Source organism: Mobula birostris, chromosome 5 (genome assembly GCF_030028105.1).
Source record: "Mobula birostris isolate sMobBir1 chromosome 5, sMobBir1.hap1, whole genome shotgun sequence".
Taxonomy (NCBI): Eukaryota; Metazoa; Chordata; class Chondrichthyes; order Myliobatiformes; family Myliobatidae; genus Mobula; species Mobula birostris.
The window spans coordinates 33252105-33356401 of NC_092374.1; the positions used below are offsets into that span (position 1 = coordinate 33252105).

The 104297-nt window shown below is 39.9% G+C and overlaps 1 protein-coding gene and 1 long non-coding RNA gene across 8 annotated transcripts; one reads left to right on the plus strand and one right to left on the minus strand.

Moving 5' to 3' along the window:
* Window positions 1-16942: 16942 nt before the first annotated feature.
* On the minus strand, window positions 16943-69699 carry tent2 (terminal nucleotidyltransferase 2). Of its 5 annotated transcripts, XM_072257827.1 has the most exons (17): window positions 69593-69699; window positions 62483-62614; window positions 61218-61331; window positions 56357-56549; window positions 53984-54098; window positions 47323-47414; window positions 47159-47222; window positions 46549-46615; window positions 42000-42076; window positions 37909-38037; window positions 36976-37019; window positions 34883-35019; window positions 31011-31102; window positions 25296-25388; window positions 24295-24374; window positions 18903-19284; window positions 16944-17520 (listed from the first exon to the last, which is right to left on the minus strand). In XM_072257827.1, exons 2-16 carry the CDS (start codon window positions 62575-62577, stop codon window positions 19204-19206), a joined length of 1473 nt encoding a protein of 490 aa, XP_072113928.1. In that variant the 5' UTR covers window positions 62578-62614; window positions 69593-69699; the 3' UTR covers window positions 16944-17520; window positions 18903-19203. The 5 variants fall into 5 exon arrangements, with proteins under 5 accessions (XP_072113931.1, XP_072113928.1, XP_072113930.1 ...); XM_072257830.1 differs by lacking the exon at window positions 69593-69699 and having other exon boundaries at window positions 16943-17520; window positions 62433-62522; XM_072257829.1 differs by lacking the exon at window positions 25296-25388.
* A 34-nt stretch (window positions 69700-69733) lies between these two features.
* On the plus strand, window positions 69734-97621 carry LOC140197616 (uncharacterized). Of its 3 annotated transcripts, none has more exons than XR_011885976.1 (4): window positions 69734-69792; window positions 73457-73510; window positions 79178-79257; window positions 84828-86693. It is a non-coding gene; the product is annotated as an uncharacterized lncRNA (long non-coding RNA). The 3 variants fall into 3 exon arrangements; XR_011885977.1 differs by lacking the exon at window positions 84828-86693 and adding an exon at window positions 97516-97621 and having other exon boundaries at window positions 69738-69818; XR_011885975.1 differs by having other exon boundaries at window positions 69738-69818.
* Window positions 97622-104297: the final 6676 nt, after the last annotated feature.

Here is a 104297-nt window from a genome sequence, read left to right on the forward strand (position 1 = left end):
TGAATTGCCTGCTTTGAGCCAGCATCGATGTCAAGTTTCAGCTTCATCGTGTCTGATTTTAAAAGTTTCTTCCCCCAGGCAGTTAATCTGATCATCCACTTGAGTTAACCAACCCCACCCCTGTCTATTAACACTTGTCACTACACTGCAAATACTTTAAACTAATTTTTATAATGCTGTTTACATACAGGTGTTAATGTATATTGCACATTTTATTCCATGACCATACTTTAATCTCTAACTTTATTTTTATAATCTTTATAATTGTTGAATGCTGTGGCTTTACCAGCAAATTCCTGATACAGAAGACAATAAGAGCGTAAGATGGAGGAGCAGAAGTAGATCTTTCGGCCCATCGAATCTGCTCCACCATTTTATCATGGGCTGATCCAATTCCACTCCCCTGCCTTCTTCCCACACCTTTTGATGCCCTCTTCACTCCTGATGTCATACCCTCTTGTCCTAGACTTCCCTACCATGGGAAATAACTTTGTCATATCTAATTTGTTCAGAACTTTTAACATTCAGAATGTTCCTATGAGATCCCCCCCTCATTCTCCTGAGCTCCAGGGAATACAGCCCAATAGCTGTCAGATGTTTCTCATATGGTAACCCTTTCGTTCCTGGAATCATTCTCGTGAATCTTATCTAAGCCCTCTCCAATGTCAGTATAGCCTTTCTAAAATAAGGAGCCTAAAACTGTACACAATACTCCAAGTGTGGTCTCATGAGTGCCTTATAGAGCCTCAACATCACATCCCTGCTCTTATATTCTATACCTCTAGAAATGAATGCCAACATTGCATTTGCGTTCTTCACCACCGACTCAACCTGGAGGTTAACCTTTAGGGTATCTTGCACAAGGACTCCCAAGTCTCTTTGCATCTCTGCATTTTGAATTCTCTTCCCATCTAAATAATATTCTGCTCATTTATTTCTTCTGCCAAGGTGCATGACCGTACACTTTCCAACATTTTATTTCATTTGCCACTTCTTTGCCCATTCCCCTAAACTATCTAAGTCTCTCTGCAGGCTCTCCGTTTCCTCAACACTACCCACTCCTCCACCTATCTTTGTATCATTGGCAAATTTAGCCACAAATCTATTAATCCCATAGTCCAAATCATTGACATACATCGTAAAAAGCAGCAGTCCCAACACCGACCCCTGTGGAACTCCACTTGTAACCAGCAACCAGCCAGAATAGGATCCCTTTATTCCCACTCTCTGTTTTCTGCCGATCAGCCAATGCTCCACCCATGCTAGTAACTTCCCTGTAATTCTATGGGCTCTTATCTTGCTAAGCAGCCTCATGAGCGGCATCTTGTCAAAGGCCTTCTGAAAATCCAAGTACACCACATCTACTGCATCTCCTTTGTCTCCTCTGCTTGTAATTTCCTCAAAAATTTGCAGTAGGTTAGTCAGGCAGGATTTTTCTTTCAGGAAACCATGCTGGCTTTGGCCTATCTTGTCATGTGCCTCCAGGTGCTCCATAATCTCATCCCTAACAATCAATTCCAACAACTTCCCAACCACTGATGTCAGGCTAACAGGTCTATAGATTCCTTTCTGCTGCCTCCCACCTTTCTTAAATAGTGGAGAAACATTTGCAATTTTCCAGTCATCTGGCACAAAGCCAGAATCTACTGATTCTTGAAAGATCATTGTTAATGCTTCTTCAATCTCTCCAGCTACTTCCTTCAGAACCCGAGGGTGCATTACATCAGGTCCAGGAGATTTATCCACCTTCAGACCATTAAGCTTACTGAGCACCTTCTCAGTCACAATTTTCACTGCACATACTTCACTTCCCTGACACTCTTGAATATCTGGTATATTGCATATGTCTTCCACTGTGAAGACTGATGCAAAATACGCATTCAGTACCTCTGCCATCTCTGCGTTTCTCATTACAATATCTCCAGCGTCATTTTCTGTTGGTCCTATATCTACCCTCAACTCTCTTTTACCCTTTATATACTTTAAAAAGCTTTTGGTATCATCTTTGATATTAGTCACCAGCTTCCTTTCATAATTAATCTTTTCCTTCCTAATGACCTTCTTAGTTTCATTCTGCAAGTTTTTAAAAGCTTCCCGATCATCTATCTTCCTTCTAGCTTTGGCTTCCTTGTATGCCCTCTCTTTTGCTTTTACTTTGGCTCTGACTTCATTTGTCACCCACGGTAGCATCCTTCTTCCATTCAAAAATTTCTTCTTATTTGGAATATATCTGTCTTGCTCTTCCCCTATTTTTTGCAGAAACTCCAGCCATTGCTGCTCTACTGTCCTTCCTGCTAGTGTCCCTTTCCAGTTACCCTTGGCCAGTCCCCCTCTCATGCCATTGTAATTTCCTTTATTCCACTGAAATACCAATACATTGGAATTTAGTTCCTCCTTCTCAAATTTCAAAGTGAACTCAATCATATTGTGATCACTGTTCCCCGAGGGTTCCTTAACCTTAAGCTCTCTTATCACCTCCGGATCATTGCACAACACCCAATCCAGCACAGCCGATCCCCTGGTAGGTTCAACAAAAAGCTGTTCTAAAAAGCCATCCCTTAGACATTCTACAAATTCTCTCTCTTGAGGTTCAGTGCTGGCCTGGTTTTCCCAATCCATTTTCATGTTAAAATCCCCAACGATTATCATGACATTGCCCTTCTGACACACCTTTTCTACCTCCTACTGTAATTTGTAATCCACATCCCAGCTGCTGTTTGGAGGCCTGTGTACAACTGCCATTAGGGTCCTTTTACCCTTGACATTTCTTAACTCAACCCATAGAGACTCTACACCTTCCGATCCCATGTCATCTCTTTCTAATGATTTAATGTTATTTCTTATACACAGGGCCACACCACCCCCTCTGCCTACTAACCTATCTTTCCGATACACTGTATATCCTTGGACATTCAGCTCCCAATGGCAGCCATCCTTTAGCCAAGTTTCAGAGATAGCCGCAACGTCATACTTGCCAATTTGTAGCTGAATTTCAAGATCGTCCATTTTATTTCTTGTGCTGCATGCATTCAATTGTAACATTTTCTGCATTCTGTTTTAACTGCACCATACCTCTATTACCCTGTAACTCATCCCATTGGCTGTGATTATGCCTCATCTCCTGCCTGTCCTTTCTATCATCTCTGTTGCACGCTATCTTTGATTTATTTCTGTTTTCTCCTTCCTCAGCCCTATCACTCTGGTTCCCACCCCCCTGCCAAATTAGCTTAAACCCTTCCTGACAGCTCTATTAAATCTGCCTGCTAGGATATTGGGCCCCTTTGGATTCAAGTGTAATCTGTCCTTTTTGCACAGGTCATACCTCCCCCAGAAGAGGCCCCAGTGATCCAGGAACCTGAAGCCTTGCCCCCGACACCAGTCTCTCAGCCACGCACTAACATGCCTGATCATGCTATTCTTGCACTTGTTAGCATGTGGCACAGGCAGCAATCCTGAGATTACTACCCAGGAGGTCCTGCTTTTCAGCTTCCTACCCAACTCCCTGAATTCGCTCTTCAGGACCTCCTCCCTTTTTCTACCTAAGTCACTGGTACCAACGTGTTCACTCTCTCCCTTCAGAATACTCTGCACCTGATCCGAGACAACCCATACCCTGGCATCTGGGAGGCAACACACCATGCGGGTATCTCTATCAGGCTAACAGAACCTCCTGCCTGTTCCCCTCAATTTGGAATCCCCTATGACTACCACATTCCTTACCTTCTTCTCTCCCTTCTGCACCATGGAACCAGGCTCAGTACCAGAGACCCGATCGCCGTGGTCATCCTCTGTCAGGTCACGCCCTCAACAACATCCAAAATGACATAACGATTACTGAGGGGGATGGTCACAGGGGTGCTCTCTACTATCTGAGCTCTTCCCATCCCTTCCCTGACAGTCACCCACATATCTAACTCCTGCAGCCTCGGGGTGACTAACTCATTGTAGCTCCTATCTATCTCCTGCTCACTGTCCCTAATAAGCTGTAGGTCATCAAGCCGCAGCTCCAGATCCCTAACATGGTATCTCAGGAGCTGCATCTCGGTGCACCTGGCACAGATGTGGCCATCTGGGAGACTGGAAGATTCCCAGGATTCCCACATCTGACACCCAGAGCAAAGTGCTAACCCTACAGACATGCTCTCTATTCCTCCAAAAAAAATGCAAGGAGAAAAATGAAATCCACTTAACTCGCTGAAGCCCAAGTGAGCCAAAACCCTACCATTCTGCCTCAGATCACTCCGTCGATGACTGTTCTGCTAGGCAATGTCTCCCTTTTATACCTGAACCTTCCCTGCTCTCCAACTCACAATTGGTGTGCTGGATATAGCCAAGTTCCCATGAAGCTTTCCCCTTTTAAACTTCGCTCCCGGACCTGTGCACCACCTCCTCTTTCGGAGCTCTCCAACTCACGATTGGTGCGCCGGTTATGGTGGATAAAGTTGATCCTTGATCTTTTAAAAGATACTGGCAGTCAGCTACCTTTCTTATTCATTATGATGTTTGCTTTTATCATGTAGATGTGACAATTTCAGGCTTTATACAAATACAGTAAATTTAAACAAAAATGTATATCCTAAGATGCATGGTAGATGGTACTTCCTGAATATCTTGAAAAATATTATCGACAATTACTTTTCCATGTTCCCTAGGACAGTGCCTGTCTGTCTGAATATGTGCAGATCATTTTTTTTGTTAACTTTCTGAGCCTGGCAAAAGAAGGGACTTTTGTTTATAAAGTATTTTTTTTTCCTTTTTGCCAAAATGCCCTACAAAGACATAACGCTTTACGGAACACCTAGTGCTATCTGTAAGGAGTTTGTATGGTTTCCATTGACCGCATGGGTTTCCTCCCACATTCCAAAGATGCACAGGTTAGAGGGTGTGCTTTGTGGGTGCGCTATGTTGGTGCTGAACGCATGCAGAGCCCCAGCACATCCTCAGATTGTGTTGGTCATTGAATCAAATGACACATTTCACTGTATATTTCGATATACATGTGACAAGTAAAGCTAATCGTTAAGATCTTTATCTCAAAGTTCCAAGTAAATTTATTATCAAAGTACATATATGCCCCCACATACAACCCTGAGATTCATTTTCTTGCAGGCAATCACAGTACATACAAGAAACGCAATACAGACAAAGAAAAACCACATCCAACAAGACGGACAACAACCAATGTGCAAAAAACTGCAAATACAGAAAGGAAAAAATAATAATAAATAAATAAGAAATAAATATCGAGAACATGAGATGAAGAATCCTTGAAAGTGAGTCCATAGGTTCTGCGAACAGTTCAATATTGGGGTGAGTGAACTTATCCCCTCCGAGATTCAAGAGCCTGACGGTTGAGGAGTAATAAATGTTGTTGAAAGTGGTGATGTGGGTCCTGAGGCTCCTGTACCTTCTTCCTGATGCAGCAGTGAGAAGACAGCATGGCCTCGATGGTGGAGTCCTCGATGATGGATGATACTTTCCTGTGACAGCACTCTGTATAGTTGTGCTCAAAGGTGGGGAAGGTTTTACCCGTAATGGACTGGGCCATATCCACTACATTTTCCAAAGCTTTTCCGTACAAGGTTTCCATACTAGGCCATATGCAACTATTTCCTGTTGAGGGAGAAAAATGTTTAAGGAACAAAGGAACACATTACTCATGAATTAAGAGTCATCAGTCCCTCAAGGCTCCTTTGCCATTTGAAAACATCCCTTTTGATTTAATTATAACTTCAACTCCACTTTCACGTTAACCACTTTCATCCCCTTCTTATTTATCAAATGCCTTAAATGATATTTAAAAACTACTACTTCTACTTTTTGAAGAGGACTTCTAAAGAACTACAAACCTCATGAGACAGAAAATTAAAAGCCATCACCTGTCTTAAATGAGTGACACCTTATTTTAAACAAAAACTATGTGTTCTGGATTCTCTGTTCTAGGGAGCAGTCGTCTCTCCATATTCACCCATCAAGGTCCCTTAAGGTATTATATGTTTAATCAAATTCCCTTTCATTATTCTAAACTCTAGTGGATACTGCTGTGTACATACATCTATTGATGCTTCTGGACACATCTTCAGTGATGTTCCTGAAATCATCAGGTGTTTCGGGTCTTTCAACATCATACAACCTCCTCCAGGTGACCCAGCCAGGGCCGATCAGACCCCAGCTTGTGTCCAGATGGCTAGCTACTTATGACTCCATGGCTCCCCTCTTTTGAGCCACAGCCATCTTGAGGCCCACTCTGCCGCATCGGTGGTACTGCGGATGGCTCTCCCTCTCTCCCTCGATGCCTAAAATGCTGAAGGCACTAACTAAGGAACGGGCTGCGAATCCCCTACAACCAACCTCCACTAGGAGACACCTCGCTCTCCATCCAGCCTGCTGACAGTTGCTGACCAGTCCTGCGTACTTCCTTTCAAAGGCCTCTTCCAAGCTATCTTCCCATGGGACTGTCAGCTCCAGCAGCACCACTTGCTTAGTAGACTCGGACACTAGGACAATGTCTGGTCGCAGGGTGGTGGCTGCGATATGGTTGGGGAACGTCAGCTGCCGTTCGAGGTCCACCAACAGCTGCCAGTCCCTTGCAGAGGTCAGAATGCCTGCAGATGTTCACGTGGCAGGTATTGACTGCTCCCCAGCTCTGACAAAGGGAATGGTCTGCTTGGAGGGTCAAGACCTCTTCGCCCACTCAACTCCTGCGCTGACGGCTTCAGCCTAACCTATCCAGTCTTCCCTCATAAGAAAATCAACTATTCCCGGTACCAGTCTAGTAAGCCTTCTCAGAACAGCTTCCAATGCATAAAAAATCTTATAAATAAGGAGACCAGGACCATACACAGTTCCTCAGCGTGGTCTCACTAGTGCCTAGATGCTAAATCAAGCATAAACTCTTTACTTTTGCATTCAATTTATAAGACCATAAGACGTAGGAGCAGAATTAGGCCATTCAGCCCATTGAGTCTGCACCGCCATTCCATCATGGCTGATCCCGAATCCCACTTAACCCCCACACACCCGCCTTCTGACCTTATCCTTTGATGCCCTGACCAATCAGCAAACTATCAACTTCTGCCTTGAATATACCCACGGACTTGGCCTCCACCTCAGTCTGTGGCAAAGCATTCCACAGATTCACTACTTTCTGACTAAAAAAAAAAATTCTCCTTACCTCTGTTCTAAAAGGTTGCCTCTCCATTTTGAGGCTGTACCCTCTAGTTCTGGATACTCTCACCATAGGAAACATCCTCTCCACATCCACCCTATCTAGTACTTTCAACATTCAGTAGGTTTCAGTGAGATCCCCCCCCCCCATATTCTTCTAAATTCCAGTGAATACAGGCCCAAAGCTGCCAAACGCCTCTCGTATATTAACCCCTTCATTCACAGATTCATCCTTTTGAACCTCCTCTGGACTCAATGACAACACATCCTTTCTGAGATATGGGGCCCAAGACTGTTGACAATACTCCAAGTGCAACCTGACTAGTATCTTATAAGGGCTCAGCATTATCTCCTTGCTTTCATATTCTATTCCTCTCGAAATAAATGCCAACGTTGCATTCGCCTTCTTTACCACAGACTCAACCTGCAAATTAACCCTCTGGGAGTCTTGCACGAGGATTCCTAAGTCCCTCTGCACCTCTGATGTTTGAACCTTCTCCCCATTTAGATAATAGTCCACACTATTGTTCCTTTTACCAAAATGCATGATCATACATTTCCCAACACTGTATTTCATCTGCCACTTTTTGCCCATTCTTCCAATTTGTCAAAGTCCTGCTGCAATCATATTGCTTCCTCAGCACTAACTACCCCTCCGCTCATCTCTGTATCATCTGCAAGCTGTGCAAAAAGCCATCAATTCCATTATCCAAACCATTGAAGAAAAATGTGAAAAGTAATGGTCCCAATACTGACCCCTGAGGAACACCACAAGCCACTGACAGCCAATCAGAAAAGGCCCTTTTTATTCCCACTCACTGCCTCCTGACTATCAGCCATTCCTCTATCATGCTAGTAACTTTCCTGTAATGCCATAGGATTTTATCTTGTTAGGCAGCCTCATGTGTGGCACCTTATCAAATGGCTTCTGAAAATCCAAATAAATGACTTTCACTGCCTCTCCTTTGTCCATTCTACTTGTTCCTTCCTTGAAGAACTCTAACAGATTTGACAGGCAAGTTTTCCCTTCACAGAAGCCATGCTGTCTTTGACTTATTTTATCATTAGTCTTCAAGTACCTTGAAACCTCATCCTTAATAATAGACCCAACACTTTCCCAACCACTGAGGTTAGGCTAACTGGCCTACAATGTCCTTTCTTTTGCCTTCCTCCCTTCCTAAAGAGCGGAGTGAAATTTGCAATCTTCCAGTCCTCTGGTGCCATGCCAGAATCAAGTGATTCTTGAAAGATTATGACCAATGCATCCATTATCTCTTCAGCAACTTCTCTCAGAACTCTGAGATGTAGTCCATCTGGTCCAGCTGACTTATCCACCTGAAGATCTTTGAGCTTGCCGAGCACTTTTTCCTTTGAAATAGCAATGGCATTCACTCCTGCTCCCTAACACTCCCACAGTTCTGGCACACGGCTAGTCTTCCACAGATGCAAAGTACCCATTAACTTCATCTGCCATTGCTTTGTCCCCCTTTACTACCTCACCAGCATCATTTTCCAGGAGTCCAATATCAACTCTCACCTCGCTTTTACTCTTCATATAACCGGAAAAAGCTTTTGATATCCTGTATTATTTTTTTCCATCATTTGCCCTCATAGTTCATCTTTTCCCTTCTTATAGCTTTTTTATTTGCCTTTTGTTGGATTTTAAAAGCTTCCCAATCATCCAGCTTTCCATTCGCTTTTGCTACCTTAATACCCTTTCCTTGGCTTTTATGCAGTCCTTAATTTCTCTCATCAGCCACGGCTGCCGACTCCTGCTATTTGAGAACTACTTCTTCTGTGGAACATACCTATTCTGCACCTTGTGAACTACTCCCAGAAACTTCAGCCATCTCTGCTCTGCCAATATCCCTGCCAGTATCCTCCTCCAATCCACCTGGGCACGCTCTTCTTTCATGGCTCTGTAATTCCCTTTATTCCATTGCAAAACTGATCTATATGAGTTATGCTTCTTCCTCTCAAATTGCAGTATGAATTCAATCATATTATGATCACTGCCTCCTAAAGGTTCCTTTACATTAAGCTGCCTATTAAGATCTGGATTATTACACAATACCAAATTTAAGATAGCCTTTCCCCAAGAAGGCTCAAGCACAAGCTGCTCTAAAAAGCCATCTCATAGTCATACAACAAATTTCCTCTCTTGCAATCCAACACCAACCAGAATTTTCCAATCTCCTTGCATAGTGGTCCCCCATTACAATGTGTCATTACATGCCCTTCCCAGCTCCCTTTGCAATCTCAACCCCACATCTTGGCTACTATTTGGGGGCCAATATATGATTCCCATAATGTTTCTTTTTATCCTTGCAGTTTCTTAACTTCACCCACAAAGATTCAATATTCTCTGACTCCATGTCACCTCTTTCCAACAGAGCCACACCACTGCCTATGCTTTCCTATCTGTCCTTTTGATATAAAGTATATACTTTGATATTAAGCTCCCAACTATGGCCTTCTTTCAGCCACAACTCAAATTATGGCCACAATGTTATACCGACCAATCTCTAATTGCCCTACGAATTTGTCCACCTTATTCCGAATGTTGTGTGCATTTAAATACAGTACCTTCAGTGCTGCATTCTTCACCCATTCGAGTTTTGCCTCTATGGTATAACTTAACTCTTTACTCTGTCTGCATTTGTACCTAGCCACTGGCTTGTCCTCCTTTACATTCATGTTACACCCATCATCTCCTTGTAAACCTACTGGCTTATCTTCAGCTCTATCATACTGGTTCCCATCCTCCTGCCATATTAGTTTAAACCACTCCCAGCAGCTCTAGTAAACCTGCCCACAAGAATATTGGTCCCCCTCAGATTCAAGTGCAACCCATCCCTTTTGTACAGGTCCCACCTGCCCCAGATGAGATCCCATATATCCAGAAGTCCGATTCCCTGCCTCCTGCTCCAATTCTTTAGCCACACATTTATCTGCCACTTCATTCTTTTCCTATCCTCATTGTCGTGTGGCACAGACAGCAATCCAGAGATTACTATCCTTGAGGTCCTGCCTCTCAGCTTCCTTCCTAACTCCCTGTATTCTTTTTTCAGGACTTCCTCCCTTTCTCCCATATTGTTGTTATCAATATGTACCATGACTTCTGGGCTGCTCACCCTCTCTTTTCAGGATATTGTGGATGTGTTCAGAATAATATTAATTCCCTAGCAATAAACAATAAAATTCCATTGGCTTTCAAAATCACGTGCTATACCTGCTCAACTACTAATGAACCAAATGCAGAAGCAAATTTGAGAACAGCAAGATTTAGAAATGTGACAACTAATTGGCTGATATGAATATTGACCAAGAAAAAAAAAGGACAATTTACTATTCTTCCTGTAATGCCTGAGATGTTTTACATTCATCTGAATTGGTGAACTACTTATTATCAAAACTATTTATTCAACAACATTGTGCTCATACGTAAGTGTTATGTTGTAGACCTAAAATATTAGGCCAAAATTACATTGTGAGCTGTAAAGTATAATCACAGGCAAGTGCATTTCCAACTAAACAAAAAGACAGGTGTCTTGTTGCATACTTTCTGCCAAGATGTACAGCTAACAAAAATATGGCATCCTACAAAGTGTTAGCTATTCAGTTACATCTGGGCCTTCAAGGCGTTTTAATAACAGCGTCTATTGTCCACAGCTTACCAGTGGTGTGATCACATTTCTTATGCATAAAAATCCTCAATGAATCTTGAAACCCTGTGTATATGAAAGATTGTTAAAGCTTAGATTTGGAAGCTTTTTCAGTCAAAAGTATAGCATAATAATGCACTTGTTTATATCTAGTCTTTATCTTGTAGAATCTTATTTTAACACTTTTCTTATGCATATTTAGGTGTCGTTCTAGTTACTCAGACAAAACTGTAGGATTTAACTTCAATATATATTTAAAGACACTCTCTCAGCCAGGAATCAGCTAACAGCCTTGAAACAAGATGCAAAACTTCAAACTGTCCAGAACGGTTCAGTCCAGTTTGAGCTGGGCCCTCCATTACTGCCTGATCTAAGCTCTACCCCACCATTTCCCCAGTGATGGCAGGTCACATTCCTCCCCAGACGGCAGGACATTCTTATCCCGTGAAGTCAGAATCTTTCTCTAATCACCAACACACTCTGGAAAATTCTCAAACATCAAACCTCATGCTTTTTGATATTGCTACTCTCTCTGTCACACTCCTAGACCTTGAGACCTTTGCTTAAAGCCTGTCTTTCACAAGCCACGGTGCTCCATTTTCTATAAACCTTCTATATCAATCAAGGCTCTGTATCAACATTTACATCCCAACAATGGCTAATACCTAACAGTTGCCTTGACTTAAACATTACCAGACGCTTGAATCTTTTCTCTATGTTGTCACATGCCCTTCATTGTCAAGATTAAGTTCATTGCCATGGGCATATATAACAAGGGTATAAATACCATGAAAGTAACCTTTTTGCAGCATTAGTACAATATATTATAATCATGGCAAACATAAATTACATAAAGGATCTAGTGCTTTCCTGGCGAACATAACAAATAAACTCTTCTCGGGCTTCCAGCCGGGTACAGCCAGGTACAGATTTTAACTGATGTTTTGATGGCAAACTCTGCCATCTTCGTCAGGGATGATGCCTGGGCACATCTAGTCTGGTGGTATTTATACCCCTGCCGTCTGTCTCTCCTGATTGGTTAGTCCTCATCCAATCAGGCATCTCCCTGATGAAGATGGCGGAGTTTGCTGTTCAAACATCTGTTAAAATTGATATCTGTACCCAACTGGAAGCTTGAGAAGAATTTATTCATGAACTTAAATAAGCATACACTATACTTAACTTACACAACATACTAAGTAGAGACAACATAGAGACAGAATCAGGTCTATTATCACTGGCATGTTTCGTGAAATTTGTTAACTTAGCAGCAGCAGTTATTCAATATATAATATAGAAGAAAAAAATAGTAGTAAGCAAACCAATTACAGTATACATATGTTAAATAGATTTAAAATTGTTCGAAAAAAGAAATTATATATATTAAAACACTTTGGCAGTGTTCAAGGGTTCAATGTCCACTTAGTAATTGGATGGCAGAGGGGAAGAAGCTGTTCCTGAATTGCTGAGTGTGTGCCTTCAGGATTCTGTACCTCCTACCTGATGGTAACAGTGAGAAAAGGGCATGCCCTGGGTGCTGGAGGTCCTTAATAATGGACACTGCCTTTCTGAGACACCGCTCCTTGAAGATGTCCTGGGTACTTTGTAGGCTAATACCTAAGATGGAGCCGACTAAATTTACAACCCTCTGCAGCTTCTTTCGGTCCTGTGCAGGAGTACCCTCCACCCTCCTCCCCATACCAGACAGTGATGCAGCTTGTCAGAATGCACTCCACAGTACATCTATAGAGGTTTTTGAATGTACTTGTTGACGTACCAAATCTTTTCAAACTCCTAATGAAGTATAGTTGCTGCCTTGCCTTCTTTATAACTGCATTGATATGTTGGGACCAGGTTAGGCCTTCAGACATCTTGACACCCAGGAACTTGAAACTGCTCACTCTCTCCACTTCTGATCCCTCTATGAGGATTGGTATGTGTTCCTTCGTCTTACCCTTCCTGAAGTCCACAATCAGGTCTTTCGTCTTACTGATGTCGAATGTCAGGTTGTTGCTGCAATACCACTCCACTAGTTAGCATATCTCACTCCTATACACCCTCCCGTCAACATCTGAGATCCTACCAACAATGGTTGTATCATCAGCAAATTTACAGGTGGTATATGAGCTGTTCCTAGCCACACAGTCATGGGTATAGAGAGAGTAGAGAAGTGGGCTAAGCACACACCCCTGAGGTGCACCAGTGTTGATTGTCAGCAGGGAGGATATGTTATCACCAATTTGCAGATTGTGGTCTTCCAGTTAGGATGTCGAGGATCCAATTGCAGAGGGAGGTACAAAGGCACAGGTTCTGTAACTTCTCAACCAGGATTATGGGAATGATGGTATTAAATGCAGAGCTATAGTTAATGAACAGCATCCTGACATAGGTGTTTCTGTTGTCCAGGTGGTCATTGAGCCATTGAGATTGCATCTGCCATTGACCTGTTGTGGCAATAGGCAAATTGCAATAGGTCCAGGTCTTTGCTGAGGCAGGAGTTCAGTCTAGTCATAACCAACATCTCAAAGTGTTTCATGATGTAGATGTGAATGCTACTGGGTGATAGTCATTAAGGCAGCTCACTTTATTCTTCTTAGGCACTGGTATAATATTAACATAGAACATAAAATAGTACAGCACAGTACAGGCCCTTCAACCCACAATGTTATGCCGACCCTAAAACCCTGCCTCCCACATAACCCCCCACCTTAAATTCCTCCATATACCTGTCTAGTAGTCCCTTAAACTTCACTGGTGTATCTGCCTCCACCACTAACTCAAGCAGCGTATACCACGCACCGACCACTCTCTGAGTAAAAAACCTTCCTCTAATATCCCCTTTGAACTTCCCACCCCTTACCTTAAAGCCATGTCCCCTTGTACTGAGCAGTGGTGCCCTGGGGAAGAGGCACTGGCTATCCACTCTATCTATTCCTCTTAATATCTTGTATACCTCTATCATGTCTCCTCTCATCCTCCTTCTCTCCAAAGAGTAAAGCCCAAGTTCTCTTAATCTCTGATCATAATCCATACTCTCTAAACCAGGCAGCATCCTGGTAAATCTCCTCTGTACCCTTTCCAGTGCTTCCACATCCTTCCTATAGTGAGGCGACCAGAACTGGACACAGTACTGCAAGTGTGGCCTAACCAGAGTTTTATAGAGCTGCATCATTACATCGCGACTCTTAAACTCTATCGCTCAACTTATGAAAGTTAACACCCCATAAGCTTTCTTAACTACCCTATCTACCTGTGAGGCAACTTTCAGAGATCTGTGGATATGTACCCCAAGATCCCTCTGCTCCTCCACACTACCAAGTATCCTGCCATTTACTTTGTACTCTGCCTTGGAGTTCATCCTTCCAAAGTATACCACCTCACACTTCTCCGGGTTGAACTCCATCTGCCACTTCTCAGCCCACTTCTGCATCCTATCAATGTCTCTCTGCAATCTTCAACAATCCTCTACACTATCTACACTACCACCAACCTTTGTGTCATCTGCAAACTTGCCAACCCACCCTTTGACCCCCACATCCAGGTCGTTAATAAAAATCACAAAATTGCCTCTTCGCCCTCGGCAAATCATACCTTGTTTTCAAGCACAGGCCTGGGTCACCAGACTTGAATGCCACAGATTTAGCCTTCAGCAGATGACGTACCTCCTGGTTCATCCACATACATAAGTTCAAGTTGGCACTTCACTATCCTGAATGTGATGCATCCACAGGTAACAATCCAAAATGGTTATAGCCCAGGATGCTCTGCAATGCTCTATACACACTCACTCTCTCTATTGTTACCAATTCCTGCTTCTTTTATATTTTCACTATATTTTAATTATTTTCCAAGACAAATTTCAAGGGAGTGCCTTTTTCAAGTGTCTATTATTGGGTAAGTGAACAACCTGCTCACCATAGCCAGCCGAGTATAATTAGGACCTCAATATTGAGAGTGCTAACCTGACATTCATTTACTTGACCTTATCAAAAGCCTACCTGAAGTCCACAACACCTTAGCTTCATACTCTTTTGGTTTCTTTTGAAAAAGCTCCAACAGATTTGTCAGATGTGATTTCACCATGCATAAAGTCATGCTGCCTTTCCAGAATTAGACCTTGCCTATTCAACTACTGATGTATGCGGTCTCTCAGAATCACCCCCACTAACATATCCACCAATAATGTCAGACTCACCAGCCTGTATTTTCCTGGTTTGTCTTTGCTGGCCTTCTTGAACAATGGTGGAATATTAGCCTCCCTCCAGTCTTCCAGAACTTCAGTTGGGGCTAAAGGTGAAGCAAATGCCTCCACAATGTTACCTCTAGCTTCCCACAAGATCACCCCTTTTTTTTTTGCCCTCCCAATTTCCTTCTTACATGTACTTTGATACTTTAAGGTCATTGATGGATTTGCTTTTTGCAGATTGCGGATCCAAATTATCCCTCCTCCTTTTTCTTGATCAGAGCCTCAATATGTCTCATCAACCAGAGTTCCTCAAACTTTCCAGCCTTACCTTTCACCTGAGCATGTTTTTACTGTAATCAAAAGTACTCTGAATACAATAGACATTGTTAGCATTGCAGCAACTTTAAACCATCTTTTGTAGCATTATTTGTACATACTGGAGATGGTCTCGCTCCAATCATAGCAAGATTCCTTTTGTTTGCCTCAGACTCCATCAAAACAACATCTTACTCAAGATCTGAGCTCAACCTGTCACTCTACTGAGCATGAAACCGGCTGATTCCACATGTTCTCAGACACATGTTGGGCAGTGTGGCTTGAAGGGCTTTTTCCGTGCTGCATCTCTAAATAAAATAAAACATGCTGATCTGGCCCAGGGTTCAGGATGATACCAAAAGTCTGTGCAGCTGTTCAATTGTTTACCCAATGTTTTTGGGTAAAGAATGGAATAATAGGATAAGGTCAGCTGAAAGTAATGGGAAATAAGTAGAGGCACAAAGCAACACCTCAGTCATGGTGATTTAGAAGCTTTTTATAATGTGCTGCTGATGGAGTTCATTATGTCACATTGCTGCGTTGTTAGAATATTTTAAAAGTGAGAAATAAAGCATTAATGTATTCGTTATCTCAGAGGTTTCTATCTTCTTTTTGGAATTAATGTTCAAGTCAATGCTGTTATTGAACTCTACTTTCTCAGGAGGTGAAGAAAAGTTGGCATGTCTCTGTTGACCCTTACCAAATTTTATCAATGCACCGTTGAAAACATCCTGTCTGGAACCATAACGGCTTGGTGTGGACACAGTTCAGCACATCACAGAAACCAACTACCCTTCTATGGACTCTGTCTACTTCCCGCTGCTTCAGTAAAGTCACAACCATAATCAATGATTTCCTCTCATTCCAGAAAATTTCTTGTTCTCTTTCCCATCAGGCAGAAGATACAAAAGCTTAAAAGCACATATAATAAGGCTTAAAGACAACAGCTACCCTGCTTGTCTGATTCTTAAAGAGACCTCTTGCATGATGAGATGGACTCTTGACCTTACAATCTACCTTATGATCTTACAACCTCATTGCTTACCTACACCTCTCTCTCTCTCTCTCTCTCTGCAGTTGTTGCAGTGAAAAGCAGAATAAAGCGCACCTTGGTGCAGGAGACAATAATAAACCAATACCAGCCCTGAAAAAGGCTGCAGAGATTTAAATTATTTGATTAAAAATTCAAGTTAAGAGAAAAATATTTTAAATTCACTATTTGTATCATAAACCAATAAGAGCTACCAAAATAAATTGGGCAGACACTTATGGAAATATGGGGAAAAGGTAGGAGACTGGAAATAACACATCTGTTCTAGCAGGAGCTGGCAGTCTCATTGGCTTGAGTAGTGTACTTTTGAATCAAAACAACTCAACAATTTCCTAATTAGATAGGTCAAAGTTATGGAAATAAATCTTACCCTTCCTAGCAGTATATTTCCCTGCCTGCATGCTATGTTCTAATTACAGCACACCTCATATTTCCGAAGTTGTCTTAAGAAACTGAATTTTATTTTGAATATTGTTAAATTTTCTAAGAAGTAGCTCAGATTGTTGTAATCCCTATATTAAGAATAGCAAAGTAAAACAGTCAATTAATAACAGTGTAACAAATATTTCTTTATTTACAATATAATTCATGCCATTTTATAGAAATCACTTGATCCATTCAAGTAAATAAGGAGAGGCTTAATAAATTTATTAATGTTTCAACCTTAAATGATATTCACATGAACATGGGCAAAGTAACTGTGTAAAATGTGCTTTGCTAACTAGGTATAATATAATTCTATATAAACAAAGATACAAAACATCTACAAAGTTAGGATTTCACAAAATACATCTGTGTACTTGGAATGTAAGGTTTAAAAACACGTAGGTCAGTGATTTGGGGTTAGAATTTTAAAACAAATCTCATTCTATTATATTAATGAGGAAATTCAACTGAAAGGGTTAAACTTTCCCTTAAAAATACAAGATACTTTTACATGCTATGTTCATTATCTTCAACTAAAAGCAAGTTTGTGAATTATACATTAACCACTGCGTTTGTTGTCTAACTTTCATCAGTTGGTAACTTTCTTGAAAGGGGGTGAAGTGGGGGAAAATGCAAGCTTGTAAAATAATTATAGCCTTGGGTTGAATCAATGTGCAGATGATTCGGCCTCTCCGTTTACCCGTTTTCCTCTGCAAAAAACAAAAACAATTTATTCAAAATATTTCTTTAGAAATCCAAAATGACAGAATGATCCTGAAATTACAGAAAATATTAGGTCTATTTAAATGACACTATTAATTCAGAATTGGATTGATTTGGCAATCATTTCAATATAAATAAAAGACAAAATAAAAACATTAAGTACTGGACACACTGAGTAAGTCAGAGAGCACTGTGGAATGAGAAACTGATTTCAAACTCAAGACCCTTCTTCAGATCAGATAAAGTGGGGTCTAGCACCTGAAACACTAACTACTTCTTTCTGTAGATGCTGCCTGACTTGTTCAGTATTTCAGGCTTTTTCTTTCATTGTTTCTTTCTTGCATCTGCAATTTTTAAAAAAATTTTCATACAAAAATCAAATTTGCCTCATATGTCTGTTACCCAGCATAACAGTAAACTATTCTAAAAGCTAAGTATTTTATTGTGGCCGTGCAAACACTTAACCAATTCAAATTTCCTCTTGCAGCAGGCGCGATGCTTTGCTCTATTTATAAGGTCCAATATTGTGTCAAACTGTATGCAAGTACCAAGCTTTAAATATTCCTTTGTCAGTTTCAAATTATAGTTGTCATTTCTGAAACCAGTGAGATTTTGGGGTCTCTATTCACAACAACAGAATGGAAGCTGAATAAACAACCATGAAAATAGTACAATATTTCACTGTAAATGCTCAATTCAGAAAGTTTTTTTCCATATGCAAACTTTATTTAAATTTAGACAACATACAAAATACAAAAGGGAATTTCCAAAAAAAATAGAACATAGCAAAAAATTATTTCCATACTTTATACAACAAACATCAGTAAACATAAAAGTAATGAAATAATTACTTTAAAAAGAGAGCACTGTTTAGAATTTGGTTGCTAGAATGGTTTAATAAATAAATTGAAAACATTACATCACCTTTCAGCAGTATTTTGCTCAGCATCCTACAAGATATTTTAGCTCTTATTCTTACGAAGGATAACAAATGTTATTACCATGCTTGAATAAAGTTTTATTGATTTTAGCGGTAAGAAACCAAAGTAAAAGAATGTATTTGCTCAGCATATGTTACAGAAGGAAGGAAACTGGATAAATGTCATTTTCAATCTGAAAATGGAGGCAGTAATCATTGTTATTAACAAAATAGGATACTTACTTTCAGCAAAATAATTGGAAGTCAACTATAGGTATTACATTGCAAGCAATAGGCCTGTCATCATTCAACATTGTGCAACTAAGAAGATGCACATGGTAAATATCTTAATTGAGTTCTATATCCTTTGGGCCCACCCCACTCCTTACCACATTGCACAGACTGAACTTTGCAGCAAATCATTTAAAATCATTTAAATAAGTGTTTTACCTTTGAGGATTCAGAAGGATCTTTCAAAAGAAGACTTTGTTTTATTAATCATCTGTCCTTAATTCTAGGATTCTATTCTTCAGTGTCCTTATTATGATGACTCCAATGCCAGCTTTTTGTGACAAATGTAGGAAAAAAAAAGGTCCATAGTATTTGTTGCCATGTAGAAGTCAAAAAAATCTTAAGTTAAATATTTTAACTAACATCATTGCCAGACGAAATCTCCTCAATGTTTGTTTGCAACAGGGTTTCTACTTCAACTTTTCTTAACTTAAATGCATCTGTAAGTAGGGCCAGTCCATCATCTTCCCCTGCACTCTGTTGCAACAGCTTCCGGCAGAATGCTGAACAAATCTCTCTTCTCTTTAAGTTTGTGCCATGACTAAAGAAAAAATGAAATCATTAAATCAGCAATAAAATTTACTAATTTCCACTGATATTAAACATAACTATATTTCTGACCAATTGAAATGCAGCAATGTAGCAGGCACAACACTGCAATAACAACATTGAGGATGGGATTTCAAATCTCAGAATAAGCTGAAGATTTAAAATTCTAACAAATTATGTATGATATCAGAAAAGTGAGTTAAAACTGATGGGATTGTGTGAACCTTCATTCAGGAAGATTTATCTCTTCACTTAACAGCAGAATCTTCCTGTTGTTATAATTAAATGATTTTAAAAAATTTTATTCATAAGCTGTAGGAATCACTGTCAGGGTCAGCATTTATTGTTCATCACTTACTGCCCTAGAACTGAGACACTTGCTGGAACATTTAAGGAGACAATTGGCTACATATCATGAATTTGGAATTACTAATGGCAATCCTCTTCTTAAGATGGCAGTCTTCCAGTAAGACAGCAGCGCACTCTGACTGCGGCTTCTATGGGGTCAAGCAAAGGTGTTAATGTATTTTGAAATGTATTTTTTGTGTTCACAAGACGCTGATGAACCTTGAGAACTTAAATGTACAGCAGGTCTACCATATTAATGAGTTGCTCATTGGCTGAAAATCTGAAGGAACTGCACTTGGTGCGGACCGTGACACTGCCCACGACAGAGTCTCATCAGTGCACAAAGGAGATATGCAGTCTAACAGCGAGTGATCGTTTTAAGTCACTTTTCTTGTGATCGCAAGACCCTGTTGGACGTTGGTGGTATGAAATGTTGCAACTCCATTGCATTGGTTTAATTGATGACTGACAAGGGAGCTGCATGCCCTCAGTCATAGTGAGGACTAGGCCTCAAGCCGCAGTGTCACCCATTTGCTGCCGCTCAGGGGAAGGCGTTGGAGTTGGGTGCTCCACCGGAGTGCCAGAGGCAGTGTGGCACAGCGTTCATGCAAGAGTCGGTGCTGCCCAAGACAAGCTGTATTGTTTTTGACTACAGACTGCTGCAAAATTCATGGACTCAGGGAATTGGACCATTTATTTTTTGTGTGACTGTACTTTACTGTTATACATATGCTAGTTATCCTATACAATGGCATGCAAAAGTTTGGGCACCCCTGTTACTGTGAATAGCTAAGCAAGTAAAAGATGACCTGATTTCCAAAAGGCATAAAGTTAAAGATGACACATTTCTTTAATATTTTAAGATTACTTTTTTATTTCCATCTTTTACAGTTTCAAAACAACAAAAAAGGAAAAGAGCCCGAAGCAAAAGTTTGGGTGCCCTGCATGGTCAGTACTTAGTAACACCCCCTTTGGCAAGTATCACAGCTTGTAAAGGCTTTTTGTAGCCAGCTAAGAGTCTTTCAATTCTTGTTTGGGGGATTTTTGCCCATTCTTCCTTGCAAAAGGCTTCTAGTTCTGTGAGATTCGTGGGCTGTCTTGCATGCACTGCCCTTTTGAGGTCTATCCACAGATTTTCGATGATGTTTAGGCTGGGGCCATGAGGGCCATGGCAAAACCTTCAGCTTGTACCTCTTGAGGTAGTCCATTGTGGATTTTGAGGTGTGTTTAGGATCATTATCCTGTTGTAGAAGCCATCCTCTTTTCATCATCAGCTTTTTTACAGACGGTGTGATGTTTGCTTCCAGAACTTACAGGTATTTAATTGAATTCATTCTTCCCTCTACCAGTGAAATGTTCCCCGTACCACTGGCTGCAACACAAGCCCAAAGCATGATTGATCCAGCCCCATGCTTCACAGTTGGAAAGGTGTTCTTTTCATGAAATTCTGCACCCTTCTTTTCTCCAAACATACCTTTGCTCATTGCAGCCAAAAAGTTCTATTTTAACTTCATCAGTCCACAGGGCTTGTTTCCAAATTGTATCAGGCTTGTTTAGATGTTCCTTTGCAAACTTCTGACGCTGAATTTTGTGGCGAGGATGCAGGAAAGGTTTTCTTCTGATAACTCTTCCATGAAGGTCATATTTGTGCAGGTGTCACTGCACAGTAGAACAGTGCACCACCACTCCAGAGTTTGCTAAAGCTTCCTGAAGGTGTTTTGATTTGCCTTTCTAGCAATCCTATGAGCAGTTCTCTTGGTCTTCCAGACCTCAACTAGACCTCCACTGTTCCTGTTAACTGCCATTTCTTAATAACATTACGAACTGAGGAAACGGCTACCTGAAAATGCTTTGCTATCTTCTTATAAGCCTTCTCCTGCTTTGTGGGCATCATTTATTTTAATTTTCAGAGTGCTAGGCAGCTGATTAGAGGAGCCCATGGCTGCTGATTGTTGGGACAAGGTTTGAGGAGTCAGGGTATTTATAAAGCACTGAAATTTGCATCACCTGGCCTTTCCTAACGATGACTGTGAACAAGCCATAGCCCTAACAAGCTAATTAAGGTCTGAAACCTTAGTAAAAGTTATCTGAGAGTTCAAATCTCTTGCGGTGCCCAAACTTTTGCATGGTGCTGCTTTCCTTTTTTTCCACTCTAAAATTGTACAAAACAAAAGTAATACACTAATCTTGCTTAAAATGTTGAGGAGAAGGTTGCATCTTTAACTTCATGACTTTTGGAGATCAGTTCATCTTCTACTCACTTAGCTATTCACGGTAACAGAAATTTTGACCGGGGTGCCCAAACTTTTGCATGCCACTGTATGTGCTATATGCACTTTGTGCTGTACATGACTGTTGGTACTGTGTTTTGTTCCTTGGCCTCAAAGTAATGCCTTCTATTAGTAAACAGGTTAATAACTGCTGGGAGTATCTTAAAAGCCCAACAGGCTCACTGAAATATTTTATCTGTATACAATTTCAGTATGGTTTTAATTATATCATGAGCCAGACAACTTTAATGGTTTACTCTGTCCTCTGCCCTTGACATCCTCATTGTTCCAATTTAAGTCACTATAAGTTCAAGGAGCAACGTCTCCTCTTTTGACTACAGGTGTCCCCCGCTTTTCGAACGTTCGCTTTACGAAACCTCACTGTTACGAAAGACCTACATTAGTACCCTGTTTTCGTTTTCAGAAGGTGCTTTCACTGTTACGAAAAAAAAGTAGTGCACGATAAAAGGCAGTGCACGCCCCGAGCAGCCGTTTGCAAGATGAGTTCTATGGTGTCGGAAAAGCCTAAAAGAGCTCATAAGGGTGTTACACTTAGCGTAAAACTAGACATAATTAAGCGTTTCGATCGTGGTGAACGAAGTAAGGACAAAGTGAGTCTGGCTTGTGGAAGCTGACAAACATGATGTTGAAAAGGTTTTGGTATCCCATGAACAAGAACTGATAGATGAAGAGTTGATGCAATTGGAAGAGGAAAGGATAACAATCAAAACCGAATGCAGTAGCGAAATGAATGTGAAGCAACTGCGTGAGATTTTCGCTGCAATGATAAGTACGACTTTAATTTTGAAAGGGTACGTAGGTTTAAGAGATATTTGCAGCATGGTTTGAGTCCTTACAAAGAACTGTGATAGAAAAATGCGCGAGGCTCAGCAGTCAAGCAAGCTTTCCACATCAGCCACAGCAGACAACGAACCTCGACCTTCGACATCGAGGTGGGCAGTCATAGGAGAAGATGAGCTGCCTGCTCTAATGGAAATAGGCGACGAGATAACATCCCAGTGTCCCACCACCTCAACACCCAGGCCACGGACAGATACTGTATCCATTCGCGGAGAATGCAGCAGTAGTCGGGAGGCACACAGCACATCTTTAAGAGAAAAGCCGAAATAAACTTGCTAATTAATTAGGTGCCGCCCCACACTTAAATGTCAGCCCAGATCAAAGGCAATGCAATCGGCACTGATCTGGGCCAACGATTACGTGCCGGGCAGCACCTAACTAATTAGCATGTTTATTTCGGCTTTTTTCTTAATGCTGTGCTGGATGCCTCCCGGCTACCGCTGGACCCCTGCATGCTTCGCGGCTCGGTATCTGTCAGCGGCCTGGAGGGTGGGGGCCACTGCACCAGCCAACCTGCGACGACTCAGTCTAACACACCATCATCAGTATGCTTGGTGCTGTCCTGATTCCGGTAAGTGATACTACACTGTACATACATTATTTCTACTTTATATCGGCTGTGTATTTTTACGTGTTATTTGGTATGATTTGGCAGCTTCATAACTTAAAGGTTACTGGAGAGCCCTTGCGCCGGGTTTTTGCCAACAGCGCTTGCGTGAGATTTTCTGCCGACGGCACTTGCGTGAGATTTTCGCTACGGAGAACAGTTCAGTAATGATTGTGGGAAAGTATTTCTACTTTATATAGGCTGCGTATTTATCATATCATTCCTGCCTTTACTATGTGTTACTGTTATTTTAGGTTTTGTGTGTTATTTGGCATGATTTGGTAGGTTATTTTTGGGTCTGCGAACGCTCACAAAATTTTCCCATATAAATAAATGGTAATTGCTTCTTCGCTTTACGACATTTCGGCTTACGAACCGTTTCATAGAAATGCTCTACCTTCGGATGGTGGGGGAAACCTGTATTACCTCCTTGTGGACTCTGAATACGCCAATTTCAGATAGAGACTCTACCCTTCAGATCTACATTCCCTTAAGACTTTTCTTTCTTAACCCATTAATATCCCCTTCTCCTTTGCACCATCCCTCTTTCTATTTACATTCTCTGGATTTGATCCTGTCACCAATCATCCCTTCTGCTTTTGCCTCATCTTTTTACATTTACCCTATTTACTAATTTGTTCTCTTTTTCTGAATGTGATGGAAAAATTACTGATCTGAAATGATAATGCTATTAATTCACAATGGAATTGGAATTTTGAACATTCCTTTGTTCTGGGTTCCTTGCTTCGTGACACAGACAAGCACGAGTATGTTGGGAATGCATGTCCTGCTCAGAAGTGCTTATTTTTAAAGACTTACTTTGAAATTAAAATAATGATCCAAAGTTTCCTGGAATAAAATCATGCAGGTAAACATTGTTGTTTATAATACAGAATCACATGGTTTCAGATTTTACCTGTACAAATTCCTTTTTGATCATGTCAAACTTGCATTTTTCATGTACAGCTCGAGCTGTGTTTGTTCTGTCAAAGGGTTCTGCAATGTCAAACAAAGCTGTCAGTAGTAATTTCTACAATTTTACAAATGTAGAATAAAAACAAATATTATTAAACAGATGCTATAGTAGTTGCGCTGAAACAATTTTTTTACTATATTCTGGTCAGTGGCGGTCATAGGTAGTATTATAAAATCAGATTACTGATTATTAAAAGAACAAATACAAGTAAAGATAAATAAAAATATATGCTGACCTTTCATCAGTTATTTGCTGCTCTCTTCACAGATACTCCCTGGCCCTAGAGTTCTCTTTTTTCCTATTTCAGATTTTCAATATCTACAGCATTTTGCTATTGAATATATCATGCTCTGAAGCACTTACTTGAGCAGCTGCAATAGAAATGTCTGAGGAATCTATGACTATTTCTCTACTTTGAAGAGCATATTCCATATATTCCTGTCTGATTTATAAATAATTTGTCAGGCAAAACTATAGGAGATCGTGTTTTCCAAAACCAAGGCCCTACATTTGTGCCACACTTTCAGATCTTTTGTGCATTTTATGTTTTTAAATTTTTACTTAGAGATACAGCTTACAACAGACACTTCCGACCAAATGAGCCACATCACTCAGCAACTCATCTATACTAACACCAGCCTAATCACAGGACAATTTACAATGACCAAATAACCTACTAACTGGTACACCTTTGGACTATAGTCCATTCCATTTCAGCTTTCAGGAATCACTGATAATAGCTTCTTTAAATTATTGTTTTCCTGTGTGTTTTAAATGTGCATTGTACATTCAAACAGTAACATGACAGAAGAATTTTTTTTAATCCGAGCAAGTGAGGTGTTGCACTTTGCAAAGTTTAACGCATGATGAAGGCATAGTTAATAGGAGAACTCTTAACATCATTAACGTACAGAGATCTTAGATCTAAATCAATAGCTCACCGAAACTGTGTTTTTTGGTCACCTCATTACAGCAAGGATGTGGAAGCTTCGGAAAGAGGTGCTGAAGAGGTTTGCCATTTATCACAATGTTATCTGTATTAAAGGGATTATCTGTGAGTAGAGGTTGGACAAACTCCCCCCCCCCCCACCCTGGAGTGTTGGAAGCTGAAGGTTGACCTGATTGAAAAGTATACAAAATGAGAAGCATAGGTAGGGTAATCAATTAAAATCCTTTTCTCCCCATGGTAGAAATGTTAACTAGAGGACACAGCTAAAGTAAGGTTATAAAAATTTAAAGGAAATGTCCAGGACCAGGAATCAGATACAACAATGGCATTTTAGACACAATTAGGTGCAAACAATTTTTACGCAGAGAACAGAGGGATATGGATCACGTACAGGTAGGAAAGGTTTAGTTTAATTTGACATCAGCTTGGACAAAAACATTATGAGCTGTTGAGCCTATTTCTGTACTGTACTGACCTATGTAATTTTCACCATTTGAGAAAGCAAACAAAAGAATTTATGTAGTAAAATAAAATTTGCTTTAAATTTTTAATATCTTAGAAAACAAAACCCAACTTGAGAGCAGTGCAACAATTTCTAAATATAACAAACAAGATTGATGAAGCCTTAAAAAATTATTCCCCTCCTTAATTTATGCAAGTCTAATGCCCTCCTGGGTTCTTCCCATCCATCAACCAACTGCCTCTAAATCAACACACATATTCTAACTCACAACGAGCTCTCATTACCCATATGTAACCTCTTTTTCTTAAACAGCATGAAACTCAAGTCCACCAAGGTTGTGGATAGTTTCAATTCCATTCCATGGAAATCAGCTTTAATTATAAATCTTAGCAGTGGTTTCATGTTCTTTCCTTTTAAGCTTATAATGAAATTAGCTATTTAGCAAGGTGGAGACTAAATTGCCTGCTAGGCAATGAACCCACCTACCATCACTTTCTATTCTTTGGAAGGCAGATGGTCATCCAAACTTATCTGTCAGTTCCTGACAGGCACCTCCCCATTCATCACTCATCTCTGTGCTTGCAGGCCTACATTAACTTCTGGTTAAACAATGTAACAAATTAAAGTGTCCTGTCCCTTCAAATTACTATAACCTCAAGTTCTAAAGCCCTCCAAGCTCTATATACTCACATTGTACCACCGTGGCCACCATGCCCTCAGTGACCATACTCCTAAATCACGAATTTCATTCCTAAAGCCTCTGCCTCTCCAGCCTCCAAAAAGTCAGCTAATAACAACTATCTTTTTACCAAGCCTTAAGCAATCAGAACTAACGTTTCTTTATGAAACTCAAAGACCACTTTTATGAATATGCAATTTACGAGTAGAAGTAAACCATCCAGCCCAGTTGAGGCTCCAGCACTAATCCCCGTACTTGACTACTTGATTAAGAAAAGTCCATTTATAACTATCCTGTTTCTGTTAACCAGCCAAACTTCACTCACACCAATACAGGACAAGATGTTAAATTTCTACAATACATTTAATGTGGCACCTACAGTAAACTGCTGAATTCATCTACCAATTCCCCAGCATCCACCTTACTTCAAAAAAAAACTGCATAATTACACTAAGGTGTTGCTTCCTCAGATTTTTTTGTTATGATAATGTGCTTGAAGCTGAATACAAATACAATTTCAGACTACTTGTATCATGTAGGAATTTGCAGAAACAAGAAACTAACTTTTATCGAATATAATGTCTTTAAATGCATAACACTGGTGATGCTTTGCAATAGTTTAACTAAGCTAAAAATGTTTTGATGATTATTTTCATTTGCACTGAGTATCTCAGGCTCCTCATTTGTGTCCAACAATAATCCGCCAACATTGATGGATTCCTGTTGCCCTGATACTATTTCTCCATGACCGCAATGTCTTGGTGAAGCCTTTCATCATGCTCATCATTGACAGCACCAACATTTGCAGGCAAGAAGTCTAAATGGGAATGCCAATGAATCTTTAGTGACATGTTGCACTCCATGGCTTTGCATGCTTGAAGCACGATGGCAACCAGCTGTACATAGTTTGGTGCTCTGTAGTTGCCAAGGATGTTTCAAGGCAACATTCCTGAATGTCTTCCATGCGATTTTCTCCAGTACTACTAGAAATTGCTTCTCTTTAAAGACCTGTTTGATTTGTGAACCAACAAAAATGCCTTCCATAATCTTGGTTATCAGTTATTCTGGGAAACATCTGTCTCAAATATCCAAAATCATTCATAGAAATTTTTTGAGCCTGATGACAGTCGTGAACCCAGTAATTCTGTTTTTCCCTCCCCGAAAACGGAGCTTTTCAAAAATGCTCTCCAGAGTCAATAAATCTGAAAACGCCTAACGGCCAGTGTAGTGTGTACGGAGTAACCGGCTCTTTTTAAAAATGCTGTCATGATGTGCCGGAACAGATGGTGGCAGCAGCGCGGCACTTCATTGTTTTCTTGAACACAACCTCCAACGATGGCGGACGGCTTTATGCATGTGTTGTTTACTTTATTGTCTACGTTAATTTCAACCCCCCACACAACCTAACAATTTCAGAACAGATGGCAACGAGACTGAAGTCAGAAGAGTTAGAAATGTACTCACCAAATACTTTGACCCATAACTTACTGAATACTGAATAAATAAGTATACTCACTTCACCCTGTTTTCTGTCCTTGCTTGTATGGAGGTGGTTTACCTATTTATGCAAGTACTTCTCTGACAGTAGATGTGTAACAGCCTAATGTAACATTGTATGGAAATACAAGATAACACTGATGCAGACATGTTTTATACATTTAACAAGGTGCTTTATTAATGTATTGCTTGTGCAAACATTCAATAGGTGCAATTGTCACTACTTCCAAAATGTCATTTTTAAGTAGCTTATGTTTGGCATAGACGTGAAAATGTTAAGGCGAAAAAAGGAAAATTGTAAGTTTCACTTTTATTCAGGTAAAAATAAAATCACTTTTGCTCAGTAACTTGTTTTATTGCACATGTTAAATATAGCAAAATAATACAGAAAGACATGGCAAAAGTAAAGGCAAACAAATGAGGTAAGAGCAAATTTCACTTTTGCCCAGTAACAAGCCTTATTGCATTTAGTTGTAGCTGTCGTCCCTTTCATCGGTGAAGAGACTATGGTTGTAGGAAATGTTTCCAGGGTGACCCCTCTGTGGGAGTGGGGAAGATGTTGGTGGGGCCACGTGGGGGTATATGTGTCTGTATGTGTAGCTATTGTAGTGGCTGTGAGGCTGGTACTGTGGCAGTGAAAAGTACTCGGGGAGGGGGGGGTAGAGCCATCATGTTCCTCATCATTGCAAATCCCTCTGCAACAGAGTTAGTCAGTTTTTCAATGTTCATCGTCAGCCGGGTCATGCTGTCCATGAACTCCCTGTCGGTTGCCTCCATACACTCCAGTTTTTTTTAGTTTTAAGTCCTCCTGCACGAGAGCCATCGTTTGGCAATTTCCTTTTAAGTTTTTCTAGTCTGTAACTGGACAAACACACACCAAGTCTTTCACGACGAGATTCCACACCAAACATGTTGCAGCCATCACCTGTTGCTTTGTCCAAACTGTCGGGAGTCAGGTGTACTCGTCAAAGCGGGTAATTCTGTAGATGTGTCCTGCACATGCCCAGTAGGAGGAGATTTGCCCAAATACCCATTTTAATGTGGACAGAGGTATTTTCAACAACACCTGGTGTGGATTCCTAGTTTTTTTACACAAAACTGGCATTTTCAAAATTATCCCGTCTAGTGTGGACGTAGCCTCAGACCAGATCAGATGAGGCTCACTCAACATAAAGGGTTCAAAATCTGTATCAGAATCAGTGTTGTTTTCAATTTTGGGTTCGTGCATCGTGGCATCTTCACCTGCCTTCTCTAGACTCCAGGTCGCTGGTGGTTTCAGTACTGGAAGACTATTACATTGCGGCACAGGTCTCATGGCTGAAGGGAGTTTGGGGTATTAGATGTATTTTCGGTTTTTAGCAGAGAAACACCCTGACCGATATCTACTCCACACCTTCTTTAACACCCTACCTAGTAACAATGAACTTATTTAAAATATATAAGGCATTAGCACTATGGGCAGTATTACAGTAAGGATTGTTACATTTTAAACAAGTTACAATCTACAACAGGGGAGTATCAATCTCACAGATTGTCCAGTAATTGCAAGAAATATAAGTCATATCTCATGAACGGCATTGTTAGCAACCCATTAAAAAACTGAGCTCTGTGCCTTATGGTCTGCAACAGTGAAAGCCGATAGCAGTGCTTATTGAATAGCCAACAGAAAAGAACTGCCAACTAAAACAACTGGCAATAAATACAAGCATCTTTAAAATACAGTTCAATGGCTTCCTCCAAGGTGAAACAATTAGAAGGATGTCTATGCTTTAATGGCCCAAACCAAACTTGAATGAAAGCAGTGGCAATGGAGTGAGAGTGAAGGGCGTACAGAAAAGCTAAACAAACCCTTTTGTATATTACACTTTTTAAGAATGAAATGAGAATTTTTTTTTCAATTCTCTAGTCTAAACGATCATGAAGATTGAGTCATCTTAAGAGGTTGATATACATTGTCCCCTTGTGTTACAGTAGTTTGGCTGATGGAAAATTGCCCTCACATAAATGTCCAATCACAACCAAAATGGTGGATACAGAATATATGTGAGAATAAAAAACTGAATGAATACAAAATACGAATGAAAAAACATACTGTGAAAATTTGCACAGTGCTTGAGTTACAAAGAACCACGATACAAACTGTTTTCTAAGAAGGCAACACCTCAGTAACATACGGATTTGTTGCATTTCTGGCATTAAAGGAACTGGAATGTAGATAGATAGACAGACATACTTTATTGATCCAGAGGGAAATCAGGGTTCGTTACAGTTGCACCAACCAAGAATAGAGTATAAATATAGCAATATAAAACCATAAATAATTAAATAATAATATGTAAATTATGCCAGGTGGAAATAAGTTCAGGACCAGCCTATTGGCTCAGGGTGCCGGACCCTCCAAGGGAGGAGTTGTAAAGTTTGATGGTCACAGGCAGGAATGACTTCCTATGACACTCAGTGTTGTATCGCGGTGGAATGTAGTGTTTGTGTAGGGAATTAGTACTTCAGATAGAAATTCAAACACGATCAGGCTAATAGCAGAGCATTCTGGGTGGTTTGCAGAATCAAAGGAATTATCCTTATATTTTTACAGTCATAACTTTGAAAAATAGAAATTGAATAGGTTTTGCTCATTTACTTTAGTGAAGCACAACTGTACTAAGTTGTTTTAGGGAATTCACAACTTTTAAGTAAAAATTCTGAATATTATTCTGATTTTAAGTGCATAAATAAACATAAAGGACAGTGGTATTAATACTAGAGAGTATAGTTTTTACTACATACAGTGCTTTGTACCTATGTATTTTCAGTACTTAATTGAAGACGCCTCCAAGTTATTACCTCTCTGGTTCGTAAAACACAAACATTGGTGTAAGTGTCCTTTAAATCGTTCAGGTCTATATGTTCCTTGCATTGAGAATGACACTTGCACTATATTTAAACTTCTGATTAAATTTTAATAACTACGGCTGGGATGCTCAGAACCTTTATAAAGTATAGAGTTTCACAACCAACTTTAAACATTGAGTAGAAAATGTTCATATCTTGCAAAATTATTACATACATACCTTCAACACAAATATATTTATTTTTCCACTCCATTTCATTGGTTTTGGGAATCACTTTGGCTTCACGAATTGAAATTATTGAATTACTCCAACTGAAAGATCAGAGTCAGAAGATATATACAGTATTAACATTTAAGTTTGAAACAATTGCTTTAGTTAGTTAACATATAGTGCAAACCTCTCCTTCATATCTGAAATCATTCTTGTGTTATTTACAATACACTTACATCAGAAATCATACATAAATACTTCATTATTTTTGCATCTTACATAATGGTGCACATTTTTTTCAAATCGGTGTGTCATTTTTTTAAAAAAGTGTTAGTCTATTTATCTTCCAGTCATGACATTAAATGCCATCATGACATTGTTTAATAAGCATTCATTAGAATAGTTGTGGAAGCCAGAACAAATAAGGCCAACCAAAATTAAAATTCTCTTACCCTTTCTTTAGAATTAGAATACCTACATTTGCTTCAATTTACCTACAGTGCATTTGATTCTTCCAAAATCATGCTTCTCTGTTTTATAAAGAGAAAATAACCTTTGCAAACAATTCACATCTTTTGTGCAAAGAAGCTAGCAGTAACAAATACAGACATAAAAATGCTAATTATGCACTCAACCCATGCAATTTACAAATCTTCACTGGCAAAATAGTATGCAAGTAATGTAAGCTGCATCTTTCTTCAGTGAAGGACTTCTCCCCCTGGCAAGCATTTACACACTATCTATGCTATAACAGCTGAACATTAAAGCTTGCATCTCTGGCTCCAACACTGATTTGCATCCAACTTCCACCTGCTGCCTTCACTCACTTTCTGAAATCTGAACTCAGAAAATTGAAGCAGCATAACCGTCACCAAGATACTCAGCTTTTATCTTAGGCTAAAAATGACGGTCTTAATTTCTAGATCTGGATAGAAGTAGGACTCCATTGCAGGTTTACTTTATTTATAGTACATGGATGTTGCCATTAGGTCAGCATTTCCTGCACGTGACCCAAGGAGGTGATGGCAAGCCACCTTCGTCAACCACAATGTTCATAGTTCAAAGGAACTTTATATTCAAAGTAGTACTTATATGCCACTATATTCTACCTTGAGATTAATTGTTTTTGCAGGCATTCATAGGAAAACAAAGAATTACAAGAGTCAATGAAAAACTACACACAAAAACTATTAACCAACCAATGTGCAAAAGTCCTTCTGGTGAACATTTTTCCAGAATGGTGTTGAGTTCAAAGTTCCAGGATTTAAATCCTGTTATAATGAAGGTAGAGGGCTAGTTCCAAGTCAGAATCATGTGCAAGTTGGAACGGAACATGCTGGTGGTGTGCTTGTGTCTGCTGCAACTGTTGTCCTTGGTGGTAAAGGTCTTGTGGGGGGGGGGGGGGAGGAGAGAGAGAGGGAGGGTAGGGAAGGGCTATGAAAGCAGAATAGAGCGAGTTACTGTAGTAGGTTATATAGTTTGCAGCCCATTTCAGTTTGACTTCCCATTCCCACACTGACCTAACACCTCCCTCTGGCTACCTACCTTCTTCCCTTAACTCCACTGTTCTCTCCTACAAGATTCATTCTTCTTCAGCTGCTACATCTTCCACCCATCACCTCCAAGCTTCTCATATCACTTCTCCCCACCCCCACCTTCTCCCTCATCTATTCACCGAAAACTGCCAGCTTGTACTCCTCCTCTCCCACTTTTTTTTTTATTCTGGCTTCCAATCCTAATGAAGGGTATCAGTCTGAAGTATTGACTGCATATTTTAATAGATGTTGCCTGACCTGCTTAGTTCCTACAGTACTTTGTGTATGTTGAAGATTTCCAGTATCTGCAAAATCTTGCGTCCCTTAAAATGTTTTCTTTCTTTTTAACTTCTCTTCCTTGACCTCACCTCTCCCTACAATCTTCTGATTTAGCATTTGGTACACTTCTCATCTCATTCCCAAGAAATGGCACACTGAGATTCCCTGTGCACAACTATACAAAAGCAACATGTATATAATTTATAAGAACCATCTAGAAAAGGCGGGACTTACAAAGACATAAACATAATGTGGGCAAATGAGTTAAGTGTAAAGGGCAAAAAGTTGACATGGACAGGGTGGGTTGAAGAGCCAATTTCAGTGCCTTACTTGTCTATCAATCACAAGGAAGAGAGACTAAAGAGACTGAAGGGCTGCTGAGAAGAACTTCCAGGTTTGGAGTGAAAGGGATGTAGGAGAGGGCAAAATAACAAAAGACACAACTACTGAATTGAAGATTACAGAAATAAAAGGGGGGGGGGTGAGAGATCATGCAGAAACTTTGACACAAAGTTGAAAATTTTAAATTCAATGCACAGGTAGCCAACGTAAAGTGCTTTGAAAAACTATTCAGCCCCAAATCATTTGGTCACAAGAATGATTATTACAACCAAGGATTTTGATCAATTTAAATCAGAATTTTTATTTGTGAATCATTCTCCCCCCCCCGCCCCCCACAGAAGAGCCAAAAACACAGGGAAAATTGCAAAGCATGAAAAATTACAAATTCAAAAACAGAAACGTCAGCAGTTCAAAAGTACTCATTCCCGTTTGCTTAGTACTTAGTTGAACTACCTATTACAGCCAGTAGTCTTTTTGGATTAGTCTGTATTGGCTTTGCACAATGATTGGAGCAAGATTTGCCCATTTACCCTTGCTCAAGCTGTGCCAGGTTAGTTGGGGAATGGTGGTGAACAGCCATCTTGAGGTTTTGCCAAAGATATTTGATTGGGTTAAAGTCAGGACTTCGACTGGGCCACTCAAGGACACCAATTTTCTTCACTTGAAGCTACTGTACAGTTGTTCTGACAGCATGCTTCAGGCCATTGTCCTGCTGAAAGACGAATTCCCTCCCCAGTTTAAGCTTTCTGGCAGAGACTAGCAGGTTTTTATCCAGGATCTCTCTATATTTAGTAACATTCATCTTCCCATCCATCCTGACGAGATTTCCAGTTCCTGCTGCTGAAAGGCATCCCCATAGCATGATGCTACCTTCACCATACTTCACAGTAGAGATGGTGTTTCCTGGATGACGCATAGTATTAGATGTACACCACACATACTAGTTAGTGTTGAGGCCAACAAGTTCCACTTTAGTTTCATGAGACCACAAGACCACCTTCCACATCCTTAGAGTACCTTCTAAGTGATGCAAATCTAATACTGTGCATCAGGCAGGTAACACTGCCTCTACTGTAAAGTATGGTGAATGTAGCACCGTACCTCAAGATTGCTGTCCAGTGCTACTCCCCAACTAACCTGGCACACTCGGGCAATTTTGCAAGGAGTAATGAACAAATCTTGCTCCATCAAGTTGTGTAAAGCTAATAGAGACTTATCCAAAAAGATTACTGGCTGTAATAGCTGCAAGAGGTGGTTCAACCAAATACTGAGCAAAGGGGGATGAATACTTTCGAACTGCTGACATTTCAGTTTTTGAATTTTTAGCTTGTTATGCTTTACAATTTTCTCTGTCTTTGGGCTCTACTTTGGTAAAGGAGCAGTGATTCACATACAGAAATTCTCTGTTAAATTGATCAAGATCCCTGGTTGTAATACTCATTCGTGCAAAACAACGGGTTTGGGGCTGAATAGTTTTTCAAAGCACTGTACATCAGAAAGAACAAAAGTTCACCAAGAGCACAATGTAGGTGGCTGGTCAGGGAACTTAGGAAGAATTAAGTTTGAAGGTGTAAAGACCATGACTGACTGAGATAGTTAAGGCAAGATAACAGATGAGTTAAAGTCAGGGAAATGCTGAGAGAAACATTTATTCCTTATTTCAGTAACATTAGTTAACAAGAAAATAAGTGGGACAAATATTTTATCTTAAAAAAATCTACTTACTCAAATTCTGTAGCATAATATCTCAGAAACCCCATTAGCAGATCTCCCAGATTTGAGTTATTTAATGAGCTGTATGGGCTAATGTTGCTTCCTCTTCGGTGAACAAATTGCAGCTGCATAGTGGGCTCAAAGCACTCCTAAGGGCATGAAATTGTTTTTTTTTTAGGTAAGTAGAACATTTTTTAAATGATCAAACAATTTAGCTACCAAGAAAACTGCAGCTGCAAGAATTATGCACATAATTCTCTGTGACATTAATATTGTATTTCAAGTTAGCAGCATTGCCATGCACACGCTACTAAATGTTTCCTTCATGCATGGATTTTAATTTTTTAAAGTCAGGTTAACTACCAAAGCAGAAAAAGACAAATATGCTTTTTCACTCATTGAAAAAACAGAAGTTAATTTATCCATTTTTCCCCTCTGTATACTGAACAAAAACTGAATTGCATCGTATCGTGAGCAGAGTAAATTATCTGCTATGGTTGAAGCTGTAGGTTTGATTCTAAGATCTTGAATTAGGAAATTATCTATTTTATTTTCAGTCTGGAGCATGACTGTGATGCTTAGACTGTTAAAGCAACTGGTTGCTTTAATGCTTTTGTCTAGATATTCTCCATGAGGAAGTGTCTAAATAAATGCATCCTGAAATTAGGCAGAAGTAGCTAATGTCGTAATTTTTCAGGAGTGCAGCTACTGCCTGATAAATCTACTTTCTGCAAAGCCCAGGACACTACAACATCAGAGATCTGACAGGCCTTCTTTCAAATTTTGTACATCTTCTCTCAGCAAAAGGTGCATTGCAGTTCATGTCATAAAAATTAATGAAACACATATCAAATCCACATGTATTTTGAGGTCCTCTATTGCTCGGGGTCAACCACGGATACAGCATCCTAGCTGTCTATATGATATGCAAGTCAGTGCAGTACAATATGGAGAGCAAGCCATTACCCATGCAGCAGGCTCTCCCTCTCCAAGCACCTAATGGATCCAAAAGAATGGCAGAGACCAATACAGTTTAGCACCTGCAGCATTGCAGAAGTTGCCTGTCAGCATTGAACTCAACATCGGATTGGCTTGGGGGCTGCAACTCTGAATTTCTCCCCAGGGTTTACTCTCAAAGCCTTCCCCACAAGTGGGCATAGCCACAAGGCAATGGAGGTTTGAGATCAGATTTTTCCTTCTCCGAGATGACCTGCCAACTATGGCTAACGAGCCCCATCTGACCAAAGCGACAGGCTTTAGGGTGCTAGTAACCTGCCTTTGCCCCTTCTGCCAGTAGAAACAGTTCTCCTGTTTCTTGAATCTTGAGGGGACATAGCCTCAAGATTCGGGGAGTAGATTTGGGACGGAGATGAGGAGAAACTGTTTTACCCCCAGAGAGTTGTGAATCTGTGGAATTCTTGCCCAATGAAGCAGTGGAGGCAACCTCAGTAAATATATTTAAGACAAGGTTAGATAGATTTTTGCATAGTACGGGAATTAAGGGATGGGGAAGAGGCAGGTAGTTGGAGATGAGTCCATGGCCAGATCAGCCACGATCTTATTGAATGGCGGATCAGGCTCAACGGGCTGGATGGCCTACTCCTGCTCCTATATCTTATGTTCTGCTGAGCTTAGTAGCTAAGTCACATGTGAAGGCCAGGAGCTGGACTTAACAAGTACTGGAAACAATCCTATTACCACACCCGCACCTAATAAAAAGCATGATCGAAGGTCATGCTTTAAATACAGTTTCTATTGTACATTTAGAAGACAGTTTCAATTTGGGTACAATTACGCCCACTCAGTTCCTTAACATAGTGCAGTTTTGGTACAAATATGGGCAAGACCCAAATTCTAGAGGGAAATGAGAGTGAACATATCAAAGGTGAATTGGTATACGCAAGTGTGCATGGAATCAAAATCACTTTATGTCATAAGTGAGATAAGATACAAAAGCAGAATTAGACCTGATGCCGAATCCCATTCAACCCCATACACATTCCTTCTCGCCACATCCTTTGATGCCTACTTTTGATCAAACTACAAGTGGTCAATTTTTTTTTACCATTAACATCATCCTAGTCCAAACGAGGAATAGTACTTACTGGGTACTCCTTCTGGAGAGATGGAATGACAGGTTCAGGTAAAGCTTAAAAGCAAAGGAATAAAATTGGAAAACCAGGTTACAACCAAAACACTGATTCACTGTAGTAATGTACAATTACTCAAAATGTTTTAGGAATGCTAAAGGAAATGTAAAACTAATTGGATACGTATCAAATAGCATTTACATAGAGTTATGTTATTGTCCACAGCAAATCAGTATTAACAGGGCAAAGCAATACAAAAAAAATAGCCAGGGAAACTGAATGGCATTCAGATATGGCAGCAAAAGAGAATTAATGAACAGCAAATCATTCTGGTGGTTTCTCAGGCGTTTATAAAATAGAGAGATCATAATTAATTTTTCAAATATGTCCTCTCAAACTGGTCAGATACAGGATGGACTTCTTAATGAAGAACCTTATTAACTAAAAAAGAAACTTTCTGATCAAAAACCATAACATTGTGGTATTCACAATATTTCTCAATAGATGTTTATATTAGCACATTGCTTTCTGATACATGTTGGTGATAATAAACCATTCTGATTCTCTCATGATAGGAATGAGTATGGTGAATGTTTGCTGTAGTCCTTCAATGTCAACATTATCCTTTATTTTAGGCAAGGAGACCAAAATAATACATAATGCTTCAAATATGTCTCCCTCACGAAGGTCCTTTATAATTATCGTGAGGGAGACATATGTTACTTGGTAACATACCACTTGCCTCCTAATGACCTGTTGTTGCTGCATGCTAGTTCTCAAGTGATTTGTGTACAAGGACAGACAGGACGATCTGAATATTTACACTTCCCAATTTGCCACCAGGTGGACAAGTGGTTCAAGAAGGCGGAGGACCATTACCTTCTCACAGGCAATTAGGGAATGATACCGAATGTTGGAATTATCAACTATGTCCATAAAAAGACTTACTTTGTAGATAGTGTAATACCATCAGTACTAAAGAATAGCTACTCAATGTGCCACGACTAGCATCATTTATTCCATGGTAACGTGCCCACTTTTTCACCACCAGCACCAGAGGACGAACGCGGCTCTCAGCTGAACGAAAACAAAACAAACGATAATTAAGGGAAACTTAATAGGAGAACATGTTTCAGAACAATTTTTTTAAAATTCCAGCTCTGTGCATTTGTAATAATGTTATAGTGTTTCTTTCTGTTAATCCAACAGAAGAACAAAATCAAAACTTCCAGATGAGGAGACAAATACTCATTCAGTTTACTTTCTATCATCTTGGCAGTCATACTACAGTTTGTTCCATTTCGCTCCTTGTGGCTGGCATTTTTTGCAATTTCCATAGCATTTGTCTATTTTTACAATGCCAAGTTGATAGCTGGATGCTCAACCCAGCGTGGATGGAAAGGTGCAAGGAGCTGGCCAGATCTGAACCCAGGACCATTCAGCTCGAAGTCCAGTGCTGATGCCACTATTCCATCGGCTAACTACTGTGACAGTTTGGTTATGGGCTAATTATGGCAATGAATCCCGGGTGAATGGTCAAAACAAATTTATTCACTTGATTAGAAGGGGAAACAATAGAAAAGAAATTACTTATGCCAATTGGAAATAGGATGAGGGTGTTATCGTCCAAATATTGTACTAAGGTTTTTCAGAAACAGCAATGGTACAAATCTTTTCTGCCAGCAAAAATTGATGCCAATTTTTGAAAAATGCATCTATTACAGGATATTGGGGGAAAACTGGGTTATATTCTGGCTATTATTAAGTGGTAGAACAAACTCCTAAATTTAGTGGAATAAATAGCCCACTCTATTCCTTTATTCCCAACACTAGGGATTGAATGCTTTGGGAATAATAGCTCCAAAAGCGCCTGTTCCTTCCACATATTATATGTTTATCGTGTCTTCTCCCAAATTACAAATGTATGATTTCTCAAAATGCTACTTTCTGAAAGAACTGTGTTCAACTCGCATCAATTAATGCACCAAAGAATTGACAGAAATAATGGAAAACACTAGAAAACTCAGAAGACCAGGCAGCATCTGCATGAATATAAATCAGGTCGAAGACTCTGTCAAAACTGGGAAAGAGACCTACTGGGCATTTGCAACATAGTGTTTTTATTTCAGATGTACAGCATTTGCAGGTTTTTTGATTTTCATTTGATGATGGATTGGCTGGGCAATAGACAATTATTGCTTTTTTTTAAAAAAATAAAATTCCAGAGTGTAAATAAACTGTACAATATTTCAACTAATCCAATGCAATTTAAACAAATATCAGAAAAATTTAGAGATAAACTAATTTACCAAGAAGCTAACAATGAAAACTAAAGATTAATTATTATTGAAACAGTCCGAGTCTATTTCTACACAAATAACGCTATCAGGGATTACAGCAAACAGAGTATGTGAATGCTAGAAATTTAAATTATCGTGGAATCACTCAGAACTAAAATACTTGCATATAAGTAAAACCCCTCAACCACAGTGAGACTTTCTATCAAAGCTCATCTAGACAGAAGAGCCTCACAGCAGCAAATTGATGCTTCACAATGGCTTTCATTTTTAAGAACACTGTTTTGCTGGTAATTTTTAAAAAGGATTTTACCCACAAGTAAAAATAAAATAGCACAGAATGCATTAAAAATGTTGATGTATGATTATATTTGTAGTTATGAAAGAAAGTAAAATTTCTCAAAGTTAGATTAGAGAAAATTAAAGGATTTACGTTCCTTCAGCCACTAAAATCTATTCGAGGAAACAACACTGACCTCTAGTGGGTAATATTACTAAAACCCTTGCTGTTCTGAAGAAACATCATAACCATGAAAGTCTTTAGCACAGGAAGAAATAATTTGGATCATTATATCCTGAAGAGTTCCTTAATAGAGAATTCCTAAAATATGCAAATCTGCTCAAAAATCTATAGAGATTTTTGAGTGCCCAAGCAAACATGTTCTCACATAGCATATAAATGCAGAGAAAAAATTTGTATGAAATGCCTTATTCACAAAGGTTTTAAAATGCATTGCAGCTATTCTGAAACAAAACAACTCAGATGCAGTAGTTATGTTTCATGCAACAAGACTTCACAGCAATGAACAGATTAATTGGAAATAGTTATGTGACTGTTGGTCTGATGGAGTGGATCAAAGAACCTGTTTCCATGCTGTGTACGAATGATTTTCACAAAATTAGATCCTTGAATTTAGAAATGATTCATTTTAAAAATAAATTTATAGGACCAGATACCATATATTGAACTATGTGCATTTGGCCACATCTGGTCTACTGTGTGCATTGTTCTAATGCCAATTCTCAGTCTTCATATTTACGAAACCAACATGGGAGATGTGGACACTCTTCCTGAGTATGGGACATGACTTCCAAATTTGTACAAGTGGTAAAAATCTGAACAATGGTCCACAACAGAGATTTAATAACAAATTCTTTTTTTAACAAATCAATCCTAATCTTGCTGCCTCTTATCTGATTATGTGACTCATTCAATTTAATTTACAATTCCTTAAACTTGACTATATTCAGCTAGGTTGTTCAACATCCTATTAGCTCTGGAAGAAACAAAGGTTTGGTGTCTTTAAACTTTATAATCAGATACAAAATCCTGGAGCAACTCAGCAAGTCAGGCAGCATCTATGTAGGGGAATGAACCATTAAAGTTTTGGGACTCATCAGGACTCAGCCCTAAAGGTCATCTGTTCATTCCTCTCCACAAATGCTACCTGACTTTAAGTTCCTCCAGCATTTTGTGTATGTTCCAGCATCTGCAGAATCTCGTGTTTATAATCTATGTATAATTTTGAATTAGCTATGCATGTAACCCACTTTACCTTCCTACATGCCAAATTTTATACGTGAATTTTATGCACTAAAGTTCTGTTCGTTTTTATATTTGGTCTATTGAGCACTAAACAGCTTCCACAAATATTTAAACAAATTATTTTCACAAATATTAAATGTAACTTTAGACATAAGTTGTTTTGTGTCCTGGTATTTTTTTTTAAATAATCTGTAAGAGGTTCCAACACTCCAGGGAAAACCCATTCAAAATTCTGACCACCCAACTGAGTATTTTCTACTGCTTCCAACAAGTTCCTTGAACATTCACAGCTTTAAGTGTATATAAATGTTTGGCAGCACACATGTTGGAATTAGAATGGGAAATAGAATTAAAATGCTTGGCCACCAGGAAGTCCAGCTTGTGGTGGATGGTGCGGAGGTGCTCAACGAAGTGGTTCCCCAATTATAAATGATTGAAGTGGAACCTATCAATCTCTTGGAGATCATGTAAAATATGGAAACACGAGGAAATCTGCAGATGCTGGAATTTCAAACAACACACATAAAAGTTGCTGGTGAACGCCGCAGGCCAGGTAGCATCACTAGGAAGAGGTACAGTCGACGTTTTGGGCCGAGGCCCTTCATCAGGACTAACTGAAAGAAGAGCTAGTAAGAGATTTGAAAGTGGGAGGGGGAGGGGGAGATCCAAAATGATAGGAGAAGACAGGAGGGGGGAGGGATGGAGCCAAGAGCTGGACAGTTGATTGGCAAAAGGGATATGAGAGGATCATGGGACGGGAGGCCAAGGGAGAAAGGAAGGGGGAAGGGGGGAAGCCCAGAGGATGGGCAATAACGGATGGGGTACGAGCAGGAGGTGGGGCCTTAACTGAAGTTAGAGAAGTCAATGTTCATGCCATCAGCTCGGAGGCTACCCAAACGGAATATAAGAGGTTGTTCCTCCAACCCGAGTATGGCTTCATCTTTACAGTAGAGGAGGCCGTGGATAGACATATCAGAATGCGAATGAGACGTGGAATTAAAATGTGTGGCCACTGGGAGATCCTGCTTTCTCTGGCAGACAGAGCGTAGATGCTCAGCGAAACCGTCTCCCAGTCTGCACGGATCCAATGCGTGTTTTCAATTTAGGTTAAGATCAATCGCCTAAACTGCCAATTTGGTCAGATTACCTAAGATTTTCAAGTAACACTGGAGGCATGTCACATGTACAATACTTACTAGATGCATAGCTCCTCAGAAGGAATGTATTTCTTATTCCCACAACATTGTTTACATTCAAGTCAAATTCCACACCACTAAAAATTAAACATAGACAAATTAGTTTTAACATTGAAAAATGTGAGATTCAGGACATTCCTGAAAATTGAAAGTCACAGCTTTAATTTTGTTAAGTCACACACAACATGGATTACTACAGTAACTCACAGCTGCATTTAATTTTTTATGGTCAGTTTGTCAGGTAATATGGAAGTTATTTGAGTCAGAAACATCCTATAAAGCAAAACCTGTTATAATACTTCTCTTCCCCAGCAACAAAAGATACAACAGACGCCGGAATCTGGAGCAACAACTTGCTAGAGGAACTCAGCTGATCAAACAGCATCCATGGGAAGAAAGAACTGCCTGTGTTTCGGGTTGACACACTGTGTCGGAATGGAGCGGAGGAGTGAGATGGACAGCCATAGAGATGAGAAGGGAAGTGGCAAGGAAGAATTCTGGGTGATTGACGGACTTAGGAGGGGTACAAGATGAGTCAGGTCAAGTAGGGAGTGTAAGTAGGGCTGGAGTTGGAAGACTGTGACAGGTGAACCATAGATCGAAGACAAAGATAGAAAGAAGAAAGAAGAAAGAAAAACAGGTGGAGCAAAGTGGGAGGAAGGAAATGTGAAGATGGGCAACAGCTGTTAAAAGGAGACAGCAGGAATACAAAGCTCGATTCAGATAAGGAAGTGAGAACGGGAAGCATTAGAAGGGAAAAGTGATTGACAGTTGGAATCAAAGGGGCAAGGAGTGCAAACTTGAGCATGAAGTGGGTAGCTGGAGCCAGGAGGGGAAGGGGCACAAAGATGGGTATAAAGGGCAGAAGTAGAAAGACAAGATCAGCTGTTGGGGAGGGGGGAGTGGGAGGAGATCAGTGAGTGAAAAAGTTGGCTCTTTTTTCATTCAACACAAATAATATGAAATCTAATTATTTCTTGCGTTGAATTCGATTTTAATCTTCAGGTCAAATCACACTATTTTGGAAATTCTTTCAGGCATCGTCCATAAGTGAATCATGCTTGATGATGTAACCCCGTATCAGTCACTTAGATTTTTGTAAAGACTCTTAGTTGAGAACTGTCAAAGCCACAAGGTTTACTGCCGATTTTGAAAGCTTCAAGTAAAAAATATTTTGCTTAAACTTACAGTACTATGCAAAGTCTTAAGATAAATATTAGATATAGATAGCTAGAATGCTCAAGACTTTTGCACAGTACTGTAAATGGCGATGAGGTTTACTCCACAAAGAGCTCAATGTCTTTTTTGCTTGCTGTTAGGGTGTATTCTGGAGTTATGTGAATATAGCAGATAATATTTCAAAACACAGCCTTCAGTTCTTAATGTAAACTTGAAAATTGCAAGCAGTAAATTGAAGATACAGTACTGTTCACCATAGCTATAAATATGTGTCTATGACTTATGCACAGAACTGCATTCTAGATTTATGATTAGTTTATCATTACACAGCTTTGGACCAATGCAATATCTTTATTATAATGTTTTGAACTGTTTACATTCTGGGTTTCAGTAATCAAAATTAGTGATATACTATTAGAGTACAAAAATTACACAATAGTAATGATGTTCTAAACAACGAAATTAAAACACAAAAAGGACTTTTCTCAGCAACTAACCAGTTTTGATCTATTTAAAAAATTCAATAGATTTGAACTTTGAAAGGTAGTTTAAAAACAAAATGACAGAATTGTAAATCAATCCAAAAGTTAAATGTGGCACAATTCATCATAGTAGTCAGAATACAAAGTTAAGACCAAAAATATCTGCAGTATTTACAATGGACTGGATCTCCAGGACATTAGCAAAGACAGGTGTGTAAAAAGGGCCCGAAGGATCATTGGGGACCCGTGTCACCCCAACCACAAACTGTTCCAGCTACTACCATCCGGGAAACGGTACAGCAGCATAAAAACCAGGACCAACAGTCTCCAGGACAACTTCTTCAACCAGGCCATCAGACTGATTAATTCACACTGATACAACTGTATTTCTATGTTATATTGACTGTCCTGTTGTACATATTATTACAAATTACTATAAATTGCACATTTAGATGGAGACGTAACATAAAGATTTTTACTCCTCATACAGGCTTCCCCCGCCATCTTAAGGTAGAGCATTCCTATGAAACGGTTCGTAAGCCGAAATGTTGTAAAGTGAAGAAGCAGTTACCATTTATTTATATGGGAAAAATTTGTGAGCGTTCGCAGACCCAAAAAATAACCTACCAAATCATACTAAATAACACATAAAACCTAAAATAACAGTAACATATAGTAAAAGCAGGAATGATATGATAAATACACAGCCTATATAAAGTACAAATATTTTTCTACAATCATTGCCACACTGTTCTCCGTAGCGAAAATCTCACACAAGCACTCTCGGCAGAAACACCCTCTCCAGTAACCTTTAAGCTATAAAGCTGCCAAAATCATACCAAATAACACATAAAAATACATAGCCTATATAAAGTAGAAATAATGTATGTACAGTGTAGTATCACTTACCGGAATTGGGAAGACAGCACCGAGCACACTGATGATGGTGTTTTAAGCTAAGTCAATAGACAACAGGTGCAGGAGTAGGCCATTCGGCCCTTCGAGCCAACATCACCATTCACTGTGATCATGGCTGATCATCCACAATCAGTATCCAGTTCCTGCCTTATCCCCATAACCTTTGATTCCCCTATCTTTCAGAGCTCTATCCATCTCTTTCTTGAAAGCATCCAGAGACTTGGCCTCCACAGCCTTCTGGGGCAGAGCATTCCATTCTCCACCACTCTCTGGGTGAAAAAGTTTTTCCTCAACTCTGTTCTAAATGGCCTACCCCTTATTCTTAAACTGTGGCCTCTGGTTCTGGACTCACCCATCAGCGGGAACATGCTTCCTGCCTCCAGCGTGTCCAATCTCTCAATAATCTTATATGTTTCAATAAGATCCCCTCTCAGCCTTCTAAATTCCAGAGTATACAAGCCCAGTCGCTCCAATCTTTCGACATATGACAGTCCCGCCATCCCGGGAATTAACCTTGTGAACCTACGCTGCACTCCCTCAATAGCAAGAATGTCCTTCCTCAAATTTGGAGACCAAAACTATACACAGTACTCCAGGTGTGGTCTCACCAGGGCCCTGTACAGCTGCAGAAAGACCTCTTTGCTCTTATACTCAATTCCCCTTGTTATGAAGGCCAGTATGCCATTAGCTTTCTTCACTGCCTGCTGTAATTGCATGCTTGCTTTCAGTGACTGATGTACAAGAACACCTAGATTTCGTTGTACTTCCCCTTTTCCTAACTTGACTCCATTTAGAGAATAATCTGCCTTCCTGTTCTTACCACCAAAGTGGATAATCTCACATTTATCTACATTAAACTGCATCTGCCCACTCACCCAGCCTGTCCATCTGAGGTTGGGGTGGTGCAGTGGTCCCCAACCTCCAGGCAGCGAACCGATACCGATCTGCGAAGCATGCAGAGGTACAGCAGTAGCCGGGACGCACCCAGCACATCTTTAAGAAAAAAGCCGAAACAAGCAAGCTAATTAATTAGGTGCCACCTAGCACGTAAATGTCGGCCCAGATCAGAGGCGACGCAATCGGCAATCGCCTCGTGACCTGGGCCAATATTTACGTGCCGGGCGGCACCTAATTAATTAGCTTGTTTATTTCAGCTTTTTTCTTAAAGATGTGTTGGGTGCACCCTGGCTACCGCTGCATTCTCTGCAGCAATGTATCAGTCCACAGCCCGGGGGTTGGGACCACTGGAGTGTCATCTCATCGTCGTCTGTTTCCATCAGGGCAGGCAGGTCATCTTCTATGTCTGCCTGCCTCGATGTCGAAGGTCGAGGTTCGTCATCTGCTGTGGAAGGCTTGAAAAATGACAGCATGCTTGTCTGCTAGCCTCGCGTATTTTTCTATCATCTCATGCAGTTGCTTCACGTTCAGTTCCTGGACAACTTCACTTTTGGTCTGCTCGCTACTGCATTCGGTTTCGATTGTTATCCTTTCCTCTTCCAATTGCATCAGCTCTTCATCTATCAGTTCTTGGTCATGGGATGCCAAAACCTCTTCAACATCATCTTCGTCAACTTCCATAAGCCAAACTCACTTTGTCCTTACTTCGTTCACCACAATCGAAACGCTTAATTATGCTAAGTGTAACACCCTTACAAGCTCTTTTAGGCTTTTCCGATACTGTAGAATTCATCTTGCTAATGGCTGCTCACAGGCACGTGTTTAAGCAATGCCAGCTAGAATGCAATTCCAGGGGAGGAGCTTGGCTGCTCAGGGCACGCGCTGCCTTTTATCGCTCGCTGCCTTTTTTCGTAACAGTGAAAACACCTTCTGTTAGTGAAAACAGGTAACTAATGTAGGTCTTTTGTAACAGCGAGGTTTCATAAAGCGAACGTTCGAAAAGCAGGGGACACTTGTATACATAAAGGATGTAAGTAATAAAGTCAATTCAATAAATCATTCAAATAACCTACCTGACTTTATCCCTGAATTTTACTATTGGCACTTTTGCTCGGATCAGTTGAGGTCTGTCAATGTAAGCTGAAAGGGGAAAAGATTAAAAATTTGAGAATATCTATAATTACTGTGAAGTTTTACTATCCAAATACTGATTTCATGTCTACTTGAGATCAGGCAATTCAGTCACAAATCCTCTGACAATTGATGTAAAATAAGAGTGAAGATATCACCATTTGATCCAATGTTCAAAACCATCAAAGTTCTAGAATAGCACGTGGTCAATGTTTACCTCTAAACAAAGCATCTAACATCTATTGCCCTTTGCTTAATTACTTCGAGTAGAAATGTGACAAAAGATTTTTTTAAATGCAAAATATTTACTGTACAAATTCATATTACGTGCCCTAATGAAAGGCCACATAAGGAGAAACAAAATTATAATCTCGTTAGATTAATATTACTTGGACATACATGTCATTCAGCCCAAACAGTCCATTTTTACTGCAACATTTATACAACAATTGTCCCTGTTCTTTTCCTTAACCCAATCTAACAAGCCCATTTTTCAAGGTTTTATGTTCTATTCATTCCAACATAAGTATTACATCTTCATAAGTGACTTACAGAGTCTGTAGAAAAGTTGTTGGATTAAACTGAGTATGTGACATGCTTCACTCCTTTGGTTCATCTATAATATAAAAAAAAGCAGGCTTTTCAATATAGCAAGTGGGTAGATAAAATAATTGACTAAAAAGTGGGGCTAAAACTAAACCATTAGGCCAACTTACTGGCACTTCCTTCAACACAAGGCACAGGTCTGCATCACTGTATCGAGTACCAAAGCCATTCAGTGATGAACCAACCAAGTACAACTTTGTCTCTGAGATGAGGAAAAGAGATAAAATTAGAAAACTTAACTGTGGAAAGGTTACACAATTTCTTTTTTAGTTTGACATAATTCAATTCTTTTATGCTTTCCATTTTCAGTAATTCTCACTAAATCAAAAAGTTAAAGTGCAATGTTCATTCACATTAAATGTGAAAAGATTACGTACTGGTTATAAAGTATTAGACCGTAAGACATAGGAGCAGAATTAGGCCATCTGCCCCCTGAATCTGCTCCGCCATTCAATCACGGCTGATCCTTTTTATCTATCTCTTCCTCCACCCCAGTTCCCGGCCTTCTCCCCGTAACTCTTGATGCCATGTCCAATCAAGAACTTATCAATCTCTGCCTTGAATACACCCAACAAGCTGGCCTCCACAGCTACATATGGCAACAAATTCCACAAATTCACCACCCTTTGGCTAAAGAAATTTCTCCGCATCTCTGTTTTGAAAGGCCGCAACTCTAACCTGAGGATGTGCCTTCTTGTCCTAGACTCACCATGGGAAACATCCTTTCCATATCTACTCTGTCTAGGCCTTTCAACACTTGAAAGGTTTCAATGATATCCCCCCTCATCCTTCTGACCCAGAGCCATCAGACATTCCTCATATGATAACCCTTTCATTGCTGGAATCATTCTTGTGAACCTGCTCTGGACCCTCTCCAATGCCAGCACATCTTTTCTGAGATGAGGGGCCCAAAACTGTTCACAATACTCAAGGCGAGACCTCACCAGTGCCTTATAAAGCCTCGTCATCACATCCTTGCTGTTATATTCTGGACCTCTTGAAATGAATGCTAACATGGCATTTGCCTTCCTCACCATCAACTCAACCTGCAAATTAATTTTCAGGGTGTTCTGCATAAGGACTCCCAAGTCCCTCTGCATCTCAGATTCCTGGATTTTCTCCCCGTTTAGAAAATAGTCCACACATTTATTCCTATTTCCAAAGTGCATGACCATGTATTTTCCAACTTTGTATTTCATTTGCCACTTTCTTGCCCATTCTCCTAATCTGTCTAAATCCTTCTGCATCCTACCTGTTTCCTCAACACTACCTGCCCCTCCGCCAATCTTCATATCATCCACAAACTTGGCAAGAAAGCCATCTATTCCATCATCTAAATCATTTATATACAGCATACAAACAAGTGGTCCCTTGCAGAACACCACTAGTCACTGGCAGCCAACCAGAAACAGATCCTTTTATTCCCACTCGCTGTCTCCTACCAATCAGCCAATGCTCTAACCATGATGGTAACTTTCCTGTAATACCATAGGCTCTTAACTTGGTAAGCAGCCTCATGTGTGGCACCTTGTCAAAGGCCTTCTGAAAGTCCAAATATACAACATTGACTGCATCCCCTTTATCTATCCTACTTGTAATCTCCTAAAAGAATTCCAACAGGTTTGTCAGGCAGGATCTTCCCTGAAGGAATCCATGCTGACTTTGTCCTATCTTGTTCTGTGTCACCAAGTACTCCATTACTATGCCAGAGTCCAATGATTTTTGAAAGCTCATTTCTAATGTCACCACAATCTCTAACGCTACCTCTTTCAGAACCCTTGGATGCAGTTCCTCTGGTCCAGGTGACCATGTACCTTGAGGTCTTTCAGGTTTTTAAGCATCTTCTCTCTTGTAACAGTAACTGCACCTCCTTCACACACTACAACATCAGACATACTGCTAGTGTCTTCCACAGTGAAGACTGACTCAAAATATTAATTTAGTTCATCAGCCATCTCCTTGTCCCGTTATTTTTCCTGCCTCATTTTCTAGCGATGCTATATCCACTCTCATTTCTCTTTTATTTTTAACAAAAAAAACTTTTACTATCCACTTTGATATTATTTGCTAGCTTGCTTTCATATTTCATCTTTTCCCTTCCAATGATTTTTTTAGTTGTTCTCTGTAGGTTTTTAAAAGTTTCCCCATACTCTATCTTCCCACTAATTTTTGCTTTGTTATATGCCCTTTCTTTTGCTTTTACAATAGCTTTGACTTCCTTTGTCAGCTATGGTTGCACTATTTTACCATTTGAGTACTTCTTCCTTTTTGGAATACACATGTCTTGCACTTTCCTCATTTTTCCCAGAAACACACACCATTGCTGCTCTGCTGACATCCCTGCCAGTAGCTCCTTCCAATTTACGTTGGCCAACTCCTCTCTCATACCACTGTAATTTCCATTACTCCATTGAAATACTGCTACATCAGACTTTACTTTCTCCCTATCAAATTTCAGGTTGAACACAATCATATTGTGATCACTGGTTCCTCAGGGTTCTTTTACTTTAAGCTCCCTAATTGCCTCTGGTTCATTATGTAACACCCATCAGTTTAGCTGATCCCCTCATAGGCTCAATGACAAACTGCTCTAAAAAGCTATCTCTTAGGCATTCAACAAACTCACTCCCTTGAGATCCATTACCAACCTGATTTTCCCCGATTGACCTGCAAGTTAAAATCTCCCATGACCACCATAACATTGCCCTTTTGACACGCCTTTTCTGCTTCCTGTTGTAACCTGTGGTCCACCTCCCAGCCACTGTTGGGAGGCCTGTATATGACTGTCATCAATGTCCTTTTACCCTTGGAGTTTCTTAATTCAACCTACAAGGATTCATTCAACATCTTCCAATCCAATGTCATATCTTTCACATCCTTAGTTTATATTAATGACTAAAAAGGAACATAATACAAAAGCAAGATACTGCAGTAGCAGAATAATTGAAATAAACGTGTTCAGATGAAAGATATCCGTTCTTAAAACTATGCTTGCCTAAAGACAGCACTGTAGTATATGCCATCTTTTAACAATGTGCAGCTAAAAGGGTAGAAGTCTCAGTGTAATGCAGCATAAAGCAATAACTTAACATAAATGGTCAAGGACAGAAATGCACAAGTATTACATGGCAACTTTCATGGCAACAGTAACAGTCCCATTAAAAATTGAAAAGATTTCACATGCCCTGAAACATGATGCATCTAAAGTGCACTAATAATTGATGTCTTAAAGCTTTATCTTCGTATTTTAATTAAGGAATAGAGGGTCCAAGCACACTTCTGTATGCCCAGTATTGATTTCCACTGCTTCTACATTCAAGGACTTGGCAGAAAAATCTAAGCCTAAATATGCATGGGTAACTAGATTATTTTCAGTTAAACTTCCAGATTAAGACAGCACTGGAAATCCTATCCTATGATTAACAGCAAACAAAAGACCAAGAATTTAACTTTATAATAATAATGCCATAAAACTGTCAGTTAATCTCACATAACCAGCTATCATAAATACAACCAAAAGCACTGCAATTACTTCTGACTACACATAAATAACATAATAATAGGAATACAGCCATTTACATTGATTACATCCTTATATTCAAGGATAAAATAAACATCAGTTACTCAAAATAATGATAGGTTAAATTAATAGTTACGTTTCCAATAAATGGACAAAAAATAATCAGATTTATTATTTATTGGCAATAGAACAGTTTTATTTCAAAAATAATTGATTTCACTGAATCAAATGAAAGGATTTGGAATGCACTCTCTGATCAGCTGGATACAAATTAATGGCATCACTGAAAATTAGATCAGTATCTCAAGGGGAGGAAAATGAGTGTCATGGAGAAGATAATGAGGAGTGGGACAAAATGGACTGCTGTTCAAAATGCCGGAGTCTGAGTAGAACAAATTATCCTCTCAGTAATGAAGTACTCATTGATTCTATAAGCTAAATAAGTCTGAGCAAATTATTCTTGGGTGGACCTCTTATGCAATAAAGATGAACTCTTCACAAGCAAAAGAAAAATCTGTAGATGCTGAAAATCCAAGCAACACACACAAAATATTGGAGGAACTCAGCAGGCCAGGCAGCATCTATGGAAGAGAGGACAGTCGACGTTTCGGGCTGAAACCCTTCATCAGGAAAGATGGACTCTTCACCTCTCAATCTACCTTCCCATAGCTCTTGCAAGTTATGTACTTTTGTATGAAATTATTCATCTAGAAAGCATGCAAACAACAGCTTTTCAATGCATCTCAGTACATGTAACAATAATAAACCAATTATCAATTACATTTTCTACACCCCTGGAAAGCTCTTGGCTGGAAGATTGTAAACATGGGCATTCTACATGATCTTCAGTACTCAGTGTTTTCCAACTGAGCATAAATGCAGTTTCAGATCAAGAAGAACTGCCTTCCAAGAGACATTTTTCTTTTAAACCAACAGAACAAAGATTGGAGGGCAGGGGCAGGGAAGGAGGAACATCCAAGGGGTGCTATTTGATAAAAGTCCAAGCCATGTTGCAAATCTTAGTGTGAAAGATCAATCTTTAACAGTTCTTCCAATGTCATTAAACAAGAAAAACAAAACTTGCTGAAAACACTGCAGTCAGGCAGCATTTGTGGATAAACCAAATGATTTGTTTCATGCCAATAAAACATCAGAATTTAATGATGAAATCTATCAAGCAGAAACTTACTTAGAAACTTAGTAAGAAACTGCTTACTTTTCAAAAATTTTTCACTGGTCTGATGAATTATCCAAGATTTTTGAATAATTTTATCATGCTTTGTATTTTGGTTTTAATATTATTTTTTAAGATACAGTGCAGAACAGGCCTTTCTGGCCCAACTAACCGCTCTGCCCAACAACCTAACTATTTAATGCTAGCCTAATCACAGGACAATTTACAATGACCAATTAACCTACTAACTAGTACGTCTATGGACTGTGGGAGGAAACTGGAGCACCTGAAGGAAACCCAAATGGTTATGGGGAGAACATACAAACTCCTTACTAATGGCGCAGGAATTGGAATCCGATGCCCAGAGCTGTAATATCATTGTGCCATTGTGGTGCCCCAAGTACACCCTCAATAAGGGGGGGAAAAAAGTCTAAATTTCAAATTAGCAAGGTAAATTGGAGAATATGACTCATTACATAATGAGAATTTATAGGTGAACTTCATATTAAAACTCAAAAACTGTAAAGAACAAAATTAAAATCAACAGTTTTATCAATTTAAGTACCCAGGGTTCCTAAGATCTAAACTATTAGTAACGCAATTCCTTCAGCACCAAGCTTAAAGTCAAAGCCTCATTCAATGGCTCTCAAGCGTTGATGTTCAGCCGCCAAAACTGTACGTCATCTTGGGTAAAGACCCTATGAAGCAATTTAGGAGATAAGCAGATACTGTATCTACAGTATTTATCCTTCAAACCAGCATCACAGACATCCTTGCCGTGGGATCTTGCCATGTAAAGTGGATGCCACTTTTCCTATTCTACAGCAGTTGTCATGTCATGAAGTATTTCACTGGAGAGAGAACACTAAGACTTTGAAACAAGTATACAAATGTCATTAATTTTTTTCAGAAAAGTAGTGGTTTAGTATATTAATTCTTGTTCTTAACTTTTCCCCCTTTTTTTATGTTCACAGGACATGAACATCATTGGCAATATCAGATTATGTGTAGGTGCAATTGCCTTAGTGAAGCAGACGTGCTTTTACAGCAGTTCAGTGTTGTAAAATGGCTACTGTTGCTGGAGTAGATTTTTTTCAGTTTCAGTTCTGTTTTGAAAACTTGGGTTACTTGAATATAAATTCCACATCTGCTATGATTGGATTTAAATTTTGATCTTTGGAAGAATGATCAGAAATCCGTTAATCTCATAATTTAAACATTATGTTAGCATATAATAGTCAAGTAACTAAGCATTTTTATTCAAACTTATGAGGGACATTGTTCAGAAATTACCTTTTAGGAAAAAATTGTTTTGGTTAAAAATTGAAAACCACAACACAGAAGTTTTAATTATATTAATTTACTTATTAAAGAGAACACAATGGGCTGAAACTGAAATCCCAAAATTAATTTTTGATCAGATCATTTAAATTCTGAAACAGGAATCCAATCTGCAGACTTCCATCTGAAACAGGTGTAGATTAAGGGACCCGAGCAAATTGTTCACATCAGATGTGCTAATCATTTAAATAGTACTTGAACACCAAATCCCTTTGATGTAGAATCATACATTGTTTTTAAATAATTTCCTGGGTCTCAGAAATCCAGCAGGTAAAAGGAGGAGAGAAGACCTAAATCAATGAAGTAATTTGCCTTTAAGCTACTGATCAGCCAGGAGAAATAGGAACAGTTCCACTAGTCTGCAAAGCTACCCAACAAAATCCCTGCACCGTCCAAACATCATCCAGTGCGTGGTCCGCTCCCTGAATGAAACACGACACCTTACCAATCAACCCCACGCCACCACCCAATCACTGCTGCTTTCCTCTTAGTTAATACACATTCATACTCTGCTTCCATCTTACTAGACCCAACTACTCTTAAAGTCAGTTTGTTGGATTTCCTCCCCAAAATGCTCCCTATCCAATCAGCCTGACTACAAATCGTAAAGTAGAAGTTACAGCATGTATCACTGTTTCCTAATCTCACAACTTGGGTTCTCAACCATAAAACAGCACTCTTTACAGTTCACTTAGAAAACCCTGTCAACGAACCAACAGTCAGAAGTTTAACTTACGTGGAAAGATTCGCTGGATTTCTCTCTGGATTTGAGTTCTGCATAGATCCTTTTTTTCCAGATCAATCGACTGTTGTTGGCAATTACAGAAGAGATCCAAAATTTGTTGACTTAACTGCAAAAAAAAACCTCAAAATATTGAATCTTATCTCCAAATAACCACAATTACATTTAACCTAAAAATGTAACTCGTTGCAAAGATTTTCTCTTGAATCATTTGTTAAACTGTAAATATTCTATCACAGTAATTAGAGCAAAGATTGGATAACTTTAACAGTGCTTATAAATAATCTCTGGAACTTTTCAAATAGACAACATTACTAAAACAAAATGATGGATTTTAAAATTCTATGTAAATTTCTTGGTAACTCTAAACTTAACAAAATAATTGGTTTGAAAATCAAAGATAATTGGAAGCATATGTAATAATGCAAAGACATCCAATAAAAACACAAGAGAATACCGGAAAAACTCAGCAAGTCAGGTGGCAGCTATGGAACAGAATAAAGAGTCAACAGACCTGATGAGGGTCATGGCCCAAAATGTTATCTCTTTATTCCTTTTCATAGATGCAGCCTGACATGCTAAGTATATTCAATAGAAACATATCTTTCTGATTAAAATTTCAATTGTTACTTACAAATGATATCACCACTTTTCTCTTTAGAGATACCAATCCAAGATTCTGTTATTTCCCATATCTACATCTTTTGGTACAGTCAATCACTGTACCAAAGTGATCCAAACCAAAGTTGCTAATCATTATCTGCTTACAGTCATGATACGTTATCATTCTAGTAGTCTAGTGGTTGGCACAATGCTTTACAGGACAGGCAGTTGAGGTTCAATTCCTGCCACTGTTGGTAAGGAGTTTGTACATTCTCCTCATGACCACGTGGGTTTCATCCAGGTGTTCCGGTTCCCTCCCACAGTCCAAAGACATACTGGTTGATAGGTTAATTGGTCATTATAAATTGTCCTGTGACTAGGCTAGGTTTAAATCGGAGGAATTGTTGGGCGGCGCAGCTTGAAGGATCAGAAGGGCTATTCTGCGCTGTATCTCAATAAATAAATAAATGCTGCTCATCCTCTTTCTCACCTTTATCCAATAACTGTATACTGTCACCAGCTGCAGTTTCAAATTACATTCACTTGATCACCAGCTCTGTCCTTATGACATACAATTTGAAATTTTAATTCCACATCCACTACAACACAAAGAATCTTCAGTCCTCAAAACATGACTGGACCCTACCCCATCTCATCCTACTTGTTACGAATGATGTGGTTTCCAGTAACACTATCCAACTATAATACTGTTTTTAATAAAACAAAATAAACTTAGTACATTGACATCTAGAAAGGAGTTTGAGAATTTTTCAGTTAAAATACAATACAGATGTCAAGAAAAATGGGTATTAAAATGTAGTTGTTTAAAAATGACACAGCAATTAACCCATTTTAACAAAAACAAGAGATATCTCCAGGTTTTGGCCAAAAGTAGAGGCCAATTAAGCATTCATGAAAACAAAATGAAAACTTAAGGCAGTTACAAATGAAAGTCTTATAAACGTTACAGGAATACATTTTTGGACCTGCAACTTCAAGCATTATCCCTCTCAATACAGCTTTTGTCTCCAATAACTTTTTGGTTGATTGTCAAATAAAAATAAATCCCATTTTAATCTCTCTGTTACCAGGAACATCAATCCAATAAAACTTGATGCAAGATCAAGGAACGTAATCTCTCAGTAAGGCCTTCTGAACTCATCAATTCCAGATTTCTAGTCTGCCTTTTGCATTTGCACTTAAACAAGAGATTCTGCAGATGCTGGAAATCCAGAGCACGAATTTCCCAATGTTACTCCATTTATACCTCCTGTCTTTTGAATAAAGAAACCATTTCTTTTCTACACCATCATCTCTGCTGTCATTTAATGCCTTCCAACCTATACTGGAATTTCTAATTGTTCTTTCCTTTCATTTTTCTCTGTCCTTCAACACATGATTAAAATCTTTTTTTTTTGTTCTTATGAATAACCAATTATCTGAAACATTACATCTGAAATTCTCTCCTCAAAAACCAATGCCTAACTTGAATATTTTTTTAAAATATTCTTATTTACCTTTAGAGTACAATGAAGAGATTAGAATAAACCTGGCTCCAATCTAACCTACAGTTATTCAAGTATAATTTTGTTTACCAGATACACCCTCCATAAGAATCAGATTTCCTGTGCAAGCATGGTTGCTTTTATATCAGACTGCAAAATGGAATTTTCCAAAACATGTTAGTGCCTTCCAGTCAATTCTAGTACATGTTGTTCAGTATTGAGTAGCATGTTACTATAATATTTATTACTGAATCAATACCTTATCTCCAGCCCCTTTGAGTGAATTTTGTGGAAACTCAGCAAGTGGAAGCAGAGCTGATATTCCGGGTGAAGGTACAGAATTCCTGTGGTCAACTAGAAAAGGCACTGATCTGCCAGATGGTTGAGAAGATGGTGACTGAAACCGTTGGCGCTTAACTTCATAGGGACTGCTCTGGTCATCATTTCTTCGCCTGTAATTCAAATTAGATTTCTTGTACATTAGCTTATTAAATTAGACATTTAAAATTAAATCCATACCTTTGAAGTCTATAATTTCACTAGTATTGACAGGAAAGTCAGAAACTTACTATTTCAGATGTATAAATATAACGAAGCCAGTGAGCAATGTTTGACAAGGTGTTGCAAATGAAGCTGCTAATCAAGATAAGAGGCCATAGCATTACAGGAAAAATATTAGCAGAATATTAACAGAAATATTAGAATAATGTCTAATTGGCAGGAGAGATAGATTGAGATTAAAGAGGGCCTTTTCTGGTTAGCTGCTGGTGACAAATGGTGTTCCACAAGGGTCAGTGTTGGGAGTACTTCTTTTCACATTATACAGAACGTCAATGATGTGGATGATGGAATTAATGGCTTTGTGGCCAGGTTTATGGACAGTACAACGATATTGATAGGTAGAGGGACAGGTTGTGTTGAGGAAGCAGAGGCTACAGGACAACTTAGATTAGGAGAATGGGAAAAGTGGCAGCAGATGGAATATAGTGTCAGGAAGTGCATGGTTGTGCACTTTGGCAGAAGGAATAAAATTTTCTAAACGGAGAGAAAATTCAGAAATCAGAGGTACAAAGGGATTCGGGAGTTCTAATGCAGGATTCACTAAAGTTAACTTGCAGGTTGAGTTGGTGGTAAAAAAGGCAAATGCAATGTTAGAATTCATTTCAAGAGAACTAGAATATAAAAGTAAGGTATAATGTTGAGGCTTTATAAGGTATCGGTCAGACCGCATTTGAAGCATTGTGAGCAGTTTTGGGCCCCTTATCTAAGATAGGATGCACTGGTATTGGAGAAGGGACAAGTGGAGATTTACAAGAATGATCCCAGGAATGAAAAGGTTAATGTATTAGGAGCATTTGAAGGCTCTGGGCCTCGAAACCTATCAAATATTGAAAGGTCTAGATAAAGTGAATGTAGAAAGGATGTTTCATATAGTGGGAGAATCTAGGACTAGAGGGCACAGCCTCAGAATAGAAGGGCTTTAGATGAGGAGGAATTTCTTTAGCCAGATGGTGGTGAATCTGTGGAATTCATTGCTACAGACGGCAGTTAACTCAAGTTATTGGGCATACAGTGAATTCCAAGTAATTGGAATACATTGGGCCTAGTATATTTTGGTGCAATTAAACAGCTGCCCCAATTAGCTGAAGTTTCATGGAAATAGTTAAAGAGGTATATATAAAGACAAATCACCATTTAACTGAGTAACAATTTATGACTTTAAATAATGTACAGAATAAATTAGAACACTACTACAATACTATAAAACTGTGCGTTAGTTCTCAATAGTTATCCACAGAGAAATCCATCTATGTTCTTTTGATTGATTGTAAGTGAACAAAATCAGTGGAAACACCTAGTGCAGATAATGGACTGCCTTCATACAATGCTTTTGAAGATTGTATCCTCCAAATCTTCATTTTCATTGTAACATTCAAGATGATTCTCGATACCTCCACAATTCCTAACTCGTTGAAGTAGTGAAGTTGTTTCGTTTTCACTCCCAGCCGTTTTTGGCATCTCCAAGCCTGAATGCTTTAAACTGCGGTGAGCAAAATAGTTCCAAATTGTCTTAATGCTTATTTCTCACTAACTAGCACAGTGGTCCTCAACCTCCCGGCCGCGGACCAATACACTGCCGCGAAGAATGCAGCCGTGGCCAGAACGCACCCAGCACATTTTTAAGAAAAAAGTCAAAATAAACAGGCTAATTAATTAGGTGCCGTCTGGTACGCAAATGTCGGCCCAGATCAGAGGTGACGCAATCGGCAATCACCTCTGATCTGGACCGACATTTACATGCTGGGCGGCACCTAATTAATTAGCTTGTTTATTTCAGCTTTTTTCTTAAAGATGTGCTGGGTGCATTCCGGCCACCGCTGCACCCCTGCATGCTTCGCGGCAATGTATCAGTCCGCAGCCCGGAGGTTGGGGACCACTAAACTAGCAGTGACAAAAATCACTGCTTTTTGAACACAAACACACGCAGTTAACACTATTTAAAAACTGATCACTCTCAGCATGGTGTGGTGTCTAACAGCCACATAAGTGACTGCAACGGATGTTAGGTAGAAACTGTTTGGCAAGTCTCCTGCCCCAGTTAAGCTATTTTCTTAATTTAGATTCTGTTCTTTAGTCGTCCCAAATAAATGGCTCCCTGATAAACAAGTGGCCCAATTAACAAGAATTTTTAAAGTGGAGTTTTGATAGGATCTTGATTAGTAAGAGCACCAAAGGTTACAGGGAGAAGGCAGAAGAATGGGGTTGAAGGGGTTGATAAATCAACCATGATGGAATGGTATAACAGATTTGACGGGCTAAATGCTCTAATCTGCTCCTGTGTCTTCTGTTAACGCTCCATTGTGTTTATCATCAGTTTGAACATTGAATAGGAGTACAAGAAATTTATCAAGTTTGTTTCCCTTTTACACTACTGAAAGTTACAGCACAGACGACACAGTAAATATTGTAACAGTAGCATACAAGCTGTTTACAAAGAATAACCATACTACACTGCCCCATATCCCAACTCTTTCCTAGTGCTCTTTTAAGTTGCCAACAATTCATCATTTGCCACACTTGGCTGGTAACAGCTGTGTATTATAGAAAACAATCTAATTTGTAATATTCTAAAAGCAGATACTCTATAAAATGAAAAGCTGGGCACAGAAATCAGATTTTATTTTAGCGAGTATTTAGGTGATCATTTCTGTGCAATTTGATAAAGAAAAAATCAGCGACATCCAATTTCCAGCTATTGGTCCATGTGATGTTACTTTAAGAGCATATACATCATAAAATAAAACAACAGTCTCTATCTCTACTGACTTCTAGTGAGTTCAAGGCCATCATGCACTGGATGATTTTTTTTCCCCCTCTCTACCCCTCTTTAATCCCTTGAAATTTAAGAACCTTATCTGGTCATCCCTCATAGGAAATTATTAATGGCTTTGAGTGTGGAAAATTACATCTCACAAATTTGGCTGAGTTTTTTTTTAATTGAAGAGGTGACCAATAGGATGTACAAGGGCAAGTGGTGGCCATCACATGTAAAGTTTTTGACAAGGTCCTACATGGTAGGTTAGAAATTGGATGCAAAATTGACTTGGTGGGTAGGAATCAGAGAGTGGTAATGGAGGTTTGGTTTTCAGATTGGAAGGCTGTGACCAGTGGTAAGCTACAAGAATCACTGCTAAGTCCTTTGTTGTTCCTTGCATGTACTGATGATTTGGATGAGATGACATGACAAGTAGATGACAGAAACTGGTAAAACAGACTATGAAAGATATACTGTAGATCAACTAGCAGGGAAGGGGAGGTGGAATTTAACTCAGACGAGTGCAAAGAGATGCATTATGCAAGTTAAACTAGGCCAAGATGTGCATAGTGAATGGTCGGGCCCCAGAGATTGTAGTTGAACTGAAAGACCTTGGGATTCAATTACAGAGCTCCCCTGAAAATGGTAACACGGACAGGCATGGTGGTAGTGGGGAAGATACATAACAGGCTCACCTTCATCAGCTAAATCACCGAGTGTAAGAGTCGGGACATCTGTCACAGTTGTACAAAATGCTTATTAAGCTGCACTTGGAGTATTGTGTGCAGTTCTGGTTGTACACTATAGGAGAGATATGATTAAGCTAGACAGGGTGCAGAAAAGATTCACAAGATGTTACCTGGCTTAGAGGGCATGTATTGTCAGAACAAATTGGATAGGCTGAGTATATTTTCTCTGGAGGCTGCCAGGTGACATGATAGAAGTATATAAAATTATGAGAGAAATACAGTAGATAGAGTAGACATGCGGAGTCCGTTTCCATGACAAGGAGATGTAAAACTAGACGGAAAAAAAACTCTTCTGTGTAGTCAACTCTATGACTTAAGATTTCCCTTCTACATAGTCGATTTTAACACAATCAGACAAAAATAGTTTATCCATCATCAATTCCAATATTAGTTATCTGACCAATCCATCACAAGACCTTGTATTTTATATAGATTTTACAAGTATTAAACATCAGAGATTTCAATCACCCCAATCCTCATTCTTAACTATTCAAAATATTTATAGCAAGTACATCAACTCATTCTGATTGAAGATCACTGCCCTGAATTATTAACACTACTTCCTTCTTCACAGATGCTCCCCGAACGGTCAAGTTTCCCAACATTTTCTAATGCAAATAGCCACACATGACTTGCCACTCAAAAAAGGCATGCTACTTCCTCTAATTCATACCTTTCAAATAGCATTTAATATCATCCCAATAAAACAAAAAATCTGCCGTCAAAATCAAGCTGCCTCACTCTTCTTCTCAACATTGGTACCACATTAGCTTTTCTCACATCCTCCAACATCCAAGGAAAACTGGAACACAGTAGAAAATTATACAAAAATATCCACTAAGTCCTCTTGAAAATACCCCTTGGTAATGCTTCAGCTCCCTTAACATCCAGACTCTAATACATGTTCTCAGGAATTTACCATAATAAATCTACTGCTCTGATCTAACCTCCCTCACAACCCCTCATCTTAAAATTCATCATCCTTTCGAGGGCTGTACTTTTCATTGAGGTACAGTAGTTTTAAAAAAATACAAGATATACTGAACAAAACTTACTTCCTGCCATGATTACTGGGTAGAGCCAGTGAAAAGTTAGGGCACATATTACTGAAGGGCCACACCCGTGGTGATTGTGGAGCAACGACTCCCGCCAGGATGGTACCAGAAAGGCTGCAAATAAATAAATGTATTTTTTTAAATTAGATAAATTACTTGCATTTGTTGACACATTTTAAAAAAATATTGAAACCTCTACAGAGCTCCCAAAAAGTTAAGAGATTTTGATAGAGTAGACATTATGAGAACGTACCCCTTTGTCCTGAAGGGTATTTCCAGGACCCATCAATATTAAGGAAGTAAACCAAAAGGAAATTCAGAAACAAAAGTCTTTAGTTGGAAAGTAATGGGAATTAACCAGCATCTTGCTGTCCTTCCAATGAAGGTTATATTTGCATACAAAGGAGAGAACAAACCGGCATGCTAACAAAACAAAATGAAGGGATGTAAAAAGGAAGTTAAAACTCCTACATGGAATGATTTGACTGAATGGCTTATTTTGGTCCTGAACGTTCGACTTCTACACAAATTAGAATTAAATGCAACTGCTTTAATCAGAAGTGCTTTTAGACTGGCAGAGAATCACACCAGCTAGATTCTTTTTCATAAATCAGAATATTGCTACTATAAATGTGATGGGGAACAACTCAGATCAAGCAGAAGCTGACTAAATAATCAGTTTTTTCTCTCAATGCTGAGTTCTAAGGCACACCGACAGTAGCCAAACAAAATGAGGCACTATTTTCAAAACTGTCCAGGCAATACATGCACTCTCAAAATGAGTCATACTTTATACGAAATAAAGATCATCCAAATAACTGAACAGAAGTTTGAGCATTTTGCTCACCAACATACTGCGAATTTTAAGCAACACACACAAAATGCTAGAGGAACTCGGCAGGCTAGGCAGCATCTATGGAAAAAAAGTACAGTCGACATTTCAGGCCAAGACATTGACTGCACTTTTTTCAATAGATGCTGCCTGGCCTGCGAAGTTCCTTCAGTATTGTGTGTGTGCTGCTTGGACTTCCAGCATCTGCAGATTCTCTCTCTTTTGCAAATTTCAATATTGATTACCTACAGGATTTGCAGTTTCCAATATAAGTTAATGTCACTGCCCTAAAGTAATTAAACTCAGGTGGCTTTCCTAACTATTTCACAAGTAAAATACAGACGAAGTAATAAAATACGATAAGGGAATTAAAATATGTGCACCGGCTATTAAAATATGAGAAGATCCATCAGTGGAATCCTGCCGCACTCACGTTGCATTCCTGAAGTTATGAGCATTGATAAACTGTTGCTGTGAAAAGAGGGCAGGAGAAAAGGGTGGACGACCCAGATTGGAATTAGGGAACATGCTCTCCTTTACTTGAAGTGAACATTTAATTCTTCACCTAGAAAACAAAAGAATAAAACTGCTGAATTCATCATTAATCAAATATTATGCCAAAAAAAGCAAATAAAGGGGATAGAAATGAAAACAAAACAAATTAAAATCACAAGGCAGTAACCCTTAGTTAGGCTCTACTCACTTTACACTTACCGTGCGGCTAAGTACAGCACCATGCCATACTTAAGTTTGCTGATGACATTATTGCTGTGGCCGAGTCAAAGGTGGTGACGAATTGGCATATGGAGGGAGACTGAAACTCTGGTTGAGTGGTACCACAATAACCACATCTGATTCAACATCAGCAAAAACCAAACAACCAATTACCGACTCCAGGAGGAAGAGGTCAAAGAGCCAGTTCTCATTGGGGGAAATGGAGGTAAAGAGGGTCAGTAACTCTAAAGTACTTGAACATTTAGATATCAGAGGGTCTGTCCTGGGTCTTGCACATAAGTGTTACCACAAAACACAGCAGTCCCTCTACTTGCCTAGAAGTTTGCAAAAATAGATGCACAGTGGAGAGTATCCTACCTAGTTGCGTCACGACCTAGTAAGGAAACACCAACACCCAGGAATGAAAAAGGCTACAAAAGTGATGAACACAGCCCAGTCCATCACAGGCAAAGCCCTCACCACCAATGAATACATTTTCATGGAGCACAACCACAAGAAAGCAGCATCCATCAAAGACTCCACCAGCCAGGCCATGCCCTGTTCTCGCTACTACCACCGGGTAGGAGATGTAGAAGCCTTAGGACCTACACCACCAAGTTCAGGAACAGTTATTACCCTAAACCATCAGATTCCTGTAAAGAGTGGATAACTTCAATCACCACTACTTTGAACTGATTCTACAATCTACAAACTCACGTAAAGACTTCTTACATTTCATGTTCTCTGCTTTTTTTATTTGCAGTTTTTTCTTCTTTTGCACACAGCTTGTTTGTCCGTCTTTGCCGTTTATGCATGGTTTTCGTAAAATTCTGTTGTAATTCTTTGTATTAACAAAAATTGGAACTTTGTGAGAATATGGTATTTAGTAGGAATTCAAAATAAAACTGATTTCAGAAGTCTGAATAAGTAGTACTTGGTCAGAAATGTCAAGAGTGTTTGGGAATTAAAACACAATATAAAGATTTCAGGAGAAAGATTGCAGTCTGGGAGCAGACAGAACATTGTTTCCCCATGCAAGACAAAAACCTGGATCACAAACCAGATGTATGGTTAAGAACAGAATAAGAAACACAAGCAGGATTAATCTCTTTGCATTTGTTTCTTCATTATGATCATAACTGATCTTTTACCACACTGCCAATTTCCTAGACAAATCCTACATCCTTTGATTCCCAGTCCAAAACTTTGTATTGAAATTTGAAATAAGGGCTACCTAAAATGACTACTTACTAATCTCAGCTTGACTTTGAGTTACAAACGAAAACCTACTGGAGCTGACAAAAGCCAAGACAGGGATGGCTTCAGTTTTGTAAACCGCTAAATTTGATTTATAAGAGATTTAGATCAATAAATTTTCTAAGGGCAAGAAACAGGGGTCAGCAGTAAACTAATGGCACAGAAACAAAGCAATGGTAAATGGAGAGATTAATAATGATTTGGGGAAAAAATGAATTGAACAGATTTCCAGGACAGAACATTAGAGCAAGCTAGAAGCTCATTTCAATCAGGCAGTCATGGTGGGGCCCAAATACCATCACAGGCTCTGGCAACGAAGTAACTCCACCGGATGAGTTCAATGCCTTTTATTCCCGTTTTGAGAAGGCAAACAAGGCTCCAACAAGGCACATCCCCTCATCTGCTGTTGGCTCTGCCCTTACATCTCAGTAGCAAAAGTCCAACCTACTTACACAAAGATAAACTCACAGAAAGCATTCAGTCCAAATGAAGTCCCAGTACAGGTTCTGAAATAAGTGCAATCAGCTGGCCATCACTTTTACTGATATCTTCCAACCTCTCACTTCAACAATCTAATTTCCCATGTGCTTCAATGAAACCTCTATTACTCCAGTCCTCGGGAAGCATCAAGTGTCCTGTACCAACCAGTAGCTCTAACATCAGCATAATGTGGTCTGAGAGATTGATAATGACCCACATCAGTGCCAGACAATGTAGATCCCTTGCACTATTTATGGAGGAAAAATAAGTCAACAGAAGTTGCCATCTTCCTTGCACTACATTCACCTTTGGGTTACCTCAACAATATGAACACAAATGTCAGGATCCATTGAATACAACTCAGCTTCAACATCATAATACCAAATAAGCTCATCTCTAAACTCTTGCACTTTGGGGTCCCCTACCTGCAACTGGCTTTAGACATCCTGACCAGCAGAAATCAGTCACTAAGAATTGATCATAACATTTTATCCACTCTGACTCTCAACACTGATACACCTCACCTTTGCATGCTCAGTCCCCATTCTACTTCCTGTGTACCCATCACTCCATGGCTAGATACAGGGCCAACTCTATCTATAAGTTCATCAATAATATCACTGTCATAGGCCTAATCAACAGTGATAAGATGGCATACAGGAAAGAGATTGTGAAGCTTGTATCATTATGTCCAAATAACACAAGGCTCTTAACACCAGCAGGATGAAAGCGTGAATATAACCCTATCTATCCTCATCAATAAAGCTGTAACGATGGTTGGCAGCTTCAAATTCTTTGGCATCCACACACACAAAGAATATATATAAGATCTAGGAACTTGCAAGCCCAGAGAACCACACTCGAGAACAACTTATCAGACTACTGAATCCATCACTACTTTTATATCCCTTTTACAATGGTGTTGCCACATTTTCAGACTCCTAATTCTACCTCAGTTATTAAATCTATTATTGTCACTTTGACATTTATTTTGCATCACAACCTTTGCATGACTGTATGGTTTTGCACACATCAGTGCATTTATTACTACCATAAATACTATTTACTCAGTGAGCCTCACACAAGCAAAGAATTTCAGTGCATCCAGTGTATGTGGCAATAGACTAAACAATCTGAACCTGGTTAGTTGAAATGGTGTATGAAATTTCCAGTGTCTTGCATAAAAGACAAAAGTTTTCATTTTAAATATAAAATATAGTGGTTGCTTCCCCTCATGGAAAAAATCAAGAACCATGACAGATTTTTTAAAAAAATATTCTCCATTTAAGACAGGAGATGAAAAGGAATTTCTTCTTGCAAAGTCATGAACCTTAGGAATTCTCTATTACAGAGTGTTGTGGAGCTTGAGCCACATTCAAGATACAAATTTGGTTTATAGGGGAATTGAGGGTTATGGGGGGAAATAGACAAGGAAGTGGAACCACCAGAAAGCTAGATCAGCAATGATCCTATTTATGTTCTTAAGGACACCTTGTCCTGGATATTGGCAAGAATCTAAAATGTCAAGGATTATTCAATCATGCTTCTGAGGTGCTTCCTGAGTGACAGAAAGGCATCATGGAGTCATGGAGACAAAAGACCCATCAGAAAACAGCTAGCTACTGATCTGAAGCTTCATTAAAAGTTTAATATTAGAGTTTATATTGCTGACTTCAACAAGGTATTAAAGGAGGTATAATTTGGAGACCAAGATTTAATTCAATTGCTTTGTTCGTCATTTATGATCTGTCATTAGCACAGGCACCGGTATCAAGAGAATGCACATTATGAACAGTTGGGGTGTCATGAGAATCCAAGACGCTGCAAATGACTTCTCAAAGACACCATGAAAAGCAATGGCTAGCAGTTCGTGATTAACTTATACAGTAGCATAGCGGTTAGCACAGCACTACTACAGCTCGCAGCATCCTGGAGTTCAGAGTTCAATTCTGGCGCCGTTCTGTAAGGAATCTCTGTACGTCCTCCCCGTGGAACGTGTAGGTTTTCTCCAGGTACTTTGGTTTCCTCCCATCAGAGTTTAACTGGCCATTGTAAATTCTCCCGTGATTAGGTTAGAGTTAAACAGGTTTGTCAGTGGTTGCTGGGTCCACATGACTCACAGAGCCAGAAGGGCCTACTCCGTGCAGTATCTCCAAAACAAATAAAGTAAAACTTGCTGTCCTGAAACTAGGACAATCAAAGGTGTGCATTTTACAGCACTTTGATCAAAAGGTAGAAAAAAGTCAATTACACTGCATAAGTGATGGATATCAGTAAACCTTTATGGTTATTTGGTGTCAGAAAATTTTTTTTGGAAAAAAGTAATTTAAAATTCTTGATAGCCACAACGGGATTAAAATTTTAATTATTTTTTCACGGTCTTTTGGAGTGGAGATGGGCTTGCTTTGGCTTCAGTTATGAGAGCTGAAGGCAATGTGTTCTGTAGACTGTTACACGAGGTATTGAACAAGATGGGAAAACAGCTTGGGAAGTGTCACATTCTTCCTGACGTATGTAACCAAGGGTGCTCACTCCCATTTTGAATGCTACTATTGAGTACCCTGAGCAACAAATTCTTCATGTTCTGTCTTAAATGAAGAACTCCTTTTTCTACGTCCTGTGGTTCTAAATTCTTCCAAGAGGATAAGCTTCTTCTCAGCATTTTATATTCTTTTTTAAATTTTAATGAAAATAGAAAAGAGCCTTCCTATGGAAATTCCTCTAGTTTCTGGTGATGTTATTCATGGAGAATATTCGTCAATCTTTTCTTCTATTCACCTGGTATTTTCTTGCCACGAGAATGCTCAATTTTGGGACTCTAGTGTCAGTTAAAGTGCCTGCCCATCAGAACCACGTTAAGACATTATTATTCTATGGCACAACCTAGCAAGTACACACTATTTTCAATTCACTCCACAAAAAAGTTGGTAACTTGTCAGCACCAGCAAAGTTAAATAACCAGTGATGAAATTGAAAACATTTAATTTAAAGCTAAGACTTGCAACATGCCAGAGATCTGGTGAAAACCAAGTAAATACTGCAAAAAAAAAACTTACCAAGATCTTTGCATGATAGACACAAGGCAAATACCCTTCCTCATAAAAGGAAACACTAAACCAGACCTTGTCGTTCCAGTCCACATACCTGCAATATGTCCTAACTTCTTCTCATGCTCAAACTCACCTGGTTCAGTATAGAAGCCAATTAGGCTGGGCTAAACCATCTACAGACAAGAGCAAGAGCACTGACGGTCCCTGGCAACAGAGTGAGTAATCCCTGCCCCTGAAATTGACTTGCAAGCTGTGATAACCACGAGAGAAAAAAGGAAAGGCAAGATAAACTACAAGGTTCAATTCTAAAATGTAACAGAAAGATTGGGAGATCATTGTGCCTAAGTTATTAAAACGGCAGGGCAGGTTCAAAAGGGACGCTGGGCTATGTATAGAGCCTTGAAGTCAAAGAACACGGACATCAAGATGCACTTTCATAAAATGCTGAACTGGTCATATTGGAGTATCATATCCAATTCTGGGCATAGAATTGGGAGAGATTTGCAAACCTTAGGGAGGATGCACAAGAAGCTTACCAAAACAATTCCTGTAAGGAAGGATTTTGGTTATATAGATTGGAATATCTGGAATTGTTGGCTCTCATTTTTAAAAATCATGAAGTTTTGCGAGAGAGGGTAGTGGCAGCAGATTCATTCTAAAGGAAACAGAATACACAATAAAGGAAACAAAATATTGGGCTACAGGCAACTCAGAGGCAAATGGAACCAGATGGTTTCAAACAGCCTTCCGGTATACTGTTATCCTTTTGTGATTGTGTAAAATTTTTATGTCATTCCACCAGTCTGCTACATCAGGTTCAGCACACTGCCAAAATTTTCATTATCTGCAAAATTTGAAACAGTACTCCATACACACAAAAGTAGTGCCTAGACAACACTCCAGGAATACTTTCCTCCAACCCAGGTCACTTCATCACAACTTTGATTCCTGCTTGAAAGATTTCACATCCCTTTACACCAAAAAAAAAAATCCCTTACATTAAAACAAATGCTCCCAACTGGAGAATGATTATCAGAAATCTCAACAAATCTTGCTATCTCCTCGGGGATATTGTTTGCCAATATCTTTTACAGTACTGTCATTCTAAAACTGATTTCTCAATTGTCTTACAAGCACATCATGACATCCTGAAATATAAGCATAGATAATTATTCGTTTCTAACAATGAGAACAACCCCTTGTCATCTACCTGCAGTGTATGGAATCCAGCCTGCTAAATGGGTCATAACCTGGTCCATGGAATGGTCAGCAGTCCACAATTTTTCTGATACCTTTGTATCCCAGTCTACTCAATACTTGCTACAAACAGGGAGCAACACAATCGTAGCAGAGCCCGGTGAGTCACTGAAATAAAATCCACCACCTCCTTATTTTAAGCATAAAAGATACTTTCGTTTAATCGTGGAAGGGCGTCAGTTTCATAATTGACTAAAGGACGTGCATCTCAAAGCCTCGGTCTATTTCTCCCCATTGATGTTACTCATCCTGTTAAATATTTTATATTGTATTAAACTTCAGATTCCCACCTGAATAACACTGCACATGTCTCTCGCTCTCGTTTGGTTTTAAAGGACCATTTGCCATGTTATAAGAATAGCAGCTATTGTCGCCTTCCGTGAACACAGTGGGTGCAAAGAGGGTGTGGGGACAGTTTCACCTCAGAAAACTACCATGTTTTAACAACTTTATCAGTGAGGAGCGGTGGGTCCACAGGGCTGAGGTCGGCCCGCGCCTTCCTCCTTCCACCCCCAGCGAGTTCTCAACACAGCCCAGCCCAGCCCCTCACCTCACAGATATCGGCTACTAACAGGTGCCGCGGGCTTCGTCCATTTTGTTTCTGTCGGACGGAGCCGGTGACTTTTAAAACAAAATCCTAGTTTTTAAAAAACTTCCCATTTCTTTTTAAAAAAAAGCCTCGCGAGCTCACGGTGCCCGGCGGCTGGAAACGAGGCCGCGCAACCTCTGGCTCCCCGCCGAGGCGAGCCCACGGATGTCACTTTACGCCCCAACTTGTTCCTTACCGACTGACGCGTTCTTATTGAATCACTCGCCGGCCTTCTGCCTTCGTCCCTCTCCACGGATTCATCTTTTCTTTACGTCAGAGCCATCCAACTCTTTCAGCCTCTCTACTTCCGTGTCAGAGGTTAAATCGCCTTGATTCCGGCTCAGCTGGAGGCCAGCATTAACGTCGCTTCGCATCTCCTCCTAACGCGTTGCTAAGGTTGCTTTTACATGTCGTACACGCTGGTTTGTTGAAAACTTACACATTTAAAAATAGGGCTAGAGATGGTATAAGAATACTTTTATTTTGAGCGGTCTAAGTTTTAGGACGTTAAGGTTCTGCTCAAATAGAAAGCCGATGTTTTAAGGTTTACGGAAATGGCGATTTCCGGCGTTGATATGAAGCTTCTGTTATTGAGAGTAGTTGTCACAGGTTTCGTTTTCTCGGGGGTTGTATTTTCTTGTGTTGCTCCAGATTGCACCGTCTGCAGTTTTTTTTCTTTCTTATTTCCTAAATCACTTTGCTGTTCCAGAAGCCCATGTGAATTAGAGATTGAATAGTGTTAAGTTCTTAGAGTTCTTATATCTTTAAGAACTATGAAAAGACTTTGGATGCATTGTTGTATTAACATTGGTTGCTTATTGATAGTATTTCCCGCTGCCGTCTGACATAATCAAAGACTAATTCCCAACCTGGTTCTTTCGTTCGTTCTTTCTTTCTTCCTTCCCTCCCTCCCTCCCTCCCTCCCTCCCTCCCTCCCTCCCTCCCTCAGTTCCAGTTAATTGTGACAGCAGCACATTTTGGCCCCATTAAATAGCTGTCCTAAGACAAGCTATCGTTGAACTGAATAACTAATTATGTATTTAAATGAAATAGAACAAATTAGAACACTACAATACAATAAAACTGTGTATAGTTCCTAATTGTTATCGACAGAGGAATTCATCCAGTATAAGATACCATGTATTGGGTGTTCAGGGAGGGGTAGTACCTCTGGTGAAGGGGCTTGTTGTGTCCATTCTGGGATAGCTCACTAATCTTTGGTCCCCACCAGGCACTCAGCTCTCAGCTGTGGCTCCAAATAGCTGTTTGCATGTGACAGCAGCCTTGCTGTAGTACACCATTTCGACAGGCAGGCTAAATGAGGTGAGGGTAGCCAGGGGACCTCATACCCTGGAGAATTAGGAACTTGTCTGATCTGGCATGTGAAGTCAGACTGGATAGATTAGATCAACAGTGATATCCAACAGCCAAGAAGGCGGTCCTGCAACACTGTGTAGAGCGAAGGGCATAAGGAACAGAAGAAGTCATGGTTATCCACTGCAACCAAGGAAGGCCGCAGTCTGTGATGATTATTTGTACCATGGGACCCAGACTTCCGAGGTTGAGAGAGTAGAACTGTCTCAATACGAAGGCTTTTCCACTTTGAAAACTCTCCTGCACAGGTTTCACCGTTATCGTCGGATACAATGGACAACTAACACGCTGCTGTGTTCTTTTGAATGACTAAATGATCAAAATTAGCAGAGACCCTAATACAGATAATGGACTGCCTTCATACAATGCTTTTGATGACTACATCCTCCCAATCTTCATTTTCTTTGTAACATTTAAGATGATTGTTGATACCTTCAAATTCTTCATGTTCCTGACTTGTTGAGAAGTGAAATCTTTTTATTTTCACTCCCAGCCATTTCTGGCATCACCAAACCTGAATGCTTGAAACTGCGAGTGTTACTTCTTAGTTCTCGCCAACTATCAGTGACACAAAATCACTGCTTTTTGAACACAAGCACATACAACTGGTGTATTTAAAAACTGTTCACTCTTAAGCACAGTGTAGTGTCTAACAGCCATACAAGTTCATGCATCTGATGCTAGTTAGAAACTGTTCGGCAACAGCCTACTGCCCCAATTAAGTAGTCTAGCGTCCCAAATAATGAAGGAATTCCTGGCTGTCTTCTCAACTAGACACAAATACTCGCAACTCTAGCTGGTGACTAGCATGCTTGAGACGTTTCCTGTAGAAAGCATCTCACTGCTTTGGGTTGTAAAAAAGAATTCAGCTTCATTTGGCTGTAGGAATAACCATAATGTATCTTTTTATTATGGGTAGGGGTTAACGAATCGAGGGGCTGCACTGCAATCTGCATGCCAGCAAAATTGTTACTATAGGTTTGCCACCCCTGCTTGGGCAATCCACCTTGATACCCTCACTGGAATCTTTGCAGACTGCCTGGAGATGTCTGTACTCCTCCAGTCTTTGTGGCAGAGACTTATCTGGCCATTTGAACCTGCTGATCATGGCTGATCTTTCACCAAAGTGCCATTTTTCAGCAATATCCCTTGATTAATTAATGCGCACAAATCTACTGATTTTGGTTTTGAATGAACATACTGACTGAGCCAAATTGATAGAGAATTCCAAAATCACCATTCCCTGAGTGAAGAAATGTCTCCTCTTGTCAGTTTTAAATGGCCTGCACATTATTCTCAAACTGTGACTCAGCCCTTGATTTCACAGTCAGTGGAAACATCCTCCTTGTATGTAATCTGTCAAGCCTTTTTTTAAAAAAGTTTGTAAGAGCAATCTACTGTCATCCATCTAAATTTAAAGACTGCAAAACTAGTCTACTCAATCTCCCCTTGAATAGCAGACTTGTCACGCCCAGAATCAGTCTAATAAGTAACAACAGAAAATGCTGGAAACATTCAGCAGGTCAGACAACATCTGTGGAAAGAGAAGCAAAGTTAATGTTTCAAGTCCAAGATCTTTAATCAGTTAACTGGATCCTTTCTGACTGATTCTGCTCTGCTGAGTTTCCAGCACCCTCTGTTTTCATAAACTACTAACATCCTGCAATTTTATTGATTTTCATCAGGCTAGTAAATCTTCACGATTCTATGCTAAATCCATTCTTGGGTAAGATGACCAAAACTGTACTTCAGGTGCAGTTTTACCAGGACCTTGTTCACTTACAGTAAGACATTCTCACTCCTGTGAAGGCTAAGGCACAATCAGCATTCCCAGTCATTTGCTGAATCTGTATGTTGGCCTTCAAGCTCACTTGGGTCCCTTTGCACAATGAAAGATGTAGCTTCCAGTTCCTGTCCGTGGCAGATAGTGAGCAAACCAATACAAGGAATAAACCTACCAGTCCTCACTAATATATCAGTGATAGATGCATCTATGCCTGATATATTGATTGATATATAAATGACCGGGATGAAAATATAGATGGTGTTTAGAAAGTTTGTAGGCAGTACAAAGATTAGTCATGGATAAAGTAGAAGATTGCAAAGGATATAGTGAGATACAGATCAGTTGCAGATACAGACAGAGAAATAGCAGATGGAGTTTCATGCTGTACTTTGGGAGATCAAATGTAAAGAAAGATAATGCAGGATCTTTACTAGTGTTGGAGGAACTCAGCAGGTCAGGCAGCATCCGTGGAAATGATCAGTCAACGTTTTGAGCCAGAACCCTTCATCAGGACTGAAGAGGGAAGGGGCAGAGGCCCTATAAAGAAGGTGGGGGGAGGGTGAGAAGGGGAAGGCTGGAAGGTTCCAGATGAAAAACCAGTAAGGGGAAAGATAAAGGGGTGGGGGAGGGGAAGCAGGAGGTGATAGGCAGGAAAGGTGAAGAAGGAATAGGGGAAAGCACAATGGGTAATAGAAGGAGGTGGAACCATAAGGGAGGTAGTAGGCAGCTGGGGGAGGGGGCCTGCTTGACAAGGTGGTAAAGAAGATGTGTGGTATTTGACTTCGATTAGTAGAGATGTTGAGTTTATGATTTGGAAAGTTACAGTCCGTTAGAGCTTTATAAAACCCTGGTTAGGCCACATCTGGAGTATTGTATTCATTTCTGGTCACCCTGTTTTAGGAAGAATGTGGAGGATGCTGAAGAAGTTCACCAGGATGCTGCCTGGATTAGAAGGTATGTGCTATAAAGAGACGTCGGACAGACTTGGATTATTTTCTCTAGAGCAGCAGAGAAACATGTTTAATAAGATTATGAAAGACATGAATAGAGTAGACAGCCAGTATCTTTCTCCCAGGGTCAAGTGTCTAATATTAGAGGGGTGGTGGGGGGGGGGTGAATTCAAAGGAGATGTGTGGAAGAAGTTATTTGCATGTGGAGTAGTGGGTCCTTGAAATGCGCTGCCAGGGGTAGTGGTGGAAGCAGATATGATAGTGTTTAAGAGGCTATTAGCTTGGCACATGAATATGCAGAGAATGGGGGGACATGTACATTATGTGGGCAGAAGTGACTAGCTTGGTTAAGTATTTAATTATTAGTTTAATTATTTGGGCACAACATCGGCCAAAGGGCTTTTTCCTGTGCTGTACTAGTTAAAAACAATGCAGCTAGTCAAGCTCCCCTGCAAATTTCTCTCCTTCTCATTTTATCCAGCTCTTTTTTGATGGCTGCAGTTCAATCTGCCTCCACGTACAATGCATTCCACATCCTATAACCTCGTGGATTAGCATGCCCTGCACTCTGCCATTATCAACCAGTCAGAGGATCAGCACTAGTTTAATAACAAATGCAGAAAGGCATGCTGAGGGCAAACCTAAAAATACCTGGTGTACATGCATGCTAACAGAAAAAGGAATGCAAAAGATCGCCAGACAATTCCATAACCAACTGATGAGATAAAAAATCTGTATTCTTGTCATATCCAATTGTGAGTGCTAATAAACAATTGAACAGTTACAAGGAAGAGGAGAATCCAGGAATATTCCCATCATCAATAGTGGTGAGTTCAGCATGTGAGGACTAAAGAATGTGGCTGAAACACTTGCAGCCATATTCAACCAGTTGTGCTGTTGGATGAGCCATCTTGACTTCCACCTGGGATCCCCACCACCATATGAGCTAGTCTTCAAATAATTTTGATGGCCCGTGATATTAAGAAACAGCTGAGAGCATTAGATGCAGAAACCTCTACAAAAGTAGACAGCATCATAACCATCAATAAACTTAAATAAACTCACATTCTGGAAGTTGAAACAGAAAATGCTGGAAGGACTCAGCCAGTTAGGTGAGAGGAGTTAAGTTTAAGAGAAATGTGCAAGGTGAATTTAGGGTCCAAATCTAGGACCTAGGTTAGAATCTGGCAGCAGGATTGAAGTATGGAGCGGGGGCAGGGTTGCAGAGAAAAACCACAGGATAGAAAGCAGGTTGGAAGCCATTGGCGGGGGACGAATGGAGGAGATCAATGAAAGTCATTGAGTGATCTGACATTGTGTGGTAAAGATCAGAGTGATTGGCGAAGGTTATAGAGTTGGAGGTGGGGGAATGAAGATTGGCAGCATTAGGGATTTCCAATTGTGGCAGAGCAGATGGTAGATCAGGCAGGCTTCATTCAGCAATTATGTGAAAATACAGTAATCTCGTAGATCTAGCTATTGAACCTTTTTATTTCTTCAATTGCTGGGTTTACTGAAGCCCAGCATGTTCATCTGACAGAGGGTAAATTTAAATTGGCAGAGAAATATGAAAAACACAGCTTCATAATATTTAAATTACTAAGGGAGCTGACTAAGCTTGCTTATTCAATGCTAGAGAGGCACCAAGGATCAAATTGTTAGGATTCTTAATTGGGTATCCAAGGCAAATGTCTGTTTTTAATTTTAAATGAAAGATACCGCTAACAGCATAGGACATATTTGTGAAATTAATTTTAGCCAATATCTAACATTTGGCTCAGACAAAATGTACTGTGTATTACACTCCTGCTGTAGGGCATAGCAGATTTTCCTTTTCTCGCACTGCTAATTATATCTTTACTGAAAATGGTTGGATTCATACTTGTTTAGCAACTATTAGTGATAACAGTCAATAAACATACAATCTAAAGAACTCACCCCTTCATACCAATTAGTTGCTGTGTGTCTTCTTGGATGACTAGTTAACCTCCCAACCTTTGAAGTTTATTTTCTGCTTCCAAAAAGTGAATTCAGATTTCTAGGATTAACTTTATACTGATACTGGAGCAACAGATAGTCTGCTGGAAGAACTCAGTGGGTTGAGCAATATCTGTAAGGTGGAAGAAAGTTTTAACATTTCAGATCAAATCAGGATGAAGAGTTGAGGAAGGAGAATGCTGATATAAAGAGGAGTAAGGGAATGGTGTGACAGGAGCCCAAGAGGGGTGAAGGGTGACAGCTAAGTAGGGGAGGGGAGGGTTGAGTTAGGAGACAGCAGGTGGCTGAAGGTTGGAGAAGATGCAGAGGGGAAAAGAGAGGCAGATGGAGCAAAATGGGAGGAAGGAAGGCTGAAGGTTTGAGACAGCTGCTGGAGTGTGATATGCAGAAACACCACAGCTACTGACTGATGCTGGAATCTGATAAGTAAGGGAGGTGATAATGTAAACCATTTGGGGAGAGATGAATGCAAGTGGAATCAAAACCAGATGTGTGGGGGAGAGGCCTGCAGGTGAACTGTGTGTGGAGGAATGCATGTCCAGTTGTAACCAAATTTATCATTTGTATTTTCATTGTCAACAGAAGGTCAAGTTTACAGGATGTCTATAGAAGACTATTTTGACAAGGTCCCACACAAGAGATTAGTGTGCAAACTTAAAGCACACGGTATTGGGGGTAAGGTATTGATGTGGATGGAGAATTGGTTAGCAGACAGGAAGCAAAGAGTAGGAATAAACGGGACCTTTTCAGAATGGCAGGCAGTGACTAGTGGGGTACCGCAAGGCTCAGTGCTAGGACCCCAGTTGTTTACAATATATATTTATGACTTGGATGAGGGAATTAAATGCAGCATCTCCAAGTTTGCGGGTGACACGAAGCTGGGCGGCAGTGTTAGCTGTGAGGAGAATGCTAAGAGGATGCAGGGTGACTTGGATAGGTTAGGTGAGTGGGCAAATTCATGGCAGATGCAATTTAATGTAGATAAATGTGAAGTTATCCACTTTGGTGGCAAAAACAGGAAAACAGATTATTATCTGAATGGTGGCCAATTAGGAAAAGGGGAGGTGCAATGAGACCTGGGTGTCATTATACACCAGTCATTGAAAGTGGGCATGCAGATACAGCAGGCGGTGAAAAAGGCAAATGGTATGCTGGCATTTATAGCAAGAGGATTCGAGTACAGGAGCAGGGAGGTACTACTGCAGTTGTACAAGGCCTTGGTGAGACCACACCTGGAGTATTGTGTGCAGTTTTGGTCCCCTAATCTGAGGAAAGACATCCTTGCCATAGAGGGAGTACAAAGAAGGTTAAGCAGATTGATTCCTGGGATGGCAGGACTTTCATATGATGAAAGACTGGATGAACTGGGCTTATACTCATTGGAATTTAGAAGATTGAGGGGGGATCTGATTGAAACGTATAAAATCCTAAAAGGATTGGACAGGCTAGATGCAGGAAGATTGTTCCCGATGTTGGAGAAGTCCAGAATGAGGGGTCACAGTTTGAGGATAAAGGGGAAGCCTTTTAGGACCGAGATTAGGCAAAACTTCTTCACACAGAGAGTGGTGAATCTGTGGAATTCTCTGCCACAAGAAACAGTTGAGGCCAGTTCATTGGCTATATCTAAGAGGGAGTTAGATATGGCCCTTGTGGCTAAAGGGATCAGGGCGTATGGAGGGAAGGCAGGTACAGGGTTCTGAGTTGGATGATCAGCCATGATCATACTGAATGGCGTTGTAGGCTCGAAGGGCTGAATGGCCTACTCCTGCACCTATTTTCTATGTTTCTATGTCTCTATATCCAACTTACATGTATTGGTTCAACATGCTCATATTAGTTGATGACAGGCAATATCTGAAGAAAGGTGACTTCACCATATTGTATTGTTTGTAACAGAATAGGTCAGATCTACAGGTCCCATTTAATTGATACTCCTGATTACAGGCTCCATTCTTTGTGTCCCCTCCTGATAAGTGTCATTTATCAGTTGTTAAATCACAAACAAGAAGATCTGCAGATGCTGGAAATCCAAGCAACACACACAAAATGCTGGAGGAACTCAGCAGGCCGGGCCTGATGACAGGTCTCAGCCCAAAACGTTGACTATACACTTTTCCATAGATGCTGCCTGGCCTGCTGAATGTGTGTTGCCTTATCAGTTGATGGGTGACTATATCAATTTTTTTTCTGTTGGAACCCTGTTTATTATAGTCATATTGGGCATAGAAAAAAATAATCTGCATTAAATAAAAGTACAGTCATGTAATTTTGGATATTATAAAGTAGCCAAAGATAATAAAAAACATTACTATGGCAAAGTTATTTCCCGTGGTAGGGGAGTCTAGGACAAGAGGGCACGACTTCAGGATTGAAGGACGTCCATTTAGAAGAGAGATGCAGAGAAATTACTTTAGTCAGAGGGTGGTAAATCTGTGGAATTTGTTGCCACGAGCGGCTCTGGAGGCCAAGTCATTGGGTGCATTTGAGGCAGAGATAGATAGGTTCTTGATTAGCCAGAGCATCAAAGGGTATGGGGAGAAGGCAGGAGAGTGGGGATGACTGGAAGAATTGGATCAGCCCATGATTGAAAGATGGAGCAAACTCAGTGAGCCGAATGGCCTACTTCTGCTTCTATATCTTATGGTCTTATTACGGATATGGTAATGAACAATATAAGAATACAAGATGAGACCCAGAGGAATGATGGGAGCAGAGCTGTATACCCTGTGTACTACATGGTCTTTAAGAAGACCCTGCATCTTATGCTGGTGTGGAAGGTGAGAACACATGGGATCCAGGTAAGTAAGCAAATTGGAAACAAAATTGTTTGAAGGTAGGAGGCAGAGGGTGGTATTGAAGGGTTGGTTTTCTAATTGGAGGTCTGTGACCAGTGTGTGTCACAGGGATCAGTGCTAGGGTTTGCCATACAAAATAATGGTTTAGATAAGAACGTTAGGTGGCATGATTTGTAGGTTTGCTGAGTACAACAAACTTGGTGATAAAGTAGACAGTGAAGGTTTTTTTAAGGTGACTGCAGAAGTTGGGTCAGCTGGGAAAGTAAGCTAATGAATGACACTTGCAATTTAACTCAAAGACTATGCTGTATAGATTTATGACTCTGTGACACAATTCACTTTCCTAATTGCTTGCTGAATCTGCATATTAATTTCAAGTGATTCATGCACAAGAAAATCTTGGTCCCTTTAATTGCTCACAAAAGAAATAGATTGGCACAAAGTGACAAAAAAAGAAACAAAAGCTATTGCACAAAAATAAATTGTTTTTTTGTGCAGAGTGGGTGGACCTAAACTGATTCTATACATGATCTATGCAAGATCTATGCATAATCTAAACAGGATTACCCTGGTATTACAGAAATGTTAACTATTGATATAGCTGTGTGTAAGTTCTAGGTTTTATAAACCTGAAACGTACAGATTTTGTTGCAATCTTTGGAAAATGGGCACCATAAGTAAGAGTTTAAGCAGATATTTGCACTGTTTGGATGTATATAATGGCATATGTTGAGAAGTTTCTTATTAGTTATTTCCTTGGCAACAAGTTTGTGAGGAAGTTCAAAATGCCAAATATAAGCAGAATTTGTAATTGGTCATGATTTTGAAATGCTGCTGTTTATTAAATGAAATTACCAAATATGAATTTCTAATTGCAGCCAATGAAAGAGGAAACCAAAAGAAGTGCTTCAGCAGAGAGGAATTAAACAGAATAGTCTTCAAAGAATGACAGTTTTAGGTAACTACTATTCATAGCTTATAAAGGAGCCAAAAACAAGGACTTTTTAAAAGAGCTCATACGCTTTTATTTTTTTCTCTTTGTTTTCTTTTTTGAGGAACAAGCTAATAATTACAGTTTTAATTATAATTTATTATTTATTGATATTTGGTTTGTATATGCTTGTTCAAAGCTTAATGAAGGTGATTAAATAATGTTAAGTGAGTGCTAGTTCTAATACTTTTTTTAATCTTTCACTGAAGATTGGAGAACAAATCTGTGGTGCACTAGAATTATTTCTGTGGCTTAACAGTTCTTAAAAACAGTTTTCACCTGAGTTTTAACTCAGGTCCTCTAGACCCAGCAACAAACTTTTCACCTTTCACCCTTAAGCCATGACTTCTAGTTGTAGTCCCACTCAACCTCTGTGGAAAAAGCCTGCTTGCATTTACCCTATCTAATTTTGTATACCTCTATCAAATCTCCTCTCAATCTTCTACATTCCAAGGAATAAAGTCCTAAGCTATTCAACCTTTCCTTATAACTCAGGTCCTCTAGACCCAGCAACAAACTTGTAGATTTTTTCGCTGCTTTTTCAACTTTATTTGCATCTTTCCTGTAGGTAGTTGACCAAAACTGCACATAATGTCCTAATCAACTTCAGCATAACATCCCATCTCCTGTACTCAGTATATTGATTTATGAAGGCCAGGTGCCAGAAGCTTTCCTTACAACCCTATCTACCTGTGACACCACTTTCATCGAATTATGGACCTGTATTTTCAGATTTCTGTTGTGTAGCACACTCCTCAGTGCCCTACTGTTCACTGCGTAAGACCTGCCCTAGTTGGTCCAACTGAAGTGCAGCACCTGGCACTTGTCTACATTAAATTCTATCTGCTTTTATAGCCCATATGGTCCAGATATGGAGTCAGCTATTCACAACTGATGTAAAGGTTTCAGATGTCATCATTTCAGAAGAGAAATTAAATGATTTTTGTACGTAGGGATTAGTCACTTATTATAAACCTCTTCATGATTTTGATTTTGTTATAACTGATAGATAAAAATGGTGTGTAGGTAAAGAGCCAACATCATTCTGAAATAGGCTGTTTTGGTGGGTTTCATTTCCTGGCAGTAATGTTTGAAATGTTAAGGAAATGTTAATGGCACTCCACACAGCTTTAGACCACCTGGACAACACAAACACCTATGTCAGGCTGCTGTTCATCGACTATAGCTCAGCATTTAATACCATCATTCCCACAATCCTGATTGAGAAGTTGCAGAACCTGGGCCTCTGCAATTGGATCCTCAACTTCCTAGCCGGAAGACCACAATTTGTGCGGATTGGTGATAATATATCCTCCTCGCTGACGATCAACACTGGCGCACCTCAGGTGTGTGTGCTTAGCCCACTGCTCTACTCTCTATATACACATGACTTTGTGGCTGGGCATAGCTCAAATACCGTCTATAAATTTCCTGACAATACAACCATTGTTGGTGGAATCTCAGATGATGACGAGAGGGCATACAGGAGTGAGATATGCCAACTAATTGAGTGGTGCTGCAGCAACAACCTGGCACTCAGCGTTAGTAAGACGAAAGAGCTGATTGTGGACTTCAAGAAGGGTAAGATGAAGAAACACATACCAATCCTCATAGAGGGATTAGAAGTGGAGAGAGTGAGCAGTTTCAAGTTCCTGGGTGTCAAGATCTCTGAGGATCTAACCTGGTCCCAACATATCGATGTAGTTATAAAGAAGGCAAGACAGCAGCTATACTTAATTAGGAGTTTGAAGAGATTTGGTATGTCAACAAATACACTCAAAAACTTCTATAGTTGTACCGTGGAGAGCATTCTGACAGGCTGCATCACTGTCTGGTATGGAGGGGCTATTGCACAGACTGAAAGAAACTGCAGAGGGTTGTAAATCTAGTCCTCCATCTTGGGTACTAGTCTACAATGTACCCAGGACATCTTCAGGGAGCAGTGTTTCAGAAAGGCAGCTTCCATTATTAAGGACCTCCAGCACCCAGGGCATGCCCTTTTCTCACTGTTACCATCAGGTAGGAGATACAGAAGCCTGAAGGCACACACTCAGTAATTCAGGAACAGCTTCTTCCCCTCTGCCATCTGATTCCTAAATGGACATTGAATCTTTAGACACTACCTCACCTGTTTTTTAATATACAGTATTTCTGTTTTTGCACGTTTTTAAAAAAAATTTTCTCTGCTAGATTATGTATTGCATTGAATTGCTGCTGCTAAGTTAACAAATTTCATGTCACATGCCAGTGATAATAAACCCGTTTCTGATTCTGAAATATAATTCAAACACATTCACATTTTACTTATTTAAAGCTATCATTTGAATTAATCAACAATTGGTTGTTATTTCTGAATGCGGTAGCTGCCTTTCTAACAAGTTATCTTTTAATGACAGTAGAGAGAATTTTAACCCTGCAAAAACTAGATAGTGAAAACAGTTTATCTGAAGATGAAAAATTCAGTGCTTATTCTATACCAGAACACATTGCCTAGGCACAAGATAGGATGTTGTTCATTTGGTTATAGTTAAGAAAAACATTTTCTTAATTATTTTCTTTGCGGCCTTCTGGAATTAACATTGATTTTTTTCAACTTCATATCAACTGCTCTCTCATTGTTTGCTGTTCTTGGGTCCCCTTCTCACATCATTTCTTTAAAATGCCGTTCTAACAGTTAGTACTCATGTTTCTTATCACATTAACCTACTATATCTTTAAGTAGTCTTTTGTCTTACATCTCACAGCTTTTCCCCCTGTAAATTGGAAATAGTAAATTGGGTAACACACATCAAAGTTGCTGGTGAACGCAGCAGGCCAGGCAGCATCTGTAGGAAGAGGTGCAGTCGACATTTCAGGCCTGGCCTGCTGCGTTCACCAGCAACTTTGATGTGTGTTGCTTGAATTTCCAGCATCTGCAGAATTCCTGTTGTTTGCGTAGTAAATTGGGTGACCACTTTGTCGAACACCTCCGCTCCATCCACCAAAAGCAGAAATTTCTAGTAGACAACAATCTTAATTCCAATCTACATCCCTGTTACAACATGTCAGTCTATGGCCTCCTCTTTTGCCATGATGAGGCCATTCTCAGGGTGGAGGAGTAACATCTCATATTCCGTCTAGTAGCCTTCAACATGATGGCATGAACACTGATTTCTCCTTCCAGTAAATTTTTCCCTCTTCTTGTATTCCCCACTCTGGTCTCTTACCTCTTCTCCTCACCTTCCCCTGGTGTCCCTCCTTCTTCCCTTTCTCTTAACAGATTCCTTCTTCTACAGCATTTACCTTTCACACCCACTTGGCTTCACCTATCACTTACTAGATAAATAGCCCTCCTTCCCCTCCCCATCTTTTTATTCTGGCATCCTCCTCCATCCTTCCAGTCCTGAAGAAGGGTCTTGGCCCAAAACATTGTCTGTTGATTCATTTCTTTCTTTTCAAATCTTTTTATTGTTATATTATACAGAAAAAATAACATGAGTACATTGAAGTAACAACACTTACAATTCTCAAAAAAGACATTATCTTAAAGATTGAAAAAAAAATTTGTGATAACAAAAAAAACCTACTAAGCAGAAAAGTGAGGAAAAAAAGACTTGATTCATTTCTATAGGTGCTGCTTGACCTGCTGAATTCCGCCAGCATTTTGTGTGTGTCACTCCTTCCCTTGTTCTGGTGAAAGGTCTTCCACTGTTTTGTCTCCCTAACAGATATATCTTGGTTGACCAAGTTCTTCTAGTTTTTCTGCTTTTGTTTCAGATTCCAGCATTTACAATTTTATTTGTTTTCTGACGATGCTGGAAATACCCAGGGCAGTTTTGATGTACGATATTTACATTTCAGCAGCTCCTGCGTTCCCCTCTCAGAGTGCCAGTGGGTTTTTGTTTTATGTTGTATTCTCTCTCTAAATGTTCTTGTTCATCTATTGATCAGTGACTCAAAGGGCACTATGTGATTTGAAAACTTTGATCTACACTCCATCATAAATATTTTCTTTGTTCTGTTCATCCTTCCCCCTCGCTGCAATATTCATTTCTTCAGTTCTGATGAAGGGCCTTTGACCTAAAACATTAATTCTGTTTCTCTCTTCCCCTATGCTCCTTGTAATGTTGAGCATTTTCCAATACCTACTATTTCTATTTCAGACTTCCAGCACCTGCAGATTTTTTGATATTCAGTTCAACATTCACTGATAGGTCACAGAAAAAAAAGTAAAGATTTGCAGCTAACACCTAGATAAAATATTCAATGTTGTAATCTACTGTTTCAGACTGGATATTTCTTATTATATGGACCTTTATATTCTGCTTCTGATTAAAAACTCTCTATAATAGCTGATTATTGGGGATGCTATGTGGTATTAGAACATAGAAAGTACAGCACAGTACGGCCCTTGTACATGATGTTGTGCCAACCTTTTAACCTACCCTAAGATCAATATAACCCTTCCCTCCCACATACCCCTGATTTTTCTTTTTGAGTCCTAAATCTGTACTACCACGCCTGCCAGCACATCCCACATACCTACCACTTTCTGTGTAAAAATAAACTACTTCTGAAATCCTCCCCCCATACTTTCCTCCAATCACTTTATACTTGCACCTTATATTTGGCCCCCCTGACTCCATCAAAGTGATTACCAACAGTCTTGGTAACCTGTACACCCTTGTCAAACCCCATGTTAGATCCCTTGGTGTGATATTTGATTCCACCTTTAAGTTTGACAACCAAGTTAATGCAGTAGTAAAAGCTAGTTTTTTCCAGCTTCATACTATTGCCAAAATCAAGCAGTTTCTCTCTTTCAAAGATCTCGAGAAAGTCATCCATGCCCTTATATCCTCCCGCTTGGACTACTCCAATTCCCTGTATACTGGGATTAGTCAGTCATCCCTGTCCCGTCTGCAACTGGTCCAAAATGCCAGAGCTAGGCTCCTGACAGGTACCTGGAAGAGGGACCATATTATTCCTATGCTGGCCTCCCTCCACTGGCTGCCAGTATGGTTCAGAATTGATTTTAAGATTCTCCTGTTTGTTTATAAAGCCCTAAATGGGCTGGCCCCCAGTTATATCACAGACCTTCTAGCCCCTTATTCTACTTCCAGGTCCCTCAGGTCGGCTGACTTGGGGCTCCTGGCTGTCCCATGATCTAAACTTAAGCTCAGGGGTGACTGCGCTTTTGCTATTGTAGCCCCTAGACTGAGGAACAGCATTCCCCTTCCTATCAGATCTGCCTCCTCCATCGACTCTTTTAAATCCAGGCTCAAATCTTACTTTTATTCACTAGTGTTTGAATCCTCCTGATGTGGCTGATTTTTGGCTTGTGCCTAGGCCCTTGCGTTGTTTCTTTTGTGCCTATAAGCTGTTTGCCCTTGTTGGTAATGTCTGTGTTTCTTGTATTTGTAATTTTAGCTATTCTGCTCTGATCTGTACAGCACTTTGGTCAACGTGGGTTTTTTTTAAATATGCTATATAAATAAATTTGACTTGACTTAACTTGACTTGCACTCTCTTATGATAACTATTTCCACCCTGAAAAAAAGGTTCCTGGCTGTCCACTCTATGTGTGTCTCTTATACACCAAAATTAAGTCACCAAGACTGCAAGAAACTGCAGAGGGTTGTGGATACAGCTCAGCACATCACAGAAACCAGCTTCACTTCCACAGATGTTGTCTACATTTCTCATTGCCTTAGTCAAGTAGTCTCACCCACTCTGGACATTCTCTCCTCTTCCCCAGAAGATACAAACACATGGAAGCACATACTACCAGGATTTAGGATACCTTCTATCCAGCTGTTATGAGACAATTGAATGATTCCCTGGATCGATAAAATGCACTCTTGACCTCACAATATACCTCATTATGACCTTGCACCTTACTGTCTCTCCTGTTTTCTCCATGTAACAATGACTGTGTCTCCAGCAATCCATCAGTTAATCTGATAAGTTTGCAGATGACACCACCATCATAGGACTAATCACCAGAGGTGATGAATCCAAATGCCACCAGGAAGCAAACAAGCTGATGTCCTGGTGCAATCACAACAATCTGGAACTGGAAGCCCTCAAAACTGTGGAGATGTATATCAACTTCAGGAGAAATGAGTCTCTTCTCCAACCAATTATCATTAACAACTCTTCATTTTAACATTCAGGTTCCTGGACCTTGTCTGGGAGAACCATATCTCCTCCATTAATAAGAGGGCTCAGCAGAAGATATACTTCTTGTGTCAGTTAGTGCAATTCCATCTTCTCCAGAACATACTGGTACAATTCTACACTGCCATCATAGAGAGCATCCTCACATTAGCCTTTACTGTCTGGTTTGGTCCTCTCGCAGTATATGAATAATGCAGCAAACTGTCAGGACATCAGAAAAGGTTATCGGCTTCAGTCTATCATCACTGCAGAACTTGTATGTGTCCCGGATAAAGAAACAGGCAGAAAAAGTTGTGATTATTACCCACCCAGAAAACTGTCTTTTGCAAAAGCTTCCTTCTGGAAAGCACTGCAGGGCTATTAAAACAAACCAAAAACACCCACTCCATCTTAAAAGTTCCTTTCCCCAGGTAGTTAATCTGATCAGCCATTCTAATTAGCCCCCACCCCCTCTATTATCTCTGTCACTGTAAAAACTTTAAACCACTTTTTATAGTGCTGCTTACATTGTAAATACATGGTATTTATGTATTTATGCACATTTTATTCTATATGCTTCTAACTTTATTTTATATATATTCTGTATATTTGTTTAATGTTGCCATTTTGTTGCTTGTGGTGCCAGCACACCACAGGGATTTCCTAATACATCTAAGTGTGTATGGTGAATAAAGTTGATCCTTGATCTTTGTCTACCTGAACTGCACTTTCCCTAATAAACCAATTTACCAAATCAATTATAGCACTACTACATTCAGCCAATGGAAATCAACTAACTCAACATGGACACAGATTCAAATGTGGGACCTGTATGGCTTGCATTGCTCAACTTTTCATTTCAGAGGCTTTATGATGTATTGTGGCAGGAAAGGCGCATTTAAGGTATCTTTCAAAAGATGATGTTTTTAAGAATATGTGTACCTTTAGTCTCAGCAAGGTTATCCAAAGATAGTATCAAACATAAGTGTTTATTTCACCCCTGGGAGAAAGTGAAACAACATTGGTCTACAAGTTACCTCTTGCTGAAGGTGTTAATGGCTAGATATTAAGAGAACTTGTTCTGCTTTTTGGAAATATATTGTGCTGAGGAATAATTTTATCTCTCTTCATGAATGCTTAAACATTTCTAATGCATGTACTTCATTGGCATGTCAATGTAATCTTCAAATGAGACTCTAATAACATGCCAATGGGCATCCTTCTAAAACTGGTATCATTTCTGTAAACCTTACCAATTTGCCGGCTCTGAAAATATAGCAAATCTAAAAATTTTTAAACCATTAAATACTAATTCTTGAAATCATGAACATGAGCTAAAGCATTAATGCCTGGTCTCCATATTTTATGTTCCTGTGCTGCAAGCCACTTCCAATAGTAGTATCATAAGGTAAGATTTACACGGTCCTATCAAACCTGGACAATGTTGTCTCCTATATCAGAAGTTCATTGATTTCAGTTCTGCTTTCAATGCAAACATTCCCCAGAAGCTGGGAGAAAATGCTCTGTGTTGGGTCTCAATACCTTTCTCTGTAACTGGCTCTTGGACCTCCTAACAAAGAGACTAAAGTCATTTCTTATTGGCAGCAGCATCTCTGGCTCCATCACACTGAGCAATATCACCCCTACCAGGGCTGCATGGTTGCTCCCCTGCTGCTCGTACTGCAAACACAGGACTGTACTGCCAAATCCAGTTCTAACCACATCATTAAGTTCACTGATCACTCAACAGTGGTTGGCTACATCAGTAACAATGATGAAACAACATACAGGGAGGAGGTAGTGCAGTTGTAGAATGGTGTAAACAGAACATCCGAGTCACAACTGGACAAGACTGAGCAGATGAGTGTGGACTTCAGGGAGATGCAGGCTGTTCACTCTCTACTGCACATCAATAGCTTCTCCATGGAGAGAGTCAGGAACACCAAGTTTCTTTGCTTGCTCTTTACTCATGATCTCCCCTGGTCCCTCTATGCCACCCCTTTAGCTCGATAGCATAGCAGCACCTCCACATCCTGAGGAGACTGAGGCAAGCAAGGCTTACCCCTGCCCTCCTCCATTCTCACCACATTCGACTGGAGCATTATCAAGATTGTCCTGACCAGTTGCATCACTGTCTGGTATGGGAAATGCAATGCATCAGATTGCAAGACCCTGTATTGGATAATGAGGATTGCTGAAAACATCATCAGGGTCTCTTCCCCCACCCCCCCACTCAGGACATGTATCGGAAGCGCTGCGTACACAGTGCCTCCAGTATTGCCGAAGAACCCTCCCATCCTTACCACAATCTCTTTGACCTCATACTGTCAGACTAAAGCTACTGCAACATAAGGACCAGAATTTTTAGGCTGGGTAACAGCTTCTTTCCCCAGGCTGTTAGATTTCTTAACATACTGCTGCCACCTAGCACACACATACACTCTATCTGAATGGCCTGCAACCCCCCCCCCCCCCCCCCCCGGCTGGAGTGTAACTACGTGTGTTGTGTGTGACCCTATGTACTGTGCTTTGCACCTTGGCCCGAAGGAATGATATTTTGTTTAGCTGTATACACGTGCATGGTTCAATGACAATAAACTTGAACTTGACTTTAATAATGCTAACCATCCTCTGCATTCCTCGGCATCAGCAATTGGCTATAATAATCACTTTGCCTCTAAGTAGCCTAAATTACAAGCGAATTATACCAAAATGCTTTATTGTGTTATAATGCTATCATCGGAAAAAGAACTTTATATATTGCTTTCCATGCCATTAGCATGTCCCTAGTTTCTTCAGAACCGAAGGACTACTTTTGAAGTCTGCAATATCGAGAAGTGAAGCTGCCGGTACAGATGCAGCAGAATCCCAAAACACATTGATGAAATAAATGATCCAATAGACTTTAAATGACGTAGCTGAACGATAAATGTTGTTTAGGATACCAAGGGAGCTTCCTTGATCTTTTGCAAATAGTACCAAAGCCTGCCCACAAGAGAGAGCAGCAGACCTTGCTTTAACACCATCCGAAAGAGAGCAGTTGAAAATCAGCCAAGAATGTAACCACACAAGCATAGAAATAGAAATGGGAGTAAATAATATGATCCCCTGAGTCTTCTCTGCCATTTAAATGCATCTTGGATTATTTTCTTTCTCATCTTCACATTTCAGGATTCTCCCCTGATATTATGCTTTGCTCTGTAGCCAGAAATATGCTCAGTGGCTGAGGCCACTTTATTAAGTACATGCTCGTTAATGCAAATATCTAATCACCAGTCATGTGGCAGCAACTCAATGTATTAAAGCATACAGACAGGATCAAGAGGTTCAGTTGTTGCTCGGACCAAACATCAGAATAGGAAAGAAATGTGATCTAAATAACTCTGATTGTGGAATGATTGTTGGTGTTAGACAGGGTGATTTGAGTATCTCAGAAACTCTTGATCTCCTGGGATTTTCACGCACAACAATCTCTAGAGTTTATACAGAATGATGTGAAAAGCAAAAAAAAAATTCAATGAGCATCAGTTCTGTGGACAAAAACGTCTTGTTAATTAAAGAGATCTGATGAGAATGGGCAGACTGGTTCAAGTGGATGGGAAGGAGATGAATTCAAATAACCGTGTGTTACAACAGTGGTGTGCAGAAGAACATCTCTAATGGCACAACATGTCGAACCTTGAAGTGGATGAGCTACCTCCTGTACCTAATAAAGTAGCTACTGAATGTATATCAGTGTTACCAGTTCTTGAATATAACATTCCCCTTGTCTCAGTCCTAAAATACCTTTCTTTGAGAATGTAGGAATTCCCCAGTTTATCATTTACCTTATCAGTCTCCTCAGCAATGTATTAAGAACAAAAACATTCCAGCAGGAGTAGGGCCTCTCCAACCAGTTCTGTCACTCAATAAGACTGCTATATGTTTGAAGTTGGGCTGTGAACAGGACTGACAGTGCTTGCAAGTTCTAACTTCCATAATAACTATCGAAAACTAGGAACTTCAAAAGAAGAGTAAATAATGAATTTTGGTTACTCAGCTGCAAACGGAGAACAAGTGGTGTTTTGTTGATATGTACACATGATATATCATTATGCCCTCAAGAGTAATTTACCCCTCCCCTTCTCTGCAACTCAAAATCTGTTTAACTTTAACTGTATAGCTTACAACTACTCATATTTACAATTAATTATTATAGAAGGAACCCATTCAGCTTATCACATGGCCATCTGATTCTCCAGCCAACCACTGACAATAGGGGCAATATACCAATTAACCTATCAGCATGCCTTTGGAGGATACAGGAGCACTAGGGGAAGCCTATGCAAGAAATATCAGCAATATCAATGTGTAAATAATCACCAAAGGTTTTGTATGCTCACCAAATATTGTTAAGGATTTGGAATAGATAAACAGACTGCCAGCAATACAATGCAATACCACCAGCAAACCTGAAAATGCAGGAAATATATGGAAGGTCATTCAGAAACACTGAAGGGAGAAACAAAGTTAACATTTCATCTTTCATAAGAATGCAGAAAAATTAGAACTCACACATACTTTAAGTTGCAATGAAGTGTGGTGCTTGAGATAAGGGAATATTTGTGATAAAATGGAGTCCAGGAGCATAAGAATGATGCAGGCCGAGAGAGGATGGTGAAAGCATTTTCAAATCTGTCTGGAGGAGACATTATTGCAAGGAGATGAATGAGGATACAGAGAAGTGAGAAAAACAAAGCTGGCATCGCAAGATACAGAAATTTGTAGTTGCTGTATGTATGATTTCTAACTTTTCCTGTTTCTAAATACTGTCAACTTAAAGTGTAATTACCTCTCTCCACAAATGCTGTTTGACCTATTTTTGCAGCATTTTCTGTTTTTATTTAGATGTTATTTTAGATTTCCAACACCAGCATTTACTTTTACATTTTGACTGCAATAACATAAATTGCTCATTTAACATTATCAAAAAATAAGCTGTAATTTCCTCATTCTGATCTGTGTACACTTGAAAGAGACTGAAATCAGAAGTGATTATAATTGTATTACAGTGGACGGTATTATTTGCAATACATGAAGTACTGGAAGAGTTAGTGTCTTAGAACAGACCACCATTCACTTTGCATTTGTTTGAAAGTATCGTGTGGTATGACATCATCAAACATACATTGATCCCTCATGGGAGCCAGACGTTCTCTGTTATGTGGAACTAATGCAATCCCAGAGACTAGTACACATATGAGGAGGTCATAACATCTAAGGAAGCTAGTTAAAGATTAAAACTGTAGCAGTTGTGCCTACCTGTAAAAAAAATGCTTACATTTTGAATTTAATAATATTTGTAGTTCAATCAGGATACCTGTTCTGAGAACACTTGGGATAACAGCTCACCTCAGCATCCTTATTTGTAACAATTTTGTTTAAATCAACTTTCTATTGTAGAATAACTGTAAGTCTCCATTTGAAGACCTGAGTAGCCTGGTCCTCCCTCTCCAAATGAATTTATTGGCTTGCATCAGGAGTAATCTTGCTGAGTTGTCTGAGCAATACCTATGATGGTGACCAGGAAATCCGCAACTACAAGATTAGTCTCTGAATACGTCTGCTTCTAATATTTAATGGCATAATAACTGCAAAACATGAGGAGACTCTCATCCTTCTACTTTGGTCCAAGAGCAACAACCCATGTTTAAACTCTGCATTTATATAACAAAGCCATTAGTTCCCAAGCTCATTCTTTATTGTTTACATATATAACTTATTTATTGCCCATGATTCATTTACCTACCTTACATAAAAACACAAGGATCATGGCCAGTTCTCTACCTCATCTGCTTTCTTGCTTCATCATCATATCCGTCTCAGTCTTGAATGCCCTCAACAACCAATGATCCATAGCCCTCTTGGGCATAATAAACCAAAGCTTGACAAGACTCTTACTTCATTGTTTCAGTAGGTTCTTCTCAGTTTTTACAACTGCCAGTCAAACAAGTCCTGGTTGGAGACTCAGGAATACCGTCACACTCAGATGTAGAAGGATTTTGCTGCTTATGTAACAATTTTGTTTAACCAGTCAGGGATATCAGTCCTGAGCTGAACCTCCAAACTTGGAGGACCAGTGGACAACTCTTAGCCTGGCCTTTATCCTTTGACTGTTTGACATGGGTGACCCCACCAAGAGCCAAAGCATAAAGCCCTGATTCCAGCCAGGATAGCTCTCCAAGTCATTGAGGCATGCAAGCCTCCAAATCATGACAAGGTTGTGGACCTCTTGGAGAATGATAAACTCACAGTGATTTTTTTTTCCTCCAAAGGGAGGAAAACCTGAGATATTATCCTCTAAATCCACATTTTCCTGCCTTTCAAAATAAAGGAATCATGGGAGCTTGTAGTACAGGGAAGGCCATTGTTCTCTGTGTCCATGCTAGCCTGAAGTGGAGCTATTTAGATTAAAAACATAGAAACATAGAAAATCTACAGTACAATATAGGCCCTTCGGCCCACAATGCTGTGCTGAACATGTACTTACTTTAGAAATTACCTAGGGTAACCCATAGCTCTCTATTTTTCTAAGCTCCATGTACCTATCCAAGAATCTCTTAAAAGACCCTATTGTATCTGCCTCCACTACGGTTGCTGGCAGCTCATTCCACGCATTCACCACTCTCTGCATAAAAAACTTACCCCTGACAGACATCCCCTCTGTACCTACTTCCAAGCACCTTGAAACTGTGCCCTCTTGTGCTAGCCATTTCAGCCCTGGGAAAAAGCCTCTGACTATCCACACGATCAATGCCTCTCATCATCTTATACATCTTATCCCCTCCACTTCCTCATCCAGATATATCAGGTCACCTCTTATCCTCCGTTGCTCCAAGGAGAAAAGGCCAAGTTCACTCAACCTATTCTCATAAGGCATGCTCACCAATCCAGGCAACATCCTTGTAAATCTCCTCTGCACCCTTTCTATTGTTTCCACGTCCTTCCTGTAGTTAGGTGACCAGAACTGAGCACGGTACTCCAAGTGGGTTCTGACCAGGGTTCTATATAGCTGTAACATTACCTCTCAGCTCTTGATCTTAATCCCACAATTGATAAAAGCCAATGAACCACATGTCTTCTTAACCACAGAGTCAACCCGCGTAGCAGCTTTTTGTCCTATGGACACAGACCCTAAGATCCCTCTGATCCTCCACGCTGTGAAGAGTCTTACCATTAATACTATATTCTGCCATCATATTTGACCTACCAAAATGAACTACCTCACACTTATCTGGGTTGAACTCCATCTGCCACTTCTCAGCCCAGTTTTGTATCCTATCGCTGTCCTGCTGTAATCTCTGACAGCCCTCCACACTATCCACAACACCCCCAACATTTGTGTCATCTGCAAATTTACTAACCCATCCCTCCACTTCCTCATCCAGGTCACTTATAAAAATCACAAAGAGAAGAGGTCCCAGAACAGATCCCTGAGGCACACCACTGATCACCAACCTCCATGCAGAACATAACCGATCTACAACCACTCTTTGCCTTCTGTGGGCAAGCCAGTTCTGGATCCGCAAAGCAATGTCCCTTTGGATCCCATACCTCCTTACTTTCTTAATAAGCCCCGCATGGGGTACTTTATCAAATGCCTTGCTGAAATCCATATACACTACACCTACTGCTCTACCTTTGTTTTCTTCCGTGACACTCAGTTATATTAAAAGGAGTTGATCCATTTAGCAGAAGACTAACCGGTCTGATGTCATGGACCTCCAGGGTAAGGTCAAAATGACCCATTAATTTAACATTTATGCTTATGTATAGTTACATAAGCATGCTGGCCTCAACCATACAATATTCATGAGCGGTTATTTAATTGTACATTATCCTTGACCATTTGATGTGGTAGGACTGCCTAGATTTAATCTAATTAATTAACTGTAGAATCATTTAGTTCTGCCAAAAGCGTGCATTTAGATCTGTGTTGGATCTTCAGTACATTGACACTTCAATTTTATGCTTCAGCCATGCACTCCTTTCACCTTGACTCTTCACTGAATTAAGGTTGGTCTCCTGGTTCACTCCTTGTTAGAGCATTACAGCTATGCCAAGCCATGGGTATATAGATTGCAGTGAGATGTAGTTTGTTTGTTGCTGATAGCTCTTAATACTTTACAGATACACAGTTTTGTATTTGCTGGATCTTTTCTGAATCAACATAATTGAACACAGAGTAACGCAAACAAAATGCCGGAGGAACTCAGCAGGTCAGGCAACATTTATGGAGAGGAATAAGTAGTTGGCATTTTGGGTCGAAACCCTTCATCAGGACTGGAAAGGAACATAGAAGGCTATTTCACATGCTATGGTAGATTAAAGAGAATGAGTTCAAGCTGTTTTCCCAGTCATTTTGGTTCTTTCGTAATTTACCTCAAAAACAATATGGGAAGTTGGTGATTCAGGACTCAGCTAGATGTGATGTTTGGACATAGAGGATCCCCTCCCTCCTGTCTCTGCCCTTGATATCATATTCTCAACTGCTGTATAACATGGAAAATTACAGAGCCTGCATCTCTTGCTTCTGTTTGGAAGAGCCTGAGAGGTTGATGAACCTGAGATGATGGCAAGCCTGAGGTGATGTCGGGCTGCAATGAGAGCAATCCATTTTGATTGGATTGTTCTTCCAATTTAGATACGAGTGCCCTGATGCTTGTGATAAGGGTATTGCAAGATAACAAGGCTGAGTGTAATGTTGTTGCTTTGAGTTTCTAGCTCAACACTAGGTGGTTCATCTAATTTAATTTGTTTAGTTGTTCTGAAGCACTGCAGTCTTTCTGTGCAACGAGATGATTTTCTAGGCCTTTTTAGAAGGTGATTAAAAACCAATCATACTCTTCAGAAATCAAATCAAAAAGATGTTGGAAACACTCAGCAGGGTCGGTAGTGAGTCACTATGTCATTTTGTAGCCAGGAATATGATAAAAGATGAGCAAGAAGATAATGCTGGCTGCTGGTTTAGTGGCATCAGTTCCAGACTTCAAGGCAAGTGGTCCTGAGTTCGAATCTGGCCAGTGCCTTGCACACTTTCCATCGTGCGGGGTTGAGCTTCAATCTAGCAACTCAGTGTCATTTAAAAAAAACAGACAAAATGCTAAAGAAACAGCAAGGTTGTTGCCTGATGCATCATGGCACAGAAAGCAACAACAAGAAGATAATAGGGATGCATTTAGATTTAGATTTATTTATCATAAGAACATCGAAACCTACTGTGAATTGTGTCATTTGAGTTAACAGCCAACACGCCCAAGGATATACTGAGGACAGCCCACAAGTGTTGCCACACCTTCCAGCACTAACTAGCATGCCCACAGTGTTCAGCAGGACAACACAGAACACAACAAAACAGAACATACTAAGCATCAACAGCAAAACAAGCCCCATTCCTCCTTCCCACCAACACACATACACAGTCCTCCATTGCCAGGACAGGCTGTCTTCTTCGGCCTGCAGCTTCCCACAGACTCACGGATTCACAGACTTTGGGCCCTGGGTTTGCCAGCAGACTCTCAGAGGTTCACAGACCCAGGCTCCTGCCATCAGGTCTCAACTTCTGAACTTCCAATCGATCTTGGGCCTTGATGTAGACTACTTAACCAGCCAAGTTTCATTAATGAAACCCATTCTAAGAATCAAAAGATAATGTATCTTATTGTTTCTTGAAATGTAAGAATTCAACAAATCATTGCAGACTAATTCTTCTTCCAAAATAAAACTTTCTAAATAATAATATTATTTATAGATCACTTTTCATACAGACAATGCAGTTCAAAGTGCTTTACAATGGATAAAAGTACAAACACGAAAATAATATAAAAATAAATATGAAAATAGGAGACAAATAGATTCTAGTTAATAGCTAGGTTAAATAAAAAGGTTTCGAGCTGGCATTGAAAGTGTCCGCTAGGTCTGCATCCCTTATAGTTTTATGTATTGAATTCCATAGCTTAGGAACATAGTTCAAAAAAAAATTATCTTTTGAGACAGATTGTTTAAATTAAAAGACTGGCAGAAGACAATTAAGAGTTTTAAAAACAAGGAACAGAACTTTAAAATTAATTCTAAAGGAAACAGGAAGCTTAGTATAGGCGTGATAAGTTCCCTAATCCTGGTTTTAATTAAAAGTCTAGCAGCTGCATTCTGAATGAGTTGAAGTTTGTTAATGGATTGCTTCGGAAGGCCAGTAAAAATTCATTGCAATAATCTAGTCTATTCGATATAAAGGCATGAATTAGTTTTTTCAGCATTATTATGTGATGAACCTTTGCAATATTACTTTGTGTAGTAATGCTGCTCTGGTCACTTCCTTTATGTGGGGTTTAAAATTCAAACCTAATCAAGGATTACACACAGGCTATTTACTTCTGATTTTATAAGAGAAGCCAAATTCCCAAATCAGGTTTATCTCTTTTGGTTTTGAGACCAACCAAAATTGTTTCGGTTTTATCTTCATTTACTTTTAGGAAATTACTGCTTGTTTATGGCAGCCAAACCAGCAGTCAAAGAAGATAGGGTGTTATCATTGTCAAGCTCAACGGAGATGTACAATTGTGTGTCATCTGCATAACCGTGAAAGTCAAGTTTATGCTCTCTAATGATATCTCCATGTGTAAGAAGAAAAGCAGGGGACCAAAACAGCTTCCAACCAACACCAAAAGATACATTGTAACTCAGCAAACTGGTCTTCAAAACAAACAAAATTTTTCTCTCTAATACATATGAACAAAACCAATTAAGAGCACTATCAGATAGGCCAACTGAGTTCTCAAAGTGATCTAGGAGAATGTTGTGGTCAATTGTGAAGACAGCACTTAGATCTAGAAGAATTAGAACTGAGACTGTTGGTATCAGTGCTAAGCTGAAGGTCACTGACAATTTTGGTAAGTGCCATCTCCATGCTGTGGTTTGCTCTAAAACATGATTGAAGCTTTTCTAGAATATTGTTCTCATTCAGAAAGTTCAGTTGGTTGGAAATTACTTCCCCAAGAATCTTGCCTCAGAGGGAAGATTTGATACAGCCTGTAGTTAGTTAGTACCTCACTATTAGGGTTTGGCATTTTAAATAGGGGTGTGACCGCGCAGATTTGAAGGCATCTGGAAAATCTAGTTTCAGGGGATGTGTTAATAATTTTCCAAACAAAATTAAAAGTGCTTTTAAAAGAGTTTTTAGAACTCTTTTAAAATGGTAGGACAGGATCAAGACAGCAAGTAGACTGTTCACTCTTGGTTACAAACTTGGCGAGTTCTGAATTAGAAATACTTGTAAATTTTGACATGGTTGCTGCTTTCTTAAGAGGTTAGCTACAGAGGTTACCAAAATTTATAATTATACTCTCCCTGATGGAAGTAATTTCGTTGGTAAAAATTATTACATTCCTCACATTTTGTGATAGTAGTTTTGAGATCAGCTCTGCTGAGAGGAAGACTTTTCAAAATATTTAGTTAATTTATTTAAAGTCCCAATTAACTGTGAAGATTTTTGATTTCACATATCTACATCACTGTTATGGATTTTTAGGACGTGATTGTCACAAGGAAAAATAATAAATTTGTAGTGAGCTGAGCTCTCAAGTTACCTAGGAATGTGATGGGAGCAAATCACAAGTGCAATAGCAGTGTATTACTTCACCAGCTGAGTACAATTAAGTGATCCCTGTCCTAAGCACCAGCTTGCATTTCCTCCCTTCCCATGGGGTCTGACGTACCCAACCTATATAATTAGCTATTGACGTGTCAGGGAAAAAATGGGAGGTCAATCCTAAGGCTGTTAAAGTCAATGCCAAAACCCTAAATGTTGCAAAATAGCTAAGCTGTCACTTGAACTTACATAGACCTCCAATGGGACAGTGTTAAAAGCCAAGACCCTGAAGGTCAGAGTGGAACTGTGAATTAAAATAGGTAACCATAAATTTGTGTATCGGCAAGTCGGGCATGGACTCTGGTCACCTTATATAAAGTGATAACATCATCTTTCATTCTTCACAAATATTTCCCGATCTGGTGAGCGTGTCACTAATTTTTGTTTGCTTGCTTTTATTTCAGGATTCCAGGAGTATAATATTCTGTCGTTTGCTTACACGCTGAAATATGTTGAACAGAGCTGGAGGCGGTGACCTTCTAAATCAGAGGGAGGAATGTTGCCACTGAGCCAAGGGTGACTGTTTGCAATGCATTTAGAACACAGTCCTGCCATTGATAGGCTTTATTTGATAACCGAAAATTTTTTGACTGAATGAGCTTTTGGCTTAGTGGTAGCGTTTTTTTACTCCAAGTCAAAAAGTTAAGGTTTGAGCAATGTAATAAAATCCCTGGTTATGGAGTAAAACAGGTTCTCTGTCTCCAGATCCACATACCTGTAAGAATATACACAGTTGGATTTTGTTCCATTATTCAATTAGGTCATGGCTGTTTAGCTTTGAACATGATCAGCATCACTTTCCTCTCTAGTTCCTCATAGTTTTGAACCGTCATAGTCCTGAAATCTAAATCAGCCTTGAATATTTTCTATAATTCACTTTCCAGTCTGTAATGGAGAACTCCAAAGATGCATGAACTCTGAGAAAAGAAACTCATCCTTGTCGTTGTATAAATAGTTGACCTTTTCTGAAGCTATATCTTTTGATTCTAGATTTTTTTCATGAGGGAAAACATCCTCTCAGCACTTATTCTGACAAGCTGAAGAAATCTTACAGGTTTCAAAAGGAACACTTTTCATTCTTCTAAACTCGTTATTGAAATGAGTATGGACTCAAGCAGCAAAATTGTTCTCCTTTTGACAATCACTTCATCCCAGGAATTAAGCAAGTTTTTAAAGAGATTAACTTTACTTGTCACAGGTACTTCAAAACATACAATAAAATACGTCGTTGGCATTAACGACCAACACAATGTGAATATGTTGTGGAGGCAGCCAGCAAGTGTCACCAGGCTTCTGGCACCAACACAGCATGCTCACAACTTGCTAACCCTAACCTGTACATTTTTGGAAAATTGAAGGAAACCAAGGCAAACAGAGGAAGCCCACGCAGTCATGAATAGAATGTACAAATTCCTTATAAACAGGAGCGGGAATTGAACCCCAGTCTTCCGATCACTGGTACTGTAAAGCGTTATGCTAACTACCACACCACTGTGCTGCCCCTAAAAAGGTTACTATTATTTGCCTCATGTATATCAAAACGTACAATGAAATGTGTTGTTCTGCATCAACGAACGACACAGTCTGAGGATTGTGCTGGGGGGCAGCCCACAAGTGTCGCTATGTTTCCAGCCCGAAAATAACGTGCCCACAATTTACTCACCTTAACCTGTACATCTTTGGAGTGTGGGAGGAAACCAGAGCACCCAGAGGAAACCAACATAGTCACAGAGAGAATGTAAAAACTCATTTCAGACAGTGGCAGGAATTGAATCCCGATCTACCAATCACTGACGCTGTAAAGCGCTACACTAACCACCACCTTAACTGTGCCACTCATCCAATTATATCCCTTCCTGAATGAGATGCCCAAAGCTGTACACTGAATTTCTCAACAACACTGTGGTTGCAACTGGTACTCCCTTCTTATGTTCTCCATCTCCATTGCAGTAAAGACCGGCATAAATTTGTCTACATAACTTTATACTGAAACGGCACGCTAATTAAGTGTGTTTTGTGTATCCAGATGGAGAGTGTGTACTAAAGGTCCAGCTGTAAACACCGGACTCTGCACACTGCCTGACTGATGCTTCCTTTGTATTAATCCTCTACAATAAAAAACACAAAAGAGAGGAGGGAGGAAGATTCAGGCATTCCTAAGCAAAATCTTGAAGTTTTACGAGAGGAGATCCAAACAAGGAAGCAAGTTCCAGTAATCCAGACTCCAACTAAGTGATCCATTTCTGCTGGTTTGGCAACCCAGTTACGAGGTATGTAACAGTGTCTATCCCCGCTAAACACTAAGTCAGTAACTGGCATTGCAAGGGTGGAAAACAGTTTAGAAGGTTTGCCACATGAGGGGAGACAAGTGGCACAATTGGGCAGAGAGTCATAAAGAGCAGAGTGAGCATTACTTCTGTGTTGGAAATGATACCTGCTTATTTATCAGCCATGATCAATATTTCTGCAAGACGTTGAGTAACAATCCAGGTACAGTGGTGGTACTACGGTAAGATATATCAAAAGGCTTATAAATGAAGTCCAGTAGGATCCAGGTGTTCCAGAATAGGAATCACACAGTAATCAGGCAGATCGAACAAGCAGCTAAGAAGATAAATGTCATGTTTGTTTAAATTGGTGTAGTTTAAAAATAGGGAAGGTTTGTTACAGTAAGCACAGGGTGCTGGGAAAGCCAAACCTGAAATATTACAACACACACACACAGAAAACTCTGGAGCAACTCAGCAGGTCAGCCAGCATTCATGGAAATGAATAAGCAGTCAGCATTTCAGGCTGAGAAAGAAGGGGAAAGATGCCAGAGTAAAAAGGTGAAGGGAGGGGAAAGAGGCCAGCTGGAAGGTGATGGATGAAGCCAGGTGGGTGGGAAAGGTCAAGTACTGGAGAAGAAAGCACCTGATAGGTGAGAAGAGTGAACCACAGGAGAAAGGGAAGGAGGAGGGGACCCGGGGGAAGTAATAAGCATGTAAACGGTTAGGGTGAGGAATAGAGGGACGATGGGGAATTTGTTTAGCAGAAGGAGAAATCGCTATTCATGCCATCAGTTTGGATGGCTCCTCCACCCTGAGGGTGGCCTCATCTTGGCACAAGAGCAGACCATGGACTGACAGGAATGGGAATTGGAATTAAAATGTTTGGCCTGTGAGAAGTGCCGTTTGTGACAGATGGTGCAGAAATGCTCGAAGAAGCAATCCCCCAATTTACGACGGGTCTCACCACTGTAAAGGAGATCACATCGGGAGCACCAGACACACTAGATAATCCGAGCAGTTTAACCTCCTCTTCCTTCTGCTTTCCGCAGGGATTGTTCCCTCCATGATTCCCTTGTCCATTCGTCCCTCCCCAGTAATCTTCCTCCAGGCACATATCCCTAAGTGCTACACTTGCTCATACACACCTCCTCCCTCACTTCCATTCAGGGCCCTAAACAGTCCTTCCAGATGAGGCAACACTTCACTTGCAAATCTGCTTCCATTTCCCCTATGGATAACTCTCCTCGCATACCAGATTCATTCTTCTCCAGCCCTTAGCCTTACCCACCCACCTGGCTTCACCTATCACCTTCCAGCTAGCCTCTTACCCCTGCACCCAGCTTGATATTCTGGCATTTTGCCCCTTCCTTCTCAGTCCTGAAGAAGGGTCTCGGCTGTTCATTCTTTTCCATAGATGCTGCCTGACTTGCTGAGTTCCTCCAGCATTTTGTGTGTGTTGCTTGGATTTCCAGCACCTGCAAAATTTCTCATGTTTCTGAAAGACTACACAGAGATTTGGTCTGTTGACTGAAAAATGGAAACTGTGGCATTGGAGACAGTCCAAAGAAGATTCACTAGGCTAACTCCTGGGATGAGAGAGTTGTCATATCAAAAGAGTCAGGAAACAATTTAGAAGAATGAAGGGTGATTTTCAAAGATAAGAGCCTAAAGGGCCTTGACAGACCTTGACATTATTTTACTGGTGGGAGAATCACATGGGGACATAATTGTATGATAACTGGCCAGCCACTTAAAACTAGCACAAATCAGCTATGGTCATATTGAATGGCAGGGCAGGCATTCACTAAGATATTCACTTAAATCATATTGAAAGAAAAAGCAAGTGTTCCAGCCTCAACATCTCAGAGCATCTGACCTGCGCCTAGCACATTGATGCAATCATGAAGAATGAATGCCAGCATCTCTACTTCATTAGGAGTTTGAAGAGTTCGGTATGTCACTAAGGACTCTTTCAAATTTCTACAGATGTACAGAGAAGAGCGTTGAGTGATTGCATCACAGCCTAGCATTGAGGATCCAATGCAGAAGATTGCAAAAGGCTGCAGAGGGTTATAGAATCAGCCAGTTCCATCACAGATACAACTGAAGGCATCTTCAAGAGGTGGTGCTTCAAGAAGCCAGCATCATCATTATAGACCCACACTCAACATTTTAGGAACAGCTTCTTCCCCTCCAATGTCAGATTTCAAAATGGTCCATGAACTCCACCTTGTTGTCCATCCTTTACACTTCATTTATTTTGTAACTTCTAGTAATTTTTGTGCCTTTCACTGAATTGCTGCTGCAAAACAACAAATTTTACAACATACAATCTCCATCAGCACAGTGTAACACAAGGCTGTGTGCTTAGCCCCATGCTCTCCTTGCTTTGTAGTTATAACTCTGAGGCTAAGCACAGCTCCAATGCCATATTTAAGTTTGCTGACAATACCACCATCATAGGCCAAAACAAAGGTGGCAATGAATCAGCACATAGGAGGAAGGTTGAAAATCTGGCTGAGTGGTACCACAACAACAACCTCTCACTCAAAATCAGCAAGATCATTGAACTGAGTATTGACTTCAAGAGGGGGAAATTGGAGGTCCGTGAGCCAGTTCTCATCAGAGGATCAGAGGTTGAGAAGGTCAGCAAATTTAAATTCCTCAGTGTTCTCACTTCACAGGATCTGTCCTGGGTTCATCACAAAGGTCCCTTTATGAAGAAAGGAGAGCAGCATCTCGACTTCCTTTGAAGTTTGCAAAGATTCAGCATGACATCTAAAACTTTGACAAACTTCTATAGGCCATGTTGTCTTCTTGTTGCTTCCATCAGGAAGATGGTACAGGAATCTCGGGGCCCACACCACCAGGTTCAGGAACAGTTATTACCTTCAACCATCAGGCTCTTGAAACATAGAGGATAACCACTCAACTTCACTCGCCCCAATACTGAGCTGCTCCCAGAACCTATGGACTCATCTTCAAGGGCTCGTCATCTCATGTTCTTGATATTTATTGCTTATTTATTTATTATTATTATTTTCTTTTACATTTGCACATTATGTGTCTGTTCTGTTGGGCGTGGTCTTTCATTAATTTCTATTGTGTTTCTTAGATTTACTGTGTATATAATAAAAGTAACAAACAATTGGAAATCAAAGTTCTAGGTCCAATAATAAAGATATATAATTTAGCATCTGCATACTTTCAATCATGAAAATATTTGTACTCCTCAATAAAAGTTTCAGGCAAGTTTGAATAGTAGTCATCATTTCTCTCTCAGCAGCTGTCAGTGCCCCTGCAGTGGGCTGGACCATGTATGCTCAACAACCATCTCGGTAACATCTCAGCCACCAAACACTTTCTAGCCCAGGGCTTCTGAATCTAGGGTCCACAGACCACTTGCTTAATGGTATTGGTCCATGGCGTAAAAAAGGTTGGGAACCCCTGTTCTAGTCATTTAAGTTGTCTGTGTTGAATCTCCTGCTTCCTTTGAGGAATCCACCTGGTGGTTCATCAAAGTTGTCCAACAAACAAAGCCAGATTAGTGCGGATCTCTTTCTCTGTGCAAAAGTTCAAATCCTTTCGGATGAAGAATTGTGCAGCATGCAACTGACCATGAGTATGTAATGCATCACTGTTAGCGAATATTGCAATGTTGCATTCCTAACGATGGGACACAAGGAACGCAATGTCAATACATCAATCTCCCACTCCAAAGTGGGTATGTGCACAGATGTACTCTATTTACCCTTTTCTGGTAACATTATCAATTCTCAAATAGAGTGAGTAAACAATGTCTCCACTCATCCTCTCTCAGCCTGAGTGCATCACAGTTAAAACACCTTTGGTGGAGAATTGAAGGCTCATCCACACTCACAGGATGATCTGTACTGGTGCGTGTGGTGTGAAGATGCAACTGAATATATCAATTGCTGAAAACTCTTGGCATACACTGGGGTTGGCAAAGCAGCTTCTCAGCAGATCCGTAGGCTGATTCACGATCATGAACATGCACAGCATAAGGGTTATCTTTCGCCCCAGTCAGTAAGCAGCAGAGTACCAGCAACAATTTGTTTTGGATTTGTGATTAACTGCATAGATTACTCATCTTTTAAATTCTTGACATTTTTTAAGCTGTACTGAGTCACTGTTAATACACACTCACCTCTTGAGACTGCCATCACATCCCCGATTTAATTTATTTCTTTATTTTACGATAAGGCGCAGAGTTGGCCCTTCTGGCCCATTGAGCCATGTTGCCCCAGCAACCCCTGACAAACCCGGTTAACCCTAACCTAATCACGGGACAGTTTACAATGACCAGTTAACCTACCAGTACACTTTTGGACTGTGGGAGGAAACCAGAACACTTGGGGAAGATTCACGCAACCCATGAGGGGAGTGTATAGACTCCTTACAAGTGACATCAGAATTGCACTCCAAACTCCAAAAACCCAAGCTATTGTAGGGTTGCACTAACCGCTATGCTACAGTGGCATGCAATTGGACCCCATGTGACTGGTGAGGCACAATGCACAACTGTAAAATCAGGAAATGCAAAGGTGAAAGAAAGTTCACAAGTAAGCACTGAGGAATAGCAAACTAGGTTCAGTTTTATTTTTATTTAAAGAAATGGAAACAAGATTTAGCACTTGCAATTATGCTCATTTAACATTATTAAATTTCCTGACTTCTTGAAATGTCAAAAACATCTAGTTAAATACTATCGAACAACAAAATAAAGAAGGGATCAACAAAAACGTAAAGCCTCTCAGTTGATACCAGTCTTGTCTCCCTTTCTCTTCACCATTTACACCTCGGACTTCAACTACTGCACAGAGTCTTGTCATCTTCAGAAGTTTTCGGATGACTCTGCCATAGTTGGATGCATCAGCATGGGAGGTGAGGTTGAG

Coding starts and splice junctions, on each gene's coding strand:
- tent2 (XM_072257827.1), bottom strand. CDS start 62,577: ATGTTCCCTAATTCCAATCTGGGTCGTCCACCCTTTTCTCCTGCCCTC. Junction 47,415..53,983: donor AATCCAGCGAATCTTTCCAC/GTAAGTTAAACT, acceptor TCCTCATCTCAG/AGACAAAGTTGTACTTGGTT. Junction 46,616..47,158: donor ACAACTTTTCTACAGACTCT/GTAAGTCACTTA, acceptor TTCCCCTTTCAG/CTTACATTGACAGACCTCAA.